General features: G+C 53.5%; 1 protein-coding gene across 4 annotated transcripts; it reads left to right on the top strand.

Moving 5' to 3' along the window:
- The first annotated feature begins 75,044 nt into the window (after positions 1–75,044).
- On the top strand, positions 75,045–134,932 carry PLEKHA6 (pleckstrin homology domain containing A6). 4 transcript variants are annotated; one of them, XM_068985833.1, is made up of 24 exons: positions 75,045–75,065; positions 88,448–88,528; positions 89,180–89,294; positions 93,913–94,017; positions 94,791–94,863; positions 97,247–97,347; positions 101,022–101,227; positions 102,676–103,158; positions 105,045–105,561; positions 106,028–106,114; positions 111,946–112,014; positions 113,219–113,299; positions 113,580–113,729; positions 114,471–114,566; positions 116,085–116,196; positions 117,326–117,465; positions 120,832–120,961; positions 121,237–121,343; positions 122,154–122,330; positions 123,760–123,927; positions 124,084–124,217; positions 124,710–124,855; positions 130,761–130,884; positions 131,503–134,932. In XM_068985833.1, the coding sequence occupies exons 3-23, from the start codon at positions 89,193–89,195 to the stop codon at positions 130,874–130,876; spliced, it is 3,300 nt and encodes a 1,099-aa protein (XP_068841934.1). In that variant the 5' UTR covers positions 75,045–75,065; positions 88,448–88,528; positions 89,180–89,192; the 3' UTR covers positions 130,877–130,884; positions 131,503–134,932. The 4 variants fall into 4 exon arrangements, with proteins under 4 accessions (XP_068841934.1, XP_068841936.1, XP_068841935.1 ...); XM_068985835.1 differs by lacking the exon at positions 106,028–106,114; XM_068985834.1 differs by lacking the exon at positions 130,761–130,884.
- The last annotated feature ends 5,113 nt before the right edge of the window (positions 134,933–140,045 follow it).

Genomic DNA, 140,045 nt, shown 5'->3' with positions numbered 1-140,045 from the left:
ACCTGTTTCCTGATGTGTCAGCCACAGGGCTCTGGCAGCGGTGCCCGGGCTGCCTCCACCTCATGCTGGATTCCCTCGGGCTCCCGGAAAGCTCGTCCTTCTCTGCCGCAGTTGGCGGCGGCCTCTTTGAGAGGCAGGACTCGGCCAGGGTGGCTGTTTGGAGGCGCGGCAGAGCCAGAGGCTCCCGGAGCGCCCTGTGGAGCAGGAGGCGCGGAGCCTCCGGAGCTGTGCAGCAGGGGCTGCGCCCGCCTGGAGGGCGGCCTAGATGCCTTGCAGCCAAGGTCAGCTTCCTGAGCTACTCAGTCCTCTTTCATTTTGCAAGTCAGTGCTTCTCCATTCTAAGCATTTCCATGGATAAATTGTTTTCAGAGATGCTGGTAAAAAAAAAACAACCTCATTTTTTCTGGGACTGATTTCCCAGGTCTGTGGTGTCTTGTTCAGAAGCAGAGCTGATGACAGTGGCCTGGGATTTGAAGACTTGCGCCTGCGTACCAAGTCCCTTCAGCTGTGTCCACCTCCTTGCGGCCCCATAGACTGTAGCCTGCCACCCGCCCAGCTCCTCTGCCCATGGGATTTCCCAGGCAAGAATGCTGGAGTGGGTTGCCGTTTCTCCTCCAGGGGGTCTTCCCGACCCAGCAATTGAACCTGCATCTCTTGCATCGGCAGGCGGGTTCTTTACCACCAGCACCATCTGGGAAGCTCTTGGAGACCTGAGTCCTGGTCTTAAGTGCTAATTATCCGTGAGATCTGGGGCCAGTGACTCGCAGTGGCTCCAGCTTCTGCTCCTGTGATATAAGCAGGGCTGATCCTGAGGACCTTCCAGGGCGGTCGTCTGGGCATTCACTGCTACATCCCTGGGGGCTGGCACAGGGCCTGGCACAGAACAGAGGCGCAGTAAGTGTTTGTTGAATGAAGGAAGGAAGCCTGCAAAGCAGCGATCTATTTTGTTGCGTCACTGCCCACTGATGGGGGGCATCTCCTCCACAGCCAACTCTCTTGCTGTTTGCTGGAAGCACAGACTGATAGAGTGGACAGAAAAGGGTGAGACTGTTGGTTTGACCACTGCTGGCTTATCTGTGAATTGCCCCTGTTCTCCGAGTCTCCATCCCTCCTGAGTGCAGATTGGGCTTGTGGAAGAGAGGGTGATTTTGTGATTTTGCTTCCTCACAGGTTTGCCCAAAGGTTGGGAGATGGATTCTACCCAGGAAGGAGCTGTGTATTTCATCAAGTGAGTAAGATGGAGTTTCTTTCCAGTCTTGCTGTTCTACTTTTGTCCTTGTACCTGATACCTCCTTGGGTGGGGAGACAGTTAAACGGTCTTCCTGGAGGCCTTGCTGGGATCTGTGAATGGCCAGGAGATGTCACGGGTTCCAAGTTAAAGATAAAGCTCAGGGTGTGTGTGTGAAGCCCTGCACATAAAGCCCAGGGTGTGTGTGTGAAGCCTTGCAGATAAAGCCCAGGGTGTGTGCGTGCGTGCGTATGTGTGTGTGTGTGTGTGTGTGTGTATGTGTGCACGTGCATGTGTGTTGGCTCAGGAGAGCTCGTGTCAATCACAGGAAGTTCTCTGGGGTGGTGGGGTGGGGCTGGGTGGCGTGAGAGAAACTGTTCTAGACACTTGGGTCAAAGGCTTAGAGGAAGGAGACGGGGGCCCTCTGTCATCCTGAGGGTGGCAGGCGTGCGTCTGGTACTCCGTGTCCCCTCAGGGGTGGTCAGGGCCCTCTGTCGGCTGGGTGGCTCGTGTTCTTGGGTGCAGCAGGCAGCCCTGGGGGCCGGGGTGCCCGCGTCTGCCCCGCTCGCTGGATGCCTCCCCATCTGCCTTGACCTGGGTCCCTCTGCTTCCCGCTGGCCTGGCTCCCGGCTTCGCTCTCAGGCTGAATCGGGCGGGCTCGGGCTGGTGGGGCTGGGCCTGGCTGCAAACAGCTGGGGTTCAGGCACCAGCAGAGGGAGCCGCCGCCCAGCCTGCAAGGAGAGCCTTTTTCTCATCTCCTTTCCTCTCTCCCTACTTTCTCACCTTCCTTGTCTGTGCTGTGAGAGGTCCTGTTTCCATCTCCCGCCTCAAGACCAGCCAGCACTTGCATCAGTTTGCCTGTTAACTATATTCCCCTCCAGGCTCGTCTGTCCATGAGACGATGGGCAAGAATATTGGAGTGGGTAGCCGTTCTTAAACAAAAGCAGTAGGGAAAAAAGGACAACTGATCTGTCTCAGAAGTTGTTCTGATATGATGGCTCTCATAGCCTGAGCTTTTCCTGAAATTGAACTCCTTGCTTCAGTTAAGACTTACTCCTTTTTTTTCTCCTTGATGCCAGCACCTTAGCATTCTCTTATGCATACCTGGTTCTTGAGGTCATTTACGAAACACTTTCACATGTATTAAAAACTGTTTTTGACTGCAGGCTCTTAGTTCACGCGGGCTCTTCGTTCCCTGACCAGGAATGGAACTCATGCCCCCTGCAGTGAACGTGCAAAGTGGTGACCCCTGGACGGCCAGGGAAGCCCGGCACTTCTGCATGTATTACCTCGTCAGCCTTTGAAAGCGCCCCCCTTTCCGTGGTCCAGGCCGGCCCCTCCCGGCCCTCAGCTTCCGCAGCTGGGCAGCTGCACTGATTCTCGTTTTCCCTCCATCAGGCCAAACTAATTTCTGCCTCAGGATCCTTGCACTTGCTGTTCACTCTGCCTGGGCACACTTTCCTCCTCTTTTTGTACATCTGGTTTCTACTCCACATTTGGCTCAAGTGGCATCTTCTCAGCCGGGCTCTCCTGGTGGCCTCGTCTGAAGCTCCCTCCTGTTCCTCCTTAGCCCCCCCTTACTTTTCTTTACCTACACTACTGGAAAGCTTCTTGTTTACGTGTTTGTTCTGCTGTTTTCTTGCTGGTGTCCCCCACTGCCGTATCAGCCCCGAGAGCAGATTTTGGCTATTTTGTGTTCCACTCTGTCCTGGATCCTTTCTGGCACTTGATAGGAACCCGGTCTTTGGTGAAATGAATGAACGAATGAATGAAAGGCATGATTAACTCCTGCTCTGGCCACCAGCGCAGAGCGTCTCCTGAGCGCCTCCTTCGGCGTGTTCAGTCCTGAGCTCTTGGCCTTCCCACCACCAGCATGTTGCATCTCTGTCGGAAGTGCCACCAGCGCAGAACGCTCGGGCCCCTCCTCCAGAGGTCCTGTCAATTTCCTCTTAAAGATCCCTCAGCGCCGCCGCTTCTCAGCATCCCTGTGGCCACCAGCCAAGTTTGTGGCCACCTGGACTCTCACTGTTACCTGGAATCATTCTAGCAGCTTTCCAGTTCATCTTCCTGCCTCCAAGCCATCCTGCTGCAAGAGTACTTTGCTGTACAGTGCGAACTTGGTCACGTCATTCTCCGTTAGAAACCTTTCCTGCTTCCCATCAGTTATAGGATAAAATCGAAATCCCTTACTCAGGCACTTGAAAGGGCTTTGTAATCTGGCTCCTGCCCCCTTTTGCAGCCTCTCCCACACCCCATTTTGCCAGACTATCTCTTGTGTTTGCCTCAACGCACACCTCCCTTCCACGCCCCCAACCTTTCTGAGTGTAATCCCTCCTCTAACGTGTCTTGCATTCACCTGTAAATACTTCCTTTTCCTTCAAGACTCTGCTCGCGATGTCACATCTTCAGGAGAGCACACCTGTATTGTAATTGTTGGTTTGTACGGGTGTTGTTTCCTCTAGATCAGTGGTTCACAAACTCGAGTGTGCAACGGAATCACCTGGAGCGTGTGTCGGAACAGACTGCTTGGCCCAGCCGTAGAGTTTCTCATTCAGAGTCTGCGTTTCTGACAGGCTCCCAGGTTATACTGCTGCTCCGGGGACCACACTTGGAGAACTGTTGATCTGGACTGAAAGCTCATTAAGGGCAGAGGTAGCATGATGGGGCCGTGAAGTCTGGAGACAGAGGCAGTGTCATTTCACCACGTTTTGTGATGAAATGTCAACTACCCTTCTGTTATGCATCTGTGTCGTTCCCAGACTCGGTGGCCACTCGGAACACCAGGAACGGCTGTGGCCACTCTGAGAGCTGAGTGCTGTACTACACTTACAGGTCATTCAGTCCCCCAACAGCTTTATGAGGGAGGTTCTGCCATTTCTAACTATTTGTGAAAGTAAGAGAAAGACAAACTAGAGCTTAGTAAATGACTTGTTCAATGCCTGAAGCTTGTAGAAAGCAAAGCCGGGATTCAGCCCCACGTCTGCCTGATTTCAGAGTCTGGCCTCTTAGCATCATGCCACAGCTGTCTCCAGCATCCTCTGTGCCTCTCTTGGACAAGGGAGGCATCAATAAGCCCAGACTGAATGAGTGAGTGACTGACTGAATGAATGACTCTGGCCTACTCTTCTTATTTTCACACACTCCCCTGCATAATCAATTCCCTACAAAGGTTTATGACATTGGGTTGGTGGGTGAGTTAGAGACTGAGGACCCCAGACATGAATCAGTTCAGTTCAGTTCATTTGCTCAGTCGTGTCCAACTCTTTGCGACCCCATGAATCACAGCACACCAGGCCTCCTTGTCCATTACCAACTCCCAGAGTTTACTCAAACTCATGTCCACTGAGTCGGTGATGCCATCCAGCCATCTCATCCTCTGTCATCCGCTTCTCCTCCTGCCCCCAATCCCTCCCAGCATCAGTGTCGTTTGCAATGAGTCAACTCTCACATGAGGTGGCCAAAGTACTGGAGTTTCAGCTTCAACATCAGTCCTTCCAATGAACACCAGGACTGATCTCCTTTAGGATGGACTGGTTGGATCTCCTTGCAGTCCAAGGGACTCTCAAGAGTCTTCTCCAACACCACAGTTCAAAAGCATCAATTCTTCAGTGCTCAGCTTTCTTCACAGTCCAACTCTCACATCCATACGTGACCAGTGGAAAAACCATAGCCTTGACTAGATGGACTTTTGTTGGCAAAGTAATGTCTCTGCTTTTGAATATGCTGTCTAGGTTGGTCATAACTTTCCTTCCCAGGAGTAAGCGTCTTTTAATTTCATGGCTGCAGTCACCATCTGCAGTGATTTTGGAGCCCCAAAAAATAAAGTCTGACACTGTTTCCAGTGTTTCCCCATCTACTTCCCATGAAGTGATGGGACCAGATTCCATATCTTAGTTTTCTGAATGTTGTGCTTTCAGCCAGCCTTTTCACTTTCCTCTTTCACTTTCATCAGGAGGCTCTTTAACTCCTCTTCACTTTCTGCCACCAGGGTGGTGTCATCTGCCTACCTGAGGTTATTGATATTTCTCCCGGCAATCTTGCTTCCAGCTTGTGCTTCTTCCAGCCCAGGTTTCTCATGATGTACTCTGCATAGAAGTTAAATAAGAGGGGTGACAATATACAGCCTTGATGTACTCCTTTTCCTATTTGGAACCAGTCTGTTGTTCCATGTCCAGTTCTAACTGTTGCTTCCTGACCTGCATACAGGTTTCTCAAGAGGCAGGTCAGGTGGTCTGGTATTCCCATCTCTTTCAGAATTTTCCACAGTTTATTGTGATCCACACAGTCAAAGGCTTTGGCATAGTCAATAAAGCAGAAATAGATGTTTTTCTGGAACTCTTGCTTTTTCAGTCATTCAGCGGATGTTGGCAATTTGATCTCTGGTTCCTCTGCCTTTCCAACAGGTAATAATAAAAGTCAGATATACATATAACTTTGGAATCTGGGCTTCATTTTTTTCTTCTCCTTTTAGTGTGGTTGAGTAAAATTTCAATGAGCAAATACTGATATTTGGCCAGCATCAGATAAATCTGATAATTGTGTTCAATAGATCCTTCCCTTCATGGTGCTTGGGAGGTCATTCTTTGGTATTACAAAACTGATGGCATTGCTCAAGCGTGTGTGCAGTTTTAAAGTGTCATTGAACAGAAAGGGTATGCAGGGAGAAGAGAAAAAGCACAGGGTTAAAATGTGGGTAAAACCCATTGCAAGCCTGTGCGCATGTACACATAAACCCACTGGAGGGCACCAAAGCACGCATGACCGGCCCACTGAGGCCTTGAAAGGGCTGGCTCCCTGCAGAGGGTGGGTCCTCCCTGAGCTGACAGGGGCGTCCTGACTGTCCTCTGCCACCCCTCAGCCACTGTGGGCCTGATGGAGTCCTCTGATGCTTGGAGATCTGGCCGGGTAACACTCATCCCTGATTTTCCCTGACCCGTGACTCCTTCCTGCTAAGGCAGCTGTCTATGGAGCTTGTCAGTTCAGTCTGTAAGAGTGCGTCTCTCTTCCATTGGCAAAGAGGGCGGTAGGGCAGAGGTCCTTTCTGCAGAGACACGCCCCTGTTACCCTCGCTCCCAGCCTGGGCCCTGCTGCCCCTCCCCCACCAGGACGCTGCCCTGTGGCCGTGCCAGCTTGCACGGGCACCTCCGCCCCTCAGGGAGCCCCGCCCAGCTGCTGTCACGTCCTTGTTCTGGCCTGGATGCTTCCTCCAAGACAGGGCCAGGACGGGCTCTCTGCACCCGTGCCTCTGGTTCTGTCAGGGTGGGCTCAGTGCCGTGCCAGGGGCTGCAGGGGTGGGGTGGGGGCAGGCACCCAGGAGCCCAGGGCTGGCTCACAGGAATCTTCAGTAGAGAGCCCAGCCTGGGGGACCCCAGAGGAGGTGGTGTCCCAGGAAGTATGATGGAGCCTCGCAGGGCAAAGGAGAGAAGTCCCAGGGCAGCGAATCTGCGAGTTCGTCACCTGCCTAGCTCTGTCCTCCGAAAGGCAAGTCACACCTTGGAACAGTAAAGCGTGAGACAGACGAGGAGAGAAGTGAGGCGTGGTGTGGCGCTGGGAGCAGACAAGCCCCATTTACAGATGAGGAAGACTCAGCAGCCAGGTCACTCGTTCAGAGTCCCTCAGCTGGTAGGGAACAGAGCCAGGGCTCAGTCTCAGGTCCTAAAGGAGAATTTATCACCCGGGCTCCGTTATCCGCTCCCCGCTTATTACCTTTCGGCAGGAGACACCGTCCAGGCGTGGCTGGGTGAGGAAGGGGCAGACACATTTGAGGGGCAATGCATCGCCCAGTTTAGTGGTCCCCGGTACTGTGTGGTGGGGGCGGTAGGCCCTCGAAAGGCCAGGAGCATGCGAGTGTTCAGAGACTGAATCCCTGACTGAGAGTTTTGGACTTTTTCTTCTAAGCGCTGGGGGCCGTGGATTCCAAAGTGGAGGATGGATGGAGTCACAGAGGCACGTTCTTTGGAATATCCTCCCTTAATACCACCTCCTCACTCCCTCCCAACCTAGGCCTTTCAGATGAGTCTTGCTCCCGCTCTGCTGCGTAAACTGAGAGGGACTTCAGACTCGGCGCAGGTGGACCATTTTCCGGCCCTGCCTCACCAGTCCTTGTTGGGCCTTGGAGACCCCTCGCCCCTTGCGCCCTGAAGCGCAGGCGGTGCTCCGGCAGCCAACCTCGCGTGCGTCTCCAGCCCACAGCCCCCCAGATCCCCGGAAGCACCGAGGCTCTAGCTCGGGCCTCTCAGAGGATCGAGGGACTTGGCTGCTGCCCTCGCCCTCCGTCTGCCAGAGAGAAAGCTCTCAGCAGGCCCGTCTGCCTCCTGCCCTCTCCAGTCGTCTGAGGAGCTCGTGGAATGGAGGCTGGGGTCCTTGCTCCCTTTCCCACTCTGGCTGTCCCCTCGGGATGCTGTACTCTCCGGTTCCAGCCTTACTTTGCTCCTCTGGCTCCTCGAGGCCCGAGGCCCCCTGGAGCCCCGCATCTCGGGCTGCCTGGGGCGGGTTCTCCCCCAGCCTGTCCTGGGCGGTCTCGCCAAGTCCTGCAGAGCAGGGACAGGTGGGCTGGGCCGAACCGGCGCTGCCTGCCCGGGGCCTGCGTCCAGGATTTCTCTGCCCCTTCCGCCGAGTGGCTCCCCGACGGCCAGTGAACTCAGCGTCTCAGCCTTTGGCGGGGTGAGGGGTGACCTCAGGACCCCCTTCTCCACCACAGCTGCAGGCAGGTCCATGCTACTCAGACCCAGGATCCCCGGCTCCAGCCTGGTCTGCCCTGGGGTGGGAAGGGCGGTCTTTCCAGAAGCTTCCTCTGGGGATGTGGGAGTGGGCTGTGGATCAGATCCCGGTAACACTCCCCGCCTGTCGCTCCTCCTGGACTCTGGGAGGAAGTCTGTGCATTTGCACTTTTCCTAGTAAATCCTTTTCAACGATAAAGGCTTCAGTTGTAAAAGTGATGCTTGTATCACATTAAGAGAGACCCATGGAGAAGGGAAATCGTTGTATTTAACTGAAGAGAGGCTTAAATTTTAAAAATTAAGGTGATTCAAACAAGCATTTGGAAGAGATGTAATAATCATGTGGGTGGATGCTGGCAGCTGCCCTTTGTGCCATCCTCAGTCGCTTCAGTCACGCCCGCCTCTTTGCAACCCTGTGGACTGTAGCCCGCCAGGCTCCTCTGTCCATGGGATTCTCCAGGCAGGAATACTGGGGTGGGCTGCCATTCCCTTCTGCAGGGGAACTTCCTGACGCAGGGCTTGAACCTGTGTCTCTTGCATCTCTTGCGTTGGCAGGTGGGTTCTTTACTTCTAGTGCCCCCTGGGAAGTACCCTTTTCTAGCCCTTGCTTATTGCAGTATTTCTTTACTCAGAAGTGACCCCAGGAACTCATCTGGGGTCTCCGACTTCTGGGTCTCAGAGGCAGATGGGACTAGGATCTGGTTAGCCTACCTGGAAGTTCAGGTGGGAATACTCCATTTTCTTTCCGTCTTCCCGATCATGACTAGGAAACTCAGTGTCTCCTGCGCGCGGTTATTGTCACAGAAATCTTTTCCCAGCATCCATAGAAAGGCGAAGAGAGGGAAACTGAGGCTGTTTGGGGTAGGGAGAGAGAGAGAACTCTGAATGATATCGGCTTTTCTACTGCAGAAACAGGGCTGAAATCCTATTGACTGAAGCCTTCCTTTCTGCCTCTGATCCTCAATAATGCAAAACACAGTTACCCCCAGCTCAGCTAGCATCCTTGCCCAAGGTCATTGGAGACCAATTGGGCTGGGGGACCTAGAAGGTCCTGGCATCTTGTAATGGACTCCAAGCTGCTCCAAACATGATTTCTTTAAATTCACTGGGTGGACTCGGGGGAAGGGAAGGCACTAGGGCTCTCACCACAGCCTCCCGACACCCGGAGGCATGCCCGGCTCTCGGGTGGACAGCCGTGGAGACACAGGCAACCACAGGCAGGCCTGGGGAGGCCCTCGATGCCAGACCCTGGCCAGCTCTGGCTCCCTGCACTCTGGCGGGGGGAGCGCAGAATGCAGCTTACACGGATGGCGGCCCCGTTGCCCTTTGGGGGGCAGCCTCGGCTCTGCGGTGGATGGCCAGGAAGCCTGTGCTGAGGAGCTCTGTTCTCACCCAGGCGGGCAGCACGGGTGCTTAACAGCTCGTCACTGGGGTGGATGGAGTTAAACCTTTCCAGGGACTATTTACTCCTGATCCTAAGTGACAGCTTGGGGAGGGAGCATCACGTGGCCCTGAAATCCCCCGGGAGCCGATGGAGCATGCCCAGCTGCTTCTGCCTGGGAAAGATGCTGGATCCCGCAGTCCCCGCAGCAGCATCCTCTCCCCGCGCCAGGGACCTGTCAGCCGGAGAGGTGACTGATTAGACCAGACCAGACCCGAGCCCTGCGCCTTGGAAGGGGGCCCTGGGGGCAGGGAGGAGGACCCCAGCTGGCCCGAGCTGGGAGCTGGGGGGAGGGCTGCCTGGGGGCTCGGAGAGGTATAGCTTTTCAGCGTGGGGCTCGCACCTCAGCAGCCGGTGAGTCTGTTTTGATGCATCATGTGGGCGAGTGGGGAGGGGGGAGCTTGGGCTCTGGTCGGGGCTGGCAGCCGCCTGCCCACCGTGTGAGTCTGGGCTGCTGGCACTGCGGTGCCACCGCCTTCCCCATCCCTCATTCTTGGCAGCGATGCTTCAGGATCGTGGATGCTGAGAATGCTAATTTTATCCCTGTCTGTGCCCCCACCGCCACCTCCAGAATCCCCGGTGAAGGCTCATGTTGTCTGAATTTATTACATTTGAACCAGATCGCCTGCGTGAGGCCAGCCTTGGGGCTGCCAGCTTCCTGGGGTCCAACCGGGGCCCCAGTCTGGCTTGAGCAGAGAGGCCAGCCCCACCCTGCCTCTAATCTTGCCAGAGGAGTGGGTTCAAGACCAGCAGGAAGGAGAGGAGGGGTTTGGGGGTTCAGGCTCAGGTCAGCCCCAGGGACCCATCTCCCTCAGTGTGGGGGGGTCGGGTGTATATTTTATGGGTTAGAGGTTGGGGCTTACGGCCGCTGAGCTCTTGAATTCCTCGGGGGCATCTGACCTCGGGTTCTCAGATTCCGTGGGGAGCCCCTGAGAGAGCCGGAGCCTTCTGCGTGGGCATCGGGGGATGGGTTTGTCATGGAGGGGCCAGGCTGCAGCCCCCAGAGCCTCGGGCGTATTGTGTGGGGTTCTGGGCACAGGTTGGCAGAATGGCAGAGTAGGGTGATGAGCAGGGGCCCAGGGGAGAGTTGGACGGGAGAGGAGGAGAGGCTCTGGGCGATTCTCCTTCTTTAACCGCAGGCGCAGGGGGAGGAGCCGGGGCTGCAGCCTAGAGCCTCGGAAGGCCAGAGGTGGGAGAGCCAGGGGGGAGCCAGCCCCGGGGCGCAGGGCCGGGTCAGCGCTGAGCTGGGGGGAAGAGGGTGGGAGCAGGACGGGCGCAGAGTCAGAGGGGGTCCCGGCCTTCAGAGCCTGGCTGTTCTCTCCCGTCCCTGTAGGGCCTTCACCCTCGGTCTGGCTCCCCTGAGGGTCTCCTGCATGTAGGGCTGGGAACCCTGGTGGAACGGCTCTGCCTGAGCCTGCTGTCCAGACAGCCTTGGGTGCATGGCAGGCACCTGCCTACGACTCTCCCAGATCTGGATTCCAGGCCTCCCTGGGGAGACCTGGGAGCTGGGGGCTCCCGTGGGCTCCCACCGTGGAGGCCCGTGCCTCTGCCCACCGGCGCTGCCTCCCTGGCGGAGCAGACCGTGGCGGGGGACCAGAGCCATCTCCAGGTGGGGCGGCCGGGGAGTGAGCCTGGCACTGCCCCGGGGGCTTGCCTGGCAGAAAACAAGGGCTCCCTGTGTCCTCAGCAGGGCGCAGAGTGCTGGGCTGCAGATATGAATTATTAAGAGTCCTTGGCTTTCCAATCAGAGGCGAGGTGCTAAACGTGTTAGCGCGGCTGTGTAATTAATCCTGGGGGCGCTGCACAGGCTCGAGACAATGGGGGCCTTTTTTTCCCTGGGTTCTGCTTCTTTTCCTTCTTCACAGGAAGGTGATGGTGCAGGACGCATTACACAGATAATTACTTTTAACGTGTCTGCCTGGATTATTCAGTTGGGTTCTTCCTGCGTGGTGTAAATGACTTAATTACCGAGGAAGTCAGTGAGCAGGCAGTCCCGTGGACGGGCTGACACCTCGCCTGACAGCCTGAGCCCGGGGCCTGCGTCTTCCTTCCGGGCCTGCCGTGGGTCCCCTGAGGCCGCTGCACTGAGCCTGGACCCCCAGAGGGGCCTCAGGAGGGGGAGGCTTGCCGTGGGGGGAGAGCTTGCTGAGAGGCAGCTCAGCTGCAGCAGAGAGTCCTGCTGGGGGGTAGGCAGCATGGGTGTCAGCCGTCAGTGAGATGACTGGGAGGCTGGTCTCCAACAGGTAAAAAGAGCCGCACGCATTTAGAGAGGAAAGAGCACATTTGGGAAACGTTCAGAATAAATGGTGAGCGGAGAGGAAGCGCGCTGAGGGCAGGCTGAGTGGGACCCTCCTCTTGGCAGTCACGGGCCAGGTGGGCTCCTGCCCTGCACCCACGGCTCCAGACGCCTTCCAAGCGCAGACGAACCCTCTGCAGCCTCCTTGAGGGGCGCAGCTGGGTCCTACCCTCGCCTGGATAGTCCCAGTGACGGGGGCTCATTGCCTCTCCAGGCAGCCTGCTCCACGGTCAGAACATTCTTCTGTCCTGAATCGAAACCTGCCCACTTCTAAGTTCCACCCTTTGGTTTTGGTTCTTCGAAGCAGCACAGAACAAATCAGCTGTCTTTCCAAGAGTGATAAAGATGGTTTTCTTCATATTAAAATAGTGCATGATAGCCTTTGGACATGATGTAGTTTATGAAGTCGTATTTGTGTTGGACACTTAGGTGGTTACCCTTATTTTCACAAATATATATGTATATATATATGCCAAAATATTCAAATTATATACTGAATCTCTGAGAGAATTACACTTAATTTTAATCTTTTCTTTATGGGTTGCCCTACATTCTTAATAACTATGTATTAGTTTTATACTCACAGAATAGTGATTTTTTTTTCTGTATTTTGGATTATTTTCTTAGGATGAATGCTAAGACATAGAATTAATGTGATAGAGGCTATACATTAAAAAAATTACTATTCTGTCAGTATAAAACTAATACATAGTCATTAAGAATGTAGGGTAACTCATAAAGAAAAGATTAAAATTAACTGTAATTCTCTCAGAGATTCAGTATATAATTTGAATACTTTGGCATACATATATATTTGTGAACTCATACACAGACATATGACTATGTTTATTACCAAAATACACACATATACTGTGAAACATTGACCAAGTATATATTTTTGTCACTTAAATAAAAAGCATTTCTCCATGTCATTAAGTATTCTTTTACAATGTCAATTTTAGTGACAGGTATTTCATTATAGACCTATTCCATTTATTTGTTTGTTTAACTGGCCCCTATGGTAAACTATGTGTTTCCAGCTTTTCACTTTTATAAATAATGCTACAGTGAACATATTAACTACCTGACTCTTTACACATATCAATGACTTTTTTCCTTAGGTTACATTTCTAGAAGTGGAATTCCTATGTTTTAAAGTAGCTTGACATATTTTGCCAATTCACTGTTAGAAAGCACTAACTTCCATTCCCAGCAGCTGTGTATAAGAACGTATTTTGTGGCCTGAGCATCAGCCTTGACTATTCTAGCTTTCTTCGCTGTTTCAATGCATTGTTTCTTGAGATGGATGAACAAAGTTTGTCTATTAGCGAGTTTTAAAATTTAAAATTCTAAACGTTTAAAGGGTGAAGGGTCACCTGTTATCATTTGTTTGTTCACGCCTTTGGGTTTTCTTAAAAGATAACTTAGTGCAATCGTCAAGATTGCAGTTACGGGGCCGCACTGAGGCCGACTCTGGGTTCTGCCACTTACCAGGGGCACGAGCTTGACCGTGACTTAATCTCTCTGTACCTCAGTTTCTCCATCTGTAAACTGAGGATAGTACTGTACCTTATCTCACAGACGTTCTTGTGAAGATAAATGAGGTCACATATGTAAAGCACATAGCATCATGCTAAGCAGAGAAAGCAACTGTGTTTTTATTATCTGACTAGTGTTGATTGGCATGAGAAACACAGAAGCCAGTGTCATGCTTTCCCTCCCGCCGAGTGCCCCCGGCATTTGGGAGCAGAGGCCTCGGGAGACACCGCCCACCCCTCAGGCTCTGCTGCTGCCTCCCGCAGGCTCGGTCTCCCCAGCACAGAGCTCGGAGAGCCAGCCGCCCCCCACCCCCACGGCCACCCCGGGAGTGTCACCCTCCTGTGACTCCTTCTGGCAGGCGCTTGGACAAGAGAAATCGGCTCCGCTAGTGTCTTCTGGCTAGCAGGACATTCCGCTGGAGTCCCTGCTCCAGCTGCCCAGCCCCTCACACGCTGCAAGGCAGATGGTATCCAGGGTGACATCAGATCCTTCCAGGTCACTTAATCTCTGTGAAGGCTTGGTCCTTCTTGTGTGAACACAGGATTCAGGGATGGGCAAGTCAACACTGACCTGGCAAATATGGGTGGATGCTGAGATGTCCCCCCTGCAGGGCCTGGGACCACCCCTCTTCCACAGGGAAGGCGAGGCCCCTCCCTAACTGACATTACCATGTCCGCTCAGTCTGGCTCTTCATTACCTGAGAACTTGAGTCTATGATTCCAGGTGCCAATTCACTTTTAATTAGCCTAATGCTTGCAATTAGCTTGTTAAATTCAACCTAACCTCTAGTGGTGAGGTCATTTTTACTGATTTTGCTTGGTTCCTAGGTCCTCATTAGTATCAGTGGGCTCTCCACAGATTGCAGGCCAGTCTGTTTGTCTCTCCTGAAACCTCAGCTGCTAGCTGGGGAATTGAAGCGGTCACAGCAGGGAAGGAAAATCTGCTTTAGGTGAGGTGGGATGGTGGGTTGGGAGTGTTCTGATGGAAACATAGTTAGATTTGTTGGACTCACAGGTGAGGTCTAGAATCCAGCTTCCTTCCTTCTAATTCAATGTTCTGCCCCTTCTGAACCTCAGTTTCCCCATCTCTAAAATGGGAGTAATAATTATTTGCCCTGCTTGCCTCTCTGAGGTTCAAATGAGTTAACGTAGGAGATGGGTGTGAATGTAAAGCAATATGAAATTACTTTATCATGTCAAATGTGAAAGTTCTTTAGAATTAAACAAATGATCCCAGCGTCCCTGGACACTAGTTCCTGGACCTATCTGTCGCTTCTCTTGCTGTTTTCTTGATTCTTGATTCCACTGTCTTTGTATCTTGTTCATTCCCCCCAAACCATGGGTGATTTGAAGGCATCGACATATAACAAATGCTCCATACATAGTTTTGTTGTTCAGTCACTCAGTTGTGTCCAACTCTTTGCGGCCCCATGGACTGCAGCGTGCCAGGCTTCCCGGTCCTTCACCATCTTCCGGAGCTTGCTCAACTCATGTCCATTGAGTCGGTGATGCCATTCAATTGTCCAGTCCTCTGTTGTCCCCTTCTCCTCCTGCCTTCAATCTTTCCCAACATCAGGGTCTTTTCTAATGAGTTGGCTCTTCGCATCAGATGGCCAGAGCATTGTAACTTCAGCTTCAGCACCAGTCCTTCCAGTGACTATTCAGGACTGATTTCCTTTAGGATGGACTGGTTGGATCTCCTTGCAGTCCCAGGGGCTCTCAGAGCTTCTCCAACACCACAGTTCAGAAGCATCAATTCATGGGCGCTCAGCCTTCCTTATGGTCCAACTCTTGGTTGGATATATAAAGATATGGATGGGAAGATGTGTGGCCCAAGGGATCGCATAGGGAAATAGTTATGAGAAAGCCTTTGATGGCAGTTGGCAGGGGGCGTTGACTTCCTGTCCTCTTCAGCCATGCCCCCTACTCCACTCCACTGGGCTGCTTCACGGCTGGAACTTCGCGTTTTTGTGAAGTTCTGCTTAGAGTCAGGCACACAGTGGTTGTTTGATACCTGCTTCATGACTGGGTGAGTGAGACAGGGTAATGTGGTAGAGGCAGCGTGGAATTGGGTCAATGAACGCGATTGGAATCTTGGCCCCTCTGCTTTCTTTCAGCAAATATTTATTGTGTGCTTATTATGGACCAGATACTAATCTGTGAAAATGAATTTTAAAATCTGTGGTTTAGGAAGGGAGTAGACGTGTGCAATGATATATGACATGAGACGTATATGTTAGAGATACATGTATATGATAGGATACCTGTGTATGACAGAGACATGCATTGTGTTTGTTGGTGGCCAAGAAAGACTCTCTCCCTGGGGGGTCAGGAAAGGACTCCTGAGGAGGGGCCTGAACCTGGTCTCCTCAGTTTGGGGAAGTCGCTTAACGTCCTTGGGGCTTGGTTTCCCAAGCTATTGTGTGGGGGAGACTAAAACATCCTTCATGGAGGTGAGGAAGAAATGAACTGAAATAACATGAATAAAACGTCTGGCCCCAAATAATCTTTTAATAAATGTTAAAAATGTTTTCTTAAAGCCAGTCCACATACTTGGTTGGTGGAGGAGAGGCACTAGCCAGGGTCTCAAGGAATTTCAGAAACTGATTCATGCAGCTTCGTTTCAGCTCTGCTAGTTAATACCTGTGTGACCTTGAGCAGGTCCCTTCTCCAAGTCTCAGGTGCTGTGTCTACAAAGCACGGATAACTAATCTGTTATCTGGATCAACAGAGGCTTCAGGCAAGGCGCCTAGAACATGCTTGGTCCGTAGTAAGTACGGGAAAATAGCAGCTCTTCCTTGTTGTTATTCGCAACATATTTCATGGAGAGACTACCTCTGTGCGCTGATAGTGTTGCATGCATGCTGACTCCCAGATTTGCTCAGAAAGGAAGCGGGGGTGAGGGGGTCCAGGGTAAGACTGGGTGATAGCCAGCACCTTCTGAGAAACTTTCCTCAAGGTGAGGTGATCAGAATTCTGTTGAAGTTTGGAGGCTACCAGGCTTGAGTGAATTGGTGAGGTTTGCTATAGCTGGGAGAGCCTGCTTCATGGGAAACTGAGAGGTAACCCCCTGACAGCAGGAACTTAATTCCCTCAGGCACGTAGCGGCCGTTCCTGCAGGCAACATCCCAGTGGCTCTGTCGCCTGGCTGGTCCCTTGACCTTCCTAAGCAAAGCAGCCTGGCGGCCATGCTGGGTTGCCGTGGTAACTGGCGCCCTCCCAGCTGGGTTGCCCTGGTAACCAGTTAGCTGGTATTGGGGGAGGGGGATGGTGAGCTGGGGGAAATCAGCCTCAAAAGAGGCAGAGAAGGACAAGGGTGGGACCAAGAGGAAAACACATCCCAGGTGCCCCAGCGTAGCTCACGTCTCTCTCCCTCGTGGGACGGGGAAATCCAGAGAAAGGCAGGTAGGAAAGGATGCTGTGTCGCTTCCTGCTGTGTGTGTGTGTGCTGGCGCGAGTCATCCTGAGCAATGCAGGATCCTCGAAGGCTTGACCGGGCAGCGCAGGAGCTCTCTCAGGCCAGGACAAAAGCAGCGAGGTCCAGAGAGGGGGTCCATGTCCCCATCCCGGTCGCACCACCCCAACGACGTTATCCTCTCTGAACCAGTTTCCTCATCCGTGAAATGTTAGCACAGACCTTCAGGGCCACTGGGATGGTGCCCGGTTTGCCGGTGATGGTTCCCTCATCTTTCTTGCTGATTTCTGTTCGGTGGACGCTTTCTAGCCTGTGAGCAGCCTGTATTGGAGGCCCACCCTGCTCTGGGCCCAGCACAATGGGGGAAGGAGATGGGAGGTTTGGAATTCTTGGAAACTTGAGACCTATCTCTCAGCCTCAGGGAGTTTACCATCCCAGTCTCCTGAGGGCAGGAAGCAAAGGTATACAGTTGGGAACATCTGCAAGAAAGTTTTCAAAGTAGAATCTAACTGAAATTTTTGCCGCCAGCAGAAATACATTTTCCATCACAACCCAGCAAATGTGTGTGATACCCTAACTGTGTCATGCACACTTCATGTCATAGTTGAGTCTAGTCTGGTCTATTTTGTTTAAAAAAAAAAAAGATATTTTGACCCTTTAGCTTGATTTCACACCCACCTGTGGTTTGAGAAACACTGAGAGAGACCCTGAGCTAAATCTCCTTCCACCTTCCATATGTGAGGTTGTCTGGTTGGCTCTTCATGATTGAAGTGTGTGAGGTCAAATGACTTGCCCGGGGTCACAGAGTAAAAGGCATATGGTTGGCACAGGGTCACAGAGCCAAGGTTTAAAAGGGGGTCTGTGTGGCTCAGGTTCATAGTACCCCTGTATGTGCTGAATTTGTTGCCTATTTCCATTCTTTATACAAGAGGATTCCTCTTATAAACAGAGGCGAGGCTTCAAAGATCCCAAATGAGGGCCTGGGGCTGAGCCTAGGCCTCAGTCCCTGATGTCTGCTGGGGGCCGAGTGGGCTGTGAAAGCTGAGGCTGAGCCTGAAGCATCCTGGGTGCTCCCTCTGTGTCTGTGAGGCTGAGCCTGCAGTGGTCTGGGTGCTCCCTCTGCGTCTGTGAGGCTGAGCCTGCAGCGGTCTGGGTGCTCCCTCTGCGTCTGTGAGGCTGAGCCTGCAGTGGTCTGGGTGCTCCCTCTGCATCTGTGAGGCTGAGTCTGCAGTGGTCTGGGTGCTCCCTCTGCGTCTGTGAGGCTGAGCCTGCAGCGGTCTGGGTGCTCCCTCTGCGTCTGTGAGGCTGAGTCTGAAGCGGCCTGGGTGCTCCCTTGCTCTGTGAGGCTGAGCCTGCAGCGGTCTGGGTGCTCCCTCTGCGTCTGTGAGGTGAGTCTGAAGCGGCCTGGGTGCTCCCTTGCTCTGTGAGGCTGAGCCTGCAGCAGTCTGGGTGCTCCCTCTGCATCTGTGAGGCTGAGCCTGCAGCGGTCTGGGTGCTCCCTCTGTGTCTTTGAGGCTGAGCCTGCAGCAGTCTGGGTGCTCCCTCTGTGTCTGTGAGGCTGAGCCTGCAGCGGCCTGGGTGCTTCCTCTGCGTCTGTGAGGCTGAGCCTGCGTCAGTCTGGGTGCTCCCTCTGTGTCTGTGAGGCTGAGCCTGCAGCGGTCTGGGTGCTCCCTCTGCATCTGTGAGGCTAAGCCTGCAGTGGTCTGGGTGCTCCCTCTGCGTCTGTAAGGGTGAGCCTGCAGCGGTCTGGGTGCTCCCTCTGCGTCTGTGAGGGTGAGTCTGCAGTGGTCTGGGTGCTCCCTCTGTGTCTGTGAGGCTGAGCCTGCAGTGGTCTGGGTGCTCCCTCTGTGTCTGTGAGGCTGAGCCTGCAGCGGTCTGGGTGCTCCCTCTGTGTCTTTGAGGCTGAGCCTGCAGCGGTCTGGGTGCTCCGTCTGTGTCTTTGAGGCTGAGCCTGCAGCAGTCTGGGTGCTCCCTCTGCGTCTGTGAGGCTGAGTCTGCAGTGGTCTGGGTGCTCCCTCTGCATCTGTGAGGTGAGTCTGAAGCAGCCTGGGTGCTCCCTTGCTCTGTGAGGCTGAGCCTGCAGCAGTCTGGGTGCTCCCTCTGCATCTGTGAGGCTGAGCCTGCAGCAGTCTAGGTGCTCCCTGTGTGTCTGTGAGGCTGAGTCTGAAGCTGTCTGGTGCTCCCTTGCCTCTGTGAGGAGAAGGGGAAGGAGAGACAGGGGCTGGGCCTGGCTGCACTGAAGCTACCCCACAGTGAGCTCTCCTGGGTCTGAGCCTGTCAGGGTCCTGGGGCTCCCTCCCAGCACAGGCTCCTGGTAGGTTTTCTGACAGGAGAGCCTTAAGCCAGGCCCAGGAAAGCCAGTTTTTATCCGTCCATTTCCAGCGTGATGAAGGATGTGAAAGTCAGCCCGGGCGGCCAGGCACAAAGTAGCCACACAGTAGGCCCCGCTGGGCCCACAGGGGTGAGGAGAGATGGCCAGCAGAGGATGGGCCCCTGGGAGCGCCTGTGACAGGGCCGAGGTCGGGAGCAGAGTAGGAACCCGAGCCCGTGGAGCAGTGGCCGTTTGCAGCCCGTCTCCTCTCAGGGCCTGCGGCTCAGCCTGGGGCGTGGGCCCTCCTCCGGTGGACCTTGCCCTTTGCAAGCGCCGGAGCGAGGTGCTGCCCACCAGGCCTTTGGGTGCGTCCCCTCTACAGCGTCTCCGCCTGCCCGGTGTGGAGGGGAGGCCGGGGGCTGCAGGTGTGAGGGGGGCCCAGCCTCGGGCCCCTCCCCTGGTCTTCAGGCGTCCGGCCCATGACTCCGAGCCAGTGTGAGGAGTGTCGCGTCTCAGCTGCTCGCGGCCAGGACCCTGGGCTCAGGGCTTGCGGCCAGCACAGTGGGCGGTGCCTAGGAATTCTGCTGGGACTCGGATGGGGTGTGTGTCCATCTGAGGCTGAGAGAGGGTGGGGTTCCGGTAAGGAGAATCAGCTCTTCGGGGTCAAATGGGGAAACTGTTCAGTGCTCGAAGAGGAACCGATTCACACAGGAGTTGGATGGCCGTCTGTCTTGTAGAGACCCTTTCTCTCTGCATCTGTGGGTTCTGCCTGTGCCCAGCTTGCTCTGTGCTGCCTTCCCTTCAGCTTGTCCCGGTGAACTGATCACCCCTCTTTACTTATGAAGAATCTAGCATTTCTGAGATGGTGGGTCACCCATCTGGGACCACGTTGACAAGTGGGGGAGATGGATGGTTTTCTGCCCCTCATGTGACCCACGTTTGAATGCGTGCTTATTAGCCAGAGAAGAGGAGATGATGGACGCCCCTAATAGTCACGGCGCAGGTCAGCTGGCAGGACTGCCCCACTGGCCTCTCCCCGGGTGTCCAGCCCCTGCGTCCTTGGGAAAGGCAGCTGGCAAACGCTGCCTTCTCCGGAGGAGCGAAGGTGTGCGCATGTGTTGCTCGTATGCTCACATGAAAGTGCAGCTGCAGGGGCCCTTCAGGTCCTGTAGAGGGAAAGGCAGAGACGCTGTGGTGAAATCTTGGAGGCAGAGCTGAGCTGCAGCGGGGACCAGGGACCATAGGCAGTGTTGGTCCTTGCAGCTCCCGTGGCCCCCGTAGTGCTGGAGGAAGGCATTGTCTAATCAGGCAGCAGCTCCTTCAGGAGACACAGCCTCCTTCAGCAGTGCAGGCCTTCTCTGAATCCAGAAGCCAGTGTCCTCATTAAACCAACTTAGCCCTCTGGTGGCAGCCGACAGGGCGGGCTTAACTCATTCCCTTCTTCCCCCTGTACTCCACTCCCATGTGTTTCTGCCCTTCCCCAGCATCCCCGTCATTGTAGTTACTGTGCGTGTGTGTAGACGTGCGTGTGGAGAGAGATGGAGGAGATGTCTCCCCTCCTCACCCCCGCCTCCATCATCTCCTCTTCTCTGGCTAATAAGCACACATTCAATCGTGGGTCACATGAGGGGCAGAAAACCATCCGTCTCCCCCACTTGTCAACGTGGTCCCGGATGGGTGGCCCATCGTCTCAGAAACGCTAGATTCTTCATAAGTAAAGAGGGGTGATCAGTTCACCAGGACAAGCTGAAGGGAAGACAGCACAGAGCAAGCTGGGCACAGGCAGAACACACACTGACTTTCCCCCGTGTCTCTGATCCCGCTCTTAAGGTCAAATGGTTCAGCGTAGAAAGGAGGGTTTGTGCGGGGGCCAATGGTTCAGCGTAGAAAGGAGGGTTTGTGCGGGGGGCCAATGGTTCAGCGTAGAAAGGAGGGTTTGTGTGGGGGCGGGGGGGGGGGGCGCTTACCGCAGGCGCAGGGAGCGGAGCTGGGAGAAGGGGGACGAGGAGGGGTCATGGCTGGTCTGCCGTCTGCTTCAGCGTTGTGCTTGTCGAGCCAGCCGCGTCCATCAGCCTGCTAGGACTTGTGCTTTGGGCGAGGTTGTATCAGGGCAAAGTGCACATGGGTTCTCGGGGACCGAGATAGAGATCCCACACGTGAAGAAAGAGGAAGAGGAGGGAGAAACTGAGGCCTTGGCACAGTGGCGATGGGGAGTGAGGAGAGGGTTGTCAGTGGAGGGAAGCCTTGAAGGGCGTGGGGCTGAGGTCTGGGAAGGAAGCCTGGGTTGGCGTGGACAGGACCAGGCTCAGATGCCTTCTGACAGGCTACCTCTGGTCAGCTGTTCTGGAGGCAGCGTGGCAGAGCGTGGCAACTTAGCGTCTAGACCCTAGAAAGGACTTTCCTGAACTTAAATGGAAAACATCCTGATCAGGCCCAGCATCTTCAAATCTGGTGTTGTCCAAGGCCAAGCCATCAACACTTGTACTTATTAAGGTATATTTTTTAAAGCGTCCTTTCATTGACTGAAGTAGCCAGTTGGAAATAGAAGTTGCTCTGAAACATTTTCTTTCACGTATGTCTTTTTGATGAATTTGTGACTCCTCACAGTAATCACATCGTCTTGAAATGGTGCACGCATCCCTCGGCGCTCTGTGCTTGGGTTGGGGCAGTGTGCAAGAGAATGAGACGTGCAGCTGCTCTCCACCCGAGTCCTTTTGTGGGCTGCGATTTCAGATGATTTTCCCTCCTCCTGGTTTAGAGCCAGTCCTTGACTGAAGGATTTGCAGGGTGCCGTTTGATTGCATTTTGTCTGTCTTTCTCTGCCTTTCTTCTTGGGGGGTGTGGCTTTGTCACGCACTTCTTGAGTCCTTGGATAATGTAGATTAAGTGATGGCCCACAGCATACCTTGGGTAGGAAACACAGAACCCCCTTTATACTTTTAATGATGACTGTCTATATTCTTAACATCTCCTTGAGAAGCAGTGAGCTATTTTCAGCCAGTTTAGAAGAGTTTGTCACTCCCACAAGAACCTCATGAGTTAACAGGTCAGAGGAAGGAGGTGTCAGCGGAAGCTCATTTGCATGTTTCCCACACTCTTTCCTCTGGCTCAGGTTGCAGACATCCCAGGCAAGTTGTAGTGTGGGCATAGCTGTCACTTTCTCTCCATCACATCTACCAGAATCTGTGGGTAAGTCTGGGCTACATGTAGCTCATTATAAACACTGTGCTCGGATGTCAGAGCCTATTTTTCCAGATGGAGAGACCAAGACAGGAGACGGACCTAGAGTCTCAGCCTCGGAAGCAACCTTTCATTTGGTCCAACCTTCCTCCCAAATAGCAGCACCCTAGACGTGTGAGCCCCCGGCACTCTTGAGCCCCCCAGTGACTAGGAGCACCGCTCTGTGAAGCAGCTTTATCTGTTGTTGGACAGCTTCAGCTCACGTCCTTCCTTGATGCTGAACTCAACCTTTCCTTCTTCTACCATCCATTCTTGGGTTCTAGTTCAGCATCCTGGCCATCCTGACATTCTTTCCTGAGATCACTCGTTTGTCTTCATTTCAAGAGTCAGACCAGGTTAAGAGAGTGTGGCATGGTGGGAAAACATAGGCTGCAGGGCTCACCTGCCTGAGCTTGCACCTTCCTACTCAACAGCTGTGTGACCGGGGTATAATCCCAACCTCTTCAAACCTCAGTTCATCCATCTGTAAAATGTGGATAATGATGGCACTTATCTCCTGGGGTTGTTGAGAGGCCTAACTGCATTAACATATGTAGAAGGCTTAGAACAGGGCCTGGCAACTGCAAGCTACTCTGTGCAAGTGCAAGCTTTTAATCTTCTCTTAAATTATCTAGAATTGAACACAGCATCCCAGATGTGGTCTCTTCAGTGGGACTCCAATGCTCTCTGCTTGACCATCTCTTTCTATTAGGTCAGACTCAGTTTGAAAATCACTGGTGTGTAAGTTGTGCTCATTGTGCGGAAATCCTCAGGTTATTTTCCCGTGGACAGTTGCTAGGTTTAGAACTCCCCTCTTCTACATCAAAGATGTGCTCTGCTTTAGAGGGCAGGCTGGCGTCAAGGGGCGCCGGAGCATCCCTTCGCGTTGGTTCCAAACGCGCATGAGCCCTCGGTGGTGCCATCTGGTCGTCTTGGTAAGACTACTCTACATTTGGTGTTCTACTTGGAAAATACCTTAACCCGCACTGGTCTGAAATAAAAGCCCCCACCCCCAAGGGTCTTTCCTCTCTCAGGGGATCTCTTTCACTCTTCTCTGCTCATCTGATGCACACTTGCTTATCGGGTGAGCTGAGCATGCACTTTTGGATCTTCCTAACCTTCAGATTCAGCTCCTGCACTTCCCAGAGTCCCCAAGCTACAGGGAAAGGGACACCAATGCCCCAGACGTATTCAGAGCACCTGGTTTCACGGGTAGGCTTTGAGACCCTCTAAACCCTTGTTCTTTATAGGCAGCCTCTACATCGTCTGGGAGCGTGTTAGAGATACAGAGTCTCAGGCTTCACTCCTGACCTACAGAATCAGAATCCAAATTTAACAATGTCCCCTACAGTTTCACATTAAAATTTAAGAGGTACTGCTCCGCAGTATTCAACTTGGGGTAGGAAAGAGGGTGAGGCGGGGAGAATTCTGTTTTCCCAGATCTTACGGACTTACTAAAATCAATCTTACTGACAAGGCTCCTGGGGACAAACATAAAACTATTTCTAGGATATTTGATCACTAACTGTCCACAGGCCCTGTTTGTTTCTTGGACTGCCAATAATAGGGTTTTTATAAAACTCTCATGCCTGAAAAAAAAAAAAATTAGGTTGTATTTGAGTTTTCCCATTTTATTAGTAACAAGCTCTTGAGCATATTTCAAAGCTTTGAATTATATGCACAATGGGAATCTTTTAAATGATACGTGTAGGGTTTTACGTTTATGATATATTTCATTCTGTCAGTGGTAGGCCACTGTTTCAATATGTGGAATCTTGATTCTGCCCTACGTGTGTTAGCCCTCCCTCTCGGCCTTGTCAGGAGCAAATCTGGTAGCCTCCCCTTCTGGGTCTTTATGCAAACTGTAGATGAACCCGTGGAACACAGCAGGATCCTGGCCAGACCCCGGTGGAGCTCGTTCATTCGTTCCGCTGGCCTTGCTGAGCACAGGAGCTGTGCCTCTGCAGTCAGATGAGCTGGTTTGAGCTATGCATCTGCTCTCTGCTGCTTTCGTCAGCTTTCCTAAGGTATTAGCACCGCAGACTCCTGCTTCCTCATCTGCCATGGAGCAAGCTGGGGGAGTCAGCGGGATCCCCCGGTGCACTAAAGAAGGCCTCCTCCCCTCCCACTCGGAGCCCTGATCCTGTTAGTCAGTGGTGGTACCCAGGTATCAGTACTACTAGAAGCTCTCTAGGTAATTCTCCCGTGAAGCCGGACTGAGAACCCCTGGGCCAGATGTCTGTCCCTGCACAATCTGCTGCTCTGAGCTCAGAGGCTCCCTGGCAGCCTGACAGTCATCTTCTGGGGCCTCTGGTCCCGCAGCCTGAGCGGTACCGGCTGGGTCTGTGGTAGGAGAGAGGGTGCTGGTGCTGGGCAGGTCATGCGGAACTGCAGGTACCCTTGTCTTCCTCAACACCCTGGGAGAGGACTTGGGGTGCCCCCTATCAGCCATCTGCCCTTCTGCCCTTCTCTGGACAGTGGAATCATCTTTGACTTCTCTGATGTTAGCTTCTTTCTGTGTTTCGGAGCTTGCTGCTCAAGAAAAATAGCCAAAGGCCAGTGGAGGTCAGTTTCCGCATCAGCCAGACAAGATGGCTCCCTGTCTGTTTCCTCTCTTTGTTCTCTGATTCTGTGCCCCTGTGACTCAGAAGGTGACAGCCCCTCTGAGGCCTCCTCTTTCAAACCTTCCCCTCCATAGGCTCCCACAGGCTGAAAGCCACCCCTGTGGCAGCCCCCAGGGCCTTTGCTGGCACACGTGGATGCACGCACACTCCTCTGACCTGGCACTGGGGTGGGGTGTCAGAGCACCTCCTTGCCTAGCCTGGCTCATTTGGGACTAGACTGGCCTCGGCCTTGGGGCTCAGGATGTCCCTTTGAGCGTCCCTTCCCTGCTTCTGGGGTATAAGTGTGCTCAAGATCTCTGTCATCTTGTCCCATCCCCTTCCTCCCCATGGTCGCCGCTGGGTACCACTGCTGGCTACGGGAAGTGTCTCTGCAGTGGGCTTGGTAATTGGCGCTTCAGCTGGCTGATTGACTGTAATGCAGGCGAACATTTATTTACCCTGGCAGCCGCCTCTCAGACAGCCGTTAATTGCAGGCACAAGAGAGACAATAATTATGGGATAATGGGTGGTTTTTGTGGGAGGCCTTCTCCTTGCACTGTGTCAGCAAACATGGAGGGTTTGTTTCCTAACATTCGGCTCCCCTGCTGAGGAGATGCCGAAGCCCCCTCCCACTCCCCCGGTTCCTGTCATCCATCCCCCCACCCCTCCGGGCTTTACCCACATCCCCGGGGTGACATCTTCCAAAATATCATCTGCTAATTCCCATGCAGTCATGACCCTATTTTTAGGATTTGTAAGGTTGAACTGGTGCCTTTTAGAAAGTAGTAGTTAATTAACTCTTCCTAAAACAAGGGTGAGTAAATACCGAACTGTGTGCTTTATTCCATGGGCCCTTCTGGTCTTTGTTAATATTTTTACATAGTTATAATTAGTGTACAGCTCTTGTCCTATGCCCTTCATTTTTGCTTAATAGTATTTTATCAGAGCACTTACAGGTGTGGTGATGGTCCATAAATTTTTCATTTTGGATAGCTATCAATAATTCTGTCACGTTACTCCATGATTGCATTGCTTTTCTCTTATTACTGAGAATCTGGGTTGTTTCCAGTTTGTTGCTGTTATGAATAGCTCTGCTATTCATTTGTATGTTACTGATTTTTTTCTCCCAGTTATTTCCCAGTAGGTAAATTGAATTATGAGTTATATTGATCTGGCATCATGTTGGGAAAAGTTGAGAGGAGAGGGGAGCTGGAGGCTCCTGGAGAGTTTAACCTGTTCCCTCACCTCCCTCTCCCATAGCTGATGCCCTGTCTTCTCACCTCTTTTCCCATCCATTTCTAGTAAGATTCTTGCTGCAAACCCCCTAGTCACAGCCCAGGCTAGTGAAGATGAGACTTGGTACTCTGGCAAGGATTGCTGCAGGCTAGATCATCTCCAAAACACAGTGGCTCGGTGCGTCAGCTTCCCCGGGTTTCCTGGGCTCAGCTAGGTGCTCGCTTGGGCTTTCTTATGGTCATCTGAGGTGGCTTCCCTGGTAGCTCAGCGGGTAAAGCATCTGCCTACAGTGTGGGAGACCCAGGTTCGATCCCTGCATTGGGAAGATCCCCTGGAGAAGGAAATGGCAACCCACTCCAGTACTCTTGCCTGGAAAATTCCATGGACAGAGGAGCCTGGTAGGATATAGTCCATGGGGTCTTGAAGAGTCGAACACGACTGAGCGACTTCACTTTCACTTTCACTTTATGGTCATCTGAAGGCTGCACCAGGCCAGACAGCCGACGTGACGCCGCGCGTGAGTGTCCTCTGGGAGCTCGGCTGGAGCTGGTCACTTAAGCACCTGCGCGTGGCCTCTCCATGTGGCCTGGGCTCCCCTCGGTGTGGCGGTTGGTTCCCAGAGGGAGTGACTCCCGACACAGTATTTCAAGAGATCCAAGCAGAAATTTTAAGGCTTCTTATGTTATAACCTCAGGTTATGTTATAACCTCAGATGTCGTACAGCATCACTTCTGTTACATTCCGTTGGTCAAACCAAATCGTGGGTCCACCCGATGCAAGAGGAGGGGAGCAGACTCTATCTCCCAATTTGCAGCCTTCTCTGATCTCTGTTCTTAGAGATGGAAAGTGTGTATGGATTCCTGCTAGATTTGCCTTCAGAGATGAAGCCCCTTGGCTTCCACTCTGAATCCTGCCTCTTTTCAGTCTTAGGAGTTGTGTGATCTCCCCTTAGAGCCTCCCTGGGGCCCTAAAGCCATCATATCTCTCTTCCTGGTTCCTCCTCTCTTCCCTTTCTTAACAGATAGGCTCTGTATCTGTGTCTGCCCTTGTCTCACACCGTTCTTATCACACATCATAGCATTTAGTTATTTATGGGCTTGGCCTGTTAGGTTGTAAACTCCTGCTCAAAGGCAAGGACTCTGTCCCTTTCTTCTTGTTAACCTCCACACCCTACTCCAAGTGCCTGGAATAGAAAAAGAGCTTCCAAAATTCCATCGCCTCCTCCACTTCAGACACTGACCACTCCACTGTCTGTTGAATGAAGAAGTTATCTTAATGGGAGGGTGGTGGGGCAAGAGGAGAAAGATCTATTGAACACTTGCTATATGGAGCTTTATATAAATTATGTTATTTAATTTTTAAAAAACCTGGAAAGTATGTAGTGATATCTCAGTTTTACAGATGGTAAAGCTGAGGTTCAGAAATGTTAAATGATATGTGCAGGTGACAGTCACAGGGTCATGGAGTTAGAAAACTGTAGAGCCTAGGACTTTGGGAACTTGGGGCAAATCTTCTCTCCTGTACACTTAACCTCTTAGAACCTTATTTATCTATAAAGGGGAGGATAGCTCTTACCTCATAGGGTTGTTTTGGATGAACTAGACATGCCACACATCCAGTGTTTGCTATAGAGGAGGCATTCACTCCATATTGCCTACTGGGACCTGACTTCATGCTTGCAAGGGCTTGACAAGCACTCTGTACGCTGGGGATGCCTCGGGCTAGCGGAGCAGCTGACGGCACTGCCCTGCTAACCTCTCTGGGTGCCTGCACTGTTCACCAGCACATACAGAACTGCTCTGGAGCACGCTGCCCAGTGACTCCTGGCCTCGCCCTGAAGCACTCAGGAGCCATTCCCTTGGGCTCCCTCCCGGTGTGCCCCCTCCCACCTTCTTTGTAAACACAGCTTCCCCTGGAGCACCGAGCCTGCAGATTCCCCACCTTAATCGTCTTTTGCTTGGTCTTTGAAAACCAATTCCAACAAGAGCTCATTTGTTTTCCTTCTTTCTCGTCGTCCTCCTGCTCCCATGCTCTCTCCCCTCTCTGCCCCGATTCCAGCTCTCGGCCTCTCTCTGTCTCGTCACAGACGAGGACGCCATTCAGGATGCTTACACAGTGGTGGTGTTTCACTGGGTGGATTATGATATGAACTTGAGAGGAGGTTGCAGTACAGTGAGGGGCCCTTGGTAGAGCTGGGGACAGCGATAATTCATGTCTTTCCTTCCCTCTTACTGCTCTGGCTCTGGCCCCAGCCTGCTCTGGCTGGAGAGTCTGCCTGGGAAGGGAGGAGCTGGCTCCTCCAGGCATCCACTGGTCTGATCTGCTCTTCTGCCGCTTCATTCCCAGCTCAGTGTCGTCTCCCACTCCCCTGCCTGGCCACTGATGTATATAGCATGGAGTTGCCAGGATCACAGACGGCAGAAGAAGTTGGATTATATTTTCTTAACTCTTTTCATCCCCTTCCCTCCGGAGGTTTGAACTGAAAAGGCTGGAAGTCCAGAGGGAAGGGAATTATTTAACTCTCCTCCCTGCCTCAGGTTCTTCTTCCCTCCCGATGCTGGGTATTTGGTGGGGCCACAGGGCTCAGGGGAGGGGAAATGGAAGCCCTGCTAGCAAACCGCCTGCAGGAGCTACGGAGGACACCTCTCCAGACCGACCCTGCTCTCTTTATCACTCGGTCCGGCACTCGCAGGAGGCTCATCATCAGCAGTGGCTAGCTTGTGTGATTCTGTGCGGTGCCATCAACTAGTCCGCCATCCACAAAGGCTTCCTGAACAGTCCGGTTCTGTTCCTGGATGCTTGGAGTCTGACAGGAGGTCCAGTGCAAAACGGCATTTCCTGCATCCACACGGGTGTCCTTCATGCTTACAAACCCGTGGTGCTTGGGGTGGAGCGGGAGAGTGAGGAGGAGGAGGGCAGACCAGCTACAAGCTGGTCCAGTGCATAACTCTAAATAACACTTCACACACACACACACACACACACACACACACACACACACACACACACACACACAGCTGATGGCCTTAGACAGAAGTGGTCTCTCCTTCCACTAGAATTCCTCTGGCACAATGACTTGAAACACTTACAGGAATCTATGCTTCTGGTTGTAGGGTAGAAGTCGATCATACTGGACAAATCGGGGCTGGGTTATAGAAGGCCCTGGGTTTCGACGTAAGACGTTTAGCTTTTAGCCTATAGTCAGTGGAGATACGTTGTAGGTTTATGAGCATGACTAAATTATCATTCGAAGAGGGGAGGAGAGTGTGGGTAGTGCGGGTAAAAGTAGAGGAGACCAGATTCAGAGGTATTTCACCTCCAGGGCATGGAAGCAGTGGAATGGGGGAATCCATAGTTCAGGTGGGTTCCTGGTCACGGGTAGTCTGTAGTTTGAAGACCGCATCATGGATGGGGGCGATTGATTGGTGATGGGAGTTTCTAATGACAAGCAGAGTTATGTCAGGGCCTTAGAGGGTGAGGTTGGAAATCCAAGTCTTAGGATGAATCTGAATTGGTGAGTGGAGGCAGGAAGGCCGGGTTATGGTGAGAGTTAGGGCGAGTAGGACCCGACTGGGAGATGAGGAAGGCTCCTCTGAGACTTGAGAGGTTTTCACTGGACACCCTCACATGTAGGGGATTTTGCCCCGCGCTCTGGTTCTAGTCATTTGCTAGAAGAGTAGCACTCGGGAAGGGTGAACTCTGGGGGAGGGCTGAGGCGCCCCCGGGACGCCTTAGAGGCCCCTCTTAAGGGGCCCCGGCAGGGCTGTTTCTGGCTGTGAGCGTAGCTGAGGCAGGTGACAGGGCTGTGGTGCGCGGCAGGGCTGTGGGAGGCTGGGGGGGAGCGGCAGCTGCGCCCACGCCACCAAGGTGCCATGCGGCCCGCGCTGGGCTGAGAACGGCGGCCCTTCCCTGCACCTTCCCGCCCGCACAGGGAAGGGGAAGGCGGGGCGTGCCCCGCCTCCTGTCTGCCAGCTTTCTCCCACGGTTGCCTCTGTCTGCTCGTCAACACTGGCACCATCTTTCTGGCACTGCCACCCCTGGAGCTGAGGCTGCCCAGCGTTCCCTGGGTGCTTCTCGCCTTAGTCCAGTTGCCCTGCCCTGCCGCCTCAGAGATGCACGCAGCCGCCCCCTCCCTACTTCCTCCCCCAAGAGGGGCCTTCTCGGGAGCCCGTCTCCTGTGGGGAAGGCAGGGAGGAGCTTGGTCCAAGGGGCCCAGCCCGGGTGTCTATACGTTGAGTAAAGTTGTCTGCAGAGTTGGGCTGAGGCCAAGCTAAACACCGCCCCCCCCCAGCCCCCCACACTTGCCAGCTGCCCTAGCCTAGTGGGAAGGCGGGGGGTGTCTGTTGGTTAACCCTTGGAGGCCAGGGGAATGAAAGAGTCCCCTAGGAGGAAAGTGTCTGTCTTTTTCCAGGTGGTCTCATAAGACCAAATCTAGAATAGCAGGCCCAGAGCCTTCATCCAACGGTGAGTTTACAGGAAGTGCAAATATATTTTATGAACAACTAGAAAAGTTTGGAGGCTCGGGATCTTTCATCGACTCTTTTAGCTCAAAGATTTAAGATTTCATTGAACAGGATGCACAGGGGACTTTCCTTCCAACTCACCTTATTGCCTCCCCTGCTTGCTCCTCTCTGAGATGGGGGCGCTATGCTCTCTGTCTTAATCCCCTGCCTAGATGCATGATGGCCTCATGGGACCTTTTTCTGGCACCTGGGCTGAAGCACGTCTGGTCTATACTGCCTGCTCCGCCCTGTCTGAGGCCTGCTCCCAGGGAAGGTTCTGGAGGCAGGGGATTCTCGTTTTCCTCCGCGACGGCCACAGTCAGCATCCTGTTACTCTTGCCCGTTTGTATTCAGAACCTGGGGAGAAATGGTCCAAGGCTGGACCTTTCAGAACTCACAGCCTCGGAGGGACTTCGTCATTTTGAATAAGCTGAGTAAGAATTTGTTGTCAATCAGGAGCATGATGAATGGACATTTCTTAAATTTTTAAGGGAATTTATTGCCAGTGAAACCCTGAACTCGCCTGATCTGCCTTTATCCCCTGAGGCCCCTGAACTTGCCTGATCTGGATTTCTAGGTTGCTAACGGTTGGTTGAGGAAGCCCGTCATGGGAGCTCTCCCCAGAGCGGCTGTAAACTAGGACCGGGGGCCTGTCCAGAGAGCAGGACCTGGCCTCCGTGTTTAGTGTCTACCCTTCCCCTGAGGGCCAGGCCCTGGGCTGCCCGAGGGGCAGAAATGGACTCTGACAGGCACAGCTGGGTTTCCTGGGCAGTCCCCTAAGATGTGCAACTTCGGATCACTCACTCTCCCCGCTGAACCCCAGCTGTTTAATCAGTGGTGGTCTAGGGCTGACAATGTGAGGCTTCCTCCTTTGGGTTCTGTGAAGCTGCAACTGGGGAGCAGGCCACGTGTATAAAAAGCAATGTGCCAATGTCAGAGATTATTATTTACAGTATTATTCTTAGGAGAGGCAGAAAACTTTGGAGCCCCAGTTGCTCGTGGAAATTCCTGCAGCCCACAACTTCCTCCCTGGAGGAGCAAAGGAGAAGCAACCCTTGGGGTGTGAACTGCCTGCTCTTCCGGAGCCACCCTGCTTTCAGTGCTGAAGCCTGATGTCTAGAGAAACCCCAGATGATGCTCCTGTGGGCCTTCCCTTTGGACTGTCCTGTGCCTGCGTTTTCCCTCTGATGGGGCTTGTGGGGTCGGGCGGGTGGGGGGGCTCTGCTGTTCTGCACAGGGTGCTGAGACCCAGCCTCGGTACTGTCTGGCTTGGTGCGTTGTTAGCCTTGTGCTTTCTTGGGATGGCGTTGCAGAGCCTGACAGAAACCTGCCTCCTCCTTCCTAGGTGTGGCCAGAACGTTGTTTATGGTAGTGATACCTAGCATTTATAGAGCGTCGCTTCCTGTCTGCACCCTCAACCCTCGTCCTCCGTGCACGCTCCCATCTCTCTGCAGGTGCAGGCTGAGCCCCAGGGTCATATAACTTTATAATGAAGACTCAGAGCTGTTCAGGGACTTGCCTTAGGTTGCAGCCAGCAACTGGCAGAGCCAGGATTTGAGCTTCAGCGTCGGTACTCCCTCTGAGGTTACTTGTGAGAGGCCTTGACGCTCAGTGGGAAACTCGTGGTCCACCTCCTCAGGGCCCGAGGGGTGGCTCCAAGGTAACTTTGGGTCTTGTGGCCCCTGAAGGTCATTGAGCATGAGAGATGGGTGGCGGTCATCCCGTGACTGCCCAGCGTGGGCATGAATATGGAGCAGGTGCCTTGGAGGAGCGCTCGGTTAAGCCCGTGTCCCCTTGAGCGGTGTGCCCTGAAAAGGGCGGGCTCCGGCAGGCTGCCTGGATAGGCCCCTCGGCCTGGGGTGGAGCCTGCCCTGGCTCTCCCTGCTCAGGAGGCAGGTGGATCGTCCGTCTCTCCGGACCAGCTGCTGTGAGGTAGGCAAGGGCTGAGGGGCCAGGTTCGTCGAGCTGGCACCTACACGCCCGCGCGCAGCCAGCGAGGCAGGGGCCTCCTCTGAGCTCACGGCCGGGCATGGCTGCTCAGGCTGAGGCTGGGGCTGCGGGGTGGCTGGGCTGGTGACCGAGCCCTGGTTCTGGCTGTGGGCCCCTGGGCCTGGCCTGGCCCCACCCCGTCTCTCTGGCCTCCCTCCTACTGCTGTTTCCTCCTTTGCTCTCTTTTCTCTTCTCCGCTTTTGATTCAGATACTTCCACAGCAGCTCTGAGCTCTGGAATGCCCCAGGTGTGGTGCTCGCAGCTCCTCGTCCTCCCTTCTGGAGGCATCCGCAGATACCCCAGGCCGTCCCGCCCTTCCCCCGACTTCTCCGTGCCCTCTCCCCAGTCTCGTCTCCCCTCCCGGGAGCTCTGTGAGCCGTAGCTCCAGGAAGTGCCAGGGGAGGACCCGCCTGGGTGGTGCCAGCTGTTTGCCCAGGGTGAGGTTGGCCTCAGCCTGGGTCCCCGGGCTGGGCTGGGGGGCACTGGGGCCCCGGGCTCCGTGGCGGCCTGTGCTGCCGGCTCCTCCCTCCACCTTCCTCTTCTGCTTCCTCCCAGTGGAGGTGGAAAGGCAGCATGGGCTTGATCCGCTTTGCGGGAATGCCGGCTCTTTGGCGGGGTAGTGAGAGGCTAAATTCGGGACGCGGCTGGCAGAGCTATTGTCTTCGGCTCTGAGCGAGGGTGGTCTGAGGGAAAGCTGGAGTGTGGCGTTCCACCTCCAGAGCTGAAGTATGGCTCCATTGCTGTCTTGGGGCGCGGCCTTGGGAGAGTTGCTTCCTCTGCAGAGTGCTGGCTCTGCCACTGTCAGAGGCCCGAGGGGATCTGCTGCAGAAAGTGCAAAGTGCTGCGGCGGCAGTCCTGGAAAGGGAAAAGCAGTCTGGGGGTCCTCCCCATCATTCTCAAGAGTCGGGGAACAGAGGCCAGAGCCAGCGCCCTGGCCAGTTTGGAGGAGTTTATTACTGCCCTGGGCTTCCCTGGTGGCTCAGTGGTAAAGGATTCACCTGCAATGCAGGAGACCTGGGGTCGGTCCCTGGGTCAGGAAGATCCCCTGGAGAAGGGAAAGGGCTACTCACTCCAGTACTCTTGCCTGGAGAATTCCATGGACAGAGGAGCCTCGTGGCCTGCAGTCCGTGGGGTTGCAAAGAATCGGACACGACGGAGCGACTAACACACACGCATTATTGCACTACTACAGCGATGATCATGGAGAGTCTGATTTTCGCTTAAAAAAACTTTTTTATTGTAGAAAGCTGCAGGCATACACAAAAGTAGAGAGAATAGTGTAATAGCCCTCATACACTCAAAGTTTTTAAGTCATCTCACAGCCCATGTTGTTTTACGTACACTCCCAGTCCTTTCTACCCTTCGATTATTTTGAAGTGAATTCTAGACAGCTTATCACTTCATCTCTAAAGACAGAAACTCTGAAAAAAATCATGGTCACACCTAAACAAATGAATACTTCCTTAATATAATCAAATATCCGGTTGGTATTCTTATTTCCCTGCTTATCAAAAATTTATTTCCTAGTAAATATTTTTTTAATTTGGCTCCAAATAAGTCCATGCATTGTGGTTGGTTGCTATAGCCAAGAGCCACTCTTACCTATTGGTAATGTTTTTCTTTCTCTTGTAATGTTTTGCTGAAGAAACTGGGTCATTTTTCTTATAGAGTTCTTCACATTCTGGATTTGGCTGACTGCGTCCTCATCATGCCATTTAACATGTTCCACTGTCCCTGGAGCCTGGTAGGCCATAGTCCATAGGTTCACAAAGAGGTGGACACGACTGAAGCGACTTAGAACATGCGCACACACTGCCCCTGTATTTCCTGAACATAGATTTAGGGCTTGGCCAAACTCAGCTTCCTTTAATTTATTTACTAGAGGGGCAAGACCCTCTTGGTTGTGGTGTGTATGTCGATCAGGAGACACACAATGTCTGGTTGTCTTCCCTTTTGTGTTATTAGCCTCCTTGATGATCGTTGCCTAGATCCATCCATTCATTACAGGCTAATGGCCTATAAATGACTCTTTGTAATTAGACGTTGCTTCTTTCATCCCACAGTAAGTGATCTCTTGCTTTGGAAAGAAGCCTCCTTCTCTGGGAGGTGTTGCTGTGGAGGCTGCGTCCACATGGCAACAGGGTGGCTCCCTCCCATCCATCCTGGTGTCTCTGTGGATTGGTAAGACAGGTGTCTTACAAATGCCAGATTGGGAGTCTTAGAAAGAGTCTTTCACACCTCTGCAGCGTTCAGTCAAATTTCAAGTCTTTGTGTTGATGGAGGGCGTCAAAGCCCAGGATACTCCAAATAACTTTTCCAGTTACCTCTGAAACACAGTTCATCTTTAATCAGATTAATGCTCAGACACAAACCTTCACTATCTCCTGTACCCACCAGCCTGGCTTATAGTAGTATGCTTGACCTGATAATAACTCCTTTGTATTTGTACAGTAGTTTGTAGTTTACAAAGTACATGCATTTACATGCACGGACGCACACACACACATGCATGAGAGTTTAAGAGTGAAGCGCTGAGGTCAGCTTGCTTGAGTGTGGATTTTGATCCAACTTTCTAGCCTCGAGCAAGGGAGCTAACTTCTCTGTGGATCAGTGTCTCCACCTGCCTTACAGGGACATTAAATGAAATAATGTAAACAAAGGGCTTAGCATGTGCCTGACACATAGTAGGTGCTCAGTAGATGTTGGCTACTGGAATGAGCAATCGGGTGTCTAGCTGTGAGATCCGCAGACCCTCCAAGGGCAGAGCAGTGGCAGACAGTTGAGAGCTCACTGTATGTCACAGATACAGGATTGTACGCTAGCTGTTCCAGCAGCCACCAGTAAGGAGGTCAAGCAGCATTTGGTAGCAATTTCGTTTCTTTTCAGCTTAGCCAGAGTCATCAGAAAGCAGCCTAGGGCTTCAGCCCAGACTTTAAGGATGATGAGGTTGTATCCAGAGAAGTCGTTCTCAGAAACACAGCAAGTCAGAAGATGTGCATAGAATGGGAAAAGCAGTCCGGCCTCCCTGGCTCCCTGGTGCCTGCTCTGTCCCTGCCTTAGGAGTGGGAGCAGGCAGGCGGGAGTGGGAGGCCACAGGGGTTGGCTGAGACTCGCTCTTGTATTTTTCCCTTTTGGAGGCCTGACTGTTTCTTATCCTTGAGGAGGCCCCCTGAGGCCTTGGGCCTAGTGAGCCAGGTGGACACTCCTCCCCGGGAGCTGGCAGTCCCCTGGGGCCTGGCACAGCTGCTTGCCCATCTGCCCATGCAGATCAGAGATAGAAATCTGCAGCTAGACAGGCAGACACCGCAGCCCGCCTGGGCAGAGGCAGAAGCCCCCTTACAAGGTGCCCGTCGGGGACGGGACTCGGTGCGCTCCTCGGGCTCAGTGGGCCAGAGGCGCCAGGCGGAGCAGGGCCCTGCGAGGGGCTCACAGCAAGAGCGGGGTCTAGCAGGCACCAGACTTGTGTGCTTGTGTGAGCTCTGATCGCTGGCTGGCTCTCGAACTCTCAAGCGCTGAGCTGTGCAGACAACAGGGCGCCATTTGTGGGCCTCGTGAGAGACAGACAGGGCTGAGAGGAGCAGGGAGTGAGCCCTCAGTGGGAAGGCCGGGCAAGCAGTGAGCTCGCACTGCCTTCCTAGGCATCAAAACAGGAAGACTGGTACTGAATGAACAAAATAAATGGCTTCATTTCTGTTTGCTGGCGCCAGCCTGTTGTATCCTTGAGCTGCTGCTTTTGCTGGGAGCCCTGCCTTGTGACTGAAGCATGTGAGCAGACAGGGCAAAGTTTCCATCCCAGGCAGAGGAGAAAGTGGTAAGGGAGAGACTGGGGCGAGGCAGAAACCCAAGTACCCGCTTTGTCTGTAACTCCAGACTACAGAGGCTACTGTCTGGAGCTGGCTTCTGCCTGGGCCTATTCTAAGCAGAGGACCCCAGGGTTTGGGCAGTGAGCAGAGTTCAAGGGCACAGAGCCCTGAACATTTGGATGATAGAGCCGGAGTGAGGCTGGATTAAACTTCCTCCCAGAGTGCCTAGCTCCGTGCTGGCACGCCGAAGGCACTCGTGAAATACAAACTGAGTGAATGGATGGATGGAGGGATGGATGAACCAGTCAAGGAGAAAGAAAAGGGGTTTGACTACATTTCTCCTTAGATTCTTTAAAAATTCTCTAACTTGATCCTTAGGGTTTGGACTTCGGTCTCAAAATGGTTGTCTGTTAGGAATGTGTCATAAATTGAGGCAAAGCTTGATTATCTATCCCACAGAGCTCTCTTCATGAATTAACCAGGATTTGGGGCTTCTCTTCTTTGCCTTTTATCTCCCCGTCTCTGCGTGCTCCCTTGGGTGGGCGTGCAGGACAGAGGCGTGCAGTCGTACTTAGAACCTTAGAGTGGCAGTTGGGGAAGTCTGTAGCCTTCAGCTCAGTGAGTCCTGCACCCCCGGGTTCTGGGTCTGGGTGTCAGCGCCCCTTCTTGCCCCGTGCTTCTCATGGAGTGCGTGGTATAGGATATTTGCTGAGTTAAGGAATGACTAAGTCGGCAGAGGCAGGAGGGAGAAGCTTTCTCCATCCTAACTTCTTCGCCCCTGTTCCTTCTTCTGGGCCTTAGAACGGAGCAGACTCCTTTAAGGGACAGAGGAGCTGAGTATCCAGTCATGCCCTCTGGTCTCCTTGAACTCAGGGGCCCAGTTTGAGCTGGGCTCTGTTTCAGCTGGCAGAAGGGGCATGGAACTGGAGCCTGCCCTCGGCCGTAGAGAAAGGCGGCGCAGCAGGACTGGACACGTTGAGTGCTCAGCAGCCTGCCCTACAAACCAGCTTAGGGAAAATTAAATGGATCCAAGCCAGGGGAAGCTCAGTCCGTGGCACTGGACTCTTTAGGGGGGACGCTGGGCAGGGTGAAGAATGGGGGGCATTGCCCCTCTTCGTGCTCTGTCCAGTCTGGAAGTTAGTAGCTGCTTGCTTGGCTGTGCTTGGCACTGGCCGCCTGGAAATGGCTGTTATTGCCTCTCCCCATGTCCATCTTTCAGTCCCTCGCCTGCTCTGATCCCTGAGATCTTGGTAGGATGAAGTGACCTCTGGGGAAAGTCAGGGAGCAGAGTCTTGCCTTATGGCCTCCTCCTGGGTTTGCTTGCAGGCTATTCTAAGAAATTTCCAAGAAGGAACTTTTTCAGGGTGCAGGGTCCTGAGCACCTTCAGTCATTTTCTAGCAGATTTTCAAGTGCAGAAGGCAAACTTATCTAGGTCTTCTGGAGGAACTAAGGCCCAGCAAGGTCAGTTTGTGCCCAAAGGCTCACTGGGAGGCATCAGGGCACTTGACCTCCCAACCCTGGGACCTGACCTCTCAATATTTCTGAGCATCAGGATTCCACATGGTGCCCGTGGGTTCTCTGCCAAACCAGAGACTTCTTTCACATGTGAGCCCTTCACTAGGGTGGCCCGTTTGTCCTGGTGTGTCTCTGCTTTGGCACTGAGAGTCCAGCATTCTGGGAACCCTTCATTGCTGGGCAAACTGGAACCGTTGGCCGCCCATCCCTGGGGATTCTCACTCTGTCAGCCCTTTAACACTGGCCTGCTTTTCTCCTTGTTGCTTAAATCACAGGGAATCACAGGGAACATTTTCCCCCCACCATTCAGCTTCTGCGGGCTGACCCTAGAGATCCAAAGTCACAGAGAACTGGGCAGAGATGTCACCTGCCCAAGGTGCATGAGGCACTTCTTCCCCGTCTCTCAGGAGCTCTAACACAGTCAGAAGGGTTGCTCCTCTTGGCAACTGGGGCACCTGAAGCGCCGCCTGGAGATGGCTCCTGCCTGTCCGTCGGGGAGAGCTCCAACCAGACCTCACGTTTCTGCATCTCTTCTCCTCTGAGTAACTCCAAGCATCGTCTGGTCTCTGCTCTCCTGGACCCTAGCATGGTTCCTGTGCCAGAGGACGGAGACAGGTACAGGTGGCACACACCTCTTACGAACTAGAGGAGCTGAAGTCTAGGGATGGTGCAGTAAGCTTTCGGCCCAAGATCACACAGAAGCACTAAGATCAGAATCAACTTATAATTCAGCAACCTTTAGGCACAAATCAGCATTTGTGATTTCTGGAATAGCCTCTCCCGCTTCAGATCATTTCTTCTGAATCTTGTCCCTCCCACTTAAGATTTTGTCAGAGAAAGCCGCCTCAGAGAAGATTATTTCCGCCTGCTCTTTCTTTGGCCCCTGTCCCCATCTTGTTGGTGGTGAGACTTTTCCTAAGTGGCCCGCCTCCTTTTCTGATGGGGGCCGAAAATAGCCAGAGCTGGAGTTGCCTAGTCCCGTCCTTCCCGTCCCCTCCCATAAAGGAGTTATTCACGGAGGCCCTTCTCTTTAGCCTATTTATAAATCTTTCCAGCATGTCTTTGTCCCAGTGACGAACACTACTCTACCCTCCTTAACGCTGCCTTCTACTTCGCCCTTGGTTGAGATGCTAGAAATTTCCTTCCTGGGGACTCTGGTCTTCACCGTTCATAGCCCCGATTCTTACCAGGCCTGTTTTGCAATCAAGTCAGGGTGGAGAGCTGCCCTTTGGAGAAGAGGCCCACCAGTCGTGGCTGGACTCTGGGGCACAGACACTTGTGAAGTCCTTGTACAGCTGACACACACCGTCCGCCCCTACCCTGGGCTGGATTTCTATCACACTTCATTACAGCCGGGGGTGACTCATGCAGAAACTTGTGGGCCCAGGGCAGAAGTGTGACTTCAGCCTTCACTCAGCACTCACCAGAACACTCATTCAGTGTGCTTGTAGTGGGAACTGAGTGGTTATCATGGATGGCAGGAGCGTATGACCCGCACTTGGCTGACGTGGTCAAGAGCTCAGCTCTGGGGTCCGTCTGACCGGGTTCTGTCCAGGGCCTGCCATTCTGGGTATTTACCTCATTTTATCTCATCTATACGAGGGAGATGGTAAGAGCCGTCTCAAAAGATGGTTGTGAAGATGAAGTGAGTTGCATTTAGGATTACGCCTGACACAAAGTATGCACTCAGATAGCCGTTATTATTAGCTGGCTCATACCCGCTGCCATTTGCCTGCCTAGCGAGTTGTTCATTCATTTGACAGACATGTTCTGAGTGCCTATTATGTACCAGGAATACACAGATAAACTTCTTCAAAGTTTCCAGCTGCACAAGCATTTTCTTAGGCTCTCTATTTTTGCTTTAGCCTCTTTCTTCCTCGAGATCCATTGGCAGCAACGGAGTTTGAGAAGTGGGTCGTCACTCAGGTCCCATCTTGATGACCCTCGTCTGCCTGTTATGGGGCAGGGTTTCATGCATCGGTCACTCGCCTGGTGTCAAAGGACCTGAAAACTGTTGATGACCTGGCTGCTAAGCAGGTCCTAGCAACCAGATGACCTTGAACAGGTCACTTAATCTTCCTGGGCCTTGGTGCCCCCCTCTTTCAAATGGAATCATGATCTCTTTCAACCTTACCTTGTACGGGTGCTCCACGGATAAAATGAGATAATGGATGCAAAAGCACCTTGCAAAAGTAAAAGCTCTTTGTTAATGACAGATGTGAGGATGACAAAGAGGAGACAGTTTTCAGAGAGCTCCCGATCTAAGTGCCTCCCCCAGGGAAGGACCTGAAGGGGATTAGCAGCAGTGCACGAAGCTCCTCGAGGGCACTGAAATGTCCAGCGCTTAGCAGAGCGCTTGGCGCATAGTAGAAACACGATAAATGCCTGGCACATAGTTGAGGGGCCTCAGTAAACGTTTGTCAAATGAATGACTGTAACAAATAGTTCACTCCAACTTAGCTGCAGGGAGGGTATTAAGTTCTGAGGAAATACAAAGCGAAGGCAAGACTGGTGTTGGGCACGGTCTGTTAGGACCATGCCAGAGCTAAAGTCACACAGTTTAGAGCCTTCACTTATTAATAATACACCATTATTTCCCTTAAAGGAAAGAAGTCTGGGTGCACATAGGTGCTCATTTGTTCGAATATTTGAGCTGGGCAGCGTGAGACTAGGATCAAGGGATGGTCAGACTGCCCTGAGGTCCTGTCTAAGCTCTGCAGCCCGTCAGGACCATCCTGAAAGCGATGATTCAGATTTAGGATGGGAAGAAGGAGGAGAACTTGCATCAGTAAAACGATGCTCCATGAGACAGGAAAGGCGTCTGCGAGGTCCCCAGGGCCGGTCGGCTTGGTTTGAGTTGGGGGGTGGGGTGGTCGCAGGAGAAGTGAAAGGCGTGTTAGACAGTAGCCCCTGAAGCCCAGGCTGAGGAGTCTGCTTGGGCAGTAGCTCCAGCTGGATTTTGAGAGAGAAATACTGGTTAGGGGAATGGAGGGGCACATTTGCGAAGCTGATCGTGGCTGCTGGGGGAGCAGACCATGGGCGGCCCGTTCTCTGCTGTTTCCCCGTTAGGAGAAGAATCTCAGTGGTTGATAGCTCTGGATAACAGGGACAGTGGTTGAGGCTGCAGGGACCCGGGCCACCTGCCCAGCAGCGGCTAATGACACTTTGAAGGTGGTAAAAGCTGGATGGCAGCACTCTGCCCTGCAGTCCCACTGGCTTCCCCAGTCAGGGTGGGGAGCTGGCCTGGCTTATTTGTTTTGGAAACTTCTGCTGCAGTGGAAAGGAAACGAATTGAGAGTTTCTAGCGGGCCACCTGGGTAGCTAGGACTAAAGTCATACAGTTTAGAGCCTTGAGTTAATACATGATTATCTCCTCCTTTAAAAAAGAGAAGTCTGGGCACACACAGGTGCTCATTTGTTTGTATATTTAAACTGGGCAGCGTGAGACCAAGAGCAAGGGGTGGTCAGACTGATCTGAGGTCCTAGCTAAGCTCTGGTACCTGCTATGTGACCTTGAGCAGCTTTCTCATCCTCTCTGAGCATCACCTGACTCATCTACAGAGGCCTTTGTCAGAGAGTTAATTTGAGGATTAAAAACGGTAGTACGGAGAGCAGTGCCTACACAGTACGTAGTGAAGTTCTCAGAAGCGGCCGTCGTCTGTGCTCTCAGCTTCTCCTGCTAAGACAAAGCGAGCAGAGCAGTCCATGTGGAGCCCACTCCTGGCCTCTGCTTTTCCTGACTGGGCGGTAGGCTGGGCTCTGTGCCCGTGATGCCCTGGACGCTGGCGACACTGGCGACCCCAGACATGAGACTGCCCTTCCCTCTCTGTATCCTGGTGCCTCACAGGGCCTGGCACAGAGCAGACATTTACTGAATGTCTGCTGAATGGAAATGAATTAAACTGAATGAATTTAATGTAAATGCACTTTACCTTTAAAGTTCATAGTCTAGCAGAGGAGACAGACTTGTAAACAAAGAATTGAGAAAAATAAGATTAGAGGCACGGAGTGCTTTGCAAATAGAGGAAGGAAGACAGAAACACCTGAGTGGAATTCAAGAGCAGCTGGGGGGGCAGGCTTGGGCTCAGCCTCAAAGTGTGGGTGAGGGAGTGGAAGGGGGGCAGCTCAGGCAGAGGAACAGTGTCCTTGGAGGGGAACTGGAAATACGTCAGCATGCTGAAACGCAGAGAACACGTCCGGGACCCTGGAGTAGGAGGCTGGGGTGGGTGTGGCTTGTGAAGACCCTTGGCGGCTCTACTGGGAAGTGGGTTTAATCCTTTCAGGGTCTGAGCCCACTGGGGCACCATTTGCTTCCTCTTTCTCGTTGCCCTCGCTCATCCGTAGGGCCCTGCACAGATGAGATCCTCCCCAAGGATCAGAGAGGCCTGTGGCCTGCCTGAGAGAACACTGCACGTGAGCCGTAGGGTCCGATTGAGAACTCAGCGCCCTTGGCTTTCCCCGACCGATGCTTCAGTAGTGGGTTGTCCTTGTTGGTGTCTCTGTGGCCTCCAGCTGACACGATCCCACATGCTGCCTTGCAACAACCGCCCCATCCGTTCAGAGACCCCAGTGTGACTGAGCCGGGACGCGGCTCCCCCACCCAGCTCTTTGGTGCAAAGGAGAAGCCACAAGATCTGCTGGAATAACTCCCTGCTTCACTGCTAGGTTCCTGGCTGCCTGGCGTGTGCCAGATTTGGCTTGAGGGCTTGTATTTCCAAAGAGGGTGGGCAGGATTTGCAGAGTGTGACGGCATCATTCTGGACTTTTCGGAGAAAGCCAAGAAGCCCCTCTGCCCTCTCCTGCCCCACCTGGCGCCCTCAGGGCCAGTGCGCCTTGCAGACGGGGTCCCCACAAGCGCGTGCGGAGTGAGCAGTGGCCTGTGTAGGCAGGGCTTGGGGACCTGGTATTTTCTAGAAAAGCAGGAGGAGCAGGGGGGCCTCACAGGGGCTCAGGCTGAGCAAGAAGCCTCCTTAGCTCCTCGTCCCAGGGAAATTCTCAAGAGAGGCCAGCTTGCTGAGTTATGGTTTCCAGTGGTTTCCCGAGTGCTGCAGGAGCCCCTTCCCACAGGGGCTGCACCTCCGTCCCGCCTCAGGGAGGTGGGGTGGCCTTTTCCAGGGAGTGTTCTTCAGGTTCTTCTTCAGGTTCCTGTGGTGCCAGCTCCTCACCTGGGAAGCACCCCCAAAGCTCACCCCACCTCTGGGGCTGAGCAACCCGGGGAGGGGCTGCCCTAGCCTGGATTGCCGGTCCCCTTCCCCTGAATCCATGCCCATCATCCAGGACATTGACAGGTGGGCACGGCAAGGCATGTGGGGTGGCACAGGCGCGCCCAAGAAGCAGCAGCACCCAGCCCCTCACTTTCTCAAGGTGGGAGAGAGAGGAGGGCAGTGGCCTCCTGGGACCCTGCCAGGCCTGCCTGGTAGCTGACGACCACCCCCTTTCGAGTGCTCCGTAAGTCTGTCCTGGACGGGCTCTGGGGGCTGCAGCCTGCGTCTGTGCACCCCAGTGTGACCTAGATCAGCGGAGGGTCACGTGCGTGGTCCAGCCCTGTTGCCTTGAGGTGACACTCTCTCCTGGCGCCTGCTCAGCCCTCCTTCCCCGCTTGCTCCTGCCTGCCTTCCTGCTTACTCCCCCTTCTCTCCTCCTTCCCTCCTTAGTCCCCCGCCCCTTCCATCTCTCTCTTCTCTCCCCGCCCTCTTTGTCCATCCCACCTTCCCTGCCTTCCCACCCTTTCCTGGCCAGACATTTATTAGGAAATCACTAGCTGCTAGATACCAGGAATGCAAAGATTAGTAAGACATGGATACTGCTCTCGAGGAACTCAGAGTACTATGTGGGAGACAGGTCCATAAACAGACCATCACAACGCGGGATGATAGCGTGGCTCAGAAATACCCGTGCAGGAGAGGGAGTGGTCCTTTCCACTGGAGTGTGGATTGGGGGGCAAGTGGTGGGGAAGAGACGCTCCTACCACCTCCAGCAGGAGCCTGGCCTTGCTGGGCCCTGCCCTCACTTATGTTCACAAAGACTGTGACCAGGAGCAAGTCCTTAACCTCCCCCGATCCCAGGTTTCCTATTTATTTTTTTTAAAAGGGTTGTTTGAAGCTTACTACAAATGAAAATATACAAACAAAAGCAGGGGTTTTGCCTTGTAGGAGGCGATGTTAGCCAGCTCTCATTGAAGGGACAGTGAACAAGGATGCTGGGGACTCCAGAGGCAGTGGCCCGTCCAGCTGGTGGGACAGGAGTGGCTGCCCCTCCCCTTGCTCTGTGCTTCTTCTGTGGCAGATGCGTGACTGGGCGGCCCCGGGAAAGGAGAGGCTTCGTTCAGCTATAGCTGTGCTGTCTTTGTCTGTCCTCTTTCTTCCCACCAGAAGTATCAACTGGGTTTGATGACGCCCATGGTTGGTTTCAGAGACAAACTGAGTGTCCTGTGTTAGGGGAGTTGGCATTGATGTCCAGGTGGGGAGCAAACAAGGGCAGACTGAGAGCCAGGTGCTACCAGACACTTTGTGACGGGGGGACCTGACTCCCTCTTTTCTTGTCTTCCAGAAACCTTCCCACTCTCTGCTGAACATTCACGCAAGTGACCTTGGGCAAGGTTGGGAGATGGAAGGATCTTGCCCTTCCCAGCATCTCTGGACCATCAGTTCAGTTCAGTTCAGTTCAGTTCAGTAGCTCAGTCGTGTCTGACTCTTTGCGACCCCATGAATCGCAGCACACCAGGCCTCCCTGTCCATCACCAACTCCCAGAGTTCACTCAGACTCACGTCCATCGAGTCAGTGATGCCATCCAGCCATCTCATCCTCTGTCATCCCCTTCTCCTCCTGCCCCCAATCCCTCCCAGCATCAGTCTTTTCCAATGAGTCAAGTCTTCGCATGACGTGGCCAGAGTACTGGAGTTTCAGCTTTAGCGTCATTCCTTCCAAAGAAATTCCAGGGCTGATCTCCTTCAGAATGGACTGGTTGGATCTCCTTGCAGTCCAAGGGACTCTCAAGAGTCTCCTCCAACACCACAGTTCAAAAGCATCAATTCTTTGGTGCTCAGCCTTCTTCACAGTCCAACTCTCACATCCATTCATGACCACTGGAAAAACCATAGCCTTAACTAGATGGACCTTAGTCAGCAAAGTAATGTCTCTGCTTTTGAATATGCTATCTAGGTTGGTCATAACTTTTCTTCCAAGGAGTAAGCGTCTTTTAATCTCATGGCTGCAGTCACCATCTGCAGAGATTTTGAAGCCCCCCAAAATAAAGTCTGACACTGTTTCCACTGTTTCCGCATCTATTTCCCATGAAGTGATGGGATCAGATGCCATGATCTTCGTTTTCTGAATGTTGAGCTTTAAGCCAACTTTTTCACTCTCCACTTTCACTTTCATCAAGAGGCTCTTTAGCTCCTCTTCACTTTCTGCCGTAAAGGTGGTGTCATCTGCATATCTGAGATTATTGATATTTCTCCTGGCAATCTGGATTCCAGCTTGTGCTTCTTCCAGTCCAGCGTTTCTCATAATGTACTCTGCATAGAAGTTAAATAAGCAGGGTGACAATATACAGCCTTGATGTACTCCTTTTCCTATTTGAAACCAGTCTGTTGTTCCATGTCCAGTTCTAACTGTTGCTTCCTGACCTGCATATAGGTTTCTCAAGAGGCAGCTCAGGTGGTCTGGTATTCCCATCTCTTTCAGAATTTTCCACAGTTTATTGTGATCCACACATTCAAAGGCTTTGGCATAGTCAATGAAGCCGAAATAGATGTTTTTCTGGAACTCTCTTGCTTTTTCTATGATCCAGCAGATGTTGGCAATTTGATCTCTGGTTCCTCTGCCTTTTCTAAAACCAGCTTGAACATCTGGGTGTTCACGGTTCATGTATTGCTGAAGCCTGGCTTGGAGAATTTTGAGCATTACTTTACTAGCATGTGAGATAAGCGCAGTTGTGTGGTAGTTTGAACATTCTTTTGCATTGCGTTTCTTTGGGATTGGGATGAAAGCTGACCTTTTCCAGTCCTGTGGCCACTGCTGAGTTTTCCAAATTTGCTGGCATATTGAGTGCAGCACTTTCACAGCATCATCTTCCAGGATTTGAAATTCCAGCTCCACTGGAATGCCATCACCTCCACTAGCGTTGTTCGTAGTGATGCTTCCTAAGGCCCACTTGACTTCACATCTCTGGACCACAGAGAAGATGAAATGGCACATGATGAGAAAGCACCTGAGTCCTCTGGAATAAACGGTGTGAGAGCATTTCATATCTTCCAGCCAGGTTCACACTGCCCAGATTGAGTGCTTGACACAGACGGTCATGAGCCCTGTTAACCAACTTCATTTCCTCCAGCCGTTGTAGTAGAACTCTCTGCACTCTGTGATGGGACCCTGGGGGTGCTGTTTGCTGAACTTGAGCATTAGAAAATTAAGTTGTCTGGCTTTGAGGTGAGTGCAGAAGAAGCCCCCCTCTCACAGACACAGCCGTCTCCTCCGTGGCACAAGCTTCTTTGGTCGGCTTCCCTTTCACACGTGAGAAGGTGGCATCAAAGGAAGCGGACAGTGTGGTGTGTGCAGTGCGTAACAGCCCAGGCTGGGCAGTCAGAGTTCAGATTCGGGCTCCACTGTGCAAGTTCACCTCTCAGTGCTGTTTCCTTGGAAGATGGGCCTAGTAATACCTACCACACAGGGGTGTGTTGAATTAAGTGAGTTAATTGGTAAAGCACTTAGCATAGTGCTCTCAGATGCTGGCACTCACCCTGCTCAGGCTTGTGTTCCTCAAACTGTTCTTGTTGTTTAGTCACTAAGTTTTGTCCGACTCTTTTGCAGCCCCACAGACTCTAGTCTTCCAGGCTCCTCTGTCCATGGGGCTTTCCAGCAAGAATGCTGGAGTGGGTTGCCGTTTCCTTCTCCAGGGGATCTTCCCGAACCAGGGATTGAACCCGTGTCTTCTCAATGACAGGCAGATTCTTTACCATTGAGCCTCCAGGAAAGCCCAACTTCAAATCACCTGAGCCTCTTTCCCTTCTGCTGCTGCTGCTAAGTCGCTTCAGTCGCGTCCGACTCTGTGCAACCCCATAGACGGCAGCCCACCAGGCTCCCCCATCCCTGGGATACTCTAGGCAAGAACACTGGAGTGGGTTGCCACTTCCTTCTCCAATGCATGAAAGTGAAAAGTCAAAGTGAAGTCACTCAGTCGTGTCCGACTCTTAGCGACCCCCTCTTCCCTAAAGCTACGTGTATGAACACTCATGAAACCTCTGAGACTTGGGAATCTTGTCTTTGGAGAGACACTTCTTAGCTTCTCCCACAGCAAAGATTTCAGCCTTTCTCTCCATACTACAGAAAGATATAAATAAGCACACACACGTACACATGTATGTATAATATAGCACTTAAGCCAACAGCTTTCCAACCACTTTCTGTAGCTAACTGATGTAGTTCTACAGCCCTAAGAGGCGGATGCTACCAGAGTCCTCATTTTAAAGATGAAGACACAGAAACACAGAAAGACAAGGTACTGAGCCAAGACGGTAACTCTGTATGTGCCTGCATGTGTGGGTCACGGGTTTGAGAGGTATCACAAAGTAATGCTTACTCTTACCAAGTGCGCACTGAGATTTTCTATTCTATTCCATTAAATTTTAAAAGTGCTAATCTTGACTTGCTAAATTGATTTCACAACCTGCCAATGAGTCAAAAATTACATCGTAAAAGCCCTACAGCATCTCCTCAGAAAGCCAGGAGGGTAATCAGGGGAAACGTCTGAATGGAAGAAGGACAAGGGCATGGTGGCTTCACATGGCCTTTTTCGAGAAATGATGGAGCTCTTGCTGGGAGCACTGGGGTTCTGAGACTGGGAAGGGACCTCACTGGTCCCAGATGGGGACTCTCAAGAGCATGTACTCGGACCCTGGGAAGGGGCTGTGTGGGGCTCGGGATGTCGCTCTTATTATCTATCCCTTCCCAGATGGGTCAGAGAAAGGCTCCCCAGCCTGGAGCTCCTGCCTGGAGCCCGGGACGAGGGCCCGATTGTTGAAGGCTTGAGGCAACTGGGTTTTGTCTCAAGCTGTGGTGTTCTGTCAATAGTACCCTCGGTTTTGCCTTTAGGTTTAGCTTTTGAAACACTAAAGAAGTGAAGAAGAACTAAAAATCCTCTTGATGTAAGTGAAAGAGGAGAGTAAAAAAGCTGGCTTAAAGCTCAACATTCAGAAATGGCATCTGGTCCCATCACTTCATGGGAAGTAGATGGGGAAACACTGGAAACAGTGTCAGACTTTATTTTCTTGGGCTCTAAAATCGCTGCAGATGGTGACTGCAGCCATGAAATTAAGAGGTACTTGCTCCTTGGAAGAAAAGCTGTGACCAACCTAGACAGCATATTCAAAAGCATAGACGTTACTTTGCTGACTAAGGTCCATGTAGTCAAAGCTATGGTTTTTCCAGTGGTCATGTATGGATGTGAGAGTTGGACTGTGAAGAAGGCTGAGTGCTGAAGAATTGATGCGTTTGAACTGTGGTGTTGGAGAAGACTCTTGAGAGTCCCTTGGACTGCAAGGAGATCCAACCAGTCCATCCTAAAGGAAAGCAGTCCTGGGTGTTCATTGGAAGGACTGATGTTGAAGCTGAAACTCCAATACTTTGGCCACCTGATGCAGAGAGCTGACTCATTTGAAAAGCCCCTGATGCTGGGAAAGATTGAGGGCAGGAGGAGAAGGGGACGACAGAGGGTGAGATGGTTGGGTGGCATCACCGACTCAGTGGACATGGGTTTGGGTGGACTCTGGCAGTTGGTGATGGACAAGGAGGCCTGGTGTGCTGCGATTCATGGGGTCGCAAAGAGTCGGACACGACTGAGCGACTGAACTGAACTTTGAAACACTCCTGCATTTATTAACTTACTTTCTACTCACGAGAGCTAAATTAAGTGAATGTAGGTTCCATTCCATTCCGCGGGTGCAGGAAGAGAGGCACAGAGACATTCAGTGGTCCGGCCAGGGCTCAGGGACAGCTAGAATGCAGGCTCTGGGCTTCTGGTTCTGGTGATTTTAGCTGCAGGTTATACAGGCGGTGGTGTGACTGTGTAGATGATGATGAAGGAGGCGGATACCCAGAGGCCGGCTCGCCCACCTGGCGTTCATTACCTGTGCTTCAGCCGCAGTGGCCTCCTGGTGAAATGCAGGGAGCACCCCCACCCCAGGCTGTCCCAGCACAGGAGCCACGGGCGCCGGGAACAGGCTGTGCATGGCTTGCGTCAGCCTGTGCTGGCATTCTTATCGGGGTGAGTCTGGTATCTGGGTTGACTTCCCTAGTGTGGGATGGCTTAAATTCCAGCCAGCCAGATAAAGGTCAACCCAAAGACTGGAAGGCCGGAGAAGGTGGAAGCCTGGGGAAGCTGTGACCTTTCAGAAGGACCTCTGTCTCTCTGGGGCGGGTCAGCAGAGGCACAGCCCTGCAGCAGGAGGGGCAAGCTCAGCTCATGAGACCCCGCCGGCTCTGGGGAGCCCCGCCCCTCAAGGCCAGCGCTGTGTTAGGGAGAGGGGCTGGGGGAGGCCGGGCCTGCTGGGCAGCCTGCGGGGAGCCCTCCTCCTGGGTGGGCCCCTGTCCTGAGCGCCCTGCAGCTGTCTTTCAGGGCAGCTGTTCCCGCAGGCCTTGCCCAGCTTTCAGGGGGATCGGCTCTCACACCCACTCCCACATCCTGTGTCAGGAAAGCCAGGCTGTCTCCCAGCCAGCGCCTCACCTCCCCTTATCTGTCCTGGGGTTGCTTTTAGTGGTTTAAAAAGTTAGGAAAATATTGTTCAGAGCTGTGGTTGCTCCTGAGTGCTTCCTGCTGCTGGGAGTGAGGCTGCAAAGGTCATTTTGTCCACTGATCAGTGAGAACATATTTACTGAGCAGGAGCCACTTTGTGCCTGGTGGGCTCCGTAGCAGTCCCCCGACACTGCCCCAGCTCCAGTTCCTTCTGAGGGGCCGCGGGGTGGTAAGCACAGGAGTAGACACGTGTCCGTCCCGGTGTCACTCTCCCCTCTTGGCGTGACCCCTGACCCAGGCGAGGGGCCCATTTTCTGCCGCCCTTTTCTGTGGCTCTTTCTGGGGGGCCTGCCCTGGGTCTCCCAGAAGCTGCTGTCTCCATGCGGCTGCCTCCCTGACCTGCTCCTGACTCTGCCTTCATTCTGCCCTCATCATGCACTGCCTTTGAGACGAGGGCAGTTTGGTAGGTTTGGTTTGTCTGTGTCCAGGACTAGATTGGAGTTTCTCGAGGGCAGGGACCCCCTCTTAAAGTCTAAAGAGTGAGAAGTCTTTAGCCCCGTGGATGCACAGGATATCCATGGAATGAGTGGTGAATATGTGCCCATATCTGCACACAGGAGGAGGCTTTCCGTGGGCCAGCGATGTTTGCTACAGGCTTTCTGGGAACGGTGGCGTTGGAGCTCACCCTTAAAGCAGTGTCTGCTTGCTTCTGGATACCTGGGTTCAGTAGGCATCTAGAGTGGAATCTGGAAATCAGTTTCTTAGAGAAGTCCCTCAGGCTATCAGACAATCAGTTTGGTTAAGATCTGCAGCCTTAAAGGCTGGCTTGCTCCGGTGGCTGAGAGGAGTGGGGCGTCTTGGTTGGGGGGTGGGCATGGCCAAAAGCAGAGATCCTTAAGGCTTTGGGGGGAAATATTGGGAAGCTCTGGCTGGACTAGAATTTTTTTACATGGAACACTAGAATAGGATGTTTGAAAGATGACTGGGGATGCACTGTGGCGGGCCTTGGATGCTAAGACAAGGTGCCAGGCCTTCACGTAGCCGGCCAGTGGAAATTTCTGAGTGAGAAAGTAACATGATGAAAGCAAGCACTAAACCATAGCCTGCAGAGGGGAAATTGGCTATATTTTTAAACAGTGGAAACAGTGTCAGACTTTATTTTTTTGGGCTCCAAAATCACTGCAGATGGTGACTGCAGCCATGAAATTAAAAGATGCTTACTCCTTGGAAGAAAAGTTATGACCAACCTAGGTAGCATATTCAAAAGCAGAGACATTACTTTGCCGACTAAGGTCCATCTAGTCAAGGCTATGGTTTTTCCTGTGGTCATGTATGGATGTGAGAGTTGGACTGTGAAGAAGGCTGAGTGCTGAAGAATTGATGCGTTTGAACTGTGGTGTTGGAGAAGACTCTTGAGAGTCCCTTGGACTGCAAGGAGATCCAACCAGTCCATTCTGAAGGAGATCAACCCTGGGATTTCTTTGGAAGGACTGATGCTAAAGCTGAAGCTCCAGTACTTTGGCCACCTCATGCAAAGAGTTGACTCATTGGAAAAGACTCTGATGCTGGGAGGGATTGGGGGCAGGAGGAGAAGGGGATGACCGAGGATGAGATGGCTGGATGGCATCACTGACTCGATGGACGTGAGTCTGAATGAACTCTGGTAGTTGGTGATGGACAGGGAGGCCTGGCGTGCTGCGATTCATGGGGTCGCAAAGAGTCAGACACAACTGAGCGACTGAACTGAAGTGAACTGAACTTAAAGCACAGAGTCCTAAACTTCCTCTTATTACTCATTCCAAGTGCTTCTTGGTGTCTAACCTCAATCTCTCCGGGTGCTACCAAAGTACAGTCTGTCTCCTGAGAACTGGAAAGCACCTGGACAGAACAATCATTCTCCCATCTCTGTCAGCGAGAACCCACATATCTCAGTGGAACCAGTATGCGTGCCAGGGTTCTGGGCCAAGTTGGCAGAGCCCTGGGGCACAGGAGGGCACTGTAGCCGACATCAATATGGGGCCCACCTCTCGGGGTAGGGGCTGGGGTCCTCAGAGCCCCCGTGGGTTAGAAGCCCTGGATTTGTCTCTTGGGTGCTGTCCCCCTCCCGACTCCCGGTATGGGCCAACGCATTGCCCCTTGGAAAAGCTTGCAGGCACAGAGACAGGCCCTCAACCCTCCTCCCTTGTGAAGGTAAGAGAGAGAAGGCTGATAAAAGTCTCTAAGCCGGGAGAGGAGGGCATGGAGGAAGAACAAGGGAGGGGCAAAGGGGCAGAGGTGAGCGGTGAGGGGCTCTCACCCCTGCTTGTCAGGGTGCCCATCTGACGTCCGAAGGCGGCTGTGCCAGGAGGGAGCGACCGCGGTGTCTGTTCTCTGCCAGTCTCCAGCTTGAACCGCCCCGGGCTCGGGGGCGGGGGCTCGAGTTTAAGGCTGTCTGGTCCTCCTCTGTCCCCTGCTGTGGCTCTCGCCCCCTCCCTCCACCCTGCCGCCTGCAGCAGTGTCTGATGGAATCCCAGATACGCCAGTCTCCAGAAAAGAAAGCTGCTTTTGAACAGGGACTCCCGCCCCACTCCCCCCGGGCTCCCAGGGCGAGTGGAACGTTCCATGTAAAGGGTGAGCCAGGCACCAGGTGAGCTACGGTGCAGACAGGAGAGCGGACTCAGAGCCATAAGTGGGAGGAGTGCGGCTGAGCCCCATGCTGCCCACCTCCCCCCTGGCCCTTCCTCCCCAACCGCTGGAGGGCCCCTTGCTTCCTGAGCCCAGGCCCCAAACTAGGACGTGGCCCTGGGACACCTACAGAGGCCAGGTAGGCAGACGCCCTCTCAGGAGACCCTGCCCCTCGCACCTGGGCACAGGTCCTTTCCCACCCAGCCGGGGCTGTCGTGCCCCACAGTTCTAGGGGCACATTCACGCCGTGCTCCATGTGACTGGCACCCCCGGGGTGTGCTGGGGCTGGGAAGGCAGTGCCAGCAGATCAGGAGGAGGGCAGAATTAGACACTTTTCTGTACTCCAGGCAAACAATAGGGAACCTCCAGGACGCGCGGGAGAGGGAGCTGCTTGTAAGAGGATCCCCGAGTGGACGCTCTGTGAAGCGCTTAAACAGGTTTTTGCATTTGCCGCTGATTGCTTAATTGGACACCTACATGGTGCTCTCTGCTAATGACCGTATCTCCTGGGGAGATGACACATAAAGGGGTGGGTGGCTTCAGAGGCCAGCTGAAGCTCTCGAGGACAGCCACCTGAGAATGGGGGCGAGAGAGGTAGGACCTCTTGGCACTTCCTTGGGCTGATACAGACTCTAGACCGTCAGAGAGATTGGGTGCTCTCTCTCCAGGGACTGAGGAGGGAAGCAGGGCTTGGGGCCCATCCTGCCTCCAGTCTTAACATCCTGTGTGGGCTCCAAACTCCTGGCTGTGGGTTGCCCTCTCCAGAAATGGGGAGGGCCATTCCCTGTGTCCAGGCAGTCACTGAGGCCAGATGGCGCCAGGCATGTGCGTGCTTCTGGAGCTAAGTGCTCTGCCTGCAGAGCAACTGCGTTTTTTCCAGGCCCCTGCACGTTAGGTTGGAAGGAGAGCTGGGTGGGCAGCACTGACAATTTCCTGGAGGAGGGCATTGCTCAGCGTTGTGAACTCCAGCTGGACAATCAAGAACTTCTGTGGGATCTGAAGCTCCGTTTCGATAATGGGCCAATAGCCTAGCCACAGATGTTTCAGAGATGCTCAGAGGGTGTGCTAGAGGCAATGTGATGCTGGTAATCTTCTGCTGGGTTTGGCAGAGATGGTCTAGTGTCATGGAAACTGGATTGTAGGCAAGGCTGAATTTTGAGGCTGGGCAGACCGAGCTTTGAATTTTGGCTTCCCTACTTACTAGCTGTATTCCCTGTGGAACTGGGGGACTGGCTGGATGCAAGTGTTTGTGACTCTTCTTGCCTATCCCCGCCTTCTCTAGCACATCTTTCTAAAACTGTGGTTTTGGGGATATAGAGCAAAGAGGCCCCAGCCCTGTCCTGCATGAGCCAGCCAAATATTTCCCAAAAGCAGGGCTGCAGAGGAAAGGTGCCAGGATCCAGGTAAATGTTGTGTTTGTGCTGCCCAAGTAATGCCATGCTTCATGGGCTCCCAAGTGCTATAGCCCTGCTGGGAGGCCTGAGCCAGGCCCCTGTGAAGGCTGGTTATGGGGAAGTCTCAGAGGGGTGACAGATAAAGGAGAGGGCGGCTTTAGAGGCCGGGTGAAGCAAGGGGCCTTGGAGCAGCTGGGTGGTAAGATGGCAGAGCGGAGGTGGGCGGCGTGGAGGTGGGCGGCGTGGACGGCTCAGCTGCACCCCTCCCACCCGTGTCACTGCATGTGCGAGCCAGAGAGACGCTCCTCCCGTTCTGCCTCTGGGTACCTGGGGCACTGGCATCTGGCTTTGGCTTGTCTTTCGTCTCCTTTCCTCCATCCCAAGGAGGCCTGAGTACTTCAGGAGGATGAAATCTGATGGACTGCAGGACGGCTGTATGCTTCTGATGGTCCTGACAGAACTTCTCGTTTCTGCCCATTTCAAAGACAGGGTGGGACTGGCGGGGGTGATCTAGTGTCACGGAAACTTTGGACGGTAGGGAAGGCCGAATTTTGAAGCTAGGCAGACCAAGCTTTGAATTTTGGCTTTACTACTTACTAGCTGTGTTCCCTGTGGCCTAACCTGGGATTTCAGAAACCGCGTGGCCACGGGTGTTGGTGATGATTCCTCCCATGGGGAAATGAAGCAGTCTAGTCTACAGCAAAGCCCTGAATGCTTTCCTGTTGGGGAGCAGGGACTATATTCAATTTCATTTCATAAACACTTAAAAAATATTTGTCTGCGTATTTGGCTGCATTGCGTTTTACTTGTGGCACTTGGAATTTTCACTGTGGTTCGCAGGCTCTCTAGTTCTGTCTCGTGGGCTCAGTTGTTCCAGCGCTGGGGCTTAGTTGCTCCTCGGCATGTGGGATCTTAGTTCCCCAACCAGGGATCAAACCTGCACCCCCCTGCACTGCATGGCAGATTCTTAACCTCTGGACCATGGAAGTCTCTCCATAGACATCTTTTAGCAAAGATATTTCCAGTTCCAAAGAGTCGATGATTTTATGTTTTTGAAAAAAGTATCTTGGAAGGAAGCAATATTCAAAAATTCTATTATATTTGGCAATTATCATCAGCTTTGTTTGTTCATTTTTTAACGCATTCAGGAAACCTTTGTTTAGCTCAGAACTGGAAATAATGGGTGGAGGCAGAAAGCAGGCTGATGGCACTCTTCAGTAGCAGGATAGACTTCAGAGGTAGTGCCTTGTCCTTGTGGGATCCCTGTGGCACGTTTGTCTTTCCCAAGTGCTGGAGGCAGCTTTTCCTCCTTTGGGTGGGAGAGAAGACTGCTTTGTGTTGAGATCACTCCTAAACATGGAAGGCTCTGATTCTGGGATCACCAAAATTCCCCAAGAGAGGATAGGGAGTTTTCCCTTCACTAATAGGCAACTTCACGAGAGGTGGGAATTAGAGGGAATTTCCCCCGGGGCTTCCTGACTGCCTTCTCCAAAGCACAGCCCCTTTCATTTGGATCAAACCTTGGCTCTTTCCTCTCCCTAAATGTTTATTACCATCAAAGACTTTGAGCTTGTGTACCCTCTTGCCTTGCTGCACGTCTCAGAGCCAGCTTCTGTTCTGGGTGGATCTGTTCTCTGTATTCCAAGCCTTCTCCAGCAGGATGGGGGATTAACAATCAAGCAACCGTTTATGGCATTCCCACTAGGTGCCAGGCACTGGTGGGCGTAGAGGACCTGGGAAGGCAAGGTATTGTCCCAGTCCTTGAAAAGCTCGTCTCTCTTTGGGAAATGAGCTTTACACAAGTAAGTTGGTTAAGGGTACAAGGCTCTATGGAACGACAGCCGAGTGGTAAAGACAGTGGTAGGGGTGGGTGGGAGAGTAGTCGACTAGCTAGTGCTGGGCTGAGGCACCCGGCGAACCAGGCCAGTGCATTTTGGACACTAATTACTGTTGGAGTGAGAGACTGGGGTGGGAGGGACTCAAAGCTGCGGGTATAAGCCTGGTTGCCTGGGACAGTTAATGTTGACATTTACAGAAGTAAGACGACTTATATGGGGAGCCCATTAATAATTAACTCTTTTTATTAAAAAAAAAAGTTTTTTTTTACCACGTGTAGGTTATACTTTTCAAAAGTACAAAATAGTATTCCATGAAGAGTTTCTCCCACCTCCTCTCAGATTTAGCCTCAGCTCCCTCCTTGGAGGTGATCACTGTTACCAGTGTCTGCTATGCCCTTCCTGAGATGCTCTAAGCCAGTCTAAGCTATGACCCGTGGACCAAATCTAACCCCCCACCTAATTTTGTATGAGAAAGACCCAGCAATGACGGTTACACTTAAATGGCTAAAAAAATAAGGACAGTGGTTTGTGGCGCATGAAGGTTGTATGAAATTTAAGTGTGTGTGTCCACAAGCACAGTTTTATTGCGACACAGCCATGCCCACTTGTTTATGCGCATTTGTTTACACACTGTCTCTGGCTGCTTTTGGGCTGCAAAGGCAGAATTGAGTATTTGCGACAGAGACTATAAGGCCCACGAAGCTGAAAATATTTGCCATCTAAGCCTTTACATAAAAAATTTGTTGACCTCTGCTCTAGGCAAACATATATAGGTAGTTACAAATTATTTCTTAATCCAAATAGTAGCATATGAAGCTAAATGTTCTGCCCCTTACTATCTTCATTTACTGCATCTTGTAGACTGTTCATATCAATACAATAATATAGTCAGTGGGTGGCGAATCTTACTTTGATTTTAGGTATGTGAGTTTAAGGCCAAGACCCTTAGGGAAAATGCTCCATGTCCAGCTGGGCTGAAGCTTGGAGCCTGCAGGTGAAGATGTGAGTGACGTCTGCTGGGAGGACTTCAACGCAAATCTATGACCTTGGCCTGTAGATCAAAGATTTTCCTTTACAGAAATGAAGCATTACATGCTGAGCACTGTTGAAAGTAAACTGAATGCTAATAGGTTGACATAAAGACAATCAACTGGAAACATTAAGCCAGCCCCTGGAGGAACAGTAAGTACTAAAGGGCGTTCAAGCCAGCCGGTAAATGCTACTGTGCAGTCTCGGACGGAAGGGTGCGCGGTGGACCCTTACTGAATGCCTGCTGTATGCCGACCGCCTTATGCATGTTATATATGGAACCATTACTCTCTCAGGTAGGATTTTTTTGCCTCATGTTACAAATGAGGATAAGGCTCAGAGAGGTTTAGTGATTTTTGTCACAATTCGTGGTTCAAGTGATGATCTAGCTGTGTTAAAGCATCTGACTTTTAAAGCCTCTTTCTCTTCTGCTACCCAAGATGCCAAATCTGGCTGGAAGTCATTGCCTAGCTTTGACAAGCCATTTCATCTTCCTGGCCTCGGCTCTCTCATCTACAAAATGAGCCAGTTGTCACCAGGTTTCCCTTCCCACTCTCACCTGGCCTGAATCTGTTACGGCTAAAACGTAAGGGAAAGGGGTGACTCTGTAAGAGCCAGATGCAGAAACTTGGAGGATGAGAGGAAGGTGTGGTTAGCAATCAGTATATGCTAGACCAGTTATCTGCAAGCTGATCCTTAGGAGAGTATTATTCCTTGACATGGAGGAAGTCTCCAGAAATCTTTGCTCCTCAACTGGAAACTTCCCAGCCCCCTCGCTGCCGTGACCCTGAGCGTCACTTAAGCACGTGGATTTGAACAGCTGGAGGGGCCGGGCCGGGAGAGCCTGTGGACAGCGCCTGGCAGTGTCTGGGCCCGCATGGCTCCGCTCTGGTCTCGGGCGCCTGGAGGAGCTGCAGCTAGAGGGCTGTCTGATGCTCCTGAGCTTCAGGCTGGGTGGGGAGGAGGGGAGCGCGAGGGCGGGTAAGCCATCAGACCCGCGGAGCCGGGGGTGTGAGTGTATTTATATAGCACTGAGCCAACCTGCAGTTTCAGATTTCAGACTCTGCTTCATTGGAGAATTTTCCCTGGTTTTCAGTCAATGCTGTAGCAGAGAGAAAGCTGACACCAGAGCCTTCCTGGAAGGCTGGGGAAATTCTGGATTCCCGGGCCCTCTCCTTGTCTCCTTCCTTCTCAAGGAGTGTTGTTAGGATTCTTTCCCAATCAACAGCCTGTGTCTTCCAGCTGGGTCCTGGCTGCCAGTATGGAAGGTAATATCTGGGGTCCTGGGCACCTGGGCTGGGAAGAAATGGGGCTGTCCAAGCCTTCAGGGGAGAGGGCTCGGGGAAGGAGGACACACATGTTGGGCAAAGAGGAGTGGTTCACAATAATAGCGATAAGAGAGAGAGAGAGGAGTGTCTGTTGGGGGGGGAGGCAGGGCAGGGAGGGAGGCAGTGTGTGTGTGTGTGTGTGTGTGTGTGTGTGAAGCACTTCCATTGTTTTTGGAAAGCAAATCATCTTTTACACTTTCTCTTTATTATCATCTCTTTATCTTCTAACAAATAACAGTGTCCCATGAATATCCATCTTCCTTGAGAGTCTCCAATCAAAAAATTAGAGAAAATTTCTGACTTCCTACAATGTGAATATTTTTTCACTTGTGGGATTGCAAAGGGAACTTAGGGACATGGAGGTATGTGTCCAGAGGACTCTTGTCCCTAGAGTCAGCCCTGGGTGTTGCAGCGACTTGGAAACATTCCTGGTAGAGCTAACTTGTAAGTCTGTATGGTGGGACGGTTTAAGCAGTATAAATTCCAGCATGGCCTCCATGTGGTATTAGGGTGATCCAGCTGAATGAGATCAAAGGTATTAGCGACAAGTGCCAGGAGCACTTTCTTCTCAGAGCCTCAGAACTGGGCAGGATGGAGGCCAATGCCTGGGGTGGAGATGGGGTAGGGGCTTGGCACTCTTCCTGAAACCCAAGTTTGGATGGGGTGGTGATTGGTGAGTCAGACTGGCTGAATGCGGCTCTGTCTTCCCAGGGTTTGTGTGGTGTTTCTCAATGGCCAGGAGCGGAGATCAGAGACCTGCCTCATACCGGGGCTGGTGGGCGGGCAGCCGGGCCAAGGTGCCAGGGCCTGTCTGTGCAGTGGTGTCCCCTGGGCAGCACATGCTGTGCGGCAGGGTCCGCAGGAGTGGTGGGCACTGGCCAGGCCGGGCCAGATGTGGCTTTTGAAAAGCAGATTTGGGGTGGTGAGATAAGCATTGGAAGAGGAGTGTGGTGGAGTCTGCTAGAGGCAGAACATGGAGTTCTGGAAAGGATCCAGGAGAGGGGACTAGGGAATCTTAGGTTCTGATACAGTTCAAGGCTGCAGCCAGCCAGAAACCTCAGCTCTCAACATGGATGTAACCTGAAGTGGGTGAGAGAACCACAGTTCGCCTGCTGACTTCTGGATATAATGAGATGGATGGATGAGAGGGGAAGAGGGCTAGGCAAAACACATTTTCAGCTTGAGAAATTATATACTGCAGTTGAGTCTGGGAGGCAATCACACAGTTATTTATTAGGCAGTATAGTTAATATGTAGTATAGCCTGGTTATTTTTGAAACTATGGGCATTTAAAAAAACTATTTTTTATTTACATCACCAGCTACTTCCAAATAGAATTTTAGTGTTTTTTTTTCACATTTGGTAGATGGTGCAGTGCATCAGTTTGGCCAACAAATAATAATAACCTTTCATTTCATTCACTTGTATATGGTTTTCCAGCTTGGAGACACTCTCTGGCCCAGTTCAGCAGCTGTTTACCAAGCCCTGTTCTCTCCTAGGTGCTGTGTTAGAGACTGGGTATACAGTCTCTAAGACTTATCTACAGATAAGACCTGGTTCCGCCCTCGAGGATCTCACAGTGGCTGTAACCCTATCAAGAAGACAGAATATCATTCCTATAACATAGATGAGGAGATGGGAGCTAAAAAGTGCTAAGGGACTCAGGGTTAGTCAGCAGAAGGACGAGGATTAGGATAGGAGGCAGCTCCTAACCCCGTGCTCTTTGGGGCTTTCCTCTGCCCCGCAGTAGTCTCAGCTTCCCTCCACTTCATCCCCTACCTGGTCTCCACCAGAGTAATGAGCAAGCAGCCATCGTCTGTGGAAGCCAGCATGGGAAAACTGCTTCCTGGAATGGGGTTGGTCCTCTCTTGGGTCCTGCTTGTGCAACTGAAGTGGCATCAGTGGGCCTGCATGCACGTGAGCTGCTGGCCTGATCCTCTCTGCCACTCCCCAGCAGCTCTTTACTCTTTCCCTTTTCTTTCGGGTGCGCCGGGTCTTTGTCGCTGTGGGCTTTCTCTGGCTGTGGGGCACAGAGGCTACTCTTCACTGCGGTGCACGAGCTGCTCTGAGCAGCGGCTTCTCTTGCTGTGAGCCCAGGCTGTAGGTGCTCAGGCTTCAGGAGTCGTGGCTGGCAGGCTGAGTTGCTCCTCGGCATGTGGAATCTTCCAGGACCAGGCATCGACTCATGTCCCCTGCCCCGGCAGGCAGACTCCTACCCACTCTTCGATCATTCTTGACTTTGGGCAGATTATCTTCCTCCCTCTTTTTTCCTGGATTATCTGAACAGACAAGGGGTCAGTAAAATCCAGAACCTCACGGAAACCTGAGAGACTCCACAAGGAGGTAAAAGCTCACTGAACACCAGATTTATAAAATAATCAACATTGCTTAGTTCTTGGTAGTTGACAGAGTATGTTCACATGAGCAAAGATGCTTGTCGATTCCCCCTCCCGTTCAAGTCTGCCAGCTCTGATTTCCTGGAAAGGTCTGAATCACCAAAGCTTAGGATCATTCTCTTCATTTTTAGGCTTAAGCTGAAAAGGACATAGAGAAGTCATCTGTCCCAGTGATGATCAAATTTTGCTCTGTGACAAGAGTTTTCACCAGTCTGAAATGAAATGAGAAAAGAAAGGGAAAGCATACTGAACTCTTTGGAAGGGAAACAAAAATGTATTCAGTTTAAAGGCTTTCTTTTGGGGGCAGGAGATGTACTCAAATATTTATTCTGAGGCTATGGCTTGCTTATTCTTTTCAAGAACTGGTGATGAGCGTAGATGGTAGCTAGGCTTTTTAAATATCCTTATTTGGCAAATTGAAAAATTGGCAACTTTATAGTGGTTCCTTAAATCTCATTTTTTGAAATTTAACTAGTCCATGAAATCAGAAAGTCTTGCCTCCAGGAACGATCTTCTTCAGACAGATGAGACTCTGCCTCCCTGATAGGGGTTCTTTGGAGCAGATTTCTGAAAACTTAGATTCTGATCTTGTCACCACTGTTCTTTCCCTCTGGGTTCCTGGGCCGTGATACACTCACGTAGCGTCTCGGTTTCTTCATTTTTCCATTGTGGGTGGTTTCTGCCTCCAGGACAAGGTCACCAGCAGAGGAATGTGTTCTCACTTCCTCCTCCCCTTTGTCCGAGAGTCTGAAACTCTCACTTCTCAAAGGGGTTCTGGGATCAGGCCTTGCTGGTTCCTATTCCTATAGTCATTTTTCAGAAATAATGGAAGGCATCTCCTTCGCTTGGAAAAGATGGAGAGGGTTTGTAGTTTGAAATATGGGAGCAGTATGAGGTATATTTTACATCTGAAGTCTTGGTGTGCAGTGTTAATCATTTGGAAACACCTTTTCAACTAGGTGGCCAAGAGACAAGGGCAGTAAAAAGGCCTTGCCATCAGTTTTTGAAATGGTGGATATCAACTGGAGCATCTCGAAATCTGGAGGCTCCTGGAGGCCTTAGACTGCTTGAGTCTTCTACCTTCTGTAGAGTCAGGCCTGAAATAGCAACAAATATGTGGGAATTCCCGGGCAGCCCCAGCTGCCAGACTGAGACTTGTGGTTGGGTGTGCACATGTGTGTAGACTTGTAGGAGAGAAGACGTTTAGAGGATAGTCAGTTTGAAATCACCCTGGAAATTGAACTGGATGCTCTTTTTTGAGATTTGTTCTAGGACCTTTTTTTCCTGAAAGCCCAGGAGCCTTTTTGTAGGATAGAATTTTCTGATTTTCCACCCTAATTTTATGTTCTGAAACAAGAACCCTCCTAACCCAGGAAAGCAGTGTTTGGACTTCAGTAGTTGAGCTTGGGAGTGTGGGTAGTAGACTCACCCCAAGCCTCCGTGGGGAGGTGGGAGACGTGGCACAAGCTCCTAAAGGCCACAGGAGAGCTGCAGGCTCGGAGCCGGAAGACCAAGCCTCGGGGCAAAACCCTCTCCAAAGCTTCTGGATGGTGGTGGGGCAGTAGTACAGCCACCTAGGGACAGCGCTACGGAAAAGCCTGAACCTGTGACGGATGGTGGACACCACAGCCTTATTCAAGCCAATGGAGAGGGAAAGGCAAAGTGGGAAGGAGCAAAGAAGTTCAGATGGGAGATCTCTGCCACCCGCGGAGCTCCCGCTCAGGAGACCCCTCCACGGCCCCTCTGACGGCTCTGCCGAGGTTTGGGGCTGTGGTTCTCTTAGCTCATCCCCGATCACCAGCAATTTTGGCTTTCCCCAAGAGAGCTTTCATGAGGATTTTGTCCTAACTTTGCGTAGATCGGGACACAGAGTCAAGGAGCACAGTGAAATTCTTGGAGATCAGGATCTCTTCTGAGGTTTTCAAGCCAAAGGTGAGCGCCATTCAGCGTGCCTTTTTCTGACTGCAAAGGTCAGCAAGATGTGACTGGAGCTTCACAGACGTCCCCATCCTCGTCACAGTGACATGATAGAAAGCACTATCCTTTTTCTGACTGCAAAGGTCGACAAGATGTGACTGGAGCTTCACAGACGTCCCCATCCTCGTCACAGTGAAGTGACAGAAAGCAGTATCCGGGCTCCAGGCCACCCTTCCTTTCCACTGACTGCAGGACCTTGGGCAACTCAGTTCCTCTCCGGGCCTCAGATTTCTCCCCTGTGAAGCAAGAGGGTTGAATTTGATTGCCACCACCCTACTCATCTTTGCATGCACCAGTTCTCCTTCTGACCAACAGCCCTATCACTCCGAGAGTCTTCTGTTTTTCTCCGAGATGCAGGTCTGCTGGAAAAGTAGCTTGAGGTGGCAGGATAAGATGAGTTATTTTTGAGACAACAGACCCAGGGTCAGAACTGTGATACCCACTTGGACAATTGTACATCAGGATAGGTTAAGTCCTTCACAGTCATTAGTAAGCCCCTGAAATGTATGGCTAGAGCCAAGGGACCTGCAAATAACAGTTGCCCAATATTGCTCACAGTTATGGGCCAGGGTTCTCTGCTATTTTAAAAGCCTCCTGGGGTCATGAAACAGCATTAGCGAAACATGCCAAACCTGTTCCACTGTGTGTCAGATATCTGCTTCTCATCCAGAGTGTCCATCTTCATCATTTCTCTCACACTCAGCATCTTTTCTTCCTTTAGCCCAATTCCCCACACTGTTTGGCTCTCTCTACCCCTTAGCATTCCCCAAGTCTCTGTCACTCCTCCCCCTGAGAAGGCCTCTGGGGAGGAGGCAGCAGAGGTGAAACTGCGGGGCAGTGGTAGTGGAGAAAGTGCCAGAAGCCCAATGAGGTGGGGAGGTGGAAGCATATTTGGAATATTCAGGCATGTCTATACCTGAAGCCAGTCAAATACCAGCACACTGCCTCTGCCAGCTCGGCTGGGGTGGAAAAGCAGCAGATTCCCATGGGCTCATGGGCTGGTCTTTGGATCCTCTCCCCTCCCCATGCTAACTTATGTTCCAGAAAGCTGGCTCCAGGCTGCAGGAACCCAGGGACCCAGAAGAGATTCAGATTGTGGCAAGGCCAAAGCTTTCCGTATTTGTCAACATCTTTAGCGTAAATAACCCTGATGGCTTTCCTGAGCCACCTGACTTCAGGGGCTGGAGGAGGAGCTCAGATAGCTCCAAAACTCATCATCTGAAATGCCTGGGGCCTGTGGATTTCAGAATGGTAACATGATGCACACACTATGTATTACATAAAAACCTCCGGCAGAGTCTGGAACAGCTCCAAAATCACACACATTAATATTTCTGCAGCAAGATGTGTCTAAAGAATCACACAAGTGGGATTTTTTAAAAAAGGCTAAAATGGGTCTCATGCCAGTTCAAGTGATGCTACCAACTAGGTTTGAGTCAGGCTGGGTTCTGCCATCCATCTAGTTATGTAAAAACTTTAAATTTTCAGATATTTGTGGACTTGGGAATGTAATTAAGGCATTGCAATTCTATACTGCCTCATATAACCCTGTGAGGTAGAATTAGCATTCCCATTTTACCGATGAGGAAACTAAGGCTTAGAGAGCATCAGTAGCTTGTCTAATGCCATTTGGCGGATAAGTGGATTCCAGTCAGAGCTGACCTGTGATTCCGTACCGCCCCTGTTCATCTCCAGAGACAAGCCGTTTCCTCCGAGGTAGGGCGCACTTTACCTTTAGGAGTGACTGAAGGAGAGTTGGGAGTGTGTGGGTCGGGGGGAGCGCTGACTTTGGCATCTTCCCTGATTAGGAATGCTTTTCCTGCACATCTGATAGGGATCGTTTACTGACTTGTTCTTATTTATACTTTGACTTCTGGGATCCCAGTAAGCTAAGGTCTCAGAAGAGAAGAAGCTGAAGTTCAGTCAATTTTGTGGCTTACAAGAAGAATCCAGCTGGCTTCATCGGGGCTGTGAGAGCCAAGAACAAGTGGGGTCAAGTTGGGTTTAGTGAGAGAAGCATCACCGCAGTGGAAACGACTCCGTGCAGAACCAACGGGATGCGGTGCTTTCCGCTTCCCCACCCACCACCTGCTGCAGAAGCCTTGCCTTGAGCAGGGACCCATTTGAGAGGACTGTCTGGAAGGATAAACTCCAGATGAGGGTGAGAGTGGTATGCAGCTTGAAGTAAGGAGAATTCAATTAGGAGGGTCTCACTGGTCTTCATTAGTGATGTGAAAAAAAGGTCAAAGGAAGAGCTAATTCAATTTAGTGAAGATGGACCACATGCTTTTTAACAGTTCATTGGAAAGATGACCGTTGGTCTGTTGTCTGGGCAGTGACATGCGTAACCTCCCTCCCCTGCCTTCTACCTGCTGTCAGACCTCCTGTGTCACCTCTCGGACAGGTGAGATTTGAACTCTTATTATGCAGGCACACAGGAGCCCGCGGCGTCCTGTGCTGTCAGAAGCCTTCGTCCGTGAATTCTAAGCAGCTCGCAGGTCAGCCGCTCTGTCTGGGGAGTGGCCTGTGCTGTGTGTGTCCTTCCCTAGGAAGCTACCCATTAGGAAGAGTGGTAGGTTCGTTGCCATAGTAACAAGGAACATCTGCTCCGGCCAACTAGAGAACAGAGGAGGAGGATATTCTTAAAGGGACCGTTAGCTCATGGATTTGGTGGCAGGTAAATAAGTGTTCTAAAGAAGGCCTGAAGGACAGAGCAGACCCCTTAGTCTGAGAGAGCTGTGAGGCTCTAAGGTGGCAGAGGACCCTCGTTTGCTTTGGAAAGGGCAGAAGACAGGATATAAACTTTCTTCTCTCCTGAATAACGAATGTCCCCTGGGAACATGCTCCCAGACCCCTGGCCCATCCATCAGCAGAGGTGGCCTACCACCTTCACTAGGGCCTTAGTTCACCCATGTGGCCCGCACTTCTGTTGCCAGCTCTCTAAACATCCTAGGAGCTTTTCCCAAAGTGGGAGGCAGCAAATCCACCTGCTTTCTCTGACCCCTATCTCCACTGCGTCCTCCTGCATGGCCTTCTAGGCCAGCTCAGGTCTTACCGGCACTGTGTTCTGCTACCCTTGGGCAAACTCCTTGGCCCTTTTCCTTCCTCTTCCTTCCTTTTCTCCCTCATGCCAGCCACATCTATGGAGTTTAGATGCTGGATCCTCCAGAATTCATCTTGTCTCTCTTCCTGATGTTAGTTATAACTTTCGAGTATGTTACTGCTGCTGCTGCTAAGTCACTTCAGTTGTGTCCGACTCTGTGCAACTCCATAGACGGCAGCCCAGTAGGCTCTACCATCCCTGGGATTCTCCAGGCAAGAACACTGGAGTGGGTTGCCATTTCCGTCTCCAATGTATGAAAGTGAAAAGTGAAAGTGAAGTCGCTCAGTCGTGTCCGACTCTTCGCGACCCCATGGACTGCAGCCCACCAGGCTCCTCCATCCATGGGATTTTCCAGGCAAGAGTACTGGAGTGGGGTGCCATTGCCTTCTCCATGGCGAGTATGTTACTGGAACTGCTCAAAGAACTTTAAGCCCCAAGAGGATTGTATTGGAAAGTTCAGAGGAATGGCTGGGCTGCAGGAACAAGCTAGAATCAAGAAGCTGGCTGGTGCCAAGTGTGGCCTTGCCCATTGTCCGTCTTCATGGGCTGGCTTCAGGCCCCTCTCCCTGCAGGGCTGTGCTGGCTCTGTGTCAGTCTAAAGAGACGGCTTCTCACAGCTCCCTTGTGTATGTGTCACCTGAAGAAGGGCTGATCTTTTTTTTTTTTTTTTTCTCAATTCCAGTTCCCATCTGTGGAAAGGTGTTTCGGCTGAGCTGGGGTTGGGTGGCTACCTGGAACCCAGAGAGTGGCATGAGGTTGCAGGAACATGGCTATTAACCGCTGTAACTCTGTAGTATCGGGGTGGAGGGGCAGTGTCGAGAAAGGGACGGGTCCTTTCTATCGCCGATAGCCTTTCCTGGACCTCCAACCCCAGAGGTGTTTGGTCTGGAGAGTTTATACACCCCAGTATCCTTTGTCCAGCTCTTTCCCCACCTGTCTACAAGGCTGCCGAGGCCTAGTAGGTGGTAACAGCATTGTGGCTGAAGAGGCTGAGGCGTGGCTGTCCTTTCCATTCCCCACGGGAGGACAAAGTGTGGAACCTGAATCTCGAAGGCCATTCAGGGCCCCGCCCTCCCCAGAGGTAACACTCCTATCCCTTTAGTACAGTCCTTCATGAAAGATTTTATTGTTTCATCAGACGCTAGGAAGTCAGGGTCTAAAAGCCGCACATCAAAAGCTCATCACTGTTTCTACATTCAGTCTGATATTCTTGTTGAGTCCACTGTCCCCCATTCCATCTTGGGCTTGTGGGAGGACTGATGCCATCTTGTTTGGGTTAGTATTGAAACAGGGACCATGGCATCATCACCTTGCGTGAGACAACAGGGTGGATAGGCCAGGGTGTATGGGATTGGGAACCATCTCTGGCTGGCTGTTGCCCTTCATCCAAATGAACTCCAAAGGAAACACAGCGAGGGGCCAGTTTTGTCTAAGGTTTTCGTAGTGCTGTGCCTCCTTCATGCTTTCCTCTGCCCAAAGCCTCACCTCCACCCACAGTGATGGCAGACAGGCCAGAGTGCGGGGGCTGGAAGGGGTGGGCGTGTGGGGGGGGCGGCCCTACCTGGATCTGCTCGGGGAGGGGCGTGCTGGAGGGCAGGGGGGAACTGAGCCCTCCCCTGCTCCCGCTTGACGTCCCTGGAGCCTGGGAGCTGGGGGTGCCTCTGGGTGGAGAGGGAGGGCCTGCAGGGTCCCAAGGGCTGAGCTATTTCTGTAACCCAGAACACATATGCCACAGCCGCAGAGAAGGTCACACACTGGGCGCACGGCTGGAATGCAGGAGCCAGGCAGAGGGGGGAGCTGCGCTTGCACCCCTCCTGGCAGCTCAGCCGGCCCCTGCATTGCTCCCTGGGGAAGGGGCGTTTCCCAGAGCAGAGCGCGGGGCGTGGGGAGGGGCGGTGGCAGTGATACTGGTGCGGTGCTTTGGAGGGGGTTTGAGGAGTGGCACAAAATCCAAATATTCATTGCACTGGGGTGGGGGGGAATTTAGTTCCAGGGTGTGGGGACTCTATTTCATGCTCTCTGCCATGGAAAAATCAGGTCAGGCAAAGCCCTGTGTGAAGGGAAAGAGAAACAGTGCCGAGGCTGGGACCAGGAGGCTGGGACGAGCACAGGTGTGTGAGTTGCGCCTGTGTTCAGAGATCCGGACAGACAGACGTGGGGTCAGTTTACGAGAAGCAGGGTCAGCCTCTGTCCGCTTAGTGTGAGCCTCCCACCCACACCGGCTCCGTCCAAGGCCCCTCTTCACTTGTGTTTCTGGTCCTTTCTTTCGAAAGCGCTGCCCACGTTGGGGGCGTTTCAGGGCCCACTCACCTGGCTCCGCCCCTGCGTCCCCGGCGCCAGCACGCACGCCGCCCTTCGTGCCCGCCTGCCGCTGCACGTGCCCTTCCTCCTGCAGATGGTGCCCGCTGTCCTCCACGCTGTGCCCTCATCCTCACACGTGCTTGTGTGTGGTTTGGGGCTTCTAGGGTTTCTGTTTATAGTTAGAAAATCGCCCTGCTCCAGCTGCTGCCTTTGTCGCAAGAGAACCATCTTCCTGGCTGAATCTGACTGCCGCATGACCCTTGGGCGCCCTGCCCGTGGTCCGCCCCCTTTCAGCCCCCTGCTGCGTGTCTGCTGGCTTATCTGCCTTCTGCTGTAGGCTCCTCAGCCGGAGGACCCTGAGACCAGGAGCGTGCTCCAGAGGGCCCTGGACCGGTAATCTTTCACACCTCCTTTGGCCGGCTCTTTCCTGAAGTGCCCAGGACTCAGTGGCCTCTTGTACGCTCTCATTAACTCTGTGGACAAGGTGGCTCCCCGCTCAGGCCCAGTGGGCCCCAAGGGGCAAGCACTTGCCCACATCATACAGCTGCATGGCTGACTACCAGCACCAGAGCTTGAGTCTTCCCAGACAACTCCTCCAGCCCAGGGATGTGGCCCCGAGATTGACTTGCTGTTTAACTTCTAAGTGTGACATGACATAGAAAAACAAGATTTCCTCCTGGTCCAGAGCACGATAGGACAGGCCTCCGTCCTCTCTGAGATTCTTAGGTGTCGATTATGCTGGGTCCTGAGGGTAAGGGGTCTGCCTCAGATGATTACAAGTGGTCTGAGGTGGGTGAGGGCTTCAAGGCATTCTTAACTAGGTTGAGAATATCCAAAATACTAACTTGATGGATAACTTCTTTAGGAGCAGTTGTTAAGCATTTGTCTTCATGTGTCAAAGTACTGAGGGGTTTTATAGTCAGAAATTAGGCCATCTTCCTATGAGCGAATGATCTGAGGCAGGGGCAGATAGTAATGATTTCTGGCATTTATTGAAACATTGCAAGGTCTGGGTCTCTCAAATTCTCTGCTTGTATAATCTCATTTAATCCTATGACAAACCCTTGAGGTAGCAGTTTATATTATCCCTGTTTGCAGATGGGGAGATGAAAGCACAGAAAGGTTGTCACTCACTCAGAGCCCCTTAGGTAATAACCGGTGCCGTCAGATTGGAATTGGGGCGGTCTGACTTCAGAGCCAAAAATCCCTAGGCCAATGCAGATTCAACTCCGCAAAAATAAACTAAAGGGTTAGTTTGTAGGATGATGCATGAGAAGGGAATTTCAAGTTGCACAACAAACTGGAGTGGGAAAAGAGCTGGCTTTGGGCTGTGTCCCGGGCCCTCACCCTGGCTTTCCCGTTTCCAGGCTGCCTAGAGCTGATTCCCTGGTAGGTCAGCTTCCTCCTCTGCAAGTGCAGGGCGGTGGTGCCTGCCTCAGGAGGCTGAGCAGAGAACGTGCTAGTTTCACGGCCTGGGTCAGTGTTAATTTCCTCTCTTTTCGGTGCCAGTTGTCAAGTCTTCCTGGAGCGAGTGAGCAGTGATTTGAGAATTCAAGGTTAATTCTTCTTTTGAGAAGCAAATGTCTAACCAGCCCTCCAAGACCTGATCTTCTGCACAAGACTTCCGGCCATTACCATTTCCTACTGGTCCCTGCTGGGACTGCCTGGAATTGGAGGAAAGACAGGCTGGACAGAGAGGAGTGTTTGGCTTAATGTAGCTCTCCGGCCGCCGTCACCCTCTGACCCTTATCACTTTATTTTTTCCTTTTAAAAACAAGGACATTCTCTTACATAAACCCAGTACAGTGAGCAAATTCAGGAAACAACATTGATACATTACTATTATCTAGTAGACAAGCCGTATTCAGTTTCACCAGTTGCCCTAATAATGTCACTGAAATCTAATCCAGGAGCATGTCTCTGCTCCTCTTTAATCTGGAATAATTCCTCAGCCTTTCTTTGTTTTTTCATGCACTGAGGGTTTTTGAGAAGTGCAGACCTCTCCCTGGTCCTTTCTGGGCCTTGTCCAGTCTCCCTATCTCTCTCCCAGTCTCCAGTCTCATCCCTGAGCAGGGCTGAGTAGGGTAAGGTGGTTGAGGCAATCTCCTTAGGCACAGCATTTAAGAGGCTGCCAGAAAACTCAGTAATCAAAATAAATAGCATTTATTGCAATATTAAAAGAAATCAAAATCGGTGCGAAAATTTCATGAAGGACAAAATATCAACATTTTCAGTAACAACAAAATCAGTAACAGTGCCACTGTAAGCCATGTTGGAGCCTCAGGCGAATTGGAAGTTGTGTCCTACTAATCTGGTCTATGGGGTCGCACAGGGTCGGACACGACTGAAGCGACTTAGCAGCAGCAGCAGCAATCTGGTCTTTATTTAAAATACTTCACGTTATGGATTTTTTGCACTTATTTTTATTCCAAAATACTGTATAAAACTTTTATCAAACTTGATCATTGAGGTTTTAGATGCCTCTTACGTTTTGCACCTTGCAGTGTGGATGTCCGCCCTCCCATCACCCTGTCCTCAAAACAAGGGAGAGAGGAGGGGGGCTCCCAGCCCCGGCAGAGCAGGGGGGCAGAAGAAGAGGGAAAGGAGGCGCAGGGCCTGGAGCCCTCTAACAGCTTCCAGCTGCTTTTGCATCCACCAGACTTCTGGCTTGGGAGTGGTGTTGGGTTGGTTTCCCCTCCTCTCTCATCAGATACGTGGTCTGATTAGACCCTCAGATCCCCTCGTCTCCCCCAGTCTAGCCTGTCTTAGTGCTGCGTGGTTCTCCTTGGTTGAGCTGATTATGACCGGAGACCTGCCCCGTTTTCCTCCATCCTGGGGTCCCTTCTGGTCTACCACTTGTGCTCTACGAGAGTGCGCTCAGCGTGGGGCGAGCACCCTGGTGCTGGGAGCCGAGCCAGGGCTGAGGGACGGGCGGGGTGCCCCCAGGCTGTGGGCAGACCACAGTTAGCAGGGAGAGCTCCTCGCTGAGGGTAAGGGACTCTATAGGAGGTGGGTGGTCTTAGTCAAGACCTTTACCTCTGTGAGCCTCAGGCTTTCTGCTTGTCTGTTTTTTTTGTAAAATGAGAGTGTTAATATTTTTCTGCCTACCTTATAGAACCATAAAAAAATCAAGTGAGATGATAAGGAGAGGACTTTGTGAACAGGGTTTTGTTTGATATTTTCCCTTCTGTCATAAAACAAACAATTATTTTTATAAAGACGATCTTCAGGTCTGCCACATTATTTGACCTAAATCCAGGAGAGAGGTCCAGGCTGATTCAAGGCCACGTCCGTACCTGTCTTTAACCAGCCGACTAAAGCTGGTCACTAGGGAAGCTGGAATCCCCTCCCCACCCTGCCACACCCCTACCTGCCCAGATCCATCACAGCATAAAACACAGTGGATGAGGCCCAGGGGTAGGTGGGTTTTTTTTAATGTCTCATCTGAAGACTTTTCTTTTTTTTATCTTTATAGAGGTACAATTGATTTATGATAACTGTTGAAGGGGTAAAATTTGATGCATTTTTTTGAAACTGTAGCTACAATTAGGACAGTACACCTGTAGCTGCTGCTGCTGCTGCTAAATCTCTTCAGTCGTGTCTGACTCTTAGCGGCCCCATGGACCGCAGCCTGCCAGGCTCCTCCGTCCATGGGATTTTCCAGGCAAGAGTACTGGAGTGGGTTGCCATTGCCTTCTCGGACAATGTATCTGTCACTCCCCAAAGTCTCTTCCTGCCTTTTTGAAAACCCTCTGTCTACCTCATCCCCGTACAACTGCTGATTTGCTTTCTGCCATTATAAATTAGTTTACCTTTGTAAGGGTTTTATATGGTGGAATCATAAAGTATACATTTTTTATTTGGGGGAAGGGAGTTTGGCTTCTTTCACTCAACACGATTATTTTCAGATGCATCTATGTTGTTATGTATATCAATTCATTTCTTTTTATTGTTGAGTCATGTTCCATTGTATGGATGGTATACATATTGTATTCTGTTCGTGGACATTTGAGTTTCTTGCAGTTTGGGGCTCTTACAAGCAAAGTTCTATGAACATTTATTTGTGTTCAAATCTTTGTGTGGACATATATTTTCATTTCTTTTGGATAAATACCTAGGAATCAATGTATGTTAAACTGCGTGGAAAAGTTTGGCAGTTTCTTAAAAAGATAAACAAAGTGGAAGTACCATTTACAGCCTTATCAGCAGGGTATGACTTTCAGTTCATTTACGTTTTTGTCAACATTTGGTATGATTAGTCTTAATTTTAGCAGTTCTGGTGGGTGTATGTAGTGTTAGCTCATTGTGGACTCAATTTGCATTTCCCTAATGACTAATGATGCTGGAGGGATTGGGGGCACGAGGAGAAGGACGACAGAGGATGAGATGGCTAGTTGGCATCACTGACTCGATGGACGTGAGTCTGAGTGAACTCCGGGAGTTGGTGATAGACAGGGAGGCCTGGCGTGCTGCGTTTCATGGGGTCGCAAAGAGTCGGACACGACTGGGCGAGTGAACTGAACTGAACTGAATGACTAATGATGTTGAGCCGGTTTTCCTGTACTTTATTTAACATAGTGTATCCTCTTTGGTGTAGTATCTGTTTAAATCTTCTGCACATTAATGGACTTTCCTGGTAGCTCAGCTGGTAAAGAACCCACCTGCAGTGCAGGAGACTGGTTCGATTTCCGGGTCAGGAAAACCCCCTGGAGAAGGGATAGGCTACCCACTCCAGTATTCTGGCCTGGAGAATTCCCATGGGGTCGTGAAGAGTGGGACAGGACTGAGTGCCTTTCACTTTCACGTTGCTGTCTTGATATTTAGTTGTAAGAGTTCTTTATATATTCTAGATGAAAGTCTTATGTCACATGTTTTGCGAATATTTTCTCTAGTTTATGGCTTACTCTTTTATTTTTGTAACAACATGTTTTGAAAAGTAAAGCTTTTTGTTTCAGTGAAGTTTGATTCTTGATGTTTTGTTTAAAACTGGTGCATCTTATGTCTTACTTAAGAAATTTGCCAAACCAAAAGCCACTTAGGATTTTTTCCTATGTTTTCTTCTAGAAATCTTATAGTTTAAGCTTTTCATTTTAGGCCCTGGTCCATTTTAAGTTAATTTTTAACGGTAAAGTCGAGGCATTTTGTTTTTGCTTTTGGTATATGGACCTCTAGATTTTCTAAAAGACTGTCATTCCCCCATTGAATTGCCCTTATGCTTCTGCGGAAAACCAGCTGACCATATATGAATGGGTTTATTCCTAGACTCTATTCTGTTCAGCTTATCTGTACATGTGTCTTTATGCAGATACCACATTGTCTTGACTACTGTAGATTCTAACCTTGAACTCAGATAATCCAAGACTTCTAACTTCATTCTTCTCTCTGTAACTTTTGGGGGTTATTATAGGTCCTTTTAATTTCTGTATGAATTTCAGAGTACCTGTATCAATTTTTACAGATAACCTATTGGGATTGTATTGACTCTATAGGAAAATTAGTGGAGAATTGATATTCTAACTGTTTAATTTTCTTTTCCATACAAACAGTGTATCTGCCTTTTATTTGGATTTTATTTAATTTTTCTCAGTAGTATTTTACAGTTTTTGGTATATAGGTCTTGCACATCTGTTGGCAAATTTATTCCTAAACATTTCATATTTTTTACCCTGTTGTATGTAGTATTTTTAAAATTTCAATTTTTCACTGTTTGCTACTAGTATTTAGAAATAGAACTGATTTTTCTATGTTGACTTTATATCCTGAGCCCCTGTCCCCCTTTAAAACTCAGTTTCACAGAGTGGGAACCTTTAAATACTGAGATGCGGGGCTTTTCATGATATGATAAGCATTTACAACACAGGCACAAGCATCAGCATCCTTTCCCGTTTTAAGCTGATCACATTCTAGCAGTCCTGCAGCCGGCTGTGGCTCTGAAGGACGTGAGCGGGGAGTGGCTGGTGAACCTGACTCTATAGGCAGCGTGGCAGCAGGTTTCCGGGAGTATTCCTGAGAGTGGACGCGGCAGGCTGGGAATGCTCACAGCCCCTTTAAGAGACCAGGGCCAACCCGCCATCAGGCAGCTGGGAAGGCAGCCCAGGAGATAAGAAGGGGCCCCCCTGGTAGATTTAAGCCAGGGTCTTGAGCCACAGCGACTGGATGACTGACAGACAAGAACAAGGGGTGGTGAGAGGAGATGGAGCCACTAGACCCAGGCTGGTACGAGCTGGAGCAGCACCACCCACTGGGGCCAGAAAGAAGGGGGTATTAACTGTGGGTGTGCAGAGAGAGGGCGCTGACGTTCTCCAGCATAGCCTATCATGTTTATGGTTGTGGTTTAAAAACCCTACTAGACTACTTCAAGGCTTTATATGTAGTAACAGTTCAATAAATATGTTTATTGAGCCCTATATGCTATGCTCTCTCTACTGATGTCCTTATGCTACAGCATACAGTGAGATCCTCGTTTATAGGGTTTGGAGACTACCTGATTTCTTGCTCAAACTAGAAAAATTCTGGCAAGGATTTACTCTGAAAAGCCTGGAGCTGCTCATTTGCACATATCTGCATAGATTTGCATAAGTCCTACATGTAGATACTTTTATGCTGGATTTAGATTTTCCCAAATCAGTTGCCTATTTTCAAAGGGAAAAAGAGGTACTTTGTCTCTGCTCATTCCTGCTCACCTTTCTTTAGCATCCACCAAAGATGCAAAAATGATTTCTGCAACTCTGAAATATAAAGAAGATTACCTGTGCCCCACAGTTTGTGTAGATACAAGCAGTCTTTTGCCTGTCAAGTTATTTTCCTTTTTCATTTCTGTTACAGTTCCTAGCTCCAAACTCCTGGGTGAGTCAGGGAATCATTAAGGCAAAAAAATCCTCTAGCTCAACAGCCAGGAGCTGAAATTGCCTAGAAGCCTTCCAGGCTTCCACCCTGTACCTGGAAAGGGAGCCTAGAGGCGCTTAGCTGACCTGAAGCCCGCCTTCCCACTGTTTCCTGGCCCAGGGCTAGGCATGTTAGGACTACCTTTGTTCTGTCTCCTCCAGGAATAAATAAAAATATCATCCCCTCCCCCCTGATCCTGGCTCCTCTATTGGCCTGCTAGGCAAATATTTCATAATGTGGGCTCATCCAATTGGGCATCGTGCCAGGACCAAGCGCCTCAGGTTGCCAGTGTGCTCCAATCAGGCAGGGCAGCCTGGGTGGGACTAGAGGGTTCCTGCTCTCCACATGGGAGGCAGCGGCATTACTCAGGTGGATGGCATCAAGGCAGGAGTTCCCGCTTTCTCAGAGCTGGGAAGAGGCGACGGGGCTGTCCATCAGCCAGCTGGAGGCGGCCAGCACTGAAGGGGTTAAAGCCAGTCAGCATGTGTGGCTGTTAATGATTGCTACCCACCAGGGCCTGATGAGTGTTAAAGGAGAGCCTTTTCCCTATTCCTGATTGTGAAAGGAGTCAGAGAGAGCAGAGGGCATCGCAGAGACGAGCTGGTGAGTGGTCCTCTGTCTCGCTGTCTGTCTGGGAGGCTCTGGAGCAAGTAAGGGAGCTCCAGTATTTTCCCATACCATCAGCTGGAGTGGGCTTTGTTACAGCTGGGTGCACATTCTCAGCGTGGGGCCAGATTTCAGTATCACCCCTATTTATTAGAAGGAAATCTTCAGGGTTCTCTTGGTCCAAGGGGGTGAACCCCTTGGCAGAGATGCCAGAAATACAAGTCATTGTCTGCCCCGCTGCAGAGACAATGGTTTTGTGTGTCCCTCTGCACGCAGAGCTGGAGCCCGGCTCCCCCCGCTCCCTGAGCCATTGTCTCCAGAGCCGGGGACTCAGGAGCTCTGGGCAGAAGTGCCATCGGCCTCCTCACAGCCAATTCCTGGGCCCAGCACTGAAGGAAGGCGGCGAGGGCTCAGCCAGAGGAGACTGGCATAGCTGGGTCCTGCCTTTTATCCCCTTTACCGCACGTCAAGTATGGAGAGGTGGGCGGCAGGATCAAGGAGGGGGTGCGGAATAGAGAGTTGGCGTGGGACTCAACTCCTTAGAAGACAAAGTTTGTCATTTGGGAGCAACAGAAATCCAGGAAGAGAGAGAGCCAGTCTTCTGGGTTTAGATACCCCTTTCCCCAAACTGCCAACACAGGACCCTCATTCCTTCTAAATATCAGGGCTCTTGGACCGAGGCACCTTCTCACGTCAGGTCAGACTTCTGCAGGCAGTGTGGACAACAGTCTCTTGGCTTTGTCGATGGAGTGCTAAGACGGACTTGTCTCAGCTGATGGTGTGTGTGTGTGTGTGTGTGTGTGTACTCTTGCGTGCACAAAAAATGAAAGCCTGATTTGTCTCCAAAGCAGAAATGTTGACTTTACCCCCCTCGTAGCCAGAAGCCCTTTTGTCCCCTGTCTCTTTCTTGGGAGGAAAAAGGTTCGATGACATAATGGTAATGGTAGGCGGCCCTGGAGGGGTCTGTCGGGTCGGAACAGAGGGCTCCCTGTGCCGGTCCTGAAGGCAGGTTTGAAAGATAAGGCAAGTCCAACCCTCTGGCTTTCAGCTGCGGTGCTTCCTCCAGCTAAGCTGCCCACAGGCAAACAGAGACCAGGCAGGAGAAGGGGCGGTGCCAGCTACCAGCCCCGGCGGGCAGGAGCGGAAGCAGCCGTGTTTCTGGGCATGCAAGCCAAGAAAGAGGGGAAAGTAGGAACTGGGAGAGGAGCTGCCCCTTCTGGTGTTCTGCCTTGTGCTAAGAGTTAGCCGCAAGGGTGACTAGCCGCCCTCCATCCTCGAACTTCCAGAGGCACCACAGAGCAATCGGTGTTCCCAGGCAGGGCAGTCTTCATGGACACACAACCCGTCATGGCCCTGCATCCCCAGAAGGGCTTGGTTTAATGCTCTCCTGTCACTGTCCTGAGCTTCATAATTTTTGAGCAAGGAGCTCTGCCTTTTATTTTGCTCTGTGTGTGTGAGAAGTCGCTCAGTCGTGTCCGACTCTTTGCGACCCTGTGGACTGTAGCCCGCCAGTCTCCTCTGTCCATGGGATTCTCCAGGCAAGAATACAGGAGTGGGTTGCCATTTCCTTCTCCAGGGGATCTTCCCCACCCAGGGATCGAACCCGGGTCTCCTGCATTGCAGCCAGACGCTTTATCCTCTGAGCCACCAGGGAAGCCTTATTTTGCTCTGAGGCCCGCGAATTATGTAGCTGCACTATTCCCAGGCCAGCCACAAGGAGCAGCATCGGGATGGTACTCACGTGCTCCAGAAGGCTCAGGCAGACTCACCTGTTACTCAGGTGTCCCTTACCAAGCCTGCCTTCCGTCCTGACCAGGACCAAGCCCATCGTCCCTTTTGTCGTCTCCAAAGCACATGTGTCTTGTCTCAGCATCCCCACTGAGGCCTCCTTCAAGGCTACCGCATGGCAGGGGGACAGGCAGGGGCCTGCAGTGTCCCTCCCCAGGTTCCCTCCTCCACTTTCCTTTTCTTCCCAAGCTCCTCTGTCCCTTGTCTGGGCTCCAGGCAGGGTCTGGGGCTGGGAACACCTCTCCCATTCCTCTGAGGGCTTCTCCCATCCCTGCTCTAAGCCAGTTATCAATGGTCACGCTCTGGCACCTGCTTCAGGTGCTGTTCGTTTAAGAACAGACTGTACCCCTGGGATTCGCACAGGTTCCAGGCTGGGTGGGGACAGGAAGGTGCAAGGAAAGGAAGACCCTGAGCCTGCTGTCTCCCCTGCAGTTTCTTTCCCTCTCTTCCGCCTGTGGAGGCAGGACCGGGCAGACCCTGCAGGCCAGCTGTCCCGTCTTCCCCCCAGCCTCACCAGCAGCTGGCAAACCCAAGAAGGAGAAGGAGGCAGGAAGGAGGGCTGTTCGTTGCTCTTTTCCCTTTGCCAACCTCTGTGATCCTCTTTGTAACTTTTCTCAATTGCCTCTCCCAGGGCCTAGCCCCCTGGGGCTGTTAGTAACAATATTTTCAAACCCTGGAGGAGTCTTAGCGCATCTATTTTAAAATGATAGATATCCACGTTAATTCTGATTGGACTTTCAGATGTATCCTTTGATTTTAGATGTTTAACTTTTTTGTATCATTGTTGGCAACAGGTTTCCTTTTCCTTTTTTCCTTAGCTTAGGGCTAGAAGAGAACCTGCATTCCCCTGAGGACACTGAGCCCACGTCAGCGGGTGGAAGGACAAGCTGGTTTGGAGTGATGTGTTTTATAGAATCCAAACTTATTAGAACTGGAAGATGGCTTAAACGACATCTAGCCCAGTGCTGTCCAACAGAATATCCACCGGCGTAGAACACGCGACAACTTTCCTGTCCAATTTGGTGGCCTCTAGCTGTGGTGGCTCTCAAGCCCCAGCAGATTGTGGCTAGCATGACTGAGGAACGGAAGTTTTAATTCTATTTAGTTTTCATTAATGAGAATGTAAATAGCTGCATCTGACTAGTGGCTACTAAAATGGATGGGATAGTGCTCTTTATTTTATTCTTTTATTTTATTAATGTTGATAACAGCAGTCACTGACTGAGCAACTGATAGGCGCCAAGCGTTCTCCTGGGTGCTTTAAATATGTGATCTTGTTTAACCTTCCGAGGGCTTCCCAAGTAGCTCAGGTGGTAAGAAATCTACTGACAATGCCGGAGACCCGGGTTTGACCCCTGGAGAAGGGCATGGCTACCCACTCCAGTATTCTTGCCTGGAGAATCCCATGGACAGAGAGCCTGGTAGACTACAGTCCACGGGGTCGCAAAGAGTCGGACACGACTGAGCGACTAACACTTTTACTTTAATTCTCTGAGCAATTCGGTTTCGCTCCACGTTCCAGATGAGGAAACTGAGATCCAGAAAAGTCGAGATGTCAGTACGGGTCAGCTACAGTCACGCGCCCGCCACTCTTGGTCCTTAACTGACAAGTGTCTCCAAAAGTTCTCTTAAGTTCTTTCCCTCCCAGGTCTCACTTTCTCTTTCTGGGATGTCAGGGGAGCTCACGGTGATTTTTCTCAGCACACAGAGGTGGAGAGAGCAGTGACTCTCTCCAGGCACAGCCATTGTGTGCTGGCTGGTTCCCCTGGTAGCCTTTGTCCCCAAGCTCCCCTTGTATCTTTTCTGCAGCAGACAGCAATCTGGGAGAGCCCCTGTCTTCCAAGCCCTGAGCCAGTTCCCCATGTCCATGGGAATTTCCAGACTCCTTGCTCCTGTCAGGAGGAGGTGCTCAGAGTTTCCCACAATCCATCTGTGTCCGAGATGCTCAGAGTTTCCCACAATCCATCTGTGTCCCTGCTGTTCCGGTTCAGGAGAGCCAAGCAGCTGAGCCCTCCCGGCCGGCGAGTGAGGAGTGGTGCTCACACTGGGGCTTTGCTCCCGGCTCACCGGCCTTTGCATCTGCACCACGTGCAGCCCTGTGAGGTGGGGACCTCCTTCCTCCCAGAGCAGTTGCCTCGGCCCTGCCCTCCCGCGCCCATTGATTTACTGCTCTCCTCTCCACCAGGCGAAGCTCTGCTCAGTAGACTCTTAGCAGAGCCTGGCTGGCTGGTCCGAAGGGAGAAGGGAGAGGCCCCGGAGCAGATAGAGCCCGTCTGTCAGATCCCCTGGGGAGAGGCTTCATGGCTGAGCTCTCCTGCCTCACTCCCAGTTCAGCCTCCCGGAGCAGAGCAGCATGCCCCATCCTCCTGCCGTGGGCAGGCCGCTGGCCACAGATCTGGCCAGACAGATCGCAGCCACCGCATCAGACAAATCTCAGCCACCCCCCCACACAGCCGTCCACTTCCCAGGTGTGAGGTGCCGCTTCCCGGGTGTGAGGTGCCGGCCAGGCACAGGGACACGGAAGGCCCAGGCTGTGAGCGGTTTGTGTGCGGCTGCCCCTGCACACCTCTGCACTAGGCAGGTGTTGTGGGACTCACGTTTTTGGGCACCTCCCACCCCACGACACACATGTCACCTGTGGCCCTCAGGGGTTCGCAGTGAGGGGATGTGACCTTCATCGCTGCCTTCTTGCTGTGGGCCTTGCGGAGCCAGAGTCCTTCTCCCGAATCACGAGCCTGTCTCCCTCTTCTTCTGGAGGTGAGGAGCTCAGGCTGGAGACGTGGCGGGGACTGGGGAAAACCAAGGAGATACGAACTTTGTCTTGTTACTGTGAGTGAGTGAGTGAAAGTCGCTCAGTCATGTCTGACTCTTTGTGGCCCCACGGACTATATAGTCTGTGGAATTCTCCAGGCCAGAATACTGGAGTGGGTAGCCTTTCCCTGCTCCAGGGGATCTTCCCAACCCAGGGATCGAACCCGGGTCTCCCACATTGCAGGCGAATTCTTTACCAGCTGAGCCACAGGGAAGCCCCTTGTTACTATAGCTGAGGCAATGAATCTCAGCTCCCCTGACTTGTGTGGGCCTTGCCTTGCTCACAGGCCAAGGACCAGAGACCACGTGAGTTTAATGTTTTCCTTGTGTTCACCCCTTCAGAGCATCATCACCTTTATGCCTCTGCTGTCTAGTCTGGTAGGATATTTAAGCACAGCACAGTGGAATGCTAAACAGGCCACCACTCATTACTACTGTTTCATTCTTAAAATGAGGAAACTGAGGCACAAAACAGCTTGACCCTTGCTGATTGCTGGGTTGGGAACCAAGAAGGCATTTGTAGCTTTTCAGGGTGTGGAAGGAGGGGGCTAGCCCAGCTGCGTTACTCTCCAAACACTCACTTGGTACCGTTCTTTCCCTCAGGGTGGGTGGGGTGACTGCTGTCTGCGGGAAGCCGGGACCAAAGCTGCCAAACTAGGAAGGGGGAGGCCTGGAAGTGGACAGCTGGGCTGCCTCAGTGTCTGGAGAGAAGGGCTCAGCTTTGTTGGGCGAGGGGAGGTAATTAGTTACTACCCTGCTCGTTGCCTCTGGGGCCTCTTCCCCATTGCTGACTGTAGGGGAAGCAGCTTAGAGGCTGAGAGGAGGGGACTGGAGTCCTTCCCCTCTGTTCTGTCTGGCTTGGCGGGCCCCCAGGGGAGGTTGAGAGAGGGAAAGCGTGCACCCCTTTTTCGCCTTCTCTTCTCCCCTCAGCAGGACGGCCAGAAGCACAGGGCCAAGGAGTGCGAGGAGCCGGGGAGCTGGGTTGCCCCAGCTCTCCAAGTTGGGTCACGGTGTACGGAGGCAGAACGCCTCCCAACCTGCTTGAGACAGCTGCTTTTTTATTTTAGTCTTCTATTTAATTTTTTAAAATTTATTTTTATTGAAGTATAGTTGATTTGTTATGTTGTTCATTGTGTTATACAGCAGCGTGATTTGGTTATGCACACATTCTTTTTTAAAAAATATTGTTTTCTATTATGGCTTATCATAGGATTTTTTTTTAATTGAAGGATAATTGCTTTACAGTGTTGTGCTAAGACAACTTCTGAGACCAGAATCATCGTTTTAATACCTGAAAGGGCTGTCAGTGTTCAGACAGCGAAGCAACAGTCATCCCAGGAATGACATTTAATAATTTATCAACCAGAAAGGACACAGGCCTGGAGTCCTAGATGGCCCTAAGACATTTCTGGATCACACAGAGGAGGGGAGGGCCAGTTATGAAAGTACTGAGATTCTTCCGTATTCGAAGAGTAGCCCTTTCCCAACTAGTGTGGAAGAGTCTCAGTATTTTAATAAATGGCATGGTTATGCTGAATATCCACCCCGTTTATTTTTCAGAAGACAAATGGAGGTCCGTAAAGTAAAATGATCAGTTTGAAGATAAGATAATGCAAGTTGAGACAGAAGATCAGCATGAAGATTCCCCGTGAATTTCCCCTGAGTACTCCCCCTCTGCCAGACACACACACACACCCCACTGAGGCACACATTCACGCACTCACATACACACAGCAAAGTTGTGTGCTCAGTCGTGTCTGATTCTTTGTGACCCTGTGGACTGTAGCCCACCAGGCTCCTCTGGCCATGGGATTATCTCAGCCAGAATGCTGGAGCGGGTTGGCATTTTCTCCTTCAAGGGAGACATGCACACATGCGCTCACATACACATAGTGAAGCATTACCCTGCCTCAAGGGCACACGAGGCTCTCCTACCCATGCCTGCAGTTGTAGGCTTTCCTGCCTCCTATTCTTGAAATAAAAGCAATGTCCAGGCCCAGGTGATGATACAGGCGAGACCAGGGAAGGACATCCAGATAGGATGGCAGGGAGGAAGCCTGGATCTGGAGCCCTGATTTGTGACTTCCATCCCTTGGCTGCTGAGCCAGCTTTTCTGCTTGCTACCTGAGCTCGGGGCCAAGCTCAGGTCAAAATTGCCCCAGTGCTCCATGTCTGATCATGACAGGGGAGGAAAGGTGTTCTGACTCTTTGGGGCAGTGATGGGGCTGTGAGGACAGGCAGAGTTAGGTGGGAGAGCGCAAGCCCGAGTCTTCCGTCCTCGCTACTTTCTGCAGCCCCGTAGCCAGCTTTTTTTATGTTCCGAGCTTACTTGGGGAAGACACTCTCATCTTGCCATTTTGGAAATGACTGTGCACAGGAGGAAGGCTGGAGTGAAGGCAGGGAGGACAGAGAACAAGTGCAAACATCGGGCTGACAGCCGTGTCCCCCGAGACTGCACGGCTGGTATTTTGATCTGTTGGCAGCATTTCGAAAAGACCCAGTGTCTCGTGAAGGTGCCTTTCCCCCTTGCAATACCTACAGGTGCCTCCAGGCCTGACCTCCTTCGGCCTCCTCTTTGTATGGCTGCAGTAGGCGGGAGAGCAGTGGGGCTTGGGTGGGGAGAACTTGGCTAGGGAAGTGTATTTTTTCCTAGGAATGACGGGGGTGGGTGGGAGGGGGGAGCCTCAGGAATCAGGCACATCAGCATTGCTGGGAATGTGAACCAAGTTGGTTTTCAATTGGGACAGAAAAGTGGAGCACATGAAGCTCCTTGAAATGATGATGACATCCAGAGGGGAGGTGGAGAGCGGGAGCCCGACCTTCGTTCCTCTGCAGGCTGCAGAAGTTTCCCTGTGTGTGGACAGCCTCAGCTTGGAATTTGCGAGCTGGGGGAAGAAGGAAGTGTGAGGGGTGGGCTGTGGCAGCCCTCCTCCCCGCTCACCTCGCAGTACTCTCTCCATCTAATGAGCTGTAAGGCCAAAAACCAGAGCTTTGTTAGGATGGGAAAACCTGGCTGGCGCTCATTCTCAGGAGCTCTGGGGTTGCAGCAGCTTGGTGTTTTGCAAATAACCAAGAGGAGCCCAAGGTGGAAGGAGTTGAATGTTATCTCTCTCGTTGTTTAGTATTTATCATGGTGGGAGCTGTCCATTGTGAGTGTGTGTGTGTGTGCATGTGTGTGTACACATGTGTGAACATGCATGTCTGCAAAGGGTCCTGAGCCTCCGGGTTGCTTTTGCTGCTGTTGACTGCATGGTGCCAGCTGTCATTCCAGGTCACTGTGGATTCTTAGGGAGCAGTTCGGAGGTCGGTCAGCATACGGTTACCTCCGTGGTGATGCTGTGACTAGCGCCTGCGCTCAGAGGCTGCAGGTGTCTCTTGAACTGTAGAAAAGCCCAAACTAGATGAAGGGACAGTGCTTAGGAAAGGGGAGAGGCCCTATCTCTTTTCTTTGTAATTTATTGGTTTGGGCACTTCTGGAATGCCAGTCCCTGCTATGTTCACAACCATCTTAAGCCCGAGACTGGTTTTCATGTTCTAGCTCCAACACTTAGCATATATCTTGATTTGTTTTTAAGCAGAATAATATAGCCATCATGTGCTATATATAAAATGTTTCACATTTTGAAAGTTTCTAGTTATTATTTCATAGAACTAGAAAGTACCTCCCTTGCCAGAGAAGCCCCTCTCGTGTTGGACCTGGAAAGATCAGTCATTCCAGTTCTCTTTTCTGATGGCCGTTGGGACCGCCTTTGTAGGTACAGTGGGTAAAGGGACCACCTAGTGGGCAACTCAGGAGTTTAGGGATGCTCCTGCCCCCTTTACTGCTTGAGAGTCCCCCTCCCTTTGGGAGGAATTTGAGCAGTACATTTGGAGGTGGTTTCATAACCATTTGTCCTTGAGAAATGGAGGGCTTTGATGTCCTAAAAGAAAGGGAAGAGGAGAGAGAAAAAAAACAACTGATCACCTGTCTCTCTTTCCCTTTTTAAATAGTGTTCAGTACTTGGTAAGTTCCTCCTGGTGTCTAACCTAAGGAAAGCCTGTCATCTGTGTAGTTTAGTAGCAAAGGAAAAAGAAAAACTCCAGTCAGGTATTCTGTGTGCTCATGTAATCCTGAGGATTGCAGAGCTCTCATCAGACAGGGGGAACCCTTGGGCCTCTGTCCCTCCGCCTGCGCTATCTTCATGAGGCAGGAGAAGTCATTTAACTTGCAAAGTCAAGCAAAGGCTGTGGGAGGCCCCTGAGCTCAACTTGAAGGGAAAAGGGACATTTTTGCCTTCTAGTGGAAGAAACCTCATTTCTCAGTGCACCTCAACGCCTCCTTCTGTGCACATGAGCTTAATTTTCTTCCCCTCCTAATGAAGATGGATCAAAGCCAAGCTATATAGTCAAGGGGGAGCCAGGCAGGGAAGCTGAGTGAAGGGGGTGAGGGGGCAGAAACGGAGCTGTTCTCATGGAGAGGAAGTAATTAATTTTAAGAGAGAGCAAAGATAAGGAAGCCCTTGGTAATAGAATGTCAAACTCCAAAGGCAGCTGGCTAAAAATTAAATCAGAGCATAGGGAGTTTCTTTTGTTCATTCATTCATTCACTTATTCATTCAACAAATATTTATCGGGACCTACTGTGCACAGGCAGAGATGCCAAGCAGGCACTGGGAGAGAGTCCAGCTCGCCATGACCACAGCAGGGCTCCAGGAACTGAATTAGGGACACGGAGAGGTGGATTTGCAAAGTGAAGCCATTTGTCATCAGGATAAAGCATTTGCAGAAGTACCACTAAATGACTGAATATATTGACCTTTTGGATTTAGGATTAGTTGCTTAAATATCAGCCCCAGCTATATCCGACCAGCTTGTCTCATCACGGGTTAAATAATAATGTTGTCTCTTCTACTCACTGATTGCATTGCCCTCTGACTGGGTTCTGTCTTCAAACCAAACAATTAGATTAGCTCCTCCCTTTCAGTGTCTGTCGGCGTCACAAAATTGCCGTAACAAGAGACTATAAAGTCAACAGAATGCCTGGTGCTGCTGAAAGGAACCACCTTGGTCAGAAAGGATTCTGTCATCGGAAGATAAAAATGGAACAATATCCAAAGCTAAAGAAACTAAAATTTGATACCAAAACAGAACATCTCCAAAAAAAAAAAAAAAAAAAAATCTCGGCAGTGTAAGATAACGGTGGGTCTGGAGCATCCTCTCCTGAAACCCTTCACAAACAGCCGAGGCACTCACTGAGACTGACTGCAGAGCAGGCTTGCATGGTGGCAGGGGCTTGGAAGAGATGACCGTCAGAGGCCCCTTGCATGGAGGGCCCTTGCACTTTAAGACATGGAGGACCTCAGGAAAAGAGGAGACGTGACCGTCTTCAATCTCTGGAGAGTTCAGAGTAGCGAACGAGGATGCGGGCCTCCTTGCCCCAAGCAGATCTGACAGTCTCCAGCTGGGATTTATCATATTGCATCTGGGCAGATTTACAAAAATTAACACATGATGACCCCCGCTCTGAGCCCCATTTGCTACCCTCTTCCTCACAAGATTTGGGAAGAAGCTTTTCTGCCAGTTCACCCGAGCAAAGAAGTAAGTCCTCACCACCGGCTCTGGCTCCACGACACCCACGCCCACGCGCTTCACTTGCTCATCTGCTGGGCCACCCCAGTCGGAGGGTGAGTGACCTGGGCGACAGCCTGGGGCGGTGTCTGGAGGGGTCGTGTAGGGGGATGCCACGGAGAAGCCTCATTCATTACATTCCTCTCTGCACAGAAAAAGGCTGGGCAGGCAGAGAGCAGAGAGAGGAGACCCCGTCAGTCTCCGCTTCCAGCATCAGCATGGCACAACAGCCACACGTGAATCCCGAGCTTCATTTAACCCTGTGCCCACGGGCTCAGAAGGGTCTCTCTGAAGCGAGTGGATTTCACCCGAGGGCCTGTGTTCTGGGCCAGGAGATGGGGCGGCAGGGAGGGCTGGCGTGGGTTTCTGCTGTGCAGATGGGGATGAAGCCCCGGACTCCTCCACCCTCCCAGAGACTCCGTGTCCTTCGTGCCACGAGGTCAGACTGCTTAGGAGTGGAACACCTGCGCTGTGTGTCTGCTCCATCTCTCTGCGTTCGCTGTTTCTCCTCGGGGACCTGAGCTATCATCCCCGACTCACTCATCCTGCCCCCGGCGCTCTGCCCAGCAACATTCCGATTGAATGCTGGGAAGCCACAGGCCCCCCTAGGGCACCCGGGCACCCCTGCCACCCAGAGAGAGGCCCTCCCCCTCCCCGGTGCCGGAGCCGGAGGAGGGAACCAGCAGTGCCCGCTGCCACCACGCGCTGGAGCCCAGCCGGCGCTGCGAGCGGGACCGGAGGACTCACTTCTCAGAGGGATGCTACGAGCGGGCTGGCTGCTGGGTCCTCTGAGGCTGCTGCCCGGGGGCCAAAGCCGCCAACAAGATGCTGAAGTTTCGAGCCGATCGACGGGTCAGGTAGGGTTTCTGCAGCGGACTGTGAGCCAGGTGAAGTGAGAGCTGAGTTGGCGGGTCGCTGGCTCTGGGGGCGTCACAGTGAGGGGCCTGCCCCGTGTGACCTGGAGATCAGAGTAGTTGGGTCAGTGATTGCTGCATTGCAGTGCTTGTGAAGGGGACGCTGTTTTGAAATTGGTAGCGCCAGGGTGGGGTGAGGACGTCATCTGTCGGGGTTGCTGGGTAGGAGAGTCTAGGGCAGGAAGAATTCAGTGTCCTTTGAAAGACTTGTGCCGGCTTACAGCAAACTCTGTGTGGCTTCAGGGTGTGTGTGCGTGTCTTTCCGTCTGTTCATCTGTACCAGTGCCTGCAGGAAAGATTCCAGCAGAGCTGTCACAGGGAATGTGCACAGCAGAGTGGGCCGAAGGCGATGACTTTGGGGAGAGTGTCAGGGGATGGGTGATCTGAGCCGGGAAATGGCAGAGGCCTTGCTGCCTCAAGGGTCTTGGCTGTTGCAGCCTGCTCGCCCCCCACCCCCTCCCCAGGGCAGAGCCAGGCATGCTGGTGACTAGAAACAGCTGCTCTCCCTTGCCGAGACCCCCTGTGGTTAAGTTGAGAGCATCCTTATAAACCTGGGACAGAGGGAGGAATAGAGTTTGCGAAACAGAAAGTGAGTTATCCGTGTGATAGAGTTAGAACCCAGGCTAGACCCAGAGGGATGGTACGGGGAGGGAGGTGGGAGGGGGGTTCAAGATTGGGAACACGTGTACACCCGTGGCGGATTCATGTTGATGTATGGGAAAACCAATACAATGCTGTAAAGTAATTAGCCTCCAATTAAAATAAATACATTTAAATTTTAAAAAAAGAAAAGAAAAAAATAAATTCCTCTTAAAGGGGAAAAAAAAAAAAAAAAAGAGCCCAGGCTAACTAGACACTGGCCAGACTTAGGGTCCTGTCTGGTAAGCCCAGGCTGCAAAACCCAGATTTCCACATAGGCAGTAGCCACTGCCCACTGGGCTTCTATCTACCACGTGTCTTTGGGTTTGATCTGAACATGACTGGTTTGGAAGCTGAAAAAATCACCCGCTGATATTATGTTCAACTTCAGCAGTTTGGCTGGGAAGTGTCCCAGACTGTGGAAAGCAGCTCTCTGAAGGGTTACTTTACTTCTGTCATGCAGCTGAGGGGATGTCCTGAGATCTCTTCCCCCTACTAGCTGACCTGCCACTTGCCAAGCAGAGCACTGACCCTTCCCTGTGGGAGGGCTTGGTGGCCTGGTATTGAGACCCACAAGCCCAGTGCAGCCTCCGTGGGCTCCTGCAGACACCGGCCTCTGGGGGTGGACTGAGCATGTCTGGGCTCTCACAGCCTCTCTCAAGAGGGGTGGGAAAAGAAGACCTTAAAATTCTCCCAGCACCCCCACTGGCTGCAGGCTTGAATCTCCTACTGTTTTCTTGCCAGGTGGTCCTTGGCTTGCAGAGTCCACCTCAAATGACCGCTACTCATGGTGTAGACCCTCTGCCCGGCCCCTCCCTAAGTTCTGTCTGCTGCCCTTCCTCCCCTGTCTCTCTGCGGAGCCCCCAGGGAACTTTCCTGACAGTCAGCCAGAAGAGCCCCAGCAGGGCCCCCACGATACAGCCCCACCTGCCTCTGCACAGACCCCGCCCCTGGCCCACGTCTCCCTCTGCTTCCGGCGGGCCGTCTTTACAGCAGCCACTCCCCGGCCACAGTACCCGTTAGCCAGACGTGACTGCTGAGCCAGCGGCCACCTCCAATGCTGGACTGGTCCAAGGGCTCGGCTGCATCAGCTACTCCCTTGCCAGGGAGGTCCTGGACTTGGAGTGAGTGGGGCCCAGCCTGACCTCAAGAATAGAAGCCCTGGATCTCTTGTTTCGTTTGAAGAAAGAAGTAGGTCAGGGGAGGAAGAGGTCCAAGTCACAAGAGAATTCTCTCAGCAAATGATGAGTGAGCAGTTTTATGCGGCGCCCTGGCTGGAGTTGTCTTGCTGAGGGTGCCCGCCAAAAGCCAAGTCTTGACCATTGGACCCCTCCCCACCCCCCTCAGACATGCCCAGAATAGCCACCGAAAGGGTTAAGTGGGCTTCTTTCCAGCCTAGGGATCTCTAGTAAGTAGTTAAAGCTGTTGGAAAGACAGCTTCCCCTCCTGAAGGACCTGCTGCCACTTCTGCAGCCCGGCCCGCGCTTGTCGCTTTCAGTCCTGCTGGAGGGCAGAGTGACAAGCTCCTGGAGGTCCCCGTGCCCGTCTCTGCCCAGGGCCCGTCCACTCTCAGGCCTGTGTGTCTTGACCACAGCTTTTCTCTCTCTCTTGCCTCTACAGCCATAATGAAAGACGGAACACATTTCTACACCCACTGACTGGCCAGGTTCCAGAGGAAAACAAAAAGTTTGACTTGAAAAAGTATGTTTACTCCCTGCCCACTATTCGGCCTTTGCATCCTTGACCACCAGGAGCTGTGCAGCTGGGAAGCAGAGGGAATGGGGGGCAGAAAGGGGAGCAGAGGGCTTTGGGGTCACTCACCTCAGTTCTGAGGGCTGGAAACTTCTGAGGCCCATCTGGCTTGACACCCTTACCCCCTTTCCTGGAATCTTGCGGGGCCCAGGTTGATGCATCCCATGGGCTGAGCTCAAGGAGACAGGTCTGAGGCTGGCATGTCATTCACCCGGGCCTCTGAGGGGCTAGTGAGCATCTGCTGTGACCACGAGAACCTTGGCTCAGTCAATGAAAGAAAAAAAAAAAAGATAATTAAATGTCTCTCATGTCCACTGGGTCACCACGTCTTTTAAATTAGAAAGAGACGAAGTCCCAGAGTCACAGGGCCTAGGTTCTTAAGGCAACTTTTCAGGAAAGGAAGAGGAGAATGTGCAGAGCCCCTGGTGGATGTCTCGGAAGCGCAGTGGGGGCAGCTGAGGCCCCCTTGGGGGTATGGGGGCCCTCATTTGTGCTGAACACTGGAACGGTGAACGGCAGGGTGGGGAAGGGGCGGGCAGCACCTGTTGTTTCCTGGTTCTCACCAGCCTCTTTCTTCCTTTCTGGTCAACTTGAAATCAGATCAGCTTTGGACATGTCCAATAAAGCAGGTGGGAAACGGCCAACTACCACCAACAGTGACCTAACCAACCACAGCATGGTGTCTGAGGTCCCTCCAGAGCGGCCCAGTGTCCGGGTAAGCCTAGCCGATCCTTGGAAATGTACCAGGCTGCTTGCTTGTTCCTGCAGGTTCCAAAGAGCAGGTGATGGGAGCAGGAAGGGAAGAGGGCTCAGACCAGAACCATACGGAAGACCCACCTCTGGCCCGGGGGTCTCAGCCTCAGCACCGCTAGCACTCGGTCTGGGTTGCTCTTTGCCGTGTGGGGCTGCCCTTTCACTGTAGGGTGTTGAGCGGCGTCCCTGGCCTCTGCCCAAGATGCCCATCACCCATCTCCGACGACCAAAAATGTCTCTCGACATTGTTCGATGTCCCCTGTGGGACAAAACTGTCCCACCCTCACTGAAAACCACCGACCTAGGGGGGCAGCAGGACAATAACTGATGAAGGGCCTGGCAACTGGGTGCTCAGAAACGGGGGAGGAAGGAAGAGAGCGTCAGGAGAAAGGAGCAGCCAGAGAAGGAGGTCGCAGAGAGGCCCGGTTGGAGGAGGGCTGGAGGTGTCCGTGGGGTTTAGTAACACTGGTAGCTGGGGCTCTGACAAGAGTAGTCGCAGAGCTGGGAGGAGAGCAGAAGGCAGAAACGAGCGGAGAGGCCTTTCCAGGAGATGGCAGGGCGGGCACGGGGCGCTAGGGAGCAGAGGCTGCTCTTGCTGGAAACGAGACCGTCCATGGTGGCACGGCCACACAGCGGAGGGCTCTCTAGTCCAGGGACTGGAGCTAGGTGTACGACAAGGATAAATCCTAAGAACGGTGTCAAGTTGGAAAGTATGAGAACTATAGTGTCATTTATGTACATTGCAAACACATGAAAATAATTCAGCACCTTTATAGATGAGCTTGCAGTACCAACATATAACCATGGAGGAAGAAAAGGCAGTGAGGTCAGGGACGGGGCTCAAAGGGAGGGGCTCAAAGGGAGGGGCTCAAAGGGAGGGGCTCAAAGGGAGTTTCGGCTCTATTTGTCAGATTTTATTAGGAAAGAAGACAACATGTAGTGGTGATTTAGTCCCCACTTTTCTGAAATGGTTGAAATATTTCAAAAAAATATCTTTAAAGAAACTTGACTATGAAGGGAAATGAGGGGCAGAGGGTGGCAGCTGTGAGATATGCAAGATGGAGGGAGGTTTTCTTTGTTTACTTAGTTTCACGATGTTAAGGGCAGGAGGGAAATGGCCCAGCAGGCAGTTTCAGGAGAAAGGGCATAGCCAATGTGTCCTGCGTCTGTGGAGCCAGGAGCCAGGTGCGGAGGTGGTGTTAGCCCGGTTAGAGGAGGGGCCCTCTTCCTGAGGCTGCATAGAAAGGTGTGTGAAGCTTGAGGGTGGGGCTAGGAGTTTAAAGACATCCCCACCAGATGTTTTCAGGTTTTGCAGGAAGGAAGGAGGTAGGGTTTTCTGCTAAGAGTGGGGTGGGTAGAGGGGCGTCGGGGGCAGGGCTTCAGAATAAATCCAAGGATCAGCGGGCAGCAAGGGACATTTGGAATATTGTCTGATGATGTGGAAGGGTCACCTGAGGTCCTAGATGGAGCCTGTGGCTGACTCACGGGTGGGTGTGGTTCCTCTCCAGCAATACCGCCTGGAAGAGCGTTGCGTTGACTGGAGGTTGGCGGTTGCTGGGAAGCAGTGGCAGAGAGATAAGAAGGCCAGTTTATTACTGAGGGGTTGGCAGGGGAATGGCTGAAGTGGCCACTTCTGGGGGCAGCTTTTAGGCTGCAGAGAGCCTGTGAAACTGTGCCAGGTGTCGGACTGAGAGAAAAGGGAGAGACTTAAGGGTTTTCCTATTTTGAGGGTGATGGATAACTTCTTCAGATAGCTAATCTCTGCCACTATGTGTGAGTCTTTACACGTAAAGTAGAGAAAATAATTACACTTCCCAGTTTGGGAGGTACTTTCTGATAAACCCCGGTTTCTTCTTTCCTTCTTCCTGCAAGTGTTTAGTAAGTGCTTGTTGATAGCTGGACACCTTGCTAGGCTCTGGTTAATGTAAGATGAACAGAAGTTTCTCTGTACAGAGAGCTCACAGTCTAGAGGGGGGGATGGGAAGCCAGCGGTCCCGTTGCAGCGTGACAGGGTCTAGGCTGTGAGAATGTACAACAAGGGGCAGCAGCGCCGCCCTGCGAGAGCAGGGAGGTTCTGTGGGCTCGCGGTGCTGCGCTAGGCTCGCAAGGACCGGTAACGGCAGCGGGGCCTTCCAGGAAAGGCCTCGTGGGGTGGGAGAGACCCACTCGGAGTCTGGCGTGACCAGTGGCAGAGTTGGAGTTGTGTGGTGGAGTTGCTGAGAGTGGGCGACGGCCCAGCCAGGTCTTGTAAACGTGTCCTTGCATGCTGTGCTGAGGACTGGAATTCTCTTCTAAATGACGGAGCAAGCGAGAAGTTTTAAGCAAAAGAGTAGGGTGATTAATAAAAGTGTAGTTCATGGCAGAGGGTAGCCAGCAAGAAGAGACGACAAGCCATGAGGCAACAGCAGCAGCAGCATTTGAGGGGAAAGGGTGGGCTTGAAAACCACTCAGAAGATAAAGTCGCCAGCCCCGTATGGAGGGTTGTGAGGAGTGCGGGGAAGAGGGGGCGCTGACAGCTGGTGCAGAGAGCGGCTTTAGGCCCGAGTGGGGCGTGGGCCAGTCCCCGGAGGAGAACCGCAGAAGTAGAGAAGGGCAAGGTCGGTTACAAAGGGGATGGCTTTGGTTTTGCGCTTATTCAGCCCTAGCTGGACTACTAGTGAGCAAATGGACTGGGCCTTAGATAGGGTTAGGGAGCTTTTGGCACTTTGCTGGCAGCTGAGGCGATGGATGTGGACGAGGTGATGCAGACAGTGTTTGGTGAGAGGAAAGGAGTGAGCTTGGAGTCCACCAGCACTTACGGTGGAGGCGAGCGCGGGAAGGGCTGGCGCAGACGGAAGTACTGAAGAGTGCGGAGCGGCGTCCCAGACGCCCAGGGGAGAGTTGCGGGGGGCAGGAAGGCTCAGTGCCGGCGCTCCGGAATGTCAGGGGCTGCGTGGCCTGGGTGCAGTGACATCGCAGGGGCCATTTCAGAAGAGGCGGGGGAGGCTGACGAGGAAAGGGAGGAGGAAAAGCGCCCGTCTCTGAGGAGAAAGAGGTGGAAGGGAGGGCAGGCGTTCCTGGACAGTGGGCTGTGGCTGGAGGGGCAGTCAGGGTGTGTGCATGTGTGAGAGACAGACAGATGGACGGCTGATTTGAGATGGACAGACCTGAGCATCTTTGCCGAGGAGAAGCCGCCAGTAGGGGAGGAAGAGATGAAGACACAGTTGAGAGATTATAGGTGAAGCGAGTCTCAGAGGAGACAGCTGGCTGGACTCAATGGCCTTGGAAAGAAGGAAAACGCTTCTTCTTTTGACCTTGTAGGGAAGGAGACAAGGAGACAAGGAGAGTGGTGAGGGCGTCATTTTCTGGGTAAAAGGGTGTGAAATTGAGGACGTGCGTATCTGACAGCCTTCATTTTCTCGGTGAGGATCAGGCCCCATGGAGGGCGGGGTGGGCAGAGGGCAGGGGAGCGGTGAGGGTGCGCTGGAGCTGCGGGGAGCACCGTAATCTCCCTGTGAGTGCGGGGAGGGTGGACGATTTGATTACTCTGTGGTTTAGAGTTGCAGAGAAGATCAAGGAAAGGCGCTGGATGGGGTGCTGGAGAGTGCGGTTGATCTACCCTGCCAGGGAACCTAGGCTTTCTAGGAAGACAACCGATGCCAGGAGGTAGCTGATGAATCACAAGAGAAGGGGAGACGTTCAGGACAGTGGAAAAGCTGGTGTAGATGAGTGATGGAGTGAGAAAGCCCAGAGGACGGGGCGCTGAGGTTGAAAGATGGGAGTGTGAGAGCTGACGATGCTGGCGGCGGAGCCTTGGGAGCAGGCCAGGTCTAAGGTATGGCCGTAGGGGTGAGCTGCTGGGGTGGAAGTGGACGGTTCTGGACTTGAGGAATCAGGGTGGTTTAAAGGCAGGCCACTGGATGGGCCGTTGGAGCCAAGAAATTGTCGCTGTGATGCAAGACTTAGAACAAAGCAGATGACTGACACCAAAACCCTTCGTCTCTGAAGGAATGGTCTAGGAGCTGATCGTGGTGAGAAAGGCTAGACAGTGTAAGACCAGTGGTGCTTCAAGAGAGAGAGAGTGTTGCCAGAACGTGGTGGTTAAGAATGGCAGTGTCCGTGTGGCAATAAGGAGCCAGGAGAACACCCGTCCATCCTCCCTGGCCTGTGGTATGCTGGACGTTCAAGAATGAATAGGACTCGGAGGGGATGGAGATGTAGGGAATCTGCTTCCAACTGAGTGGGTCCAAGACAGCATTATGAAAGAGGTAAGGAGTAAGGCCAGTAGGAGGAGGCTAGGCCGGAAGTGAAGTGGGAAAAAAATCTTATTTTCTCCTTAAGAAAAACCACATCACGGTGAGACAGGTAGGACTGTTCTTTTGAGCCCCACATTGAGATTAAAAAAAGAGTCAGAAAGTTGAAAGCCTGTGCCCTTGAGTTAGTAACACATCCAAGGTTCTCACCTGAGCTGCTTAACCTGAGGGCCCCCGGGGTGGCTCTGGAGAGAGACCTCTCCTGCCAAGGGCAGCCCCCCCCCCCCCATGCAGGCGGGGTGGGAAGGAGAGGGAGAGAGTGAAGCTGGCTGCTGTCTGTCTCCCTAGGCCGCCCGGCCATCCCGAAAGGCCATCGCTTTCGGCAAGCGCTCCCACTCCATGAAGCGAAACCCCAGCGCTCCCGTCACCAAGGCAGGCTGGCTGTTCAAGCAGGTGAGGCCTCCTCTGCCATCCTGCCCCTCACAATGCTGCTTTCTCCTTATACCATCATTTCTCTGTACTTAGAAGAGCCCATGTATACTTTGCTATATGTCTTTCCCAGGTTCTATTTTGGTATATTTCTGTGAACGAATCTCCTGATTTTATAAAGGCTCCGGGAGGTCAAGTATCTTCCTAAAATCACAAAGAGAAATTAGCATCACATTTGGGAGTGCAGCCAGGTCTCCTGATGGGCAGAGGCAATGACTTTGAAATAAGTAGGCCCCCCACCCTATGAGAGTGATGAACAGGGAGGCCTGGCGTGCTGCGATTCATGGGGTCGCAAAGAGTCGGACACAACTGAGCGACTGAGCTGAGCTGAGCTGAGCCACCCTGTGAGAGCAGCCAACAGCTAGGTCGGCAGGCCCACTTGTTGCGAAGGGAGGGGTGTCTCCTCTGAGTCACGGGGCCCAGTTCTCCTTGCTGGCTCTGCCACGACCGCTGCCTGCCCTTCTGCGCCATCCTTCTGACCCTTTGCTGCTGCATTCAGCTTCCCTGGGGAGACGCCGAGGCCCAGAAGCACAGAAGTAGAAGGTCCCAGGCAGTACTGTAGTGTCATTCCCCCGCCGCTGAGGGCTCTTGGGGGTTGCCGGCCCCTCTTAGTGACAGAGCCTCAACCAGAAGCAGGGTGTCCTTATGCTGAGCGCAGCCCTCTTTCCACTGCGTGCCCCCTCCTCACCACACCCAGCTCACAGACCCTCCTGTCTGTTCGCCCGCGTGTCCTGCAGGCCAGCTCTGGAGTTAAGCAATGGAATAAGCGCTGGTTCGTCCTGGTGGATCGCTGCCTCTTCTACTACAAAGGTGAGCCTGTCCCTGGTGCTGGCAGGGGATGCCGAGAGCTAGTGCCCCCTCTTTATTATTCTGCCCTGTCACGGGGCTCTTAAGCTGATGGATGTGGTGCATAGGGGTGCACACATCCCCTCTGTGCTCTCTGGCACCGGTGGGGCGTGACCGTGAGATGAAACACAGCTTTCTTGCTTACACCCTCACTCACTCACCAGTATTTACCGAGCGCCTCCTGGGCTTCAGGCAGTTCTGATGGGTGGTGCGGTGCGTGAACAGGACCGTCAGGTGGCGGGGGGTGAAGTCTGGGTGAGGAGGGCAGGAGAGGAGAAGGGGGGAGAAGAGGAGAGTGCCTGGCCACACTAGCAGCCCACCTGCTAACTGGACCTTGTATGTTGAACTCCCTGCTGCCCTACCGGGATGCATGGTCCAACCCGTGCGGCTCCCTCCTGCCCTTCCGGGATGCATGGTGGGCCGGGTTTTTTGGTCAGTTTTGTTCACTGTTGTATCCACAGCACCAAAAACAGCACGTGGCGCGTGGTAGGCGCTCTGTCGATGTGCAATAAACGGTCATCCCGCAGCTTCTGCCCTCTCTGCCTGCCCCAGTACTCACTGCCTTCCCTCCCCTCGAAAGAGGGTAAAGCTCTTGTAACTTGGGTGCAGCGGCCTCTCGGAGGTTATTTTCAAAGCACGCACAGCAGCAGTTTGTCACGGAGGGCAAGTTGCCCTCCCAGTGGAGGGGACTGGTGAGGGCTGATGACAGCGACAGTCCTGTCTGGCTAAGCCTGGGTGCTGAGGAGAGAGAGGGGGAAGGGGTGTAGCGGGCGTGGCTGTCTCCTTCTCCTGCGTGCCCCGGGATGCAGGGATCCGACTTCTCCCGGTCTCCCGGGGGCAGTGCAGTCGATCATTAACTTTGGCACACAAAGGTTGTTCCCAGGGACCCCTCCCTGCTGTTGCTGTGCCCAGAGGCTCCTGAGTCCTGAGGAGAGGCAGCAGGAAGGGGCTGCACGTGTAGGTCCAATCACAGAGGAAATCCCGAGACTGAGAGCGAGGAATCTGCTTGGACCGGGCCCCGGGACGCAGGGCCCCCATGGAGCTAGAGAGTGATAGCAACTCCAGGTGGGAGGGAGGCTGGGGTCTCTGCAGGGGGAGACGCTCTGGGCCTGGTGTGAGGGGGAACCTTGAAAAGCCCTGAGCTCCAGGTGTGCAGAGATGGGGGGTGCTCTCCATGAGGCATGCTCTCAGGAGACCCCTAAACACTGGTCTGGACTCAGCCCAGCGGGGCCCACCCGCTCTGGGGAGACAGCCTCGGCCTCCTGAAGAAGCTCCAGGTCCCCAGCCCTCCTGTGCGTCCACCCAGCCCTTGCTCGGCACCATGCGGGGGTCCTGTAGGGATGAGTAAGGGGGAGAGGGGGGCTCGTGGATTCTGTAACCCCTCTGACAGCTCCTCTGACGCCTCCTGAGGGCTTCACAGAGTCTCCAGCCCAGGAATAAAGTGCTCTTCCGGGGAAGTGGGGAGGCTCTTGCATGGCCTCAGTGAGTCCCAACCTCGTGGTCCCCACAGAGCACCTCTGCCCCCGTGAGTCTCCCACTGACACCTGGGAACCAGCTAGCAGATCCAGCAGGCTCCTGCAGAGATCCGGGATGAGTCGTGGCGCCGTCTGTTTGTTCACCTGCTCCGGGCCCGAGGGCCAGAGGCCACGCAGGGGTGTGTCTTCTGGGCAGCCTCGGACCTCAGTGGAGGGAGTCTAGTCGGGGGAGGACAGAGCAAGCTGCCAGGAGCCTGGGAGAAACTTAGAGACAGCCACCCAGAGGAGGCCAAGATGCGAGTGTCCGCTCTACCCCCCATTATGACCTGTTCTGGGCGTCACTGCCGGGACTGCCTTGTCTGGAGGGGCACTGGGGGCGGGAGGGAGGTTACAAATGCTAGCTTGACAGTCAGACGTCTTGGGCTAAAGACCAGTCTACCACTTTCTACTTAAGCAGAAGTTATATAACCTTCCTGTGCCTCAGCCTCCTTGCCTACATAAAAATGGAGGTCATACAGTACCTTTCACGGGATTGTTGGGCACGTTAAACCTAAGGCTTTAACTTAGAATGCTGCCTGACCTGTTGCAAGTACTCCAAAATGTTGGCCCTTACGTGCTTGTTTGTGGCTCCTAGGAATGTGGGCTCCCCAAGGCTAGCACAGTGTCTACAGGGCCGCCATGCTCCCCAGCACCCCAACTGCAGGGGGTGCGTCTCTTGTTGTGTGGCTGTGCGATGGCCCCGAGTAGCTGACGGACAGGCGGTGGCGAGCAGGGGTTCCCGGGCGTTTATCACTGTAAGGCTGAGGTGACGCGCTCCCCCGCCCCACCCCGCGGGCACACACGTGTCTCACCGGCGCCCGTTTCCTCGACAGACGAGAAGGAGGAGAGCGTCCTGGGCAGCGTGCCCCTCCTGAGCTTCCGGGTGGCCGCGGTGCAGCCCTCGGACAACATCAGCCGGAAGCATACCTTTAAGGTCAGTGGGCCTTCCTCTCCCAGGCTGGGTGGGGGCTGGAGGCACTTCTCCTCGAGCACACGGAACGCAGCGGGGTCAGGAGCCGCCGCCTTCAGCAGTTCCGGATGGTGGTACTGGGGGAGCAGGCAGTGGCCCCAGGACTCAGTCCAGGCTGTTGCAAGGCTCACCCGAGGCTGGCCCCTGGTCTTCGCTCCCAGAGGAGCCTGTAGAGATGAGCTTCAGTGATACCAGTCTTTCCTGGGGGATGATTCATTCTGTGCTGAGTCCGCGGACCCTCTGCCCAGCGTCCTGGCACTGAGGAAACCCTTTGCCGCAGAGGCAGAAGCTGTGGGCCCCTGGGTTTTTAAGATCCGCTCTGGAAAGTCTTCCTCCCCACCTTTAGCCCAGGGAACTAGACCCGCAGGCTAGCTTAATTAAAGGGTCTCCGATGGCAGCTCCTATTCAGTGCCCAGCATGCTCCCACAGGCCCTCAATTTGTCATTGGTCCTCACTTCCCTCTTTCGCTTTGCCCTTCCACCCTGCCACCTGCTCCGTGTCCCCTTCACAGCCCTTGTCATGGCCCAGCGCCCTGCTATGTTTGTAACCTTGCAAAATGGCTTTTGTAGGCCTGTGTGTTTTAGATTCCATAAACAATGTGCTCTACCTGCAAACAAATCTTTGGAGAAAATTTAGGAATTGAGTTTCATGGTGGCTCAGACTGTAAAGAATCTGCCTGCAGTGCAGATCTAGGTTCAATCTCGGGGTCACGAAGATGCCCTGGAGAAGAGAATGGCAACCCACTCCAGTATCCTTGCCCGGACAATCCCATGGACAGGAGCCTGGCAGGCTACAGTCCATGGAGTCTCAAAGAGTCAGATACAACTGAGCAACTAACTGGGTGCAAGCGTACAAAGGGCACAGTAATTAAAAGCCACTAGCCTCATGGAGACACAATTTGAGAAGTAAGGGCCCAGGGAGACGGGCCTCACCTGCCTGCTCTGAGCAGTGAGCGAGCGTTGCTGCTCAGAACCCATGGGGGATCCACCCATCAAAGACAGGCCTGCAGCTGTCTCTTCCTGGGCCAGTGTTTTTCCACATTTAAAAATTCATGACCTGTTTGAAATGATAGAAAATTCCATGCCTTTTTTGGACTTTGTGATGCAAAGATCGTAGGTTCTTTTTCATTTCCCAAATATAAAATTATGATATCGACCATGCATTTTCTTCGTACAAAGCCCTCTCTCCCCTAGTTGAGAAATACTGGCCAAGACCCTGAAAACCCACAGGTTGCTCGAGGGCAGCGGACAAGTTCCTGGGGCCCCAGAGACTCTGGTCACCTGGCTCCAGAGAGGCGGGCAGATACACAGGTGCTGCTCCGGGGAATAACGATGGACTGTTTAGGCGCATAATTAGTTTCCAGTCTCCAAGGGTCCCTGCAGAATGGATAATCAATAAGAGTCTAGCTCCAGGGCACCAGATTTTAGCTGGGGAAATAGGAACAGGCTGTTTAACCAACAACAGTCCTGCTACACACAGACACGTACATACACCCACACAGTCAGACAGCCTGTCTCACCCTCCCCTGCAGACCTGTGCACACAGACACGCTCCAGCCAGGACCCCCGCTGGCAGTCGCCTTAGAGAACCATCCCTAGTGACTGCCACACCTGCTCCGCAAACCCGGACCTCCGCGCCCGTCAGCCCTCTCCTCCTTCCCTCGAGGAGCGCACTGCCTCTTTAAACCCGACTGGAGGGCTGTGCTCGGGGGCCCACAAAAGGTCCTGATTGTGGTCATTCAGTGGCCTCCCCAGGGAAGGGAGGGGCGAAGAGACAGATGGGAGGCTTGTCCCGCTGCAACCCGCAAGCGCCACCCTCAGATGGCCGGTAGTGAGGGACCGTCCCGCCCGTCCTGCGGCCGAATGCCTTGCCGTGCCCTGAGCCTCCCGGGGGGTCTCGGTGGGCTCCCCTGTTCTCCGGGCCCCTCTCGTATTTCCAGGCTGGTGCAGCTCCGCGTCAGTCATCCTGTCTTTTCCCGAGCCCTCTGCTTGCCCGTCACAGGCTGCTGTTCCTATGCCTTCGCTCTCTGCTTGTTTCCCCACGGGCGTGTTTTGTCCTCCAGCTTGACTGCCAGCTCTTCAGGTGGAGAGAGCGTGTCTTTGCCCTCCCTGGGACTGGTGTCCGGGGCAGAGCTCTGCACACACGGGGCGCTCCCTGGATGCGCGGCGGGTGAATTGTTTGCTGCCGCTCCCACCAGCCCAGGGCACACGGTCTCGTCCCCCAGTGTGGTTCTCCTCTGCGGAATCCCTGTGTCCTCCACCCCAGGGGCCTTACTCGGGGCCCTGCTGTAGTCTCAGCCCGCCGGATACCTCCTTACAGCCTCAGTGGCTCCACAGTCAGCAACCCCCTGCCCCTGCCTGCCTGCTGGGCAGCCCGGCGGGATGGTGGAGACTGGCAGGATCCAGAGGAAGGAGCCCCCTCTCTGTGCTGAGAGAAGCAGGAGGCTCCCCCACTGGGCAGAGGCTCCTAGGAAGGAAACCCTGTCCCGGGGAAGCTGCTGAGGGTGAGCGGAGCCTGGCTGAGGGAACTCCCGGAGGGTGTGGGCCCAGCGTTGCTGTTTAGGAGAGCCCTGGGGCTTGTCAGAACAGCCCTACCTTCTCTGCTCCCAAACCCCGGAGACCCAGGATTTTCACTCAAGGGGTCAGAGGCCAGTGTGCACTCTGGGCTCTCTCGTGATGAGTGGGATGCACAGAGCCGGCTGCTTTTTCTGAGAGATGGTGGCTCTCACCTGGGGAGTATTCTCAGCTCTCAGAATCGAGCTTGGGAGCGTCTTTTCCTCACGGACATACCCATGGGACAGCTGCCTCAGTGAAGACCAGAGCCACATGGCAAGGTGTTTGCAGTTGCTGAGCTGGGCAGGATCAGAGCTAGGATTAGCACTGGGCCGCCCTGCCCTCTCCCCTCCGCCGCCGAGGTTCTCCGGGTCTGAGCTCTCCACCACGGCTCCTGGTGGTGGCCTGGGCCTTGCTGGGTGCTGTGGTCCCAGTGGTGACACCGAGTAGGAGGGGTGGCCCCAGTAGCTCCCCATGCCCCCTGCTCCTCAACGTTCCTGCCACACCGTCTCTTGTCTCTGCCTCTGGTGTTCGATTGACCTGTTCTATGCTTCTCCTCCTTCTGGCCACGTGAGGACCCCTCCTCTGGACAGGAGCTCTCTTCGGGGTGCCCACCTGCCATGCCTGCTTGCGGCCGCCAACTAGGTAGCGTGCTCCGACTGTCTCTGCATGCCCCCGTGTGCCCATGCTGCTCCTGTGCCCAGGAGGGTGCCAGCTCCCCGGAGGCTGAGCTGGGGCTGGGATGGGCCATGCTTGGGGGTGGGAGGCATCTCTCCCAGGCGTGGGGGTGACTGACCTTCACATCAGAGACTGAATTTGGTGGGCGAAGCGGGCAAGGTAATTGTCCCTTCTGCTTATAACCGCCTCGGGTAGGGTAGGTAAACCTGCCTGGCTATTACTGGGCGGCCTGGTGGTGTCCCGAGGGCTAGCCACAGGCAGGCACGCGGAGGCCAGCCAGAGCCCTTGGGACTGCTGTGGTCTGCCTCTTCAGCTTGCCCTGAGCTCCAGCTGGAGCCAAGAGCTGCCGGTCGGGGGAGTGATCAGCCTGACCACCCCTCCTGCGGGCTGGGTGTCTTCTCCCCACAGGTGACTGTCTGCTGGGTGGACGAGGCTGGGGCCAGTTCCACGCACTGCCTCTCCCCACAGGCTGAGCACGCTGGAGTCCGCACCTACTTCTTCAGCGCCGAGAGCCCCGAGGAGCAGGAGGCCTGGATCCAGGCCATGGGGGAGGCCGCCCGAGTACAGATCCCCCCAGCCCAGAAGTCGGCGCCGCCCCAGGCTTCACGTCACAAGTGAGTGCAGAGTGGAGCAGGGTATGGGTAGTGCCATCAGAGAGAGAGCGGGGGTGAAGAGGGCCCTCCCACGTCATTGCTGAGCCCAGCACATGGGCTTGAATCCCGAGAAAACGTGAACAAGCTCCTTGCCTCCCGGGAGCATGCCTGCCTAAGTGACTTCAGAGCTGTAGTCTCTGTTTCCTTGGGCATCTCCTCCTCTTCTTTCTGAGCCAGTGGAGGCCAACAGAAAGGCCAGTTCCATCAGGGCCTGGCCAGGAACCATATAGGGTCATTGGCTCATTTTGTTCAGCACACCACCTTTGTGGGACTCAGGTTTGAAGCCCAGCTCGGCTACTTGCCCACTGTGTGACCTGAGTGTAAGTTACTTGGCCTCTGACCCTCAGAGACAGCCTTTATAATCCTACCTCTGAGTTGTTGTGAGGACAATATGGTGTATGTAAAATGCTTGACGTGCAGTAAGGGCTCAGTATGTGAGACACTTTATCCCATCATTACCCGGAGCCTCAGCCCCTGGCTCTGGTTGAACTTTGCTTCTGAAGTTAGATTTTAATAGGGACCCAGTAGAAACAGGTTTTACAGTATAGACTCTAAGACTTTATGCATGTCTTAGAATTGTTCACCAAGCGGTATCTCAGCAAGGATGCTTGACTGTTGAATTAGAGAAGGTATAAAGAGAACGTTGTCAGGAGAGTCCGTCCTTGCCTCTAGCAAGGAGTGAACTTCCAGGAGTTCACTTATTCTTTTCACGAATATTTACTGTAAATACCAACGTGTATAGGCTGCTAGGAAAACAAGGTAGGAAAAGTCTGACAAGCTCAAACCTCCTGAAGCTTATATTCTCAGAGAAAGTCCTGTGAGAAGCTTGTTCGAGAAAGGGGTTTCTGTGCCTGTGAAGTCTGAGGCAGCCACTCTGGCCCCTGGTGTGCCTGCCATGTTTGACCTCACACAGTCTTTACCCACTCTGCCACTGAGGAGCCCAAGACTCGTAGACATTAAATAACTTTCTCTAGGGGAGAAGGCTTGCCTGTCACAAGCCTCTGTAGCTGGGACATCAGCAGTTTCTACTCCATGTCATGTACACCAAGTGAGGCGGCTGGGTCCCGGACAGACTGCAGAGGAGACCCAGTCTAGGTGGGGTTGGTCTCGGCCATAGCTTGAGGGCTCGACTCCAGGTGGGTCAGCAGAAGGGAGTGGAGGGCGGCCCTTGGGGACGACGAGCAAACGTGCACAGGGGTCCTTGGATCGTGCTTTACAGTTGCCCAGACTGGAGCAGGGAGAGAAAGCGGTAGGTGGGATTTAGGAAGCAGAATGGAATACATTGGCCCCAGTTTCCATCGCTGCTTTCTTGCCTATCCTTTTCATTCCTTTTCTCCTTCTCACTTTCACCCACCTGAACTCCATGCTGGGCTGGGGTCACTTACAACACCGCCCTTGGCGTCCCACAGCCATGAGAAGCCAGACTCTGAGAACATCCCACCCGGCAAACACCACCATCCGCTCCCCCACAACAGCGTTCCCAAGCCTGAACCAGAGGCCAAGACTCGCGGTGAGGGTGACGGCCGAGGCTGCGAGAAGGCGGAGCGGAGGCCCGAGAGGCCCGACGCCAAGAGCGAGCCGCTGGCGAAAGCCAACGGTGTCCACGCCGGACCAGAACCCGCCTCAGAGCCGGGCAGCCCTTTCCCCGAGGGCCTGAGGGTCCCGGGAGGTGGGGAGCGGCCCGCCCAGCCCAACGGCTGGCAGTATAGCTCCCCTAGCCGGCCGGGGAGCACAGCCTTCCCGCCTCAGGACTCCGAGAGCGGGGGTCACCGGCGGAGCTTCCCGCCGCGCACCAACCCCGACAAAATCGCCCAGCGCAAGAGCTCCATGAACCAGCTTCAGCAGTGGGTGAACCTGCGCCGAGGGATCCCCCCTCCTGAAGACCTTCGGAGGTGCGGCCTGGGGCGGGTAGGGAGGGGTGCTGTTCCCGCTGGGGCTGGGGCACGATATGCAGGCAGCCTCCGCTTCCGGAAGCCAGGCTGGATGGGGAAACCTGCCTGCCCAAGTCCTTCCTGCCTCACGGTTGCCCCCTACCCCTGATGCTGTCTGCTGGCTTCCTTCAGAGAAAGGGGCAGAGCGCCCAGTGCCTCGCCCAGGAGAGTAAACAGAGGAAAGGCAAGTGAAGTCGCTCAGTCGTGTCCGACTCTTTGCAGACCCACGGACTGTAGCCCACCAGGCTCCTCTGTCCGTGGGGATTTCCAGGCAAGAGTATAGGAGTGGGTTGCCACTCCCTTCTCCAGGGGATCTTCCTGACCCAGGGATGGAACCCAGGTCTCCTGCTTTGCAGGCGGACTCTTTACCATCTGAGCCACAGGGAAGCCCCACAGGGCACTGGGTGGACGGAAAGATGTAGGCAGTCACAACGAGGGGCCTTTAAAGCGGTTCCAGCTAGACACCCATCCCTGCTTCCCAGTACAGCATCCAGTGTTTCCACCAGTGCGAGACCCACTAACTGCCAAGACAGCTCGCTTTGTGTTTGAGTGGCTCTAATTGTTTGAAAGCCATTATTTATAAACACTTTTTGGAAAAGAAAGATGTTGCCACTCATTGGCCCTAGTTCTACCCTCTAGACAAGTTTACTTCAGTTCAGTTGCTCAGTCATGTCCGACTCTGCAACCCCATGAATCGCAGCACACCAGGCCTCCCTGTCCATCACCAACTCCCGGAGTTCACCCAAACTCCTGTGCATTGAGTCGGTGATGCCATCCAGCCATCTCATCCTCTGTCGCCCCCTTCTCCTTCCGCCAATCCCTCCCAGCATCAGAGTCTTTTCCAATGAGTCAACTCTTCACATGAGGTGGCCAAAGTATTGGAGTTTCAGCCTCAGCATCAGTCCTTCCAATGAACACCCAGGACTGAGCTCCTTTAGGATGGACTGGTTGGGTCTCCTTGCAGTCCAAGGGACTCTCAAGAGTCTTCTGCAGCACCACAGTTCAAAAGCATTAGTTACTTCTGTTACTATCTATTACTAGATAATAGTGACTGGCTTTCATTTGAAGACATTTATAGGATATCTGATATTTGACTTTTTTGGATATTTGACATTTTGGATAGAAGACATTTATTTATTTTTTTTTTTATATCTTTAAATGTCTTTTGGATAGAAGACATTTATTGGATATTAGATATTTGGATATTTGAAGACCTTTATTGGACCTGAGTATGTTCACCAGGCAGGTGGGGTTAGCGCTCCTTCCCTGGGGCTCTGGGCAGCTCCAGGGGCTGCAGGTAACAGCTCACTGTGGTGATCTGCCCTGCCCTGGGGAGAGCACCTCGCTTGGGTTGAGTCCCAGGAACCGACTGGTTGAATCTTTGACAGGACCCTGAAATCAGGGAAGGCGCCCCCTTGTGTGTCCTCTGTTGCCCACCTCCAGGGGCCTGGTACACTCCACTTCTTTCTGCTCACAGCCTCTCTGGAAAGGATCTGAGAAATTGGTTCATGCTGAGATGGAGATGGCTGGAGGGCTTAAAGTTTCTCCTAGGGTATTTCATTTTAAAGAGACAAGGACGGAAGCTCTGAATAGTGAAATTTCTGGCCTCAGGGAGCTGGTTGAGGGGGGGAGTTTGAGGACTGGTCCTTCTTGCACCTCTGGAAACAAGCCTCTGTGCGTGGGCAGTGGACGCCTCTGTGTGCACGCAAGGTCAGCCTAGGGCACATCCACCTAGTCAGAACCCGCCCTAGGCTGGAGGACAGGGAGGGGCGGCTGGGGCACGGGCAGGTGGCCGGGAACATGCCCGTCTTGTCTGACTTCCTTACAGAGTCCTCTCTCTCTCTCAGTCCTTCTAGGTTCTACCCTGTGTCCCGTAGGGTCCCTGAGTATTACAGCCCCTACTCTTCCCAGTACCCTGATGATTACCAGTACTACCCCCCAGGGGTGCGGCCGGACAGCATCTGCTCGATGCCGGCCTATGACCGGATCAGCCCGCCCTGGGGCCTGGAGGACAAGCGGCACTCCTTCCGGAACGGAGGCGGCCCTGCCTTCCAGCTGCGCGAGTGGAAGGAGCCTGCTGGCCTTGGGCGGCCTGATGGCACCGTCTGGATCCCCAGCCCCTCCCGGCAGCCCGTCTTCTACGATGAGCTGGAGGCTGCCTCCGGCTCCCTGCGCCGCCTGTCCCTGCAGCCCCGCTCCCACTCCGTGCCCCGCTCGCCCGGCCAGGGCTCCTACAGCCGCAGCCGCCTGTACTCCCCCGCCCGCTCGCCCAGGGCCCACTTTGAGCGGCTGCCGCCTCGCAGCGAGGACATCTATGCTGACCCTGCCGCCTACGTGATGAGGCGATCCATCAGCTCCCCCAAGGTGAGCCCCCCGCCTTCCCCACCTTCCTCAGCCCCTGAGGTCCCCCGGAAGCCTGAGGCCGTCTGTCAAGAAGACATGGAGAGGCAGGGGGCGTCTGGGGCCTTTGGGTCCCTCAGCTGGCTCCACGGGACCAAAGGTGGCTCCTGGGGCGGGGGCCACTGGCCCCACGGTCCTGTCCGCAGAGGAGTTGCCTTGCCTCTGCACAGGAACACTGCTCTCTGTGCCCCTCCCCAGGCTGTGCCAGAGGCCCTGATGCTGTAAAAGAGGGCAGAGAGGCTCTGTTTGCTTCAGACCTCGAGGACCTGGACAGACCACTGCAAGCATATTGCAATGGGTGAACGCTGTCCATGTTAGTTTGAAACCTGCTCCAGGACAGGATACAGCATCCCTGACTGTGAGCTGCAGTTGGTGGGGAAGCTTATGTCCCAGCTGAAGCCTCACCTCTCCAATCCCCTTTCTCTTCCAGTATGATTACCTGGGAGACAGGCGGCCAGTCCCTGCAGGACTGTTCCCCTACAACTACCCACCATCCCCCACGGTCCACGATAAGATGGTACGTCCTTTCCTCCCACTCTGCTTCCCCTCAGGCCCTCTCCTCCCAGGGGAGGATGGATGCTCTGTGCCCGGTGCCTGGACCGTCTGGTCTTTGGCAGCCTCAGGATACCTCCTCCCTCCAGTCTGGACTCTAACGTCAGTACCGAGTGCGGTGCTAAGTACCCCTTCTCCGCGGTGACACAGGGCCGAGGAGCAGGGACAAACCCCAGAAACGTGAGCTGTCCCCATCCTCTGCGTCTCAGGACAGCCGCTGTCCAGTATGCAGAGGGGCCTGGCTTAGGCTGCGGGCTGGGAAGAAAACTTAGGCTTGCGCGCCCCAAACAGGCGAGACCATCTAGGTTTCTTCCTCCTAAGCGCACTTGCTTCGAGCTTGCCCTCACCTGGAATGTTACTTCGGGGGAAAGAGACGAGAGATAGGACTGGGGAAGAGTCCATACTGTGTCTTCTTGTACCTCCTCTCACCTTTCCCCTCGTGTCTCTTCCTGGAATTTGTTCTCCTGAGAATTTCGTCTCCCCTGGAGAACTTGATACAGATGTTCCACTTGGAGAGCTGGGAGAGCCTCTGGAAGCAACAGGCAGAGTCCCTGTCCCCAAGGGCCTGTGACTGACCCCCCCCCTTGACGAGTCTCCTCTGCGTATGTCCAAACTCTGTAGTCTTGACACAGAGCAAATGCACCCACCCAAAAACAGTGGGTTTCCCCAGAAAATGCAGAGCTGACAGAAAGTGCTGCCTGGGGGGCTCCTTGGTGCCTCCGTCTCCCAGGCGAGGGCCAGGCCGCGGAGGGTATCCCTCCTCTGCCCCTCTCCCTTCCCCAGACCCCGCAGGGCCAGGGAGGCCCCCTTTGTCACTGCCCAGCTAACCCTAACCGCTTTGCTTCCTTTTATTGTCTTCTGTGGTGTTCCTGTTGCTTGTGTTGCTGTTGGGCCTCGGGCTCCGGGTAGGATGAACTTTTAGACCTTCAGTTGCAAAGAAACCTAGAGTATTTGGATCAGCAGGTAGGCAGAGCTGGTGCCCCTCACCACCCCCTGCCCTTCCATCACGTCTGCCTGCTTCTCCTCGCCTCCTCATCTTCCATCCATTCAACAACCTTTGTTGACGCAACAAAGTGGCTTATATTTTGGTTTGCAGCTTCACACGCCTTCTCTGCAAAGCCCTTTAGGACAGCTGGGAGTTTCCTGGGGAAAGGAGAATAGTAAAGGGCCACATGAATAATTAATGTCACCATCTTATTTGTTCGGCCCAGATGGAAATGCCCCCAGGGAGCAGGCAGCAATTTGCATTTTTGCTGGAGAGGGTTGCGGAGATAGGGAGGAGAACTAAAACAGGAGTCTTGGCTAAAGCTAAACTAAATCCTAAAGCTAAGGATATAGTTCAGCTTGAATCTGGGAAGTCAGCCTGTCCTGTTCCGCAGTTCCGGGTTGTGGTTAAACCCCACAGTTTGTAAATGAAGGGCCACAGGCCTGCCCTCACGATCTCTTAGTTTATGTCCGTTCAGCATATTTGTTAACCCCTCTGCAAAGTTCTCCTCTATGCACAGCTTCCGTTTTCCGGAGAGTTCAGTGCGGTAGACAGAGGGAATATTAAGCAGCCCAGTGTTACAGAGGCGCATCCTGAAGAGGCAGTGAGTGTCCCCGTGTGATGGAAGCGGTCCACCACTGGGCTCTTGCCTTTGGCTGCCGTGCCTTTTGGGGCTAATGAGGCTGTGATACTGGGTTTAGATAGGTCAGGGGTCAATATGCTGGGCATTTGCAGGAGGATGTACTCATGTTCAGATCTGTACCCCCAAATCATGGGGGGGCTGAGTGTGCACCAGGTCCAGTTGGAGGTAGCCTAGGGTGGTGGAAAGAATAATGACGTAATAATAACAACGGCAGACTTACCATAATTGGATGCTTCCTCTGTGCCCCTTACTGTTTTAAGCACTTTACGGATCCTAACTCACTTAATCTTTAGAACAGCCCTGCAAGGTGGGTGTTGCTATTATCCCCATTTTGTACAGGATAGGATGAAACTAAGGGCTTCCCTGGTGGCTCAGTGGTAAAGAATCCACCTGCCGATGCAGGAGACGCAGGTTTGACCCCTGAGTCAGGAGGATCTCCTGGAGAAGGAAGTGGCAGCCCACTCCAGTACTCTTGCCTGGGAATCCTATGGACAGAGGAGCCTGGTGGGCTACAGTCCATGGGGTCACAAAGGAGTCGGACACACCTTGGCAACTAAAGAACAATAATGGTGAAACCAGAGTCCAAAGAGATCAAGTAACATGCCAAGGACACGCAGCCAGAGAGCAGCAGAGGCGGGATATGACGCTGAGCTTTTGACTCAGTTTACAGCTGAGGAGACATCCAACATGTGAAGAAGCTGGGGTCAAACCTCATCAGATTGACTGTGTGCTCTTAACGTTGCGGAGAGGACCACAAACACGGTATCAGAGGACGGGGCTGTACCTGCTGGTGGTTCTAGTCACAAGCCGTGTGACTTTATCTCTAAGGTCGCGGTGTCTCGGTGAGCTCAGCCTCATGGGAGACCTTGGGCGCTGGGAAACACGAAACACACACTTTAATCAGCGATGGCTCTCGGTCCCCAAGAACGTGGCATTTTAGTCCCAGAAGGAGCACGTGCTGTTGGCGCGGTGCGCATCCTAGGCTGTGTGCGGGTGGGTCTCTGATGCCCGCCAGAGCTCAGGGCTGGGAAGCACTGGCGGGAAGCAGGGTCTGCAGGGGTGTGGGCTGGTGAGCGGCAGGGCTCCTGGTCAGGCCTTCCTCCCTGCCGCCCATCCACACGGCTGGCTGTCCCGTGCAGTACAGGTGTCAGGACCCCTTCCGGGGGGCTTCTGCCCTCGCAGGAGGGCTGGGGGCTTCAGGAATAATGTTTCAGAGGAGCTCTTCCTAGATAAAGGATAATATTCTTAAAAGACAGTTTTCGATGATGAGAAGAGTCCAGAATATAGTCAGACACTACACTCTAGTTCCAACTGTGCCGTTTACAAGCACTTTCCTGAAACCTTGGAAATGTCACGTGGTCTCTCTGGGCCTTTGTTTTCTCAGTCATGGGATGGACTTTGTAGGACCCGCCCTTTATACCTCAGAGTTATTGGGAGAGCCAGGTGGGAAGGCGTATGAGAGCCCTCTGGCAGACACAGATGTGGGTAGTGATTGCTAATATGATGACTTTTTCATTTTCTTCCAAAAGTCAAAAATATTAACTTGACCACCCTTGACCCCGGTGCTGTGTATTACTATAAGGTACTGGGTTAGGCACTTTCTCGCCAGATTTCTCTAACGTTTTGGAGAGACAGACGGTGGCACACAGGGGCTCCCCTAGAGGCAAGGTCCACACGGGCTAAAGCATTCGGGGAGCCACAGCACGGCGGGGGTGCGTCAGGGCCAGACTGCCGCCGCTTCCTTTACTGTTTAAGATCCCTGGTTGGGGAAGGAGTGAGACCGGTGGGGGGCCAGCAAGAGCCTGGGGCTCGCCTGCCCTCTCAGCCTGATGTGCTGGCCGATATGCCTGTGCTGTACACATCCGCGTGTACCCCGCACGTGGGACACAGGCCCGCCGCGTAGGCGGCAGACGTAAACATGCACACGCCACCGACAGTCACACGCATACAACACGGGCACTCCCTGTCCACAGCAAACACAGTCTTATTCTCACACACACACATGTGCACAGGCTCTGAGAAGACAGGAATTGAGCTTAGAGCCTACAGAAAATGTGGTTGATGTCCTGCTGACTTTTAACCATTTAACAAATACTCAACTTCATATTATAGTTGTTCTTTTAGAAGCCTTTTAAATCACACTTTATATTATAGGAAAAAAACTCCCAAGTGGGCTAAAAAAGTAGAAAAATCAAATCCTAGGGAAGCCCTTTAACATGCGCTTGAGCCTATGCATGGAGCTGGAAGGGTGCCCCTTGCCTGCCTGCAGAGTACAGAAGCAAGGCCGCCTTTGGGCGGCCACCCAAACCAGGCAGGAGGGAAATATGTGTGGGTCCAACACAGACTGGGAAGCAAGGGTAAAAAATGTGGGGGTTCCCCGAATTGTGACCCCAGAAGATCTGCCCTAGGGCAGCTCTGCCCCTCCCCTGCCTCACGTCCCCTCCCCAGGAAGCTTTTCTGCACACGCCCGCTGGGTTCCGCCACCTTCCCCTGCAGATCAGCCGAGTCACAGGGACATAGCCAGGGACACGCCCCCACATGTCCACACTTGGCACTGCCACCCTGGAGCCAGGGGAGATGCCAGCCTTCCCGGTTGGTGTGCTTGGCCAGTGCACCCCCCACCCTCTCATTTCCCCTCACCCGTCCTCCCTCTCTTTCTCTTTCATTTGGGAAGTAGTTTTCCCCCTCCATGTTCCTGAAGATCTCTGAGCATAAAGAGTGCATGTTGGGAGAGCGGTGACACCTTCTCTGGTGTCTCTCTAACATGGCTTGCTTGCTTTGACCTCCTTATTTGCTCCCTGGCATCATCTCAGGTCGGCATGGATGCTATCAGCCCAGCTCTGGAAACAGAATTTTACAGTCCTCTCTACTCTAGAGCAGAGGTGGGCAGCACTCGGGGAGAGAGGCCTGTGCCTAACCGACGTGAAGGCCCATCCAAAGAGCAGGTCGCATTTTCTTTAAAGTTGTTCGCTTAGTTCCCATTTGGGGAGATCGGCCTTTCCCACTGCCCGCGTGGTCCTTGACCAAACCAGAGTGAGAAACGAGGGCTGGGCCGGGGGGCAAGGCCCGCAACGCTCAGGCACCCGGGGAGGTGTCCCTGGGCCCGGGCAAGGCCACGGCGACCTCCCGCCTGCCTGCCATGGCCTTTCCTCATGGGCAGCTTCAGTCTAGGTCCCGAACCAGAATTCACAGCGGGTGAGTGATGGGCGAGAGCAGAGAGGGTGCTGGAGGCCCCAGGAGGGTCCGCCCTCCGCTGTCTCCTGGAGCCCAGGCGGGCGTGGGGAAGACCCCCGCGTGGGACTGCATCTGAGCCGACCGTTCCTCCCTCTGCCGCAGATGAGTGAGAGCGAGGCTCTGATCAGTGTGGTGAACCGCATGGTGGAGAGCTCCTCCCCCAGCACCCAGCTCTTCATGCAAGTAAGGCCTCTGCCTGGCAGCACACTCTCGTCAGCGTCATTCCCGCCGCCCGTGCATGGTCGAGCCCGCTCCCCCGCCAGGCCTTACCCCTGGGCTCAGCCCGGCCCTCCTCCTTTCATTCCTGGGGTCGCCTCCATTCTTCATGTTCGTGGGTGAACGGGCTCATTCCCCAAACCATCAGCATAGCCAGCCCTGACATCTCATGCCGTGCGAGGGATCACGAAGGGTCGAGGACTTCTCTCGCGCGTTTGGTGTCTGCTTACCAGTCGCTGGGGTGGGGAGCATGGGGGTGTGGTGTGGAGCCGTCCGGTGACACTGTTGTGCAGAGGGGCTGTTTGCTGCATGTGGCACCAGTGGAAGGCGCGTTTGCCAGGCCGAGAGGCGCCTCCGGTTTAGGCCCAGTCCCTGGGACTGGCACGCCATCTACTAGGGCAGTCATTTTCAGATGCTTCTGATGCTCCTTCCTTCTCCCAGGTCTTAGCTGAGACTTAACTGTTGTTCCCATGGTTGTTACGCGTGAGCCGTTTGGGAGCTACCCGGCGCTGGAGCCCCTCCAGAACCACTGGGACGGGCTTCGGCCGGGCCGTCCCCTGCTCTCCAGCAGGCAGAGCGCCGCTCAGCTCGGGTTCTGGAGTGGATGCTGCCTGAGCTGGAAGGCTGTGGCCGGTGGCAGGAACAAGACAGGGCCGTCAGCTCTCCCGTGCCCGAACACCCTGCCTCTGCCGCGGTAACCGGTCTCCCGTTCCTGCAGGTCCCTCCGTACCCAGAAGTGTTCCAGGACAGCCTCCACACCTACAAGCTGAACGAGCAAGACACAGACGTAAGAGCAGCTTACTGTTCCCTCCGCCCCGCTGGCCCCACCGCAGACCCCTCGTTCTAGCTCTCCCCATGGGGGCTTTTCCTGCGCCCCCTCTCATCCCCTCTAGCCCCTCACACATCTGGTCGCTGTCCCGTCTCCCTGCAGAGACAGTGCTCTCTGTCCGAACCCCCTCAGCCGCTTCTCATCCTCACCATTCACCCTACCTGGCATCGTGGCTGTGTGTTTTCCCACTGAGTGTGAGGCCCTCTTGTCTATAGCAATGGCCCGTGCTTATTTCAGGCACGCAGACTTTGGTAGGAAGTAGCCCCAGGTGCCTGGAAAGAAGACTGAGGCCTGGTCCCTCCTCAGGGAGCTTCTGGGCAGCGGGAGGCCCAGTCTCAGCAGGCCTGTCCTGGGGCCTGCAGTAGGGCAGGGCTGGGCGCCATGCTAGCTGGTGGGCCCAGGACACGAGCAGGTGGCATATGAGCCAATCTTGAAGTGAAGGACCCAGGGCACAAGATAGATTGGACAGGATTCTTGGTCCATAGAAGGGAGCCAAGGGGGTGTTCGAGGAGTGGCGTGAACACAGGTGTGGACACGGGAAGGCACACGTCTCCCCAGGAAACAAGTTTGGCCTCTCCTGTCTCTTCCCGCTGGCTTTGCGTGGGTGGCGGGTCTGCCCAGCAGGCGGGGCACAGGCTCCGTGCAGGCCAGGACCAGACCTCAGAGGGACCCCAGCGTCAGCCGTCCGGAGACTCTGGAAGGAGGAGGGGAGGTCAGGGTCCCGTGGGCCTCGGGACCAGCGTACATTGTTCACTGGTTTTACTAAGATTTGTTTGGAAACTGGCGTACCCCTCCGATCCATACATACCTGGAGGCCTGGGAGGCGAGGCCGTGTTGTCTTCTCAGGCCCTTGTGAACTGGCACCTCCAAGAGGAGGGGCGAGCAGGAACTCGACATTCAGCTCTCAGCCCCCTCCCTGCTCAAGCTCACTCGCGTCCTCGGAGAATAAGTCCATCTCGTCCCCCAGCAGGTCTCTGGGGAGTGCCCCAAGGTGAAGACAACTCCCTGTTCCCAGGAGCCTCCAAGATTAGGGTGAAGGGCCAGGCTTCCTGGGCAGGGTGGTATCCAGAGGCCCAGTCCCGCTCATCCAGTCCCCAGATGCCTGTCAGGCCATGTCCTTGACTTCCTTCTCTCTCCCTCCCTTCCCCTTTGGGGACCCTAGAAGCTGCTGGGCAAGTTGTGTGAGCAGAACAAGGCGGTGCGGGAGCAGGAGCGGCTGGTGCAGCAGCTGCGAGCTGAGAAGGTGACAGCCGTGGGGTGGTCCTTGGCGGGCACACGGGGGCTGGCCCAGAGAAAGGGTAGGTGGCTCCTCCACCCTAACTCAGCTGGTGAAGCTTTGTCCCTCCCCAAACCTCTGTCCTGCCCTTACTCAGCCCTGCTGAAGCTCCTCTGGGGATCTTGGCCAGTGTGAGGGAACCTCCGCTAAGCTGCCTGGCTGAACCCCTGTGCTCCAGCCCTTGCTGCCGAAAGCCCCAGCGAGGAGTTAACAGGGCTCCTCATAGCATTCCCCTGCCTTTCTTCAGGAGAGTCTGGAAAGTGCCTTGATGGGGACCCACCAGGAACTGGAGATGTTTGGAAGCCAGCCCGCCTACCCAGAGAAACTGCTGCACAAGAAGGAGTCGCTGCAGAACCAGCTCATCAATATCCGGGTGGAGCTGTCTCAGGCGACCACGGTAACCCTGCTCGGGAGAGCCACCCCTCCCAGCCTGGGCTCCCTTAGTCCCGCTCTCCCCAAGGGCAAAAGCAAGCTCTCGGAGGGGCGTAAACAAAGCCCTTAACGCTGCCTTGCAAAATGGCAGCAAGCCTCCTCATCCCATCGAGTCTCCACCAGGGAGCTTGGCTTCTTTCCCACAAGCCACACCTGCACCAGGATTTGTTCATGACAAAGTGAAGTCGAGGGCCACTTCTTTCTTGGCTGCTTTAACAGCTTTGCTGGACACCCCTTCTCTCCCCTCTCTGGAGACCACGACATTGGCAACATGCCGCTCTGGCTACTTCCTAGTAGGCACCAGGCGGGCCCTCCAACACAGACAGCAGCAGCCAAAGCCCCGGAAAACTGAAGCCCAAAGGGAGGAAGGTGTCTGGCCTCCAGAGAGTGGACTCCTCTGGCTCTCCTTTAGTCTCTGTCACCCGACATGGGGAGAGCAGAAGGGGCGTAGGAGTGAGATCAGCTCCTTTCAGCCTATACGGAGAGGACCCTGTTTCCTCCCTGTTTGGGTGTGCAGCAGGCTGAGCAGTTGCACCTCCTCTGAGGCCAGGGTTTGGCTGTCATCGGACTGTCTCAGCCCTGTGCCTTCTCCCATCCCTCCGTGTCCTCTTCCCTGACCTGCCGGACCCCAGGTGCCCCAGCCCGAGGTAGAATGAGGAGGGGCGGTTTGGCACTTGTGGCTTCTCAGTGAGCCCTCCCTTTGCAGGCCCTGGGCAACAGCACCATGGAGTATGAGAGCCTGGAGGCAGAGGTCTCTGCCCTGCACGACGAGCTCTGGGAGCAGCTCAGCTTGGACCTCCAGGTGAAGGGGCTTCCGGGTAGGCGGGGCCCCTGTCCTCCTTTGGTCCAGGAGAGACCACAGTATCTTCCTTTCATGCTTTAGAGACTGCAGAGACTTAAAACTGGGAGGTGGTCCTGGAATGAAAGACAAGGTTCAGTTCAGTTCAATCACTCAGTTGTGTCCGACTCTTTGTGACCCCATGGACTGCAGTATGCTAGGCCTCCCAGTCCATCACCAACTCTTGGAGTTTACTCAAACTCATGTCCATCGAATCGGTGATGCCATCCAACCATCTCATCCTCTGTTGTCCCCTTCTCCTCCCGCCCTCAATCTTTCCCAGCATCGGGGTCTTTTCAGATGAGTCAGTTCTTCGCATCAGGTACAAAGTCTTGGAGTTCAGGGCCTCTTAAAACAGACTCTGAGTTTCGGGGTGAAGATAATGTGGGAATATTCTTTAGTTCTGTCAAATCATGAGGGACAAAGAGAAGTTGAAGTGTGGGAGACTTTAACAGACATACAGATGTAAACAATGGTGAGTTTTTAGATGAGAAAGAGGCCTTCCTTTCTGGGACGGGTCAGGAACGCCTGCTTGGAGGCAGGAGGATGGACACTCTGGGGGCATTGTCTTTTCCTCCCGCTGTCTTCTCTCTCCCCAGGCGCCACTCCTTTAGCTTGCTTTGGAAGCCCTGGCTCTCTGAGGCAGTTAACACCCTGCTTTCCCCCTTTTTCCTCCTGGTAACAAAGCTTACCACCCAACCTTGCAGCTGTCTAGGTGGGTGAGGTGAGGGCCAGAGGCCCCACGTGCCACCATGTCCTGTGGGGAAGGCCTCAGTCCAACATGCACATTTTGGGAGATAGGAGAGCATCGCGGTCAAGGCCCTGGCTCTTGAGACAAGTAGACCCAGATTCAGATGGTGGCCATGCTGCTTACTGACGGATGGTCTTGGGCGTGAGCCTCTCCACCTCTGAAGTGGGGACAACTGCTATCCTTGCCTCAGAGAGGTGCTGTGCAGCCGCAGTGAGTTCGTGTGTGCAAAGCACTCAGCACAGCCCCTAGGACTGGTAGGGGGTGCAGGGAATGCTAAATAAAGGGAGCTGTCGTTTTCCAAAGCGTGGACACTGTAACTGAGTAGAATTCGTGGTAATTAGGCAGAAGCTGGGTGCGGGCATTACAGAAGGGCTATTTGGCTGTGAAAGAAGACAGGGAACCCGAAGCTCTTGCCCCTGGAAAGCAGGCCACCACCAAGTGTCCACCTAAAGGGGCGGCCACTCCAAGACCACCCTGAGCGCCCCTGGGTGGGGGTGTCAGAGGAACAGGTTCTCGCTCTTGATTCTGAGGTCACAGGTTTACTTAAGAGGGCTCTTTGCTGTGATGACAGAGCCCTCTTCTTCTGCAGTTCTAGAAGCTGAAGAGACAGAAGCTGCCTGTGAGGAAGGCGTGTGCTGGAGGGATGTGTGTGTGCGCGTGAGCATGGGAATGCTCCCACTGGGACACTCCTGGGTAGCGACTTCCTTTGACCTGCTCTCTGGCCATTTCAGAATGAGGTGCTCAACCGGCAAATCCAGAAGGAGATCTGGAGGGTCCAGGATGTAATGGAGGGGCTGAGGAAGAATAACCCGTCCCGGGGCACAGACACGGCCAAGCACAGAGGTGGGTGCTCTCTCCAGCAGCCTCCTGGGCTCCTGGCCTCAGCAGAAAAAGCGTGTTTCTGGTCTCCATCCCGCAGCTGCCAACTTGTACCTCTGCAGGCCCTCACACTGTGCTCAGAGCCAGCCCGGGCCTTCTCAGGGCTCCAGAAACGTCCCCCACCCAGAACAAACCAGATACACCAAAGAGGCTGTTGCCTTGATCCTCTTGATTCCTCCCTGGAACAGGTCAAAGAGCACAGTGCTTTCCTGGCCCTCAGTTCAGTTCAGTCACTCAGTTGTGTCCAACTCTTTGCAACCCCATGAACTGCAGCAGGCCAGGCCTTCCTGTCCATCACCAACTCCCGGAGTTTACCCAAACTCGTGTCCATTGAGTTGGTGATGCCATCCAACCATCTCATCCTCTGTCGTCCCCTTCTCCTCCCGCCATCAATCTTTCCCAGCATCAGGGTCTTTTCATATGAGTCAGCTCTTCGCATCAGGTGGCCAAAGTACTGGAGCTTCAGCTTCAACATCAGTCCTTCCAATGAACACCCAGGACTGGTCTCCTTTAGGATGGACTGGTTGGATCTCCTTGCCGTCCAAGGGACTCTCAAGAGTCTTCTCCAACACCACCGTTCAAAAGCATCAGTTCTTCTGAGCTCAGCTTTCTTTATAGTCCAACTCTCACATCCATACATGACCGCTGGAAAAACCATAGCCCTGACTAGACGGACCTTTGACAAAGTAATGTCTCTGCTTTTGAATATGCTGTCTAGGTTGGGCATCGCTTTCCTTCCAAGGAGTGAGCGTCTTTTAATTTCATGGCTGCAGTCCCCATCTGCAGTGATTCTGGAGCCGTGGGCTAGCTGGTGATCCGAGACCACTAGCTTAGTATCTTTCTTCCTTCCGCCCAGGGACTTTGGTCCATGTCTCTGGACCCTTGGAGGCAGTGATGTCATTTCCGTCCATTATCTTTTCCTGCCCAGCTTGCCTCTCGACAGCCAGCCTGTGACCCAGCCCCAGTCCCTTCAGCAGGCCAGGTGGCCCTGACGCCCTAAACCAACCCCTGCCTTCCCACCACAGAGCCCGGCCACACTCCAGGCCACACCCCTGCCCCTGTCCTCACCTCTCTCCCCTTCTGCTTCCCCAAGGAGGACTTGGCCCCTCGGGCACTTACAGCTCCAACAGCCCCGCCAGCCCTCTGAGCTCCGCCAGCCTCACCAGCCCACTGAGCCCCTTCTCCCTGGTGTCTGGCTCTCAGGGGTCCCCCACCAAGCCTGGCTTCAGTGAGGTAAGCAGAGGTCGTGGGTAAGGTGGGCAGGGGAGGGAGGACCCAGTTCTCATTTGCTTGAAACTGTACAAATTCTGTGCTTATCTCCTCCCCAGAGGCCCCTAATGCTCTGTCTCTCTCGCTAAGATAGTCATTCTAACACCCAGTTTGTGAACTTTGCTCCAGATTTCTCCTTTACCTGTTCTTATCCCTAGCTGTCATTTTTAGTTGCCGTAGGTGGCAGTCTCCCTGAGCTCCACGATGGTTAGCAAAGATACCAAACACTTAATAGAAATTTAAATCTGGGATTGTTTCAGGACGGGAGAGCTGAGAGTCAGTGTGGGAAGCATTTTCTGGGTCAGTAAATCAGCAAGTCTTTTCTGAGACTGGGCAAGGGATAGTATGAGGCCCTCTCGGAAAGATGCCTGCGGGACTTTACCCCATTCACAGGGAACAGCCCCCCTCTGGAACGTGGTGGCGTGTGTCTCAATATTGAGCCACACTGTTCAGACCGCAGAAGCTCCAATGTTCCAAAGAGAAGGTGGAATCTAAACTGGGCCACGAAGCACTGGGGCAGGGAGAGGGACGGGCAGAAGGCCTTAGTCAGCAGAGATGGCAGAACAGAGGTAGAAGGGAGGATGCGCCCAGAGTGACGGGGGTGGTGATGAGGAGAGAGCTCTGAAGAACGCGCTGGGGCCTCAGTACAGGAGGGCATCACGGGCAGGCAGGGCTCGCCTGCAGGTGAGCCCACCCCGGCCCGGGTGGGAGTGAGAGGTCCCGGCCTGCCCCGGCCTGCCCCGGCTCGGGTGGGAGTGAGGGGGTCCCGGCCCGCCCCGGCCCGCCCCGGCCCGGGTGGGAGTGAGAGGTCCCGGCCTGCCCCGGCCTGCCCCGGCTCGGGTGGGAGTGAGGGGGTCCCGGCCTGCCCCGGCCCGGGTGGGAGTGAGGGGGTCCGCCCGCCCCGGCCCGCCCCGGCCCAGGTGGGAGTGAGGGGGTCCCGGCCCGCCCCGGCCCGGGTGGGAGTGAGGGGGTCCGCCCGCCCCGGCCCGCCCCGGCCCAGGTGGGAGTGAGGGGGTCCCGGCCCGCCCCGGCCCGGGTGGGAGTGAGGGGGTCCCGGCCCGCCCTGGCCCGGGTGGGAGTGAGGGGGTCCGCCCGCCCCGGCCCGCCCCGGCCTGGGTGGGAGTGAGGGGGTCCGCCCGCCCCGGCCCGCCCCGGCCCAGGTGGGAGTGAGGGGGTCCCGGCCCGCCCCGGCCCGGGTGGGAGTGAGGGGGTCCCGGCCCGCCCCGGCCCGGGTGGGAGTGAGGGGGTCCGCCCGCCCCGGCCCGGGTGGGAGTGAGGGGGTCCGCCCGCCCCGGCCCGCCCCGGCCTGGGTGGGAGTGAGGGGGTCCGCCCGCCCCGGCCCAGGTGGGAGTGAGGGGGTCCCGGCCCGCCCCGGCCCGGGTGGGAGTGAGGGGGTCCGCCCGCCCCGGCCCGCCCCGGCCTGGGTGGGAGTGAGGGGGTCCGCCCGCCCCGGCCCGCCCCGGCCCAGGTGGGAGTGAGGGGGTCCCGGCCCGCCCCGGCCCGGGTGGGAGTGAGGGGGTCCCGGCCCGCCCCGGCCCGGGTGGGAGTGAGGGGGTCCGCCCGCCCCGGCCCGGGTGGGAGTGAGGGGGTCCGCCCGCCCCGGCCCGCCCCGGCCCGGGTGGGAGTGAGAGGTCCCGGCCTGCCCCGGCCCGCCCCGGCCCGGGTGGGAGTGAGGGGGTCCCGGCCCGCCCCGGCCCAGGTGGGAGTGAGGGGGTCCGCCCGCCCCGGCCTGCCCCGGCCCAGGTGGGAGTGAGGGGGTCCCGGCCCGCCCCGGCCCGGGTGGGAGTGAGAGGTCCCGGCCTGCCCCGGCCCGCCCCGGCCCGGGTGGGAGTGAGGGGGTCCCGGCCCGCCCCGGCCCAGGTGGGAGTGAGGGGGTCCCGGCCCGCCCCGGCCCAGGTGGGAGTGAGGGGGTCCCGGCCCGCCCCGGCCCGGGTGGGAGTGAGGGTCCGCCCGCCCCGGCTCCCGCGGTGTGTCCGCCTCTGCTAACGTTCTCTTCTTCTGCTCTCACAGCCGCTGCTCTGCTCCTACTAACGCTCTGGCTTCTCTCTGCCTCAGGAGCCCGGCCCGCCGCGGCCCCCCCTCCCCAAAGCCTACGTCCCCCTGGAGTCTCCTCCCAGTGTGCCTGCACTCCCTAGCGAGAGCCGCTTCTGGCCGCTCCCCAACTCCCCTTCCTGGCACTGCGGTGGTGAGACAGCCAGGGGTCAGGTACCCGGCGCCCTCGGGCCCCGAGGGCAGGGATGGAGGGAGCGGCCTGCAGGAGACCAGGTCACTGACCCTGTTCCCGGGCTGACTTTCCCACAGCTCAGCGTTCCTGGCCTCTGTCCAGTCAGACTCTGGGATGAGCAGAGGGATGGCTGAGGCCCTCGTACTGGACCTCTTTCCCCTTTTGCTTCCTGTGGACAGTGGAAAACTGGTTGCTGCCCTGCCCCGTGGCAGCCCGTGGCTGTGGGTGGTGGGTTGGGGCCCGCTCCCTGCCAGCGTGACCGACGACGGAGACCCCGCGACGCCCCATCCCCACCAGCGCCGTTCTGGTCTCTTCCTGCCTTGCTCCACCTCAGCCCCCATCCCCCCACGCTCTCCCTCTTCCCTTGCCTGTGTCTCTGGGCCTCACCAGCCCCCAGAATGTAAGGATACACACACTTTCTCCCCTGTTCTGGCTCCTTTGTTCAGGAGAAATGTGAAGTTAGGCTTGGAAGAGGTTGTGTGCTGAGCAGAAAGAGTCGTAAAACAGGCTCAGCCATTTACTGGTAATATGCACAACCCTCGAGGGTCTGCCCGGTGCGCGGGGCAGGACAGGCATCGTTACCTCAGTTTTACAGACAAAAACAGGTGATAGGACTCACCCAAGCTCTCCAGTTGGACCAGAGCTAGTTTCTGACCTCTGGTCTAGTCACGCGGTTCTGGGAGTCCACAACCCCAATGCCCTTTTCCTTCGCACAAAACTCACCTGGTTTTCTTGTTGAAAACGCCGATAGAATCCGCAGAGATCTCTGGCTCTGTGGCCCCCTGCCCCAGTCGTTCCTCCTCTGGCTCACAGCAAGTCTGTGCATTCCATGTTTGCCATGAGGGAATCTCTCTGATGAGCCTCAACTGGGGGCCTCTTGGAGGCCCTGAGCCCTCTTTCCACAAGAGGGCCCCACATTGGCATGGAGGGGAGGCTCAAGCGCATCCTTGCCCGCTTGCCAGTGAGTGCACAGTCTCCCTGCTCCGTGTCTCTTTCAGAGGTTGGCACTCCAACCATCGCAAAACAGAGCATCACCACCAGGGCCCAGTTCTCCGAGGTTACTCTAGCACCGTCCGTCCATCCATCTTCTCATCCTTTCTCCCTAGCCCAAGGCAAGCTACGAGCAAAGCAAGAGAGACCCCCAGCAGACATCCCCCCTGGACACCTCTAGAGACATCAGCCTTGTGTCCACCAGGCAAGAGGCTGAGGCAGAGAAGCAGGCGGCTCTCAACAAAGGTACCCCCTGCCCCGCTGCCCCCTAGAAGCGAGGCTTCGCATCAGAGGGGAGCCCAGAGAGGTGCTCACTCACACCCAAGGAAGCGCTTCCTCACCTGGGCCTCCACCTCTGCAGCTGGCGGGACCACGCCCCTCTGAGAAGGGGCAGGACGAACCTCCCTGAGAAGGGGCAGGCTGAGCCCCTCCGAGGAGTGGGTGGGGCCGAGCCCCTCTGAGGAGCGGGCAGCCCTATGTCCCTCTTTGTGGGACCCACTGGCCACTGTGTCTCCCTACAGTGGGCATCGTACCCCCACGGACCAAGTCACCCACCGATGAAGAAGTGACTCCATCGAGGGTGGTGAGGAGGAGTGCCAACGGGCTCACCAATGGCCTCTCCTCCCGGGTGAGTGCACGCCCGCAGGCCCAGAGAGCTTGGCGGCCCAAGCTGGGCTGTGTGTCCGCCTGTCTGTCACAGTTCAGGAAGCCCGGAGCTAGAGGAGGAAGGTAGAACAAGACAGAAGAAGGGGAGTGGGGGAGTTCTTCAAGGAAACACGTCATGAGACGAGGAAGCTGTGCATAATCACGATTGAACAAAATTATTATAATGTGCTACTGATGAAACACAAACGCAAACGTCGATAGTCAGACGTACATGTGCTGGCCAGAGGCACTGTGTTAATTTCCTAGGAAGTTAGCAAAATGCCACGAATGTGGTGATTGAAAGCAGAAGTTATTCCCTCACCATTACAGAGGCAGGTGTCCAGAATCAAGGTGTCTGAAGGTGGGCTGTGTGTGCAGGCTGAGGAAACACCCATTCCGTGCTTCCCTCATGCCTTCTGGTTGTTGCGGGCAACATTTGGCTTGTAGACATGCCACCCCAATCTCTGCCCCACCTTCACATCTCCTTCTACTCTATGTGTTTTCTTTTTCCTGTTGCTTATAAAGGCACCCATTATTCAATTTAGAACACACCACAATTGAAAATGATCTCATCTTGGGCTCCGTAGCTTAATTACACCTGCAAAAACTCCATTTCCAGATAAGGTCACATGCACAGATACTGCGGTTAGGACTTAGATGTACCCTTCAGGGTTCACTATGTAACCCATTACAGGCAGGCTTCCCAGAGAAGGGAAATTTTAAGGGATCCAGGCAGATAAAAAGTCGGAGGGCAGGGGAGGGCACCAGTCCAAGCCCTGTCCTCCCCCCGCAGCAGGAGCGCCCCAAGAGCGCTGTGTTTCCTGGCGAGGGCAAGGCCAAAATGAGCGTGGAGGAGCAGATGGACCGTATGCGGCGGCGGCAGAGCGGCTCCACCAGGGACAAGCGGAGGAGTCTGCAGCTCCCAGCCAGCCCGGCCCCCGCCCCCGGTGCCCGGCCTGCCTACAAAGTGGTAACGTCCTCCCGGCCCCACAGACTCAGCCTGGTGTCCGCTAGCACTGCCCACCGCCAGGCATGGTCAGCCTGAGCCGGAGGGGCCTGAGGGAGGAGGAGGTGTCAGCAAGGAGGGGCCAGGACGGGCCCAAGCCAGGCAACTGGGAGACCTGGGGAAGCTTCTCCCGCGCTGGGCAGAAGACATATTACAGCAAGTGTTTGCCTCTTTTGTGTTTTGAGAAAAATAACTCATAAAAAGAAATGCCTTGATTATTTTAGTTGAAGTGAATTATACAACATTCATTGAATAGAGAATAGTACAGAATCCACAACCTGGAAGTAGCTATCACTTGTCCGTGTTTCTAGAGCATTTCCTGTGTGCTTAACATTGGGCTGGGGGTGACTGAAGGTCATCATCATAGGACACCAACACGTGGTGCAGTACAGGTCACAGGCCCTTTCGTCTCGTTTAGTCGTTTTAAGGACATGGGACTAGGAAGTGTTACCCCCGTTGCTGTGGTTCAGTCACTAGGTCGTGTCAGACTTTTTACGACCCCATGGACTGCAGCACACCAGCCTTCCCCATCCTTCACTATCTCAGATGTATGTCCATTGAGAGGCTGATGCTAATTAACTGTCTCATCCTCTGTCACCCCCTTCTTTTGCCTATAATCTTTCCCAGCATCAGGATCCTTTCCAATGAGTTGGCTCTTCAAATGAAGTGGCCAAAAGTATTGGAGCTTCAGCATCAGTGCTTCCAATGAATATTCAGGGTTGATTTCCTTTAGGATCAACTGATTGGATCTCCTTGCAGTCCCAGGGACTCTCAAGAGTCTTCAGTGCCACAATTCAAAAGCATCAATTCTTTGCTCTCAGCCTTCTTTATGGTCCCACTCTCACATCCATACATGACCACTGGAGAAACCATGCTTTGACTAGACGGGCTTTGTCCCCATTTTAGAGACGGGGGAAAAAGTCATGAGAAATTAAGGAGCTCTGGGCCACACAGCTCCTAATTGCAGAGCTAAGAATAGCCCAAACTATGCACCTAACTTCTCTTTCCACTAAATTTCAGAAAAGAAAACTCATGACCCATAAATCCTGCCCTTCTTTCATGTGATAAGGCTAGCGATCCATGTAAGACACACTGATTCCGTTACTCAGAATATATGGCGCAGGATGTGAACACAGGTGAGGCAGGCGGGGAGAGACAGCGCTGACAGGCGACAGTGGTGAGGTGTCTCCTCTGCGCCCTTGTGGGTGAGCAGGCTTTGGACAAGCACCGCGGAAGGAGGGCAGCTTTGCAGTGGACACAGTGGGCCCAGTGGGGTGGTGGCCAGCTCAGCAGTGCTGGGCAGGGCCGGTGAGGACCTCGGCATGGTCGGGGCTGCCTGGGGGCAGCGGGACAGAGGCCCCGCGCGGTCCTGAGTCTGCGGCGCCCCCCCCAGGTGCGCCGCCACCGCAGCATCCACGAGGTAGACATCTCCAACCTGGAGGCGGCGCTGCGAGCCGAGGAGCCCGGCGGGCAGGCCTACGAGACTCCGCGGGAGGAGATCGCCCGGCTCCGCAAGATGGAGCTGGAGCCCCAGCATTATGACGTGGATATCAGCAAAGAGGTGAGGCGTCCTGCAAGGGCAGCGCGGGGCGGGGGTCGTGGACATCAGCAAGGAGGTGAGCGGCGTCCTGCACGGGCAGCGCTGGGCGGGGGTGGGGGGCGGGGAGGTGGGGGCACCGTAGGAGGGCCTGGAGGCGGTGACCGCGCTTCTCCACAGCTCTCCACCCCGGACAAAGTCCTCATCCCTGAGCGGTACATTGACCTGGAGCCCGACCCGCCCCTGAGCCCGGAGGAGCTGAAGGAGAAGCAGAGGAAGGTGGAGAGGATCAAGACGCTCATTGCCAAGTCCAGGTAACAGGCCTCGGGTGAGCCTCCGCCTCCTCCGCCCACCCTGGCACCCGGGACATCGAGGGCGCTGGTGCTGCTGAATCCAGTGCCCGGACACACGTGGTTGGTTCTCCCAAGCCTCCCACCGTGGAAGAAGTGGTTTGAGGCGGCAGCCTGGGCCGAGGCACGTGGCCGGGTCGGTGCCGCAGCCCGCGGCAACGCAGGGACCTCCTGGGCTCATGCGTGTGCTCTCATGAAGACAAACGGATGAGCTGCCCTCTGCTGACTTCTCTTCCCCACCGAGGCTGCCCTGAGTGTTCTCTTAAACCTTCCAGTTCGTTTTGAAATGTTGCAGGCAGGGGTCCTGACATGCGATTTGCCAGGGTCCTGCTCACCCCGGGGGACAGGCTTGCACACCCACAGGCCCCCGGACCCCCACCACCCTCAGCCCGCAGGTCCCCCAGGCCAGCTGGGCCATGCTGCCCCCTCCATGTCTGTGTGTCTGTGCCTCTCCAGCATGCAGAGTGTGGTGCCCGTCGGCGAGGGGGACTTTGTGGACGTGCCCCAGGACTCAGAGAGCCAGCTGCAGGAGCAGGAGAAGAGGATTGAGATCTCCTGCGCCCTGGCGACCGAGGCCTCCCGCAGAGGGCGCATGCTGTCTGGTGAGAGGGGCTGGGCCTCGCTCTGCCAGGGAGACCGGCTGCCCAGGGGTAGGGGAGGCAGCGTGGCAGGGGCTAGCGTAGAGCCAGGGCCGTGTTCCTTGAGGTCAGGATGCGCGCTTATTGGGCACCAGGGACTGTGCTAGGTTCACGGGGTGCGAAGGGACCAGAGGAGCTGACATCTGGGGGCTCAGAGTCACGATGACCCGCCTCGCTGCTGGTTGGCGGAATGGCCAGAGGCCGTGTGGGGAGCGCAGGGAGCCGCCGAACCTATGCAGGTCCAGGAAAGGCCCAGAGAAGGGGTGATGACTGAGCTTGATGGGGAGATATACACGTGTGTGCCAGAGTGTGGCGGAGTGAGGGCCAGTGTTCCAGGGCTTTCTCCCACTGCCCATTCGTGCTGCAGGCAAATGGCAGGAATGCAACGGGAAGATGGTACAAGTAGCCAATAGAGTCACCACCGTGGCTGTTGACCCAAACCCACTTTGCTGCTAAGAAAAGATGAGTGTAAGGAGCTGACTTCACACTGACACAAAGGCTAGTGGGTCTTAGTGGACACTACGGGGTTGTAGCCAGGAGAATTAACTTCTCTTCCGCCTGAAGGGAAGCACCCTGGAAAAGAGGAGAATGTAATTGGGAAGAATGGAAGAGACTCTGTGAATGGGAGGCTTTGTGGTGGAGGAAGTTGGTCAAGTCACGAAGCCTGGGAGACAGAATATTCCCACTTCCTCAACACTAAAGGTGCTTCGGATGGAGAGGGGGAAGGCTGCAAAGGCCAGTCAAGACGAATGCCCTAGATGGATGCCAGGCTTGTGATGACATTAGTCGTGCTGGCCACAGCTCTAAAGCCCTGGGTGCGTGTCAGCTCAGGATCATGGCTGGACGCACAGAGGAAGGAAAGGCTTTTCATGTCAGGGACACAGGGTTTCAGTCCTGGCTCTTTTCTGCATCTGTAAAATTTAAATCAAGATGCCTGTCTCGTGGTGTGAGGATGGAAACAAGGTGTGCTGAGCACGTGGCCCCGTGCCTGGCACCCAGTAGCTGCTCAGTAAATGCTCCTCTGCTGTAGGAGCAGTAGTCCTAGTTCTGGGGGTCATATTAGCTGAAATAGCAGCAGCTAACGTAGAAGCAGGAGGCTTTGGTGGTTTTCCTAGCTATTTTACATATGGGTATTTTCAGAAACCAAAGGGTTTTGAGATACAGCAAAAGGGATCTAAGTAAGCTTTAAGGAAGAACCTACTAGCAGTTTGGATATAAATGGACTTTAGAATGGGTGGCCAGGGAACGTCCTTGGAGATCTTTCAGAAACAAGCTTTCCATGGGCAGGAGAGGAGAGCAAGAGAAGTGACAGGCTTCAGAGAGCCCCAGCCTGCAGCCAAACGGCAGCAGAACCAGTTTGGCTACAAGGAAGCTTCTGTCAACCGCCCTGTAGTTTAGCTACAAAATGAACCGGAACCTTCCAAAGATCAAATTCCACACGCTCTGGGCAAAAGGCAACTTCCTGTTTCAAGAGTTAGAACAGACGGAGCTATTAATACTTCCCTCTGCCCCTCCCCGGCCCCTGGCTTTCCCTGCTACCGCTCCCCTACCGAAGGCGTTGTGAAAACAAAACTCACCCTGGCTTTTCAGATTCTCCCTTGATACACATGGGCTTACATTCCAGAGTCTGTGTGCGGAAAGCAAATGGTCACCCTGCTTTTGCCAAAACCCCAACTATTTAAAACATGGCTGTGGCCCGGCCAGACCTCAGACTTACCCTGTGCCCACTGCCCCGGCCTGTGGCTCATGTTCCCAGAGCCCAGCTCTGCCAGGCATGGCCGTCGCTGTGTGGGAGAGGGTGCCCGTGGGCTGGTGCAGCGGGCAATGGGTACGGCAGTCACTGTGTGGGAGAGGGTGCCTGTGGGCTGGTGCAGCGGGCAGGGGGTGGCCTGGTGCCAAGGCGGGCGGCAAGCGTGTAGCCATTGCTGGTGTCCCTGGCGTGCAGTATACGGAAGATGTGGCAATACTGGGCTTGTCCATGTGGCGTGATGTCATTGCAGTGTCTGTACTGGGTAATGGTTGTAGGTACACATGTATGTGTTTATATTCACGTATGTGATGTATGCATGGAGGGAATGTTTGCAAATATAGGAGTGTGTCTGTGTGTGCAAAACGTCTATGGGGGTTGTGCAGAGACCCATTATGTATCAGCACAGGTGGTGTTTGGGAAACTGTTGCTGTGAGTGTACAATATGTAGGTGGAGGTGGTGCTTAAAAATGCGTGTGATGGGCTTTCTTTGCAGGGTGATGGATGATCAAGGCTATTTGTGTATATGTTGTGCACAGTGTGTGTATGGAACTTTTGTGAAAACACACCGACGTGTGCAGGATGGAGAGAGCACAGCCTCGTGATCGTGAATACGTGTGACTGATTATTTGTACGTGCAGGTGGGGTGGTACTTGTGAACACACAACTGGAGTAGCGCATTGTGCAATGCCTGTCTGCTACGTATGTGAACTTATTTTGATGGACGTATTCATAATCCGTTTAGTATTTCTCTAATTTCTTAAAGAGGTTGTATTTAACATAATTAATCTTTCTTGTTCTCACTCATTTAGTATCATTATGCATGTACGTGTGCTAAGTCACTTCAGTTGTGTCTAACTCTTTGCGCCCCCATGGATTGCAGCCCACCAGGCTCCTCTGTCCATGGGGATTCTCCAGGCAAGAATACTGGAGTGGGTTTCCATGCCCTCCTCCAGAGGATCTTTCCAACCCGGGGTCGAACCAGCATCTCCTGTACTGGCAGGAGGGTTCTTTACCACTAGAGTATCATTATAAATGTCCTTATTTTGCTGACCTCTGTGGAAGAGATGCCCTTGGGGTCTCTAATCTGTACAGATCTATTTGTGGCCCTGCTAAATGTTCCCAGACTGTGAAGGTTTTAAAGTTAATATGTCTCCTTTTCACAGAAGCTGTTCTCGCCTTCAGTTGTGCCTCAGTGGGCCTCTCAATTCCTCTTTCTCTCTCCCTCTCCTAATTTTCCTGTTTCTAATCTCTCATGGGCTAGAAACCCAGCAAGTCAACACCTATCATCAGTTCAGTTCAGTCACTCAGTCGTGTCTGACTCCCCGTGACCCCATGAATCGCAGCACGCCAGGCCTCCTTGTCCATCACCAACCCCCAGAGCTCACTCAAACTCACGTCCATGGAGTCAGTGATGCATCCAGCCATCTCATCCTCTGTCGTCCCCTTCTCCTCCTGCCCCCAATCCCTCCCAGCATCAAAGTCTTTTCCAATGAGTCAACTCTTCACATCAGGTGGCCAAAGTAGTGGAGTTTCAGCTTTGGCATCATTCCTTCCAAAGAAATCGCAGGGCTGATCTCCTTCAGAATGGACTGGTTGGATCTCCTTGCAGTTCAAGGGACTCTCAAGAGTCTCCTCCAACACCACAGTTCAAAAGCATCAATTCTTCGGCGCTCAGCTTTCTTCACAGTCCAACTCTCACATCCATACATGACCACTGGAAAAACCATAGCCTTGACTAGACGGACCTTAGTCAGCAAAGTAATGTCTCTGCTTTTGTAATTATGTTTAAATAAGAGTATCTGGAAACAGTTAAAACTGGACATGGAACAACAGACTGGTTCCAAATAGGAAAAGGAGTACGTCAAGGCTGTATATTGTCACCCTGCTTATTTAACTTATATGTAGAGTACATCATGAGAAATGCTGGACTGGAAGAAACACAAGCTGGAATCACGATTGCTGGAAGAAATATCAATAACCTCAGATATGCAGATGACACCACCCTTATGGCAGAAGGTGAAGAGGAGCTAAAAAGCCTCTTGATGAAAGTGAAAGTTGAGAGCGAAAAAGTTGGCTTAAAGCTCAACATTCAGAAAACGAAGATTATGGCATCCGGTCCCATCACTTCATGGGAAATAGATGGGGAAACAGTGGAAACAGTATCAAACTTTATTTTTCTGGGCTCCAAAATCACTGCAGATGGTGACTGCAGCCATGAAGTTAAAAGACACTTGCTCCTTGGAAGAAAAGTTATGACCAACCTAGATAGCATATTCAAAAGCAGAGACATTACTTTGCCGACTAAGGTCCTTCTAGTCAAGGCTATGGTTTTTCCAGTAGTCATGCATGGATATGAGAGTTGAACTGTGAAGAAGGCTGAACGCCAAAGAATTGATGCTTTTGAACTGTGGTGTTGGAGGAGACTCTTGAGAGTCCCTTGGACTGCAAGGAGATCCAACCAGTCCATTCTAAAGGAGATCAGCCCTGGGTGTCCTTTGGAAGGAATGGTGCTAAAGCTGAAACTCCAGTACTTTGGTCACCTCATGCGAAGAGTTGACTCATTGGAAAAGACTTTGAAGCTGGGTGGGATTGGGGACAGGAGGAGAAGGGGCCGACAGAGGATGAGATGGCTGGATGACATCACTGACTCGATGGACGTGAGTCTGAGTGAGCTCCGGGAGATGGTGATGGACAGGGAGGCCTGGTGCGCTGCGATTCATGGGGTCGCAAAGAGTCGGACACGACTGAGCGGCTGAACTGAACTGAAGAGTATCTGGACTCCAGATACTCTTCAGGGAATAAATTATAAGAGCTTTGTTGCATGTACATTGTAACATCTATTTGGCTTCCTTAAGATCTTGCTTGCTTAGGTTTTGGTTCTTTGACTCTTAGGAATTGAAGTTACCAGACAACTAACCATTGGATCTGTGATACGGGTGTGTGCACGGATGTGTGCTTGAAAGGTGTTTGTGGTTGTATTTGTATGAGAAGTGACAAGTGTGTTGGGTTGTGTACAAGGCCAGGTTCAGTCATGCCCATACACACACATGAGTTGTGTGTGCTGAGTAGAAAGGTGTGGTGTTGTGGACCCATGCAGACTCGATCACTTCCTGTCAGGGAGAGCGCTGTGTCTCTGTGTGTTTGTGGGCATGTACAGATGAGCCGCGGGGCTGCGTAGGCCCTTTCTCCTGTGCAGAGGCCAGGGAAGGTGATGAGGGCCCAGGTAGGGTGGGAGCAAGGGTCTGGGAAGTCCGGTGCCAGGGTCCCTCTCCGGGGGAAGACAGTGTGACTCTGGCCCAGGTCTGGTTCTGCTCTGAGCCTGAGTGAGGCTCCCGCAGCCACACCAAGGGAGCACGGGGGCCTAGAGGCTTGCAGAGCCTGTTCCTAACACTACGACTCCTCCTTCCTTGTCCTTCACTTGGCTGTTCTCAGCATGGAAAAGAATGATGATAGAGTAAAATCTCATTAATTTAAATGTCACCACTTTCGGGCTTAGATGATCTGTTTAGAGGTGGATTGAAGTTGGCCTTTCCTGGAGGGATGAAATGAGATCTCAAGTGACAGTGGGGAATTGCTTTTGAACCCTCCAGCTGAAGTTAACGGACTGGTCTGAAGCACATCAGGAGCCTCTGTCCTCATGGGCTGATAAACACTGGGGTCACTCCGCTCTGAGTCATTGAATGAGGGCCTGGTGGTTTGGATTAGTGTGATTTTACTGCACTGTTAATCATGGTCATCAGTGATATCACTGCCTCTGAAGGTGCCACCCCTCACCCTGTCCACAGTCGTGGGGAGGTGTGAGCATCTCCCCGCTGCACAGACGGAAGGGGAGCTCTAGGCTCAGAGGGGCCAGCCTCGCCCCCCGTCACCCTGCTTCTCAGCAGAGCTTGGATGCGGCCAGGTCTCCCTGGGTCCCGTGCTCTCCTCCATGGCGACCCTGGAACCAGCTCCGCTCAGCTTGAACAGATGCCCAAGCTCAGCGCTCCTCCCTGCTTGCCTCCTGCCTTGCTCCCTGCGTGGAGGAGGGCTTCGCTTGCTCTGGGCACCGGCCTCCGGCCTCCTGACCCCCCACCCCTCCCCGCAGCCCGTATTCACCGCCCTGTTCATTTCTGTTTCCAGTGCAATGTGCCACCCCAAGCCCTCCCACCTCCCCTGCCTCCCCGGCTCCACCAGCCAACCCCCTACCGTCTGAACCCCCGCGGGGCGCCGACAGCAGCCATGTCATGCGGGTCTGAGCTCTGACGTAAGCACTTTTCTACCGTATTTCATCCAGCCCCGGGCGTGGGACCCCTGCCCTTCCCCGGCCAGCCGCCTGCACCCTCCATCCTGCCTGCCATCGCCTCTCCCGCGCCGGCGCGCCTCGCTGCTCTTCCCCTCCGTCCATCCATCCTGCGCGGTGCTGGGCTGGAGCCGGCTGGCAGGGCTGCTCCCAGGAAGCTGCCGGTCCAGTGGCTTTGCATCTCGGGCGCAGACGGGACAGAGGCCGCTCCTGTCCGCTGTCAGAGGGCTGCCCCAGCTCCCCACCCCTGCACCTCCTGTCGGCTTGCAAGCCTGCCATCTGTTCCCTGCCTCAGAAGCCCCTGAAAGCTGCTTCTCCCAGATCTTATCTCTCCCAGATGGTGCCCAGGTCTTCTGTAAATTAAAGTGTCCCCGGACAGCTCTAGGCAAAGGCTGTGTCCCTTCCCCCTAGCACACAGCCCCTCAGGTTCAGGCAGCTGAACAAGAACTGACTTCTGTTCCTTTGTCCCCCTCTGTCAGGGTTGAGGGGTGGTTTTTGCAGGAGAGACTTCTTTCTGGGTGGGTGGGCTGGAGGGCCCGCCCCCCGGTGCAGTGCCTTCTCACCTGCGTCTCTCTCCTCCAGTGCAAGCCCTGGCTGAAGCCAATGCCGCGAAGCTCCAGAGAGCCACGTTCTGAAGCCCACCTCTGCCCTGCTGCCCACCCTGGCCCTCTGCCCCTGCGCTCCGGTGGGAATGCCGCAGGGAGCCAGGCCAGGGGCTGGGGTCGCCGCCAACAGCAGCACAGACACTGTGGCGTCCACACCGCCGGGGCTCCGGCCCGAGATCCTCGCGACTCAGACAGCCGCCCTAGGCCGGGGCCTCAGGTGGCAGGGTGAGGAGCACCATCCTGTCTGCTGCCCTCGGCACAGGGAGCCTCGCTCTGGCCCTGGCTGGGGTTGTGACAGCCCTGCTGGAACATTCCTTAGTGGAGAAGACGCCCTGGTGGGGAATGCACCCTGGGCCCTCTTAGGTTAGGACTCGTCTCTCGATGCCAAGAGCGGGGCCTGCCGTCATCCCCTTCCATCAGCCCCGCCCTGCTGTCCAGCAGTGCCCAGGGTCTTGGCACATCCTTGTTTACTGGGTGCTCCTTTGGGGTCCAGTGGAGACTGACCACCTACCTGAGCCAAAGACAAGCTGACGAGAGATGGGAGAGGCTCCTTGGCTCCCAGAGGGGAGCGCTGGCTGTGGGTAGGAAGCGGCAGGTGTGTGCAGTGTCTGAGGGCAGGTTGAGAAGGGGTGGCGGAGAGATGGGGAGAGGTCTCGGGAGGGCAAGAGGAAAGGGAACGGCAGGGCTTGTGCGCAAGGAGGAGGGGGAGGACGGAGATGAGAAGGGAATCGGGTTGGTCTCCCCGGGGTGGAGCCTCAGGTTAGTGCCAGGCACAGCGCCAGGTGTCAGCTCAGCTCTCCCCACCTTGTGCCAGGATCGGGGGCTGCCAGCTCCAGGACCCCAGCGGAGCCCGCTGCTGCGGGGTGGAGGTGTGCGCTGAGGGCCCGGGGAGCGCGGGCTGGGGACAGCTCCTTCTGGGTCTGGGCCTGACCTCGGCCTCCCCATCCTGGGGTTAGGAGCAGAGAAAAGGACCTGTCTTGGTCCTGCTGGAAGACCAGAAAGTGTGGGGTGGTCAGGGTGTGGAGCGTGTGGTCAGCCACGGGGCCTTTCCCTAAACATTTCTGTGACACTATCTCATCTCCTTCCCCCTGGAATATGCTGTGGGCCAGCTGAATGTCTGCCCCAGGAGAGCAGATGTGGCCTGAACCTGGGAGGCCAGATTCTGGAGCCCTACTCTCAATCCCAGGCGTCCTACATGGGGATAAGTTGAAGCTGTTGGAGCGTCTCCCTTCTCGTGTGGCTCGTTCACACCCTGCGTAGCCGGGGGGCCAGTGGTGGAGAGACAGGAGCCAAGCCTGTTGTCCCCCTGCTCCGCCACCTTCTGATGAATGTAGCTGGAGAGGATGGAGGAGCTAGAGTGAAACCCCTGGCCCCTAGACCTTCTCTTTGCCAGGGTTGCTTCCCCGAGACTTCGACCTGACCTCCAACGTCCCTGAGAACGATCACTTCATCTTCGAGCAATTCCTCTCCACTCCTTCGTGGCTGGGACAGTTATGGTTCATATGCAAGTAAAGCTAACAATTCACTCAACAAATATTTACTGAGCACCTTTTATGCACCAGGCACTGTTCTAGGTGCTTAGGACATTCCCGTGTTTCTGAGGGTTTATAGACGGGAGGATTCGCTCACCCTCACATCTAGCAGGTTTTTGTAAACGTGACGCTTGGCTGTATCTCCCATCTTCAGCACAGCTCAAGCACCCGAAACTTGTCCTTCCTCCCCCATGGACTGGCAGGTGGGATCAGTTCCCAGGTAACCCTCTCTCCCTTCTCCGTCTTCTCCCACACCTTGTCCATCCATGAAAAGCAGATTTTTGGGGTCCTTCCATGCCTTCCCCTTTCTTCGTGTCTTTTTTTTAAGCGATATTTTTAGAAATACATGCGAAATACCAAGGATTAATGTCTGCCCCTCTGCGACCTCTCCTTCACCTCTTTTTCATAAAGCTGGCTCTTTATGTTGCTTTACATGCCTTAATATATGTTTTGTGAAGATTTATCATTTTACAGATGTGTATATAATATATATATTTGTTTGGACATCTGATCCTTTCCTGAAACTCCTGGCCAGGCCCGTTTTCTCTCCTTTCCTTTCCACAGCATTCCAAGCACACTGCGGCCATACCCCATGCCTTTTGATCCAAAGAGGGGGAGAGGAGTTATTTTGAGACAGATCTATTTTACGTTTTTGTTATAAAAGCAAATCTATTTTCAAAATGTGCAATGTCTGAATGGAATTGGCAGACGATGTGAGGGACTGGGGGGCTGCCTCTAGGTCCAGCCCCCGACCTTTCCGTCCTCCTCAGCAGCCTCCTCCTTCCCATTCCCGGTCTGCCAAGGGCTGGTCCCCAGAGCTCAACCGGAGAGGATCTTGCCAGGGCAGGACATTCTCTTGCAGTCCTGGTCTAAGGATTTGATTACACTGTCAACTTTTGATGACTCTCTAGGGTTATTGAATGTGAACCTTCTTGAAGGAAATGTTTACAGCTGTGTGCACAGAAGCAGACCCTTGCAGGCATACACGCCCCAGATGTGCTCCTGGACCACCACCTTTATCACCCTGCTGGAATATGCCAAACAGCACTGAGAATGTCTGTCTATCGTTTGATGGACCCAGGCTATGGTGCAACGGCCAGTGGAAACAGTTTGACATCTCTGGTCCTTCGGGGCAGACACATTCAAGTTCCTTGGACTTCTCACATTCCTCTTCACTTGGTCCCTCTCTGGTCTGGGTGACATTTACGGCACCTGCCTCCCTCTGTGACCTTTCTTCTGGGGCCCATTGTTAAGGGGATGGTACCCCAGTCTGGCATCCAGACTGTGAAGTCAGTCCTGAGGGTCCGAAGGACAAGGTGCATCTCAGCCTTGCCCAGGACTTTCCTGCTGCTGGGGCCCTGAGCTAAGCCAGCTCACCCTTCCAAACTGCTTAGTGACTACTGAAGTGGGCAAGGGGCTCTTGCTTTGCAAAGATTTGGGCAGAATGGAAGTCTTTTGTCCAGATCTGGAATCAAAGGTTTTGGAACCTAGCACAGAGCTCCTGGCCAGCCTTTGAAGCCTGGCCTCCCACTTTGACCTTTGCTGGCACCCTATTCCCAGCCTAAAGCATCTTGCTAGGAATGAAGGGGGCCTGGCTGGGGGCCCAGAGCTAAGTAACCCACCTGGGGAAAGCCCTGGTTACTAACCTGGGGCCTTCCCAATTAACACATTACCTCCCTCAACAATAACCAGGAGGCTGTAATCAAGTACTAATGTCACTTTAGAGATTTTCTGAGGTTGAAGGCTGTGCGTACTTGCTCACCTGTGTCGGTGAGAGGGATGCTCTTGGAGCAGGGCTGACTATAGCAAGACAGAAGTAATTCCCTTCCCTTTAGGCAGCCCCTCACCTGGCAGCTCTTAAATCTAAGGAAAATATGAAATATACATATATATACATATATCTATTTATGCACATATTGGGGCCAATTTGATTTGCTAGTATTAGACAATAAACTATACAAGGAAATTGATGATCTTGGTGTCTTTATTTAGTATAAAAGTGACCTTAGAAGAAGAGTTAAGGTTAGGTAAACAGTGACTATCTGTCAGGGCTCTGTAACAGCCCCTTCCCAGGGAGGGGCCATCCCGACTGACAGGTGAGAGCTTGCTTCCTTCTCAGCAACGTTCTTTTTATAGATACAGGTACTGAAGCACTGAGTGAGCTCTGCGTTTGTATCTTGCAAGTTTGTATAAACCCAATCCAGGAAATAAACGGTTTGTACAAGTGGCATGTTTCTGGCACTGCGTGTCCATGTCTGCCGTGCCTGGCCTTGGGGTCCATGGCAGAAAGGGGGAGGAGGCCTGGGCTAGGCCTTCCCTAAGGGACCACCTGCTCCCCCTAAGCCGTGGGCTGCCCCCCTTGGCCTCCCTCCCGGGCAGGAATCCCAGAATTCTCAGAAGGATGGGACCTCCCCACAGACTGGGGCTGATGGTTTGTGGTCAACACCACTGTCATCTTTTTGATCCACGTGATCCCAGATCAAGACTTGTCCCAAGAACCTGAACAATGGAAGTATCAGATGCTTTAGGCCCTGGAACCTTCCACTGAAGTCAGGGTGAGGGTTGGTATCAGAAAGGCTGCCTGAATTCATCTAGCTTCAGAGATTTGGGGCCACATCTCTTGGCAGGTACTCAGCACTTATCCTTTATTGACACTCAGTGTGAAGGACTTTAACAGAGCTGCTCAATTTGAAATCTGTTTGTGAGGAGTGAAAATTAAGAATTAAGAAATTCTTAATTAAGAAGCAGGTGGAGAGTGAACATGAACCCAGGACAGCAGCAGGCTTTGCTGGGCTTCCGCAGGATATCTGGGGAGAGAAGGTGGCATTCATGGTTCAAGAAAGAGGACATAGGAAGGCAAGCCTGATTAGCTTGGTTCTATCGGCTGGTTTTGAATTCTGGACACCTCTTCTCATCCCTAAAGGGCTAGTAGCATGTATATTAATGACTGGATTTTGGATTTGGCGACATCCCAAGAGAGTTATAAACCTTAATGTCCTTTGTGATGCAAGAACTGGGACCAGATGCAGGCTCACCCAGAAACCCGTAGAGCTGGAGGAGGCGTCCTGGAGAAATGGTCCACGTGCCGGACCTGCTCCTCTGTCCGCAGCTCCCGGTCCAGGCCAGAGCCAGGGGCTTGGAGAGGAGGTGGAGTGTGATGGCCCGGCTTCCCTCTAGGCGGAATGCTCACAGGCCCTGGCTGCTCCACCCTCTGGCCCAGATCAGTCCTTCCATCAAGCCAAGCTAGGGGTGCAAAAGAGGTCGGTAGTCAGGAACCAGACATGAAAAAGCAGCTCGGAGAAGGCCCTTTAAGGAGCAGACTTTGTAACTGCATGGGCATGTCTTTATTCTTGATGAGAGGCATGCTGGGGCCAGGCAAGCAGCCAGACTTCAGACCCTGCTGCTGCAGGGAACGGGGGCCATGCCACACACCCCCTTATCCCCAAGCCTCCAGTGCAGACCTGGCTCACCCCACTGCGAGACTGGTGCAGGAAAGGAGACGTTGTGCTCAATTCCTGGCCCCGCCCCTTGCTAGCTGCATAAAGATTTGGGCAAGTCACTAAAATTCTTGAATCACAATTTCCTTATCTGTGAAATGGGGGTATTAACTACCATCCATAAGGAGCTCTCGTGAATGTCAAATAAAAAAAAAATGGATGGAAAACACTTTGAAAATACAAATTCATTTACAAATGTGAGGAGACGGTAGTGACCCTGTGTTGGCCCCTTGGATGTCTTTAGGGTCACGATGAAGGGAGAGGGAGATTGTTTCCTTGGAGATCCTTGGCTGACCCCTCGGTCTTCGCTGGAGAACTTCGGCAGGGCCCCTACCCTTCAGCCATCAGGGGTCCTTCCCCTGCCCACTTCATCCCTGTAGTCCCAGGAGCAGCTGCACTCTCCCAGCCCTTCCCCACGGACCAGAACAGGCATCCCAGGGCCTGCGTCCTCCTCTCGGGGGTTGCCCCCATGAAGGGGCCCCTCTTCAGGATGGTGGGCTGTAGACAAACCCCTCAGGCCCAACCCTGGTATGCAGTGCTGTCATCCGAGGATCAGATGAAGATGGTCCAATTTCCGGAGAGTTCAGTTCCTAGCTTACAGGCGGGCTCCACGGCTGAGAGGTAGGAATGCCTAGCTGCTACTCCTAGTAGCTCAGATGGTAAAGAATCCGCCTGCAGTATGAGAGACCTGGGTTTGATCCCTCAGTTGGGAAGATCCTCTGGAGAAGGAACAGCTACCCACTCCAGTATTCTGGCCTGGAGAATTCCATGGACTGTGGTAGTCCATGGGGTCACAAAGATTCGGATACAACTGAGCAACTTTCACTCCTGTGGGAGCAGTTTGAAACTACAATTAAAATCCGAGTCTTTCATACAGCAGCACTAGACAGTAGGCTAATAATAGTAATATTAATAACAATTATTACAACTATATGAGAATAGTAATAACAATGGCTCATTAAGTATTCATTATGAGCCAGGTCCAGTTCTATGTACTTCACATGCATTTACTCACTAATTCTCACATTTATGTGATTATTATCCAAGAAACTGAGGCATAAAAAGAGTGAACAGAATATCTAAAGGTCTTATGAAGCTAGAGTGAAGCCCAGGGGACTCTGATTTCATAGCCTGAGCTCTCTACCTACCAGTTTCAATGGGAATTATATGGCCCCCTAAGGGTGATTTTGAAAATTTTCAGGAGGTCTTAAGTTGTCTCAGTGTTAAAACTCAGTAAAACTTTTACTGGCATTTAGTGGCTCCAATGCACAGGAGAGTTTTCCAAAATAATGAATTGCCTTCTGTCCTGTATAACTCTCAGTTCAGTTCAGTCGCTCAGTCATGTCCGACTGTTTGTGACTCCATGAATTGCAGCACGCCAGGCCTCCCTGTCCATCACCAACTCCCAGAGTTCACCCAACTCATGTCCATCAAGTCGGTGATGCCATCCAGCCATCTCATCCTCTGTCGGCCCCTTCTCCTCCTGCCCCCAATCCCTCCCAGCATCCCTCCCAATGAGTCAACTCTTCTCATGAGGTGGCCAAAGTACTGGAGTTTCAGCTTCAACATCAGTCCTTCCAATGAACACCCAGGACTGATCTCCTTTAGGATGGACTGGTTGGATCTCCTTGCAGTCCGAGGAACTCTCAAAGAGTCTTCTCCAACACCACAGTTTAAAAGCATCAATTCTTCGGCGCTCAGCTTTCTTCACAGTCCAACTCTCACATCCATACATGACTACTGGAAAAACCATAGCCTTGACTAGATGGACCTTTGTTGGCAAAGTAATGTCTCTGCTTTTGAATATGCTGTCTAGGTTGGTCATAACTTTCCTTCCAAGGAGCAAGCGTCTTTTAATTTCATGGCTGCAGTCACCATCTGCAGTGATTTGGAGCCCAAAAAATAAAGTCTGACACTGTTTCCACTGTTTCCCCATCTATTTCCCATGTAGTGATGGGACTGGATGCCATGATCTTCATTTTCTGAATGTTGAGCTTTAAGCCAACTTTTTCACTCTCCACTTTCACTTTCATCAAGAGGCTTTTTAGCTCCTCTTCACTTTCTGTCATAAGGGTGGTGTCATCTGCATATCTGAGGTTATTGATATTTCTCCCAGCAATCTTGATTCTAGCTTGTGCTTCTTCCAGCCCAGCATTTCTCATGATGTACTCTGCATATAAGTTAAATAAGCAGGGTGACAATATACAGCCTTGACGTGCTCCTTTTCCTATTTGGAACCAGTCTGTTGTTCCCTGTCCAGTTCTAACTGTTGCTGTATAACTTTAAAATGTACAAATAGACTAAATCCACTACCAGTGTAAGTCAGTCATATTACAATTCATAATAGTTCTAAAAAGTTTTTGCATGCTTCTGCTTTTTTAAAAAATGAGTTTTCTGAATAACTCAGTAAGCTAAGAGATGCTTATTATGGAGAAGACACTTAAATGGAGTAAAGACATTGTCTCGGAATTATTGAATAATCTACTCCAATCATTGTCTACACAATGGATCCTAACACTGCAACTGCTGTAAATTTGGCTCGGATGCAGTCGTCTTACTGAAAAAGCAGAGGCTGATTGCAAACAGTTGACAGAGGAGCTATGAGAGAACCAAATATCATTAAAGCAAAGATTCTTGAGATGCAAGGTCTCCTTGGCTCTCCTTAGTACCTGTTTTTAGAAATTATTTCACATTACAGTATTGCCTCCTTCATATTTTTTAAGTTTTTACAGCCCAAAGATGAACATCTGTGTTGTGATAACTGCACGTGGAAATGTTCGGGGCAATTGCCTGCTGTTTTTCTCAGGGTGCACGTTCAATTGCTTTAAACAACTTATATCACCACTTCCCTTTCCAATCTGTCCTATATTGCCCATTGGAAATATATGATCTCCAAGGCCTTTTAATCCCCCAGATTGAAGTTTGCCTGAACGCACGATGGCCTTTCAAAACACAGATCTGTGGGCACTTCCCTGGTGGCCCAGGGGTTACGGCTTCACCTTCCAACGCATGGGGTGTGAGTTTAAGCCCTGGTCAGGGAGCTGAGATTACACATGCCCCCGCACCCAAAACACATTAAAATAGAAGAAGAAGAAGCAATATTGTAACAAATTCAATAAAGACTAAAAATAGTCTACATCAAAAAAAAAAAAAATCTTAAAGAAAAGTAAAACACAGATCTGTGACTGTGACATGGTTCCACTACCCCATCCCATGTGGTAACATGGGAGCTATTTTTAACAGCACACACCAAATCCAGTTTTTGGCTTGTGGTTTTGGGTGGCCTGTGGGATTTCAGTTGCCTGACCAGGGAACATGGGCCACAGCAGTGAAAGAGCCAAACCCTAACCACCAGCCCTCCAGGGAACTCCCTCTCTCAGTCTGTCTGCACTCACATCGTATTTCCTCCATTTTCTCACTTTGTCATCTTTAACTTGCTTTGCTACGTTAGCTCTACGTCAGTGAAGGCTGTCTCCCTCTTTTATATATAT

The sequence above is a fragment of the Capricornis sumatraensis genome, chromosome 14 (assembly GCF_032405125.1).
Source record: "Capricornis sumatraensis isolate serow.1 chromosome 14, serow.2, whole genome shotgun sequence".
Classification (NCBI taxonomy): Eukaryota; Metazoa; Chordata; class Mammalia; order Artiodactyla; family Bovidae; genus Capricornis; species Capricornis sumatraensis.
Note: the sequence above shows the minus strand (reverse complement) of the source record. Positions and strands in the feature narration are given on the sequence as shown.

What these genes read in the sequence shown, in the direction of transcription:
- PLEKHA6 (XM_068985833.1), top strand. Translation starts at nt 89,193, where the DNA reads ATGTCCAATAAAGCAGGTGGGAAACGGCCAACTACCACCAACAGTGAC. An exon ending in CTGCCTCTTCTACTACAAAG is followed by an intron (nt 94,864 to 97,246) that starts GTGAGCCTGTCC and finishes TTTCCTCGACAG; the next exon opens with ACGAGAAGGAGGAGAGCGTC. An exon ending in AGCTCAGCTTGGACCTCCAG is followed by an intron (nt 114,567 to 116,084) that starts GTGAAGGGGCTT and finishes TGGCCATTTCAG; the next exon opens with AATGAGGTGCTCAACCGGCA.